The sequence below is a fragment of the Nuphar pumila genome, chromosome 17, assembly GCF_984573655.1.
Source record: "Nuphar pumila chromosome 17, dmNupPumi1.hap1.1, whole genome shotgun sequence".
NCBI classification, from domain to species: Eukaryota; Viridiplantae; Streptophyta; class Magnoliopsida; order Nymphaeales; family Nymphaeaceae; genus Nuphar; species Nuphar pumila.
Window position 1 is genome coordinate 28,727,240 of NC_143265.1, and position 144,179 is coordinate 28,871,418.

The 144,179-nt window shown below is 36.8% G+C and overlaps 3 protein-coding genes and 1 pseudogene across 4 annotated transcripts; all 4 read left to right on the top strand.

Moving 5' to 3' along the window:
• Positions 1 to 2,130: 2,130 nt before the first annotated feature.
• On the top strand, positions 2,131 to 2,994 carry LOC149811836 (protein TIC 20-II, chloroplastic pseudogene; annotated as a pseudogene).
• Positions 2,995 to 12,225: 9,231 nt separating this feature from the next.
• Positions 12,226 to 22,172, top strand: LOC149811837 (T-complex protein 1 subunit epsilon-like). The gene is made up of 9 exons (XM_089993134.1): positions 12,226 to 12,599; positions 13,673 to 13,991; positions 14,513 to 14,861; positions 15,211 to 15,343; positions 15,438 to 15,490; positions 17,007 to 17,109; positions 21,012 to 21,178; positions 21,455 to 21,568; positions 21,720 to 22,172. The coding sequence occupies exons 1-9, from the start codon at positions 12,401 to 12,403 to the stop codon at positions 21,888 to 21,890; spliced, it is 1,608 nt and encodes a 535-aa protein (XP_089849260.1). The 5' UTR covers positions 12,226 to 12,400; the 3' UTR covers positions 21,891 to 22,172.
• A 17,632-nt stretch (positions 22,173 to 39,804) lies between these two features.
• Positions 39,805 to 59,953, top strand: LOC149811838 (large ribosomal subunit protein eL38z/eL38y-like). Of its 2 annotated transcripts, none has more exons than XM_089993136.1 (3): positions 39,805 to 39,866; positions 40,826 to 41,009; positions 59,745 to 59,953. In XM_089993136.1, the coding sequence occupies exons 1-3, from the start codon at positions 39,864 to 39,866 to the stop codon at positions 59,765 to 59,767; spliced, it is 210 nt and encodes a 69-aa protein (XP_089849262.1). In that variant the 5' UTR covers positions 39,805 to 39,863; the 3' UTR covers positions 59,768 to 59,953. The 2 variants fall into 2 exon arrangements, with proteins under 2 accessions (XP_089849262.1, XP_089849261.1); XM_089993135.1 differs by lacking the exon at positions 39,805 to 39,866 and adding an exon at positions 40,483 to 40,545.
• A 38,376-nt stretch (positions 59,954 to 98,329) lies between these two features.
• On the top strand, positions 98,330 to 112,957 carry LOC149811839 (epoxide hydrolase 1-like). The gene is made up of 5 exons (XM_089993137.1): positions 98,330 to 98,472; positions 98,554 to 98,765; positions 99,015 to 99,185; positions 112,157 to 112,407; positions 112,510 to 112,957. Exons 1-5 carry the CDS (start codon positions 98,403 to 98,405, stop codon positions 112,772 to 112,774), a joined length of 969 nt encoding a protein of 322 aa, XP_089849263.1. The 5' UTR covers positions 98,330 to 98,402; the 3' UTR covers positions 112,775 to 112,957.
• The last annotated feature ends 31,222 nt before the right edge of the window (positions 112,958 to 144,179 follow it).

Genomic DNA, 144,179 nt, shown 5'->3' on the forward strand with positions numbered 1-144,179 from the left:
ATTCCTTTTCGGTGTGTCATGAGTCTAACATGTAGCCTTGTAGTACCCAAGTAAGTCTAACCAACCCTTGCCTTAAGCCTAGCCCTTCCTCTTAACTCACCAAACCCAAAAGAGCTTAGTTAGATCCCAAATTTCTGTTTCTGTGATCTGCAGAATCTGACCTGACCTAGTTCAAACTTTGAATTTTGACCCTAAGTCAACCCACATGTTTCTATCTAACCGACAAAAAAAAAAATAGAGTTTTCCTTAATCCTTGTAAGGAGAAATAAATCTGACACCCTAACTTGTTTTTGCCAAATCTCATTTCAAACCCAAACCTATTTTTTTTGTTCCTATATTTTCATCTCTCAAACACTGACGAGTCATACCCTTAAATTTTACCAGAACCTTCCCCTACTTGTCCTAAGATTTTTACTAAATTTTCATAATTTTTTATATAGTATTTTGAGAAAACTAATCTTTCTTTCAAGGTCTATCAAAACCCAGTCTGCAAACTTGCAACTTGACCTGACTGTATCTTTGAAAATACAAACCCTACAACCCTGAGATTTTAACCCGAGTTATCCCTAGGTGTCCGAAATCTCCCCATAAAATTTCAGCATTTTATATGTTGTATATTGAGAGTTCTAAATTTTCTCCCAACCTCTGTTAAAATAACCTAAAACCAGACCTTCTTTCTAACCTAACCAACCTACTTAAACTCAGGTTTGAACCTAGACCTACCTCATGGGCCCAGACAGATATCACTGTGCAACATTTAACATTAGTTGAAAAAAGTTGTGAATCACATAGAGATGATGCACATTTAATATATATTGACCTCCAAATATTTGATTGTATTCTTCATAAAAATGTGAATCCACTTTGGGTAGGAGATACCCAACATTTTTCTCTGAATGTATAAAATGATCCAACAAAAGTTGAGAATCGACGTTTTTAGATAGGCAATTTTTTTTGGTGAATTGGTCGCTATTTGCATGATCATGCCAAATTTCATGGACTTTTGACTATTGAATATTTATAAGAGACTGGAAAAACTTGATTACTAAACATTTATAAGGCTATGTTTTGGGTTTTGTTGTTGGGAGTTGTGATGAAATTGGTTGATTTAGCAATAACATCCTCATGAGGATGTTTTTGAAATCCACCCATTTATAATATCATCTCCCCTCCAAATACCGCTCTCATCTTCATCTCCCCTCTGAAAAGGGTGACTCTAATCAATGGAGACACCCTCGTCACTAGGGGTGTCAACGGGTTGGGTTTGGTTTGGACCCGGGTGGAACCAGACTTGGACCAGATTTTTTAGTACGGTATCGGGCTCGTACATGAGTCTAATTGGGTCCACTATAAGAAAACCATACCTGAACCCTATAAGAACTTCATGAACCAAACCCGGACCATACCCGATAAAACCATATTTTTTATCATTTTTACATTGAAAAATCGAAACTCGGGTTGGGTCTGAGTCTGGTATAAAATTTCACAAACTATACCCGGGTCCATGTCTTAATCAAACCATTAAGTCCGGACCCAAGTCTCAATCGGGTCTTCTTATTCATCGCCATACCCTAACACTATGGGGTTTGGTTTAGGTCGGGTTCGGCTAAACCAGGCCCATTGACACCCCTACTCGTCACCTATCCCAACTACTACTCCCAAACAGAGCTTAAGTTGAGATGTGAAGTTTTGTCTAGGGGATGTAAACACTTTGCGGATTCAGGTTGGACGTAACCAATACCAAATCCTACAAATCGGATCTTGGCTAGACGAACTCGGATTTGGTTTGGGATGAGGAAAAAGTCAATACCGAAATCTGAAAAAAAAAATACATGCAATCGAGTTCAGATATCTGCTGGATCCGAAACTGAATCCAAATCAGATTATTTCAGTTTTCTCAACCAAAACCGGCTAATCGAATTCAGAATCGGGTCAGATATATGATGTATCCGATCCGTTAACATCCCTGCTGTGTTTTGCCTTTCAAGAAAGCAGCGGGGCGCCAGTGAGGCACACTGAACAGACATCGCAATCCATCGTTCCCAATTTACCATTCGGTCCATTCCCCGAACGCCTCCGGCTCCCTCTTCATTCGACGCGCCTCCTCCAGAGAAGGAAAGCAAGCAGCAAATGGCGTCCCTTCCCCTCCTCAGACTCTCCCGTCTCTCTCCCGCCACCTAAAACCCTAACAAAACCCCAATTTTTCCTGCCCCCAAACCCTCCCGTGGCTTCTCCCGGGGGCCAGGGGCAAACCGGCTGTCGTCATGGCCTCCTACAGCCCGACTCCGGCGACGGACCGCCTGATAACGGCGGGGGCCTACTGCCTGTCTTTCCTCAACGGTCTGCAGTACGGGCGCTTCGCCTTCGTCCAGTACCTAGTGCTGGAGCGCGCCTTCGAGGCCCTCTTCCCCATCGTCTCCGCCTACCGCTCCGTGCCCCTCGCGAGCTTCGTCGCCTTCTTCGCCCTCTACCTCCTCGTCGTCCGCAACCCCAAGTTCGGCCGATTCGTCCGCTTCAACGCGATGCAGGCCGTCGTCCTGGACGTCCTCATGGTGCTGCCGCTACTGATTCAGCTCGTCTTCGGCCCCGGCGGCGGAGGCCTAGGTTTTAAGGGTACAATTGCATGTTCGCGAGCGTCGTCGAGTGCTTCCTGTACTGCCTAGCTTCCTGCGTCCTCGGCTGGACGTCCTACCCGCCCGCCCTTCATTGCGGAGGCCGCCGACCGGCAGCTGTGAAATAGTGAATGTGAATTCGGCAAATGAAAGTTTTTAGACTTTACATAGTTGGTAATAGTTAGGCCGTCGTCGGCTTGGTAGTGAGTTAAAGAAAATGATAAAAATGGATGAACCTTCGGTTTTTCCTTTTTCATTGTTCTTCCTACTTTTGGGGTTATTGTTGCTTATAATCTGGTTCTGTTTATTATAAGTCTGGTCAGTCTGGACCTGGTTCTAGTACTTCAAAGTCAGACTCTGGTCTGGACCCACCTGGGTCCAGTGTGACAGGCCTAACTATTATCAACTATGTAAAATTTGGTACATGTCTAATTTTATTTCATTAGATTTTGTTTGGATCTAAATCTGAACTCAGATCTATTGCTTAATATTTATATTTGGGTCATTCATGATGTCTTCTGTAGCAAAGTTTTGGGTATAGCAACCCACCCACCCACCTTTGGGTTAGGAGCTGAAACAGCATGGTTGAGATACTGGACTTCCATTCTAATCCAATCCTGTGGCTGGCTGAATTCTATCTAATGTTCAATTCAATTAATGAAGGGACACACTCACACTCCGGTTAGATCTGAATTCCGATTTAGATTTGGAAACTTTTCATGTAAGTCACCGACAAACAAATGGGCAGGTGCCCCACACTTTTTGTGCCTACAAAGCTTTGGAAAAAATTGTTTCTATTTATTTCTAAAATCTGACCATAGGTGCTTGATTTTATGGGAATCGATTTTTGAATGGTCCTATTTCAACACCAAGTTAGGTTTTATAAGATTCAAAAATCAACAGTCTACAATTTTAAAAATATCCAATGCTTAAAAAATCATCATTTTTATATAAAAAAAAAAACTTGATCTAAGTGTGATTTCCTAGGAAATTAATAATGCAGAACACATATGTAGGCTCAGATTTTTTTTAAAAACAACATTAAAACCCCTATCCACGTGATAAACACACGGTAGGCACAAAAGCGTCAGACCCCTACCCATTTCTCTACGTACATACACTCATGCGTGCAAATACACACATTTGTGTTTAGAGATGGCAGGGAAAAAATGGGGCTCCGCTCCGCCTCGCCCCATTTAGATCAGGGATGGAGGACATGAAACGGGGAATGGATTGGGGATGGGGTTAAAATCAAAACTCATGAGAGGATGAAGACAGAGATGAACTTACTCTTGCCCCTGCCTTCTACCCTTGTATATCTTAGCAGATCAGGTCATGCAAAACATGAGTGTTTCTGCTTATGCCAACATCGTGGCCGTCTTTGCATTTTTAATGAATGTGTGAATATCCTAAATTTTTCAAAAAAATTACAAAAAAATCCTCTTTTGCTCCTGGCCTCCATTTTTTTGAATAATTGGGTCAGCTTTAATCTAAATTTCAGTTATTTCTCGGATTCACTGGAATCCAAAATCCATTTTCTATATCCGACTCAATTTCGAATCCGGATCCAATATCAAAATCCAAATCTGAACCTTGTTATCCAATTTTCAAATTGAAATTACAAAAATACCAAAAATAGTTTCTGAATGGCTCAGACAGTTCATCCGGCATCCATTTGGATCCACTGCTTTGTATTTCTCGATTCGAGGTTCAAAACTCGAATATTTTCTTAAAACCTCGGATCCAAACCCGTTTTCTGAAGAAATTTTCAAGGAATAACCCGAATTCTCAGAAAACCCTTCTTTTGTAAATATTTTTTTGAAATTTTGCAAAAATAGTTTAAAATCCTTTATTTTTCCATAGTTTTAGAGTTTTTATTTCAAAAACACAAAAAAATATAGAAAACATAAAGAAAAGATCAAAAAAATATAAAATAGAAAAAGAAATTCAGAAAAAGATAGTTCGGAAACCTCTTTTTTAAAAAAATCTCTTTAGTTAAAACAACCTTTTTAGAAAATCTTTTTGAAAAAACATCATTTTGCAAATTCTTTTAAAAATGGGGACCCAATCTGTAAGACTCCCCAACAGTCTCTCGTTATAAAAGAGACCGTGGGGAGTCGATGAAAGGCATCCGCCATTCACCTCCCCATGTGCGCCTCTTCTCGGTCCTTCTCCCCCTTCATCTGATTATCGCCTTCTTCTTCTCCCCTTTCCCGTCTTCTCTGGATCTCTGCACTTTCCCCGCTATCGATAAAGAAAACTCAAAATCAGGAGTAAAAGGAGTGCTTCCTTCGAGATTCAAACAACAATCGAAGGTAAGTGACTCATTCCCTTCCCTGTCTGATTGCCTTTCCCCTCTTTTCTTTTTTTTTCTTTTTTCTTTTTGTTGTTTTATCGTATTTATTTCTGATTTCTCATAAGTTTCATCCCTTTTTTTTTTACTTTGATTTGCTATAGAGATTTCGTATTATCGCATTTCTTTGTTTGTTTTAAATTTTGTTTTCCTTCAAGGCATTGAGGGTGAGATTGACCTGCATATAGCAGGATTGACACCCCCCCCCCCTTCCTATTGCTACATTAACAGAATTATCCAAATTACAACATTCTCTTCTTCTCTTTTTACCAATTACTTTTGAACCTCTATACTTTCTGTAGTTTTTTTTTTTAGTATTTGTTTACATTTGATTTTTTGTTTTTATTTCAATCATCCATTACACAGGATTTCTTATCTCTCATGCTTCCGATTCACATTTTTTTCTCTTGTCTCACACATTATATTGTATATGGTCAATTAGTGTTAATATTCTTTGCATATATTGTTTATATTTTAGTATTTCTTCTTACATATATTATCGTTCATATAGTTTCCATCATTTTTTTTAGGATCTTTGGTCTTCTTTGGTTATATTTAATCAATCTGATTTTCTGTATCTGATGGTAAGAGGTCATAGATCATCCATTGCATTTGCTTAGATTTCAGTATAAGCATCATCCCTCACATTTGATTCATTTCTTGTATTTATAGCATACCCTTTGCATCTCCATCTTCCAGTTCATAATGCCATTCATCTTATCACTGAAATTTTGCTTATTCCCTGCTTCTGTTTGTATTGGAGTTCATAGTTTTTAACATCATCATCCCCTTTGCATGTAGTACCATTCATTCACGAAATTTCATTTCATCATCCTATATCTTTCACCGATTTCCTATACGATCCATCTTAAACGTACATTTTATATTAGTTACTTGAGTAAATTAACATATGTATGTCATCTGATTTGAGCATCCTTAGCAGTAAAACACCAGCCAAGAGATTTTTTTAATGATTGTATCGGTTGGCCATTTTGATTTGCAGTATCAATGTCTGACATGTACAAGAATGTGTTGTTAAATCCACATGTCACAGCACTGCTATGTAGGAACTTTCTTGTATTTGTTCCTCAGCATCCTATGTTATTCATTGCTTCGCTCTACTAACGGGTAGTGGGGATAGAGGAACCCATTTGTCAGGACTATACAGGAAAATAATGGGGATACCTTTTCTTTCTTTATATATATGCTCTCTATCATTTCTGAAAGACCTTTTGGTCTTTTTTTTTTTAATTTCGATTGGAATAGATCTGGTACTCACGTTTACTACCTCCCATATGCTTGAGCAAATCGAGCCAGAGAGGGATGACTCAGTATTAACCCCCCCTGTGCTTATTGCAAAGAACGTACAGATTTACATCGATTCCCCCTTTGCATTTTCATTTAACATTCAATGGTAGACGATGATCCCTTAATTATATATTGAACCTTTGTGTTTTCAGTGGTTTTGTTTGTTCTTTCACAGTCATATATGTACGCTATATCAGAGTCTTCATGTAATATTGTGTTAAGCATATTTGTGAAGGTTTTCATTGGATTCTTATATAAAGGATGTGAATTCTGGAACATCTATGAAGATGGCAGTGGTAGCCATTGTTGATGGAGAGCTACCAGGGGATGATATGATGAATGATCATCAGTATATTGTTGCTACCTAAATTTCTCCATAAAAACGATGTGCCAAAATCCTTGGTGTTTATTGCCAATGCCTCTGATTTTCTTCCTTGTGCCATTGGTGAAATGCTTGTCAATGAAGCAGGCACATTACCACAACTAGAGCTCCTAGAAGCAGCAGCCAGGGCAATTGAATTGTTTCCTTTCCAGGAGAATCAGGATCCGCTGCTGATGGTATATCAAATCTACTGAAGAGCCATCTTCCTGCAAACTGTTCACTACTTGTCCCACTGTAGTGCACACATGCACGTATTGAACACACCACTTCTGCGGGACATCTTGCATATTGATTCTCTCAAGTCCAATGTTATACAGGAGGATGTAAGGGGAGTTTGTGTGCCCCCCTATCGTGCATCAGCAGATGCCTTGCAATTCGATGTAAAGTGCATCACTTTCAATGTTTAGTTATATATCATTTGTTGTAGATATATGCACTTAACACACCCTTCTCACCTCACTTACCTTGATGTACATCTCCTTCCTTGCATCCTTACCACTCCATCTACACTGCCCCCAAATCACCTTCACTCACTATACTTACTTGTGCACATGTTCACTGTTGCACCATTTGCTACATTCACATCCCTTGCCATTTCCACACACAACACCTGTCACCACAAGTGCACTACCCTTTTCACACTTCCAGCACATCCATTCACCTCTTGTAACATCATATCTCCACTTAGCCCCACAGTGATCCACACTTTTCTGCAAAAGTCACTATTCACCATGCACACTTTGATGCAACATGATGCTGCATCTATATACATTTGAGCATGTTCATTAGCTCATTTATCATAGCATTTTATAATTGGAGCATCCATTGTATTTGCCTTTACCATCTCGTTTTACTGTATTTCCCTGCAACAACATCTCAGCATATGGAAAACAACAATAGTCAATATTTGTACAGATTTTGGTGTTGCATTCAATGTTTGTTTTATTTCCTGTTTGTGGAGTTCAATTATCATTTTGCTCATGTTAGCTGTGATTATCTTAGATTTAATGAAGATAATGACACTTGTTGAAGATTCAATAAAATACAATTACTATTGTGAAAATGGTGACGTCTATAGAGATTATTGTTGAATTCTGTATGTGCCTTTGTGTTAAGCCGTGGAAATAAAGCAAGGTAAATGCAAGAATCACTTAGCACCATGGGTACTTCTGTGTTCAGTGGTGTCATGCTTATCAAACTTGTAGGTGTAATAGCTCTTTCTAAAGTTTTTTTTGTGGTTTATTACTTCCAAATATTCCTTGCTCTTGTGCTTGTTGGATTTTTGCATGGCCTCATCCTCTTGCTGGGTACCTTGAACATTCATGCCACTCCCTTTTTAAGATACCAGACCATTGAGCCTAGCCAAAGAGGTAGCTTCTCTCCTTCTAGCTAGTATGTGTTGACCCTCTCGTGCAGCTTCGTGTGCATTTGTTGCCACTGGTTGCCCATCACTCACTACTATAGTATGATGCAGCATCACACTTATCACTCCCTACACCTGCACTCACAACATCACCCTCTCCCATTGCTGCAAACACCATGTCACTACCTCCTTCACATTTGCCATCACCCCTTCCAGTCACCTATTGCCTTCACTAACCACCTTTGTACCTACAACATTCTCCCAACCTCCAACCTCTAATATCAGCTAGCAACAACATTCCACTTCGTATCCTCATTCCACTGCTACATTAGTGTCTTCAATTACCATCCTTCCAAGCATCTTCTGCACCTACACGTTACAACACCCTTTGCTGTCGTTTACACAAACTCTATAACAGCTATCTCATTCACCATTGTTGTCACATCAGTTCAACATCTACACTGGCACTTCCCTACTTCCAGCATGTTGTATCCATTATCAGCCCCTGTGCAAGGTTCAACCAATGCACCACCAATCCTCCACCACATTTTCCACTGCATTTATCACTTCCCAGCTGTAGGCTCACTTCCTATACCTGTATGTGTCTATGTAACAACCTATGTATATTACTGTAGCGCAAGTCCCACAGCTCTCCTTTCCAGCCTTTATATATATATATATATATATAGTTTGTTGAAATTCCTGTTTAGGATTAGCTGTAAAGTTTCATTTCCTCTAGTATAAAGTTTCTTCCAATTTATTGGAAAAACATCAGTTTTGCTAAAACATCAAGTTGATACCTGTCATAGGATCCAATTGAGCCTTTTTCAACCAACATATACATTCTTAGACTTCGTGTCATGACTTGAATTTGCATTATTGTATGTCGGTCATATTTCATTCTTTTTGTCACATTTATTTACATTTTCATGAATCAATGTCCATGTAATCTATACTCAGCCGATTTTCTGCAGTACGCAAAAATCACCTAGCATATAGTCTACAGCATTACAACTCCCCTTTGTATCATGTCAGTTTATGTGTATTTGGCATTAGGCCTAAGCACAACCCTTTAGGCATATACATCGTATCTCCCTGAGAATGCATGCATGTCCTTGTCAAATACTCGCATTCCCCTCAGGCTAATCCATGAGCATCTCTTTATTAATATGGGTAAGGTCACATATCTTCCATTTTCTTTCATATTTGGCATTTTGTTGTGTGCTAACCCTGTTTTGCAGGAGATATATGGAAAATGTTAGTTTCTTTCCTAGAATTAGAGACTCTTGTAATTTTAAGTTCAATTCAAGTTTGTAATAGCTAGATATTAATGAGAACTTTATATTTTCTGTATTAAATTAGAATGTATGAGCATGCATTTTTAGGAAATTATGTGTTTCACATCATTTTTCTCTTTTATTTCAAAAATTCATGAATGAAAACACGAATTGCATGTGCACCATTCTAATAAGAGGTAATTAAATTTTAAGCAAATGATTCACATTGATGGTCATAGTCAAAATGTGAACAATGTTTTAGATTTTTATCTTTTATGGAATAACATTGAATCCACACTAGGTCTTTTTTAAAAAATCATCATATTTTCTAAATTTTTCTTCATTTATCAGAGTTTAACTTTAAATTAACTTGAAACATATATCAATGACCATAGTCAGGATATATTGAGAGTTAATTTCATTTCAAACTCTATAAAGGCACAAAAATGTGTTTTATTCTTTATCTGAATTTAAATATAGATTATCTTATAATACATTTTATGACCATAGTCAGAAATATATTATATTTTTAATCTTATTTCAATTCATTTAAAGAATGAAATATGCTTTTAAATATCCAATCTTCAAAATTCCTTTTAATTCATTCATCATTTAGGATAAAATTACATCATATAATTTCAAATTATTTCAAATCTTCTTAAAAAATCTAAGTGATTTTGAGATGATTCTTCAAATATCTTCTTTATTTCTCAAATCAATCTTCAATTCCTATCTATTCCAATTCATCTTTCTATTTCATCTTATTTTCAAAAATTCAAACTTCAATATCCCAATTTCAAAATTCAATTTTGGAATTTTCAGATTCATTTCCAAGATTCAAAAGTTTAATTTCAAAATTAATTCAAATCGAATTTCAAAGTTCAAATTTAACTTTGAAGTTCATCGCCTGATCAAGTTTTCTATTCTTCACTTCAAGTTTTCAAAATATCCCAGTTTTTCTGAAATCTTTTGAGTTTCTAATATTCAAATTAGTTTGAAAGTAAGGATCAAAATTCTAAAGATTAGTGCTAAATCCAAATCCATCTTCAAGTTCTATTTGGATTTCTTGAATCCAATTCCAAATTCTATCTGGATTTCCAAAATCCAGATCTATCTTCAAATCCCATCTGGATTTCCATGGTTCAGATCCATCTTCAGATCTCATCAAGATTTCTCAATATCTAGATTGATCTTCTAATTTCATCTAGGATTCCAAAATTTCAAATCCAATTCCATTTTGAATTCCAGATTTTCAAATCCAATTCCACCTTAGATTCAGATTTTCAAATCCAATTTCATCTTGGATTCCAGATTGCAAAATCCAATTTCATCTTGGATTCCAGATTGCAAAATCCATTTAGGATTCCAGATTTCAATTCCAAAATTTCCAAATTCCATCTAGGATTCTAGATTTTAAAATCCAATTCCACCTTGGATTCAAATTTTTCAAATCCAGTTTCATTTTCCAAATTTGATTTTCAATTCCAAACTCAATTTTATTTTCAAATCTCATCTGGATTTCAAGATTCCAATTTCAATTCCTACTTTCAAAACCATTTTCAAATCTAAATTCAATTTCCAATTCAAATTCCTGTTTCAGGTTCTAAATTCAAAACTTAAGACCAAAGATCCCTTTTCAAAATCGATTCTTGAAAATTGATCCAAATTCAAAGTTCATTTTGACTTTGAAAATTCATTCTTACTTAAAAATTCTAAAATTCTAATTCTCCTTTTCTCTTCATTCAATATTTATTTTCAGAATCTCTGATTATTCAAAAAACTTGAAAATTCAAGTCTCTTCTTCCAGATCCATTGTTCAAAGTTCTAAGTTAGATTCAAAATTTAACTTTTTCAAACCAATTTCAACCTTTTGAATCACTTCTTCAAGTATCTTCAAATTTATTTCAAAAATCACTTGGATAAATCCAAAGGTTTTAAAATTATTCTTCTTAAAAGCATATATCTTTGCATTTGCATTGCACAAGCATGATTCAATGTACATTTTTAGACTTGAAATAAATTCTTAGACAATATTTAGGCAAAACAAAAGAGCATAAGTTCGATCCTTGGTTCAATTATCCCGAGTAAAGACGTCAGGAACGGTTGAACCTCGTACCAACGAGCGAATCCCGTCTCTTTATTTTTTCCGCAAACTTTTCAAAATACGGAGGCAAGTAATTTCAAAATCTTTTCAAATTAAGGTCAAGTGAGGCCTTTGCAAAAAAAGTTCCTCTCTCTTATTTTCTTTTCTTTTCTCTCTTCTTTTTTATCTTTTATCTTCCCTAAAAAAGAGAATAGATGCTAGAAAGGCAAAGAGAAGGAAAAGAAAAAACAAGAAGGAAATTTTTTGCAATGATCAAAGAATGCCATGTGGTTTTGTTGACTTTTAAGTTTTTTAAAATGCAAATTGGATGGCCACGATGTCAGCATGAGCAAAACTACTCATGTTCAGCATGACCTGATTTGCTACACTTGTATATATATTATAAAATTATATATATATATAACCCTAACGTAAAACCTTTTCTAGAATCTCTTTTGTCTCCATCCTCTAACTAGTTGTGCCGGTTTCTAATTTTCTCCTCTCATCCTTCCTCTAACAGCAGAAGACGGCAGCAGAAGGATCGAAAAAGTAGAGCCCCACCCTGCCTCGCTTACGTTAAAATCAATCTGTGCGGAGATGAAGGCGGAGGTGGATGGCAAAATTTTGAGATGGGGGCGGGTTTGAGACCTTGTCCACTGCCATCCGTATTTGTGTTCACCCTAAATTGGATTTCTGGCACCGTCTCTGATTAGCTTCAATAGCTAATTGGATATCAAACGATTCGAATACCAGACAAATATCCGAACCGTTTACATCTCAGGGTGGCCCGAATCGATTTACCCGATTGAGCTCTATTAGGATCCGACCCAGATTCACCCCACTTCCCGCTCATAAACGGGAAAAAGTGAACTCGGCAGCGGCAGCTTTGAGCGTAAAAAACTAGGGTTCCAAACACACTGATCCAGTCCTCCATTTTCTCTTTGGCGAACCCCAACCCTCATTCAGCTCATCAGCATTGAGTCGGAGGAGAAACCCCTGATCTTTTGTATCTCTAGGGGGAGATGGCTCTGGCTTTCGACGAGTTCGGGAGGCCGTTTCTGATCATAAAGGAGCAGGAGCAGAAGACGCGGTTGAGGGGACTCGAGGCTCAGAAGGCGAATATCGCATCGGGGAAGGCGGTCGCTCGCATCCTCCGGACGTCGCTGGGCCCCAAGGGCATGGACAAGATGCTCCAATCCCCTGACGGCGACGTCACCATCTGTAATCCCCCCCCTTCTCTCTCTCTCTCTCTTTTCCTGGTTCTCTCTGATCGCCATCTCTTTCTTCACTGCCCTTAATATTTCTTTCATTTTTTGCTTCTGTAGTCACGGTTTGTATTCGTTTCTTTCGTCAATTAGGTCCTTAATTTCTGGTTTCTCGCTAGGTATGTATCGCTGGGTTTGTTGTCCTTGATGAACCTGTTTGTTTTGTTGGGTTGGCGATGGTTGGATTTAAACTAGTGGAGGAGGGTCATTAGTTTTAGTTCATTTTTTCATTTTACAACATAAATTTATGAACATTTGAGTTTGTTTTTTTGTTTTTACCCCGAGTGTGGTAAATGGCTGGAATCGGTGGGTGAAGCTTTAATTTATCAAACAAATCTCAATTTATTTGAATATTCTGGAGGTTGTTCAGCAATTTCCCTCTTTTAATTATTACTCTTTTATGTTTAAAATTAGTTCGTGGTTACTTTCTTGGGTTTGTGTCGGTGCTTGACTCTAGAGTATCTTTTTGCAATTTTTCGTGCTGCTTTCCAAATGTTGCTTTAATACTAGATGAGAAGAATTCTCTGACTGGATACCCAGCTTCAGATCTCATGTATCATTTACTTCTGTTTTGATGTCTGAAGCACATAGAATTGATTAGGCCTGTGGTTTTTATGTTTATGCTAGTGATAAAAACATAAAACTGCGGCAATGCAAGTTTGCTAGGTTTGTCTAAATTGTGGGAAATTGGACTGACTGAAACTTGGAGTGAGATTAGTTGCCATTGCTAATCTTCTCGTTACATTCGTTCAATGCAGCTGACATGTAAATATTAATGGAAATTAAAGCATGTAAGGAGCCATGTATGAATCAAATTTAGTATATATTTGAGGATTATATACAAATATTTGATTGGAGAATAAGGGGAAAAGTTCCTTAAGAAGTTTTCATATGTTGCTGTATTCCTGTTGGTGATGCAAAGTCCGAAAGAATTTGTATCTTACGCAAGGAATGTTTAAGCATTATTTTATGACAAGATAATGTCTATTCAACTGGAAATTTCTTACGATTGATGCTTCTTGTTGGCAGCAAATGATGGGGCAACAATCTTGGAGCAGATGGATGTTGACAATCAAATAGCTAAGCTAATGGTTGAACTGTCCAGGAGTCAAGATTATGAGATTGGTGATGGAACCACCGGTGTGGTTGTAATGGCAGGTGCACTTCTGGAGCAGGCTGAACGTTTATTAGATTGTGGTATTCATCCCATACGGATAGCGGAGGGATTTGAGATGGCTTCCAGAATTTCTGTAGAGCATTTGGAGCATATTTCTCACAAGTTTGACTTCAGATCCACCAACATTGAGCCACTGGTGCAGACTTGCATGACTACATTATCTTCAAAGATGTGAGTCATGTTATTCTTCTTAGACCTCAATGATGATTATTTAATGGACTTGTTAAAATGTCTACCTTTTATATCTCGAGATGAATTGGACACCTTCTGCTCCAAAATCTTTGGGTTTTGTCATTGAATAGTTTCTTGCATATATTTGCCTGTTTTTACATTGTGCTTTTCTGGTGAATGTGGAAACTTTTCATCAAATATATCTAAACCATCTTCCTTTGTTCTTGGCTAATGTCTCACTTTTTCATTTTTCCTGATACCTGTATTACTTAATTTATATATGCTTTGTGGGTTCTTTTATGTGCCTCTCTCTTATGTGTGTGCGTGACTGTTTGCATCTGTCTATATCTGAAAAATGTGCATCACCTTTTGGCTTTCCATGAATCTGTCCTCTTTTCAAGCATCCATATTCATTATCTTTCACGTGTTGCTTCTCTAAATTATGCTTGTATCTGTGATGTAACATTTTTAAAGCCAACATAGGATGAGGTGTTAACTTTTTGACATGTTTCCTTCGGCAGAGTTAATCGTTGCAAGCGTTCACTGGCTGAGATTGCTGTGAAAGCAGTACTTGCTGTTGCAGATTTAGAAAGGAAGGATGTCAATTTGGATTTGATTAAAGTTGAGGGAAAAGTTGGAGGGAAATTAGAGGATACTGAGCTTATCAATGGAATAGTGGTTGACAAGGACATGAGCCATCCACAGATGCCTAAACGCATAGAAAATGCTAAAATTGCTATATTAACTTGCCCCTTTGAGCCACCAAAGCCAAAAACTAAGCATAAGGTGGATATTGACACTGTTGACAAGTTCCAAGCCTTGCGGAAACAGGAGCAGCAATATTTTGATGAGATGGTTCAGAAATGCAAAGTGAGCTTGGTTATGCCTGCACTTGCACAATTTCTTATGCTTATCTGATGCTTCAGCATTGCTTTATTGTGTCATGAGGGATTCTTGATTGAATGTTGGCAGCTTTCCATATTATTGTTTTATTTTGCAAGAACTGCATGCATGCATGCACACAGACATATTATTTTGCAAGAGATGTGTTGTATCCATATATTATTGTTCCATGCCTGTTTATAATACTTAGTTTTGCAAACTATGGAATTGTTTTATGATATTTGTTGTATATGTTATACACATGCTCTTTCTAAGTGTAACTGTATGGCAAGTGTTTGTGTAACAATTTTATTGTGGTATAATTTGGTGACTGCAGGACATAGGCTCTACGCTGGTTATTTGCCAGTGGGGATTTGATGATGAAGCAAATCACTTGTTGATGCATCGTGGACTGCCTGCAGTTAGATGGGTTGGTGGTGTGGAATTGGAGTTGATTGCAATTGCTACAGGTTTATATTAGTTTCGTAGTTTAATTATCTTGACAATTAACTGCTTTTGCTACAAAAAGAATGGATTGTAATGGTGACAATATTGTCTTTTTAGGTGGAAGGATTGTACCAAGGTTTCAGGAATTGACACCAGAGAAGCTGGGGAAGGTACTTCTATGCCAGTTAGTCTTGTACAAGATTCATAATAACAGTGTGCATTGCAACTAGGTCAAATTTCTTTCTGATATTTTGGAGTCATCTGGCTTTGTCAATCATGATAGGGTGATCTATCATGAACACATGTTTCATGAGAATAGCCTCTTTTCACCGACACCATCTTGTAGAGGTTGTTTAGTGTATATATCGTGCATAAATTGGCATATCATTCGTTGAATCTTCTAGGAAATCTTGACATCAATTATTGTCTTCCTTTTTTGTTGATAAGCAAATGCTGATTTTTTATAGACTAGTGACATTGCCCAAGTTTTTGGGCATGACTGATAGAGTATTTACTTATTATATGGTCAATTTTTTTCCATCCTCTATATTATTAGCATTCATTTGTTGTTCATCTGCTATATATTACAAACCTTTCTGGTTTCTAGTCTAGCCTGTAATATCCAGGAGAATCTTGAAGTGGAACAACGATCACCTAGGTTGACATTTTTACATGGCAGCATCCTAAAATATAGGATGTGGTGGCTTGATTCACATCAGTCCTGGGTTCATGCTAATAAGCTTGATCATGTTGTGCTTGTCTATATGTTGGGGATGTGCTCTTAGTTGAAGTGGTAATTTTTGTTTTTGGTCTAAAGTAGCTGCCAGCCTTCATGTCGTGCAAGCTCTCTTGAATCTTACACTTTTTGGCAAATTATTATATTCTTCTTAAACCTTGTGATTTGATGGATATTGTTTTATCAAAGTCTTCTTTAGAGAATTAGACCATTGCTATGTTATTTTTCAATAAGCAAATGACATACATATTCTGCTTACGGTGAACACAGTTCTTCTCGATTACTTCTCCTTTTCCATTGAACAAATGTATGGTCAAGCATAAAGTGACTGTCTTGTAACTTTTATTGGGTTCATAAAATGACTTATTCTGTAAAGATGGTCTGATAGTTCTAATGTTTCACATAGTCCCAAATATCGGTCTTGTCTTGGCTATATCTCAGCAAGGCAATTTCTCGCGATAATATATGTTTAGTTGATAAATCTCAGGAAAAATTCGGTGCTAAAATTTTTTAGAAAATATAAAATTAGTAGAAATAAGTAAGAAAAATAACATGTTTAGAAATAAAATACACATAATAAAAAAATAAGTAAAAATATATAAAAAAATAAAAACATATTTAAGATATAGAAAAGAAGTAAAGAAGCAAAAGGTAGCTCATAATATTGTGAATCGTGATATTATCACAATAAAATCATGACATATAAATTTCTGATATTTTCAAAATATCATGATATTTTGCCTTTAATATCATTTTATGAATTTACAGCTATATTTTCAAAATACCGCTTATATTTGACTATGGTTTCACATAGTCGTTAGGTGCTGGGTTGCCATCTTAATTGTGCACACCATGTTTGCTCTTCCAATGCTTCTTATGGTTCTAACTTCTAATTTTCCTCTTAATTTTCATTTTATGCAGCAAAACTTATTTGTGATTGAATTTTTCAGGCTGGATTAGTTCGAGAAAAATCATTTGGGACTACAAAAGATAGAATGCTTTATATTGAGCAGTGTGCAAACTCAAGGGCAGTCACAATCTTCATTCGTGGTGGTGGGTTATTTTGTCTCTTAGTAGGGGTCAAGATGCATGCTCAAAGACATTTGCAGTTAATGCTACATCTCTGTAGATGACAATACAGTAACACACACATGCTTAGCTTTGAAGAGCTTATCAGTGTTTATCATGTGTTTATGCTTTTTTGGTTTTACCTTATTCTGAGGTACAGTCTACAGTGCTGCAGATGATATGAGGGTGTCATATGGACAGGATTTACCCTGATAATGGTACTGTTTAGATGATGATGGTTATCTGTAGTGTTATTGATGGTTTTGCTGACTCAAACGTATTTTCCACATTGTAGCTGCGCATTGTGAATTTGTGATTGTGTATAGTTTTAGGTTTTCATCAAAATATAAAAAGCTTTTTCACCTGTCTTTGTTGCAAATAAGTTTGCCATCATTGTTCTGTGAGTATTCTTCTTTTGATTTGGTTCATTGGTTTTTTCTTGAATAGTTGATGTGCTAGTTGTACTTTGATGTTTCAAAGTGTTGGCTTCTCTAGTCTGTTTTGAATTTCTTGATAACAGTTATCTCCATTTTGGGATCCTATTTCTTCCAATAGATCTGCGACCCTTCATTGCAATGCCATCATTTCTGGGTTCTTTTTAATCAGGTTCTCCTCCAGTTTGTGGATTATATATTGATTTTTTATTTGATGTAGAGGAGACATTCACAGGGTATGTACATGTCAAAGTTTATCCCACAACTTTAAGACATATTTTTGTAGTTCAAGGGAAAAACGTCAAAGTCTGTGGCATGAGAGGTTAAATTGTCTAATTATTGGAGCAAGGATCTAGAACCAATTGATGTTGTTGATAACCTTATGCAGCAGCCTCTTAGAGAATTGGTTAGAATGCTGGTTTGGAGTTTAAACATTTCTCACTATGTGCAATCCAATTTGGCAGATTGGGATGTCATTGTAACTTGTTTTGTATAAACATGGCATATTTCCATGCATCTTAATAATTCCAATGATTGGATTTGCTAATACCATTGGAAACAATAATTATTCATTTCAGTTCCAATTAAAGATACTGAATATGAGCTTGCAACAAATTTTTTTTAGAGCAGCAGTAAATTTTCTACAAAGGAAAGGATTATCAATTATATGACAGAAATTGGAAACAAAGCAAAGAAGTTTTAAATACAACACTATAATATAAAAGGTAATTTTGGGCTAGCATTTTAAACGATATTATTCATATACATTGAACCTGGAAACTATTTCCACTGGTAATATTCAATCATTGGGATGGTCAGGATGCATAAAAATGTGCCATGTTTATACAATAACAACCAGCAAAAGATTCCTTGGCCATTCAAATAAAATATTTTACATCCATGTCTATCAAATTGGTTTACTACTATGGAATATGTTTTGGACTCCAAGCTGGTATTTACTTGATTCCCTAGGAAGCCTCTACATGTAGTTTTTAACAATATCAATTGGTTTTAAATCCTTGTACCAGTAAGCTATATGTATTCAATATTCAATGAATAATGCGTAAGGAATATGAAAAGACATCAAAGTTTTTTCCTTGAACTACAAATGCAAGTATTTGTAAAGTGGTGGGATAAATTTGAGTACTATCAATGTTATGGTAAAGTCCCTTATGCAGAAATCAAAGACAAAGTTTCAATAAACATATAGAAGAAATTGCTGAAAAGGAACAAAAATGTGGGAGCTTATGATACTGAAATGAAATTTTAGGGTCATGGGGTGAACAATTTTTCAAGTTGGATATCATAATGTAGAAAACAAAAGGTCAACACCTTGAATCATGAGAGTTCTAGTATGCTGACGCATCAAGAAGGAAACAGTGCACCAAATCTCTGTAAGAATTCATAGGTAGATAATCTATTTGCAGGGATAGAAGGCAAGGATGCTAGCTACATAAATTAATCCATGAATAATTGTACAAACCAACCGTTCATGATCCAAAATAGCATGTAGCATTGCAAGCAATAGTGCTGTATGAGTCTGCACATCAAAAGAAAAGAAAAAACGTTCCAAAAGCAATCCACATGATACTGTGCACAAAGTGAAGATACGCTGCACTGCATGCCAGTCCCTTTCTGTAACAACACATGACACTGTGCACCAGATTGAGATGTCCTTACTTTTCTTTTGTTATGTGGTGAATGCCTTAAAGCTAACGTTGCTTATGCAAATGCATATTCTCCTGGACATCATCATGATGATTTCCAAATCTTGTTCTGTAAATTTCCATGCTAAGGTTGTTGATTTTTTTTAATTCTTATCAAGATGACAGTTTCCCCTTATTGTTAGTGATTTTGGAGATGATTTTAAAAAAGAAAAATAATATTGATTTCCTGAAATTGTTTTCTAAATTGAGGAGCTAAACTTGTTAATTTTGATTATTGAGCAACCCTTTTTAACTTGTGTGATGAACAATTTAACTATAGGTGTTATCTTTGGGAGTTTGTGGCTATGCTACAGAGAAAAAGACATCTTAATTTTGACATTTCGTTTGCTAAGAACTTCACTCTTTAATTTTTTTGATTGATTCACCTATTTCACTTTATGTGAAGATATGGGTGTTTTCTCTGGAAGTTTTGGCCATGCTACAGAGACAGAAGCCACTATCTTAAGTTTGGCATTTGATTTGCTAAGAACTCTGCTAAAGTTTTTGACATGATTGGTTTTCTTTCATTAGCTTTATCAGTATAATTTTTTTTCTTTCATTAGATTTATTAATATAAATTTTTTTGCTTTTGTTCGTTAGATTTATCAATATGTTGGTACATTTGAGTAGTGCCAATGATGTTTGTCTTTTCCTCCATTGGGATCGATGTATCTTGTTATCATGTTGTTACACCTTTTAGTCACAATGAAAGGATTGCTAGCATGAGGTCTTTTGAGTTTTGACTTGTAAAAATCGTTTTGCTTTTATTAATTTAAAATTTGATATGTTAGTGCAAGTGGGTAGCGGCATGATGTTTATCTTCCCCTCCATGTTATAGTAATACCATTGTCTTGCTTTCATGTTGCAACTTTTAGTCATGTTGAATGCGTACTAGTTTTTGAATTATGCTCTTCTGTTACTCTTGTATTTTGTATGGTATGTTTATAACTCAGTTGAGCATTTTATTCACCAGTTTGGATCTAAGTTTTCGTTATTTTGTTTTCTGAGGAAAAATGTGTGTGTGTGCACGTGCTTGTGTGCATGTGTGCGCATGCGCGTGCACGCCCGCGAGTCTGAATGAGCTTTGTGTGAGCCAAACTTAGCGGAGCCATGACCAGCTTGGTTTGTTTGCTAGCGCTAGTTGTCATGCTCTTTCTTCTCATTTGGATAAAATTATCTGAAACTTTGATGACATTTAATTTATTACTTCACTCATCCTTTGATGCATTACTGTGAATTACTTGTGACTCATGATTTCTTTCATACCATTGTACAATGTAATTTAATATGCAAAAATATATCTAGCATGATGGACCTTAACCATTTATTTGTGGGTGTCTGTCGGTGTTCATGTCCTTCAATCACTGCTTGGACATGATTTAATTGGATATTGGGCTACTTTCTTCCTTTTTGAAAGTTACATTGCTTTGTATTCATGTTACAATTAGTTCTGAATTGTTTTGCTACTAGTTGGTTCTCTTCAGGTAGTTTGGATGTCTTCTGAAAATATTCCAGTGCTCAAAAACAGTGTCCATGCTTCATGTCATTTTTGATAAGTCAGATAATACAAACTGATCGTGGGCATTTCTAGGAATAACATTTCTATCTCTTTTGCATGCCACAACCGTCTAAGGATTGCTCATGTCCTTGTCCTCTTTGTTAGTTGGTATTATAATTTGATATAATCATCTTAAAACTTAGATATGTCAACTGATGCAAGGGCCTATGATAATTGGTGGTGGTTCAGGTAACAAAATGATCATAGAGGAGACCAAGCGTAGTATTCACGATGCTGTGTGTGTTGCTAGGAATTTGATTCGTAACAACTCAATTGTTTATGGAGGAGGATCTGCTGAAATATCTTGCTCAGTTGCTGTGGAGGCAGCAGCTGATAAAACTCCTGGAGTTGAGCAGGTAAAAATCATGTCTGTTGCCATGATCACCGCTAGGCCATCTTTTTTTTGGGAATAGATAAACTCCACTTGGACTGGCTGGGTATCTATTATTAAAGCAAACCCTACTGGTATTTGTTTGGATTTCTGATATATATAATGGTTACAACCTGCAGTCAAATGCTGCAGCTTTTGCATATTACAATATCAATGATGCATATAGTGTGGTAGTGTGCCGCATGTGTCTCCTCTTGTATGTGGCTTTGCACTTTGCTAATCGTTCACATTATTCTCTCAGTATGCGATCAGGGCTTTTGCAGATGCGTTGGACTCCATCCCAATGGCATTGGCAGAAAACAGTGGCCTGCAGCCAATTGATACATTGACTGCTGTCAAATCTCAGCAGATCAAGGTGTGTGTTCTTACGTCTAACTCAGCTAGTGGTTCTAAATTTCCTTGGAAGTGAGTTTTCATTTTCTTTATTTTTTCCTTTTTGACATTTTCCTTTTTCTGTGACGGGGGTTGGTTACTTACTGACTTATTGTGTCTGTCATACTTTATAGGAGAACAATCCCCACTATGGAATAGATTGCAATGATGTTGGGACCAATGACATGCGCGAGCAGAACGTGTTCGAGACACTGATTGGGAAGCAACAGCAGATACTTCTGGCAACACAGGTGGTCAAGATGATACTCAAGATCGATGATGTTATCAGCCCTTCGGATTACTGATTTGTTGTTTTTCTTGGAGCAAGCTGAACTTCAGCTCAGAGCGTGGTGTTTGCAGTTTGACTACATTTAGGTTAATGATATAACATGCTTGAGACTCGGGTGTAAGCGTTCATGTTTTGTTTTGACAATCCTGCACCTCTGTCCACTTCCTCGGTGCCTCCGCATCTTTATTTTTCTTTTGCTCTCTGCTGTAGAATATTGCCTTTTTGAGTTGATGATGGTGTTTCTCAAAATGGAAATTTTGTACTGAATTTGATTGGTTAAGTAATTATTGGTTTTCTATCATTTTTGTTTCAATTTTGGCAATGTGATGCTTGTGGTCAGCCAATTTCTCCAAAGATGGATCTAGCTCAACCAGCTCAGATCTACTCATATGAACTGCAAACAAAACGATCTAGAGCAATTCACTCTAAGGATCATTGGAGCCTTGGATCAAATGAAGTGCTCGACTCTTCTTCTTTGAGTAGGGGTGGCAAAACCTGACACACCCGCCAAGCCGCCTCTTAGGTGGGTTTGGGTTGGGCTTAAGCCAACCCGTTTAATAAACGGGTTGACCTGCCTAACCTGTTTATTAAACGGGTCGGGTTCGGGTTGGGGGTATGCCAACCCGGCTGACCCGTTTAATAAACGGGTTAGGCGGGTGGGTCAACCTGCCAACCCGCCCACCAACCCGACCCATCAACCCACCCGCTACCTGCCAACCTGTTTTCCCGACCCAACCCATTTATTAAACGGGTTGGCGGGTCATGTCGGGTCATGTCGGGTTACCTGTTTATTAAATGGGTCGGGTTCGGGTTGAGGTATGCTGACATGCCAACCTGCCAACCCGACCCGATTGCCACCCCTATCTTTGAGTAGATCTTAGCTGGTTGAGCTAGATCAATCTTATCTAAACTAACTCTAAGCTACCTAGACTAATTCTCAAAAAAATGGATTCAATTCTTTATTTCATATTTCTCTTTTTTCTTAAATACAAAGACTAAGCCTTTTTATAGGTTATACAGTGAAGTGCACCACTTGCTTTGGGCGGCCCATGATTCAAGTCCCGCTGGAAACATTCTTTTGCGCGAAGTTGGGATCACGCAGGCTGTGGTGCACTGGCAAGCTGGCTGGCATGCGGTGCCTAGGTGTGCGACAGGTGTGCAGTCCTCGGCGTGCAGCTGGCCTGTGCGTGGGTGCTCCTCGCTGGTTGTGTGCGCGTAGGTTGGATTGCATCATTTCCTTCCTCTTGAAAAGTTTCTAGTCATCTAGGAAGGTAGACTTGCAACGCTGTGCAAACCTCTTTGTGGCCTCTTTCCTCTTGTATTTTGGAGGTGCTCTATAATCTCCTTGAGTATGGGTGAGTCCTCGTACTGATCTTGACTTGTTTGTTCCCCGGATTAATATGTAACCCTTGCAATGACCATAAGTGTGTCTTCATCTAATCTTCTACACACTGCATCAACCACTTTGTTATCCGTTCCCTTCTTGTATCTTATTTCAAAGTCATATCCCAATAGCTTGGTCACCCATTTTTGCTGAAGTGGTGTTGATACCCTTTGTTGAAGAATGCATTTTAGACTTTGGTGATCGGTTTAAATAATGAAATGTCGCCCAAGCAAATAGGGTCTCTATTTTTCAATAGTTAGGATTATGGCTAGTAGTTCCTTCTCATAAATGGAGAAAGCTTCACTCTTCCCTGAAAGAGCCTTGCTAAGATAGGCTAAGGGATGCCTCTCTTGCATTAAGGCTGCCCCAATTCCAATGTCACTTGCATATGTCTCAAGCATAAATTTTTTATTAAAATTGGGAAGGTCGATGATGGGAGCTTCTACTATAGCTTTCTTAAGTTTCTGAAAGGCTTGTTCGGCACTCTCATTCTACCCCAAGCATTCTTTTTCCATAATAGAGTGAATGGTTGAGCAATGATCTCATAATTGCGAATAAATCTTATATAGTTATCCGTGAGACCCAAGAAGCCTCTTAAAGCCTTTATACAATGTGATGTTGGCCAATTTGTCATAGCCTCAATCTTTTCTGGGTCGATACTAACCCCTTGATTGCTCATAATGTGTCCAAGGTATGACACACTCGCTTGCTCAAAACTGCATTTGCTTAGCTTGGCAAATAAAGTGTGGTCCTATAGAACTTTCAAGACTTTTTGCAAGTGCTCTAGGTGTTCCTTCCATGCAGGGCTATAGACTAAGATGTCATCGAAGAACATAAGAACAAACTTTCTCAACATTGGTCTAAAACTATCATTCATGGTGCGTTGGAAGGTGACTGAAGCATTTATTAACTCAAATGATGTCATTAGAAAGTCAGTGGCCATCATGGGTGCAAAAGGTTGTCTTGGCTATATCATCCTTAGCCATTCTGTTTTGGTGGTAGTCCGCCCTTAGATCAAGCTCAGAAAAGTATCTTGCCCCAGACAATTCATCTAATAACTCATCTATCACTGGTAATGGATGTTTTTCTTTAAGAGTTACTTCATGCGCCACACATACCATGGCCATGTGAGTAGCTCTAAAAATTTTGAGAGCTTATTCCCCATCTACTACTTCGCGTATTGTTGGCTTTTAGAACCATATATTTTTCGACTTTGGTGAAAGACATTATGCATCAAAAGAACAAGTAAATCGAGAATGAATTGTGACCCTTATAAACTTAGCTCCACATCCGTGCAAAGCTGTCCACACTTGAGATGACTGCCATCTCATACCATGACATCAAATTGTGGATGCGAATGTCGGTTATACTCGAGTCTTGGCACTAGATCTTCTCTCACAAAGTTGTGAGTAGATCCCGTACCAATTAGGATCTCTACTCTCTTTCTCGAGATTGTGCCAGACACCCTCATCGAATTGGATATGGCCTTATTTCCCAATGCATAACACTGTCCACTCATTTCTCGAATGAATTCAGATTCCTCTAAGTCAATTTATTCCTCTTCACCCAATTTATCTTCTATGATAATGAGACATTTAAGTGCCTTCATCTTACACTTATGTCCCACTCTCCATTCTTTTTTACACACAAAGCAAAGTCCTTTGCTCTTTAGTTCTTTCATTTGAGTTTGGGTGAGTCTTTTGGTTCTTGTATTTGGACTGTCTCAAAACTTCACTCGCTTGTTAGGCATAGGCTTTGCATATTGCTTGACGCCAGAATTGAGAATTGAAAAGTTCTTGTGAACTCTTCCCACTCTCTTTAGCTTTTCTTCAATGACCCTCGCTTGCATGTAGCATTCCTCAAGAGAGTGAGGGTTTTGAGCTAACAACTTATTGCATATGTCATCTTTTAAACCCTCAAAAAATGCACTCAAAAGAGCATTATCATTCCAAGCTTTGCACAAGGAACAAAGATTTTCAAATTGTGCTTGATTGACCCCGTTTGGCACAATTGCTTTATTTTTACTCCATGATTTGTGTAGGGTGTAGGTCCAAAGTGCTTGAGCAACTCACACTCTAGCACTTCCCAAGTAGGCTGACCATGCCTTTGGTCATACCATCCAAACCATCACAATGCCTCACCTTCTATGTTCATAACCGCACATCTAACTCGGTGCTCGTGGCCCACATTGTGACTTATGAAATATTGTCTGACCTTATAAACCCAGTCCAAAGGTTCCTTGCTTGAAAATATAGGGAATTGGACCTTAACTGATTTTGGCAAAGTCGATGCACAATCATACATATCATTCGACCCATACATGTAGTCGGCACCATAGGGAGATTGTCCATGAACCGTGCTTGGTCCTCTCTCATCCCAAGCATCACAAGTTTGAGTGTTGGACTCAATATCATCACCAGACTGATTAGACCCTGGTCTCATATTCAAGTGCTGGTCATGATCAATATAGACTGGTCTGACAGGTGCAAGCAGTGTTGTTAGAGGCAAACACCTCAATACCTGAAGCATACGCCTCAGAGGCGAAGCACAAGCTCAAGGAACTGAGGCGCTGTAGGGAGGTGTTTGTAGGCTCGAAGCGCACACTTCACATGGGTGAAGCACACGCCGCACATCGAGGCGCGCTTCACTTCTAAGGCGTACGCATCATGTTACTCTTTTTTAAGTTGGATTAGGAGATTCAGAACCCTAAATTAATCTGACCCATTTAAACTTTAACCCATCTTACATTCTTAACTCTTAAACAAACAAAAACCTACATTTTTACCTGTCTTCCTCTTTGCAACCCACTCTTGGAGGCTTGGAGCAGACAAAATAGTGAATGGAAGTAGCAGCAGAAGTTCAGAACTCAGCAGTAGCATCGGTGGTTCAGTGCTTTGCCGGAGACATCACCGCAAGCTACCTGTTGGACAAGGTATTTTTGAATCTCTAATCCCTTTTCTGCTCATTTGCTGCTATTTTTTTTTAATACTGAAGGGGAACATGATTCTTGGTTCAATGTTTTTTTTAATAATGAAGGAGAACATCACCGCGAGCTATCGGTTCATTGTTTTTTTTTAATACTAAAGGAGAGCCCTTAACAGATCCTCCAGATCAACTTTTTCTCAAGCTTCTTTGACTTTTCAAAAGGGGGAAGAACTGGTGATATATTAGGGTAAGAGGAGTATTGTTAAAAAACAAGATCATTTCCTGCAAATGATGAATTTGGAAACCGTTGCAGAGATTTGGGTGAAGATCCATTGTAGAAATTTGGAACTAGTGCATCGAATGTTTGAATGAAATCCACTGCCTTATACGAGTATGTTTTAAGAATACTCTTATGAAAAATTTTAGGTTTTCAGTAAAGATTACATATATGATGAAGGTAGTAGTTGAAACTAGTTTTTAAGTTTCTCTGCATAAAGATGTCATCTGTATTCTAGCTTATCATCAACTAGTAAAGATTAGGGTTTTAGGTTTTGTTTTACATCTACCAAACTAGTAAAGATTTGGGTATATTTTGCCACAATGCCTAAGCAGCACAACTTATAACATACAAAAAGCCAATTAAGATCATGAGGGGCAAGAATATGGGTATGTATAAGTATTACAAGGCTCTTAACAAGACTATGATGTGATTTTTTTTTCTTGGTGCAAAAAGAATTTACAAGGTTTTCATTCATCCAAACAACAATTGGTTTTGCACGAAGGGGAAGGATAAAGAACTCTGTGTTTAGTTTTGAATTTAGTTCTTGATCAAATCTATCCCATCTAGGGCTAAGATGTGTTGAAAACTTAAGAATAGTCTTGTATTGAGCATGATTTTGTAAAAAAATTTATTATTATTATGCATGAGTACTATTTAGATTGGATGATAGAGATGCTTTTAAATATATGTTTTCTTGATTATGGATTGTATTTTTTAAAAAAAATCTAATTTTGTGCAGGTGGTTGTTTATCTTCAAAAAAAATGACAAGGACAAATTCAGCTTGGAAGCATTGTTTTGAAGAAGATTTGAATGATAAGGAAAAAAGAGGAAATTTGGTATGTAAGTATTGTAAGGTAGTTTATAAAGGTGGTGTAGCAAGAATAAAAGCGCATCTAGCTGAAACTCACAAGGGTGTTAAACCATGTGATCATGCACCAAATGAGGTGACGCAATTTTTTGCAAAATACTTGCAAAAGAAGAAAAACAACAAGAAAAAAATATATTACAAAGTGGTATAAATGAAAGCTTTACTCAAGGAGTGATGAGTGGCGAACTTACTTCTACAACTACTAGTAGAGTTGGAAGTTCACAAACAAGAAGTCCTATGGATCAATTTGTGAGTTCAGAAGCTCGTCAGACAATGATAAATAATGCATTCAAAAAAGAAGAAAGAAAAAAAGTATGTTATGCTATTGGCGATTCCTTTTTTGCAAATGCATTATCATTTAATTTGTGCAAAAGTCAATATTTTGAATCCATGTGTGAAGCTATTGCTAATTATGGTCGAGGATTTAAACCACCAAGTTATTATGAGATGAGAACTTGAATTTTAAAAGATAAAGTGGATAAAACTCAAATTATGTTGGAGGACTACAAAAAGACATGGACAAGAACTGGTTGTACTATTGGATGGATGGTAAAAGTAGAAATTTGATTAATTTTCTTCTGAACAATCCTTTAGGTACAGTCTTTTTGAAGTCTTGTGATATTAGTGGAATAAGAAAGACAACTGATAATTTGGTAAAGTTATTTAGTGAAGTTATTAAAAAAGTTGGAGAACACAATGTAGTACAAGTAGTTACAGATAATGTAGCAAATTACAAGGCTACAAGTTTGAAGTTAAAAGATATTGAAGATTTTCAACATATTTTTTAGACACCTTGTGCAACGCATTGTATAGATTTGATACTTGAAGACATTGGCAAGATACATTTGCATAAACGAGTATTGGAAAAAGCAAAGATTGTAACTACATTTATATATGGACATGCATGGCTTTTAAATTTGATGAGAAAATATACAAATGGTAAAGAGCTCTTATGGCCAGCTATTACTCATTTTGCAACTTCTTATCTTACTCTTTAAAGTATTGGTGTAAACAAAAAGGTATTAAAGAATATGTTCTTATCTTCAAAATTTCAAGATAGTGAGTATTATATCAAAAATAAAAAAGGTAAAGAAGTAACACACATTGTCATTGAAGATAGAAAATTTTGGAAAGCAATTGTTTATATCATCAAAGTCACATTACCTTTGGTGAAAGTATTGAAAAGGGTTGATTTAGATGATAAACCAGTTATGGGATTTTTGTTTAAAGATATGAGAAAGGCAAAGGAAGAAATAGCTCATAATGCAGGCAATAATAAGATCAACTATATAAAAATTTGGGATATTATTAACAAGAAGTGGGATAATCAAATGCATCACTGCTTACATTCTGCAGGGTATTTTCTAAACCCACACTGTCATTATGATGATGATTGTGTAAAAGATAAAAAAATTAAAACTAGGTTTATGAAACATTTAGAAAAGATAGTGCCCAATATAGAAGAACATTGTGAGATTTTGATTCAGCTTGATACATATGAAAATGCAATTGGTTTGTTTGGTAGACCAGAGGCAATTGACACAAGAAAGAGAAAAAATCCAGGTATGTATTTTTCTTTATATTGTCTTAATTTCAATTCTAATTGATCTAATTTTTTTCTTACTAACATTCTTTTTTATTTTATTTTCTCAGCTGATTGGTGAAATACATTTGGTGATAAAACAAAAGAATTGAAAAACTTTGCAATGCAAGTGATGAATCTCATATGTAGTGCATCAGAATGTGAGCATAATTGGAGCACTTTTTCTTTGGTAAATAAAGATATTTTCATATTATTGATTGTTCATTGTTGCATAATATATTGCAGATTTGTAATTATATAAAATTTTAATTTATAGGTACATACAAAAAGGCAAAATCGCCTTGAGCAAGAAAAACTCAATGCTTTACTGTTTATCATATACAATATGAAGTTGAAAGAAACTGATATAAGAAGGAAGACAGTTGAGGATCCTTTGTGTCTTGAAAATATTGATTATGATGATGAGTGGATTATAGAAAAAGAGGATCCAGTTTTGCCACAAGATGCATTAGAAGATTTTTGGTTGGATTCAGCTTTTAATTTGGATGATATAGATGTTACTCCTTTTGAGACTTCACCAAGCTCAACTAAGAAACGTAAAAAAGATCCATCTTAAAACAAGATGCATGCTAATAAAGGTATGTCTTGTATTTTATAAATCTTATACTTTTTAAATTTTAAATATTAATTTTGTTAATATTTTGGAATGAAGGTAAAAGAAAACAAGTAGAAGATTCAGAAAATGAGAGTGCGGATAATGAAGAAACTGAAGATGAAGAAGAAACTATCCCATATATGGATGATTCAAATGAAGATGAGCTATCTAGTCCTAGTGAAGACAATTTTGTTGAAAATATTTGATATTGTTTAAGGCATATAACTTGTTAAATATTTGATATTATTTAAGACTTGTGACGTTGAAAAGATTTGACTTTATATTATTTGCCTTTAAGGAGACATTTAAGACTTATGACATGTTAAATATGTGATGTTATTTGACTTGAAGAGGTATCTTGTTTACATTTTGTTAAATATTTGAAGAGATATTTTTAATTTTATTTATTCATTTATGATTCTGTGAATGTTAGTTTTGTACAATAGTTGAGGAATTAACTTATTTTATATTAATTGTGCATTTGAACTCTATTATTACAACAAAAATTTTGTGCATAGAAGGTATTTCTAAAACAGGTCGATTTGGAGATGGTGTCACGTGTATTCAATATGATTTCATGATTGTAGATATAACTTGTTTTATCTTACACTATGAGTCTAACTTAATTGTGGTTTACATGTGCATGCATATAAGAAAATGAATAATATGAGTTAATTATAGAAAAATAATATTTATTTTATATTGTCGTTTATTAGTAATTCTTATTTAAAATATTTATTATTTTATTAATATTATATATTTTATTATTTTGATCATGAAGCTTACGCTTCAACGCCTTGAAGCTTATGCCTCGCTTCATAATAGGCTCAACGCCTTGCTTTGCCTCATCACATTTAACAACCTTGGGTGCAAGCACACCCTGCTCTGCTGCGTGGTGTGTCTCGTCGAGCAGGTAAGCAGTTGGCGTAGAGCTATGATGTGCATATGCTCCCTGCGTCTAACCAAATTGCACATTTGTGTGTTGATGCTATTGTGAGTAAGAGTGTAACGCCCTGAAATTTAACCCAAATTTTTGAAAAAGTTTTTATTTATTTTTTTATTTTTTAGGTAGCAGAAATATTCAAATTTAAACAAGCTAAGCATTTCAGGCGCGTCACAGGAATCCTCAAAACAATTACCATTCATTTCATTTCTAATAAAAAGTTTAAAACATAAGGTCAGAGTTTCTGAATAACTGATTGACATAATTAATAATAGATAAATTAACTTTTGACATCCCGGGAACACAATAGATCATATATCTAGGTCCGCACACTATCCCATAATCACTCTTGATCTTTTACTTTTCTCTTGAAAAATAATAACATAATTTGTGTCAGACTATAACCAGTCTGCGTAGAAGAATACTATGATTTTGTAGATGTACTAAGTAACAAGTATGGCAATGTATATGCTTAATTATAAACAGTGAAGCATGATACTCAACATGGCATAAAGAAACAAGTAACATGAAATAATTTATTGTATATCATTATTCTAACTCACAGAAATATAACATGAATTAACATCTAATCAAATAAGTAAACATTGATTTAAATACTTAATCACATGCTCAATTATCTAATCACAAGTTAATAAGTTCAAGTACAAGCTCACAATGTTTTGTCTCATTGATAAGAAGTCAAATTTAATGTTTCTCTTGAATTATCCTGTGGGTACTCGCAGGCCAAGGCAACCGTAATAGAAGAGAACATTCAGAGGTTTATTATGCATTGATGTTTTATTAACTTGAATGTCTAACTGAAACTAAAATCTTAAGGGAGCGGTTGATTAACCGAGAGAACCTCCCAAAAGCCCAAGACAATATGATGCATCCCTAACTTTTGTAAAAGAACGTGAAACTACCGCCTAAGGTAAATTTGGTAGTCCGGGTCTCTTAACTGCGAGAACTGAGAACCAACGAGCCATTGCCGCTCGAAGTAAGAAACAATTGTCCTCGAAGTTGTGTACTACCTACCCTCTCCAAGGTAAGCCCGAATTATCCATAAACTGTGCTTGGTCCTCTCTCGTCATAAGCATCACAAGTTCGAGCATTAGACTCAATATCATCACCGAACTGATTAGACCCTGATCTCATATTCAAGTGCTGGTCATGATAAATATAGATTGGTCTGACAGGTGTAGGCACACCCTGCTCTATTGCGTGATGTGTCTCGTCGGGCGGGTAAGCAGTTGGTGCAGAGTTATGCTATGCATATGCTCCCTGCATTAGGGGTGGCAAAACCTGACACAACCCGCCAACCCACCTCTTAGGCGGGTTCGGGTTTGAAAAAAATGAACCCGTTTAATAAACGGGTTGACCCACCTAACCCGTTTATTAAACGGGCCAGATTCGTGTTAGGGGTATGCCAACCCGCCAACCCGGTTGACCTGTTTAATAAACGAGTTAGGCGGGTGGGTCAACCCGCCAACCCGTCAACCCGCCAACCTGACACGCCAACTTGAGAACCCGTTTACCCAACCCAACCCATTTATTAAATGGGTTGGCGGGTCGTGTCGGGTTACTCGTTTATTAAACGGGCCGGGTTCATGTTTGCCACAACCGACCCATTTAATAAACGGGTCAGGTTCGGGTTGAGGTATGCTGACCCGCCAACCCGTCGGGTCGACCCGCCAACCCACCAACCCGACATGATTGCCACCCCTACCCTGTCTAACCAAATTGCACATTTGTGTGCCGATGCTATTGTGAGTAAGAGTGTATAGGTGCACGTGGAGGATAGCATGCAAAGTGCTGAGAAGAACCCTACGCAGTGCGTATGCATGAGCGTGCATCACAAGTATTATGCACCTGCGCCTCATGTGAAAATGCCCTACGCTCAACCACTTGCCCACCAGGCACTAACGCGACATGCACATGTGCAGCCTGGGCGTAAGTGCAAGGTTGTGGTGCTCTGCACACAAACTCAATTTCCACCTCCTGAACTAGTTGTTTGACTTTAACCTTCAGCCTGTTTAAAAACTATGTGAGTTTCTATTGCATGCCAAAAATCTGCACTTTTATGTCACTCATTCGGCCATCAATTGTTGTAATTTTTTCTTCCAGCTTGTTGACTTGGATGAAAGCATCTTTGAGGCTTCTTTTAAAATACATCTGAAACTGCTCTATTGCATCATCCTTCCTTAGAGTTGCCTTAGGCGGCATGTCCACTTTGATACCACTTGTTGTGCTCCTAGACTTATGCATCCTAGGTTCACACGCCACTGTAGGACTTTGATCAACTCACAAATCTGAAATCGTCACACAGTAGATCGATGCATGCAAGTGTGATTGTTGTGCAGTATGACTGTAGTGCACGCAGGAGCTGATGATACAGACGCACACACATTGCGTAGGTGACTGCAGTGCACACAAGCGCTTCTACAAGATGTTGTGCATGCAAGCATGAGAATGCCTCAATGCACATAGGCACGATAATGCCTCAGCGCACACATGCACGATAATGCCTCAGTGCATGGAAGCGCATGAATACCTTAGCGCATGCAAGCGTGAAATGCCACAACGCACAGAGGTGCAGAATGCCACAATGCACACAGAGGCAGAAATGCCTTAGCACAAACAAGAGCAATTCTTGAAGTGGTGCACACATGCGCACTAAACAGAGATCACACGTGCAGGTGCAATAAAGTGAACTTGTGCTTACAGATGCACAATTGCAGTAGTGTGCATGCATAGGCACACTGGATCTGAGCTTGAAGCTTCACACCAACATGAACACATCAAAATGCATGTGGTGCGATGTTGCATAGGATGCTGACAGACACACATGTTCAGCACGTCACTGGCTGTGGCAGATCATGTTCGATCTGCATAAAAATGCAAGAAGAATGCACAAGTGACGTGTCCTTAGAAAATCAGAGATAAGAGTGTGTGATTGCACTCATATGAACTGCAAACAAGATTATCTAGACCAATTCGCACTAAGGACCATCCAAGCCTTGTATCAAATGAAGTGCATGGTCGAAGGACTCCACGATAGGCTTGGAGATGATCATAAATGCATGTTACAACCAGGTCCCAGATGATCAACGCAACTTGACTCGTCTTCCTTGAGTAGATCTGATCTGGTTGAGCTAGATCAATCTTATCTAAACTAACTCTAAGCTGCTTAGACTAATTCTCAAAGAAACATATTCAATTCTTTATTTCATATTCCTCTTTTTTCTTAAATACAAAGATTAAGCCTATTTATATGTTGTATAATAAAGTGTGCCACTTGCTTTGAGAGGCCCATGATTCAAGTCCCAATGGAAACCGCCTTTTGCACAAAATTGGAATCGCACAGGTTGTGGTGCGCTAGCGAGCTGGTTGGTGTGCCTGGCGCCTAGGCGGGTGTGCAGTCCTCAACATGCTACTGGCTTGTGCATGGGTGCTCCTCACTGGTTGTGTGCACATAGGCTAGAGCTCATCATTGTTGTCCCAAGTTATGACTCTGATGCCCATCACTTTCTCGAAAGATGACTCGCCAAAACCTATGTTCTCTTATACCAAAGCATTGCACATCACCATCCAAATTAAATGTTTCCCTATCCCCAATTGTTTGGTGGATGGTGGTGGAGGTCTGAACATCTGTCCCTACCTAATCACCTACAAGTTCAACATTACCCGATTAGAATTTAGAGATCATTGTATTAAAAATAGTGGTTACGATGAAAATGACACTATAATGTTGGGGACAATAACACTAGATATGAAAATTGACCCCATTTATCATCAGACCCTATTCCATGTTGTAGACATACCTTTTTCTTATAACATGCTATTGAGATGGCCATGAATCCATGACTTGAAGGTGGTTTTGTCCACATACCATCAATGTATAAAAATACCCTAGAAAGATCATATCATAGTTATCTTTGTCGGTGATCCAACCATTAGGCTGGCTCAGCCCATGATTTTTCAACTAAACCAGTTGACAGTCATCCCCTCTATCTAAGGAAAATGAGAGACTTCGTTATCTGCAATAAAATCTGCTGCAAGGAAGACATCTAAGGTGGCCACTATTGACTACTCAAAACGGCCCAAATTCCTCAAACTGTCTAGAAGAATTGATGATTCAAAATTTAGAAAATGTGAGAAATATCTTGAGTTCACCAAATTCATTAAAGGATGGTCATAGTAACATATACTTACAAGATTTATATCTAGTATAAACAATCATACTATAATAATATCATGATTTTGAAAATAAACAAGTTTTGAAATTCTCCTAATATTCAGAATTAACACGTAGATATGTCAATATTTTTGAGATCCGAGTGTCACTTGTAGCAATGGGAACGAGTAAGAGGGCATGAAGGGTTGAGTGCAATAAGCTCATCCTAGTAGTTGGCATAAAGCTTTTTGATATTGATCATAATATGTTTTTTTCTCTTTTACTTTTTTTTTAAATGAAGGCAACCTTTGCTTTCTCCCTAGAGGCGCATGTTGGGAATCATAGTTGGAAACCACAACCTAAACCTTCCTTTTGCCAATTGGTTTACCTAGTTGTTGAATATTTTATATGACCTTGCATAACTTTTGATGAAATCCATGGATATTTAAATATGACCATGATTATGCATGTTAGATATTTTGTATGGTCTTGCATAACTTTTGATGAAATCCAAGGATATTCAAATATTACCATGATTGTGTTCATGAGTTGTTGTTCTGGTATTACATGCAACTATGACTCATGCAAGATCTTATCATGGTTTTACCAATTTTGGTTGTAGAATAAGCTCATCTAGAAACTTATATAAGTTGTGTCAATTTGAACACGAGAAAAAACTAAAGCCTCAACTTTGGATACATTACTTTTAATGCCTTACAAATCACGTTAGGGGTATAGGTTGGGGTGATGCAATGTATCTTATTCTTTTTATGCAGTAGGGTCTCTTGATGATGAAGCCTTCAAGAGATAAACCTACTTACGATGCCAGTATGGAGAAATCGTCTACTGACCCGACAACTGTGGAACATGTAACACACATGCTTGCAGTAGACCCAACATTGTATCTCTACCATTTAGGCAATTTGATATGTGCAAGGGCCGGTAACCCTATTGAAAGGCAATGGTTAATAACCACACTCGTTAGAAGCCTTGGATATAAGATTGGCTACGTGAACTGTAATATCCATAATTTTTTGACAATTAGTTGAATAAATAAAGATAATTTTGTGTCTTAATTATAAAGTTTTATTTATTTAAAAATATATTTGGATTAAAATTAATTATGTATATTAACTTGAAATTAAATCTCAAGTGAATTAGAATTTTAATTAAAGTCACGATGAGATTTGAATTTATTTATTTAAGGATGAGATTTGAATTTTAATTAATTGTGTATAACTCTTGTGTTTAGACTCTATCCATGTTTATGTCATTTGGTGTATCTTACTGGAGTTGTGGTTTAATGCCCATTAGTTTAAAATTTTATAGATAATACATGAGCTGGTGTAATGGCGGGTTACTGAGTGATGTCAAATGAATCATCATTGTTCTCTTTTCCGCGGGATCCAACTTTGTTTTGGATATTTTTATATTAAGTTGGATTTTTGTTGAGACTTATAAACTCTGAATTTATTTGAGTATTGGTTTGAATTAATCTCTTTAATTAAGTTTTTTAAATTTAGTTGTGTGGGATCCCAAAGTTTGAATAAGGTTCAAATCAACTATTTCGTTGTGCTCGCAAAAAGATAAGTCAAAATTTAAAAAAAAATCCTTGAAAGTTTTTGATAAAATTTTGAGGTGTTACATGAACTTTAGTCTTAGACAATCGACGTGTCCTATATTGGTACTGTATGTCTTTGTACTGAGTGAATAAAGCTTTTCTAATGCTGGTAATGGTAACTAGCATTGAGCACATTATATTAAGGTGAGACCTAGTACATCATTCAATGTGATCTTAGTCAATATATATATATATATATATATATATATATATATATATATATATATATATATATATATATATTGAGTTAAAGTTATGATTTGGCAAACAAGTTTATTGTAAATCTTGTTTTTGGGACATGTTTGTAATTATTATATTTATTAAATTTTATTTTTAATATTCTTAAAAAATTTATAACTTTTAAAGTCTTATTTTAGTTTAAAATATTACTTAATGAGGAATGATTTCGTCAATTAAGAAAGAAAAGTGTGGTTGGAGGTTGACATCACGTGTGACTCATTTTCTTTATGAGAGACTAGAGACCCCCATACTCCATAAATAGAGGGTCTCACCTTACAGAGGAGTAATAAAGAAATCCTTCTGGGTAGCTTTATGCAATGTAGCCAAGAGGCAAGCCCAAGTATGTCCCATTCTGTGTGCTCCTAAATCTAAGGTAAACACAAAAATTTGGGCTTGATTTTAGTTTGATGGTGGTTCAAGTTAAAGTAAGTTGATCTAATCTTGTGCCTTATTTTTTCTATTGTTTTCAATCAACATAAATTTGAGAGCTTTGGTTAGTGAAAGGTATATATTTTCTTCTTTCTTAATATCATTATATATATATATATATTATTGATTCAAATTCGTGCTTAGATCCTATATATATTTGTGTCCGATCATACCCGAAATAAGATAACATTTAATATAGCCAGTTTGTGGAAGCAATAACTTTGCATTCATATATAAAAATATAATGATTCTTGATGTGTTGAAAAGTTTATTCAATTCTTTAAATTCTGTATTTTTAAGACAAAAGCAAATTTATCTTCTTTTATGTCCAAAATTGCATGACAATCAAACAGTTTATGTTTTGACCATTTCACTTGCTTATTTAAATAAGTTTGATGTTATTTTTTCATCTTAAGTAAAATCATATTTATGATTGTTATATGTTTGTTTCTAATTGCAAGTATCTATTATTTAAAAATTTACCCATCTAGTTAAACTTAAATATTTTATTTGGTTATTTATGATCATAACTTAGATATTTCATTTGATTATTTATAATCATATATACTAATTTAAAATATTGATTTGGCCATAGAGATTTCATTTGTATATTTAAATTTACATGTCACATGGATCATGTATAGAAGTGCATAGCTTATCACATTACTATGATTGTTTCAAAAAAAAAATGAGACATGATTGTTTCTCATAAAAAAATAATGAAATTCTATACTTAATTGCAATTATCCATAGATAGGTTATACTTGATTGATAATGTTGTTTTAGTATTCAAATTTTGTAAAGTTTATAGATTATTTTTTAGATGCTATCCTACCACATTTTCTAACACTAGGGGCACATGTTCCCCTTCGGCTGCAGGCTATGTTTGGGAGCTAGTTTTGGGGTTGGATATGTCAAACCTTGGATTTGGCAAATCTAGGATTTCAAATCCATGAGATTTGCCAAATCATATAAACTATTTGAGAGCCAACTGTTGGAGTTGAAATCTCCTTGCCAACCACCTGCACTACTGAAACAGTTAAATATACAAATATCATAAAAGACTTGAAAATGGAAGCAAAATATTAACCTAATTTTAGTTTACAGCACTAGAAAAACGAAAAACAATGAACATGATACAAAGCAGCATTGTTAGAGCTTATTGATAATGGTGAGAAAATGCTTCTTCTTCTTCTTCTTTTCTTTTCACAATTTGGGACACAAAATAGAGTCCAAACTAGGCTCTACATCCATCCCTTAGTTGTGGAGCATTCATGGATCCAGCTTGATGTTCTAAATCTAATTTCCTTATCTTACGCTTGTTCTGACTATTTTCTAATAGTCCAGATGCACCAGAAATAGGTTTCCCATGCATCAGCAATAGGGGCAGGGGTGTATGATCAATGACAGTTTCAGAAAAAAAAAGAATACAATCACTTCTTCCAGAAGCTAGATTTTCCTACTCTTGATGTCATTAAACTTCAATTCATAAAGCTGACCCACCTAGTAGCTCATGTGGGCTCCTTGTTGGTTCCTAACCCAGTCCAGTGAACTTTCCATGAGTAGCTCATGGGAGCTTGCCAAGCTCACCTAAGACTTAGATGAGGGGTTAAAATTTGGTGTTATTGAAGGCATGAAACTATTGAGCTGAAAATCATAAATTTAAGATTTATCAGCTCAATCTGACCATGTAAACATGTTCAACATGGTTTGTTTGCTAGGGATCAAACCCCGAGTCATGTTACTTTGATTTGAAATTATGACATTTTGAGTCGTTAAATTTTGGTGCATTATAGATTGTTGATTTTGAAGCTCTTAAAAAACTTACATGTCACAGTCACATGATTCAAAACTTATTTTTTACTATACAAAACCGCATAGATCAAATTCATAAGGTTAAATCTAAAAAAAAAAAAAAAAATGGAACAAAAGTGATTTATACTCAAATAGTTCGGTGCCTTCAATAGCATCAAATATTAACCTTTAGATGAGCAAATCAATTTCACTAAGCTATACTTATTTTTATATTTCTTCTTGGGCTACATCATTCATTTAGTAAAGATCAACCTTTAATTCACCAAAATCCAACTTGTGTACCACCCAGGTGGCAACCGAGGTCCTGTGTCAAGCTAAAGGCCCAGGATCTAATTCCTCCCCCACGTGGGGAGGCTGTTGTTCTGCTAAGAGTCTGCCTAACCCGAGCTTGCCTATCAAAAAATAAAAAATTCAGCTATTAAAAAAATCAACAGTTGATAACACACAAATTGTTGGGTCTAATCCATCTATCTGTTTTGGTCAAAACAACAAGATGGGGGATGAGTGAAACCGACCTCGATTAGGGATGGCAGTGGACCGATCGGGGGACAATGGGGTTCCACCCCATCTCGCCCCGTTTGGACCGAGGATGAAGGGCATGAGGCGGGGATGGAGGTCAAAATCTATCCCGGTGCGAGGATGAACTTACGCTTTTCCCCGCAAAGCTCCATCCCCATCTCAATCCCCAGCTAGCCCCGCCCCGGATGAATATAGAGTAAGGGAAAATGGGGGCCCCGCCCCACCTCGCCCCCTTTAGACCGGAGATGGAGGACATGAAACAGGGATGGAGGTGGGGGTGGAGGTTAAAATCCATCCCCGTGTGAGGGATGAAGGTTCAGATTTTGAAACGGGGCGGGGGTAGAGACCTTGTCTCCCGCCCCGCCCCGGTTGACTGCCATCCCTAACCTCGATGATGAGCCCGTAGCGACCACGTCAGATTGTATATTGTTGTGTCGAATCCGGACATATGTCAACATCTCTAACGTCTTATTTAGAAGTTTCAGGGTTACTAAAGTCCTTTCCCCTCTCCCCAATAAATCCTAACGCTCCCTCTCTAGTCAAGCAAATGAATTAGGGTTTGGGGCGTGCGAGCTGCAAGGGAATAACGAAAATGGTGTGCTTTTCCTTCTTTTTTTTCAAATTTTTATATTTTAATTCTACCTCATATTCGTGTCAAAAATCATGTAACTATGTTCTTCTGGAGATTTTTTTGTCGTTTTTTTGTATTTTTTCTTTTTTTCCGGTAGTGTGGAGATCTTGGGAGGATTTTTGGGTTTTGCCTTATTTTTCTGGTTATGTAGCTATTTTGTTAATCAAATTTTGGATTAGGGCACGTTAATTCGGTTGAGAATTGGGAATTCTTGTTATTGTTCTGTTCCATTGGTTCCTTTTTTGTTTTTATAATTACGCTGTAAATTCTGCATAATGCCTTAAATCGATGGATCGGCTAAGAAGGTTCGGTCCTTTCGTTTTTCCGGTTTATCTAAAAAATTGTAGGTCGTGAATTTTTGGTTTCCGATTCACAACATTTGGTCTTTGTTCCGTATAGTTTGCATGGTTTCTTTAGTTATTATATTTTCTGGTTCTTTTTACATTGATTTGTTGACATTACGATATCGGGTGAATCGTTTATTCCAGTTGGTTCTTCTTTCAGTGTTTGTAGATCTAAATAGTATTTGGTTTGTGAAGTTGAAGTCTCGTAACGTGGAATCGACGATCTTGAGTTTGGTATCTCTTATTGTATCATGCTTCTGATGATCACTTCCATGTATCGCGCAACCGTGGAGCATACTGTATGGTTGTATAAACATAGTTAAATATTTATCGATTTTAGGGGATTCTTTTTAATCTCTGGCTCCATTGATCCTGCTTCTGGATTAGAAACAGTTTCTTATAAAGTAAAAATACTGGAGAATTGTTTCGATCTTGGTGTTCACAAACACCCATTGTTGTGCTTTTTGTGAAGGTGGAATAGCCAAGAGTCATAACTGTTGTGGGCTGCTTATGATCACCTAATTTCTTTTGTGAAGTATTAGGTATGATTTTAGTGACATCTATGGCTATAACTTGCAGCCTAAGCAAATTCACGAGATCAAGGATTTCCTTCTTACAGCAAGAAGGAAAGATGCACGATCTGTTAAGATTAAGCGGAGCAAAGATGTGGTGAAATTCAAGGTCCGTTGTTCCAAGTATCTGTATACTCTATGTGTTTTTGACACAGAGAAGGCTGATAAGTTGAAGCAATCTCTACCACCAGGTTGGTTTTCACTTCACATATACTGCCAGTAGGGGAATATGGATAAGCTTCTCGTCTAGGTCATTCGTACTGAACCCTTTTGGTTGGTAGACAGGTCGTTTCAGTTCATGCTTTCATTTTAATTTTTTTCATGTGCATGCATGTGTGATAGGTTTAGGGCATTCATGTTTGTTTCTAAGTTGTGCTCTCCAGAATTCTTTTTAAACTTGGTCTTCTTGCTTCCTTGACATGAATGTTTCTTTTCTGTCACTGCACACACTTACATTTACAACCTTTCATATTTATCTCATCAATACAAAATCATATGTTTCAATTCCTTCATATCCTCTTTTGGTCCGAAGACTGAGCTTGGAAACTGTTCCATCCTTATTGTGTAGTTGTAGAAAAGATTACTGGTTTTCTATCCTTCTTTGGCTAAATGATAGTAGTTCAATTCATGTCATACTGGCGAAATCAAAATGTTGTTCATATTTGCAAAAAAGTGTATTGAATCCTTCCTTTTGAATATGACATCAATCAGATGAATCCTCCTCCTTTTTGTGTGCTTACTAATCCAGAAATAATATGTGGTCGGTTTTTTGAAGGTTGTGATTTCTGCCATACCTTTTATGTCTATTTACACTAGTTTCTGCTTCATCCTTAGCTTCATGAACTGGTATAAGGAGTGTGATAGAAGATTTATTTGGCTAAAATTCATATAATCAACTAGTTCATTGATATGTGGATGGTGGTGGCACCTGCTTTTGGCAGGTAATTGGAATTTTCAGTTAGGCTAATACCTTATATGAGCTTTTGTCTTTGCACAAATACTTGTGAACAACAATAATGCTGGGGCTATTGTGACCATGGGCATGTTTAGGATCAGCAATGGGAGTAATTTAGTAATCAATTTCACATAGGGAATGCCTGAAAATAATACATAGAGAGTAGAAGCATTATTCACAGAAGCAGATGAATCCTGCTACTTTTGTGGAGTAAGAAAGTCTTAGAGGAAGCTGATCTAATTGAAAAGAAAAGGGTCTTTTCTTGCCTGGATTGTTCATTGAGGGAATTTAAAGTATGAACAAATTTTGCAAATTTGATTGTTTTCTATGGAATATTATGGAACCAGAGATGTTTCTACAAATATATGTTACAGTATGAGATTCATGCTTGGAATGTGTGGCTAAGTCGATTGTACAACTATGCTATAGAAAATCTTTATGCATCATCTGAAATTGAAGGATGTCGATTGAGAATCATACCAGTGCTAGGTATGTTGAAGCAAATATTCTTAGAGGTGAGCAAGAAAATATGATGGGGTTTTGAGTTGCATCCACATAATTGGGTATTTTATGAATGATTTTAGGACTTTTAGCTTTGGTATTATAACTCTTGTCTTGTCAATACATTAGTCCTTCTGTAACTTCAGTTTGTGCACAAGCCCCCTTGATTATAAATAGTATGACTTTACCTGTCTAGTTGTTCCAAATTCCACAATTTATTATCATAAAGTGTTCTTGTGAACTAATGTTGATTACAGAGTCACAGACATTGCATTTTATTATTATAGATTTTGACTTTCTGGAGTTTATTTTCAAGATAATGAATACATTTCATATGACAATGTAATGACCGATGGCGATGTTGTATCTAACTTTATGCTTACAATCTAAATTGACATATCATTGGGTCATCAAGCTGGGGTTAGGCAGATCCACCAGTGCAAAAGAAAACAGTTGCAAGGATATACAGTTAATGGACATTGAACACCATGGAACCAATCAAGGATTTATCCTTCCAAAGTCTCCCAGTTTCCATCATACCCAGCTTAGCAAACTTTACACTGCATGTAATATGCTTCTATGGCCCCAAATGCTTTTGGTACTCCTAAATGGCTAGATTTTCTGTACAAAGCTTTCTTCTTGAACAATTTTAGGCCTTCTTCCTTCCAATGCCTCTTCAATCTGATGCAGATATCTATACTAGAGGATTCCACTTTAACCTGGTTAGCATCAGAAATATGACAAATGAATTCCTTCCACAATCTGGTGCCCTCTTGTTTGGGACTAATAAGCCATCAAACCTCTAGAAATTGGCCTTTATTATCGTGGATCGTGAAGCTAATGGACCAGAAGGATTGTAACTTGCAACATGCAGATATCTTAATCCAATCTTGAGGTGGCAGCCTCCATCTAATGGAAAAAGTCTAATTAAGATGATATGGTGTTCCAATATCTGGAATTTAGGAATAATCTACCCCAATGGAGTTTAGACAATCAGACACCATTTGGGTGAGAGTACAATGATCATCATCAAACACAACTTTGTTTCTGCACTCCCGTATTTGCCCAACTACAAGCTGAAACCAAATAAGCCATGCTTGATTTTAGCCTTTTATCTTCAAACTTCACCCAACTCCAACTCAGTAGCTCCTCATGTAGGTTATTCCTGATTTTTATAACCAACCAACACAGATACCCTACTCCAATGTTTGCACGACACCCATGGGTAAAATTAGAAGTCGACTTTTCTCATTGTCCACCGACCTGATTGCACCCTGATCAGGAGTTTGTGTGCTCTCTTTGATCTTTTCCATCCCCAAGAAGCTTTTGAATTAAGCCACCTAAACCATTAGGACTCGCATTGCAAATATTTAATTTGAATGAAGGAAACACGAAGTAGTCAGATTAACATGGTCCGATAAGGAGTGAAATTTACTGCAGATTTAAATTTATATTGAACTTTCTGAACCAAGGGTCTGCACACATGTTTGCAGTCAATTTGCCTTTGAAAATAGGGATTCCCAAGTATTTAATTGGAAGATCTCCTCTTTTCTATTGAGAGATGAAGGACTTGTGCGATATGATTTCTAGTTCCACGAAAAGGAGTGATTTCTTCTTACTTATCTTAAAGCCTGATTTGTGTTGAAAGTCTTGTATCACCTGCAGGAGATTTTCCACTGAAGAGGCTTTATGCCAGATGGAGAAAGGAATCATTTGCATATAAGCTGTGACTCCATTTGAAGTATCTAACTGCTCTACAAATGGTACACCTTTCTATCTATTCTTAATGCAGCTTACCACTTAGATGCCTCATAACTATGAGAAATAAATATGGAGATATTGAATCCTTTTGGCAAATGGCCTGGCTGCTCAAAACACATCACTCAGCTGCCCATTGATTACTACTGAAAAGTTGTCTGTTCTGACATAGCATGACACATTGAATCCAAGTACTGTCAAACCCAAAAAATTGCAAGGATTGAAAAAAAAACAATTAAACTTGTCATAAGTCTTAACAAGGCCAATTTAGGAAAAGAAGTAGGCTTGTGACTAGAGTGTAGGCTGTCTAGCATCTCATGTGCGACAAGCATAATTTCTTGTATATGTCTTCCTTTTAGGAAAGCTCTTTGAGTGTGTGAGATGATGCACTGTGAAATGAGCCTCATTCTTCTCACCATAATTTTTGGAATAAATTGAGAAAAGGAAGAGATCTTAGAAATAAAGAATAGGAAAAGGTGGCATACTCCTGATTTGATTGATGTCATAGCAGTTCTATACATCCTCACCCCTCACATGACTTGGTTGGAGTTGTAGTGCATATTATGTTCGAAGGCAACATAAAGAAAAACAATGTTCCTATTCTACCTCTTAAATCCATTTGCAATGCGACTTCTGATGCCAAATCTCTTCATGCTACAAAAGTAATTGAATTTTGTCTTTTAACCTAAAGTATTGTTCCATACCTCTTCAATGATAGATCAACATTTCGCTTTGATGGCCCACATTTAAAAAAATCTAAAATTAATCAGAGCCTTGACTTTAACATTCTCTAAGTTGACCGAGAGAGCATTATGAAAACATGCTTGGGACGGGTAAGAAGCCATGTATTAGGGAAGAGCAAAATCCAAAATGGCTTTTACAACAAGCCTGTTAATTCTGCTAGCCTCAAAATTTATTTCAGATTGATTATTATGCCACGTGAATTGAGTAGTGGCATTAATTTCCATAGAACCACATGCTTGCAGCATATGATTAAATATTTAAATTCCTCATAGCAAGTGTATCATAGTTGATGTCCAGTCTCTCATCTGTTGATCAGACTGGATTCCATTTGCCAATAGCTTACCAAGGCAGGGGAGAATAATTTTGGCAAAGAGTATTTAACAGTTCCCTGCTTCGAACATTGTAATTATGTCCATTGATGCCAGTTAAAATCAATTGATGAGTCCCCTTCTCCATCTTAACTGTAATGGTTCGATCCATCTTATGTAGTATATCAGGCTGGTTCTTATTGGATCCCAGAGAACAATGATCCTTCTAAGCGGCGACTTCATAGAAAAAGTTATCTTAATTTGGTCAAAAGAACTTAAAGAGACCTTAGATCATGTCTGTTTTGCTCCAAATGAGAATCACTCTTTCACAAATGGTGACAGAAAGATTTGCATTTGCCCCATTTCTCATGCAAACGTAGGAAAATGGGACAATGAAATTCAGAATCACTTTTGGGGCCACTTTACTCACTTTTCATGAGATCCAAATCACATTGTCCACCCTGTTATTTGGAGTCGTATGATTTTGAATCGCACATGATGGAATTGCATATGATTGCAAATTGCATGAGATGCAAGCAAAAGTCCTTCAGCAAGAACAAAATGTCAACACAAACTCTTTTGATAGCTAAATTTATATCTGATCTCACCCATTTCTTGCTTGGTCGCCGTATATTCATGCAAGCATCTTCATGGAACTGAGTATGTGTCAGTAATTTCCAAGAAAAAAGAATTCATTCCTTCATCTAGATTTATTCCATTACCATCATACCAAACTAGTTGAAGATTATGGTTAACAGTAGAATGAGATAAATTAAACTCACCTGGTAGATCTCTCTGGGCAAAGGACCCAGGTCATTATTCCAAGGTAAGACTTTCATCGGTTCAGAGGAGATGCCATATGACTGGAGCAGCTTGTAGGAGCAGTTACATTGGTTGGGTTTGCTCTGTTACAGCAACTTTAGGGTCAAAGGAAGTAATACAAGCTTGGGGTTTATGCTTTCTAGTTTTGCTTTCAATACCCATACCCTCATAGGTATTGTTCTCGTCAAGGCATCCTGGAGGAATTTGGCTGCTCTTATGAGGTTTTACAACACGACATTTGGGATCAGTAGCCCTATCTCTGTGTATGATAGCTAAGACATTCCTGTCCAAAGTTATACCCGAGAACTCAAAGCCAAGTGAGATGTCAACAGAGTTTGGCTGCTCATTGAAGTTGATTTGATTTTGGGAAGGTGAAGAAGATGGTAGTTGGGGTGGTTGGAGGAAGGTGGGACCGTGTGGCATCTCTTGATGAGTTTAGGATTCGTTCAACACATGAGATGAGTGGAAGCTAAAGCCACGTATCACTGTAAGCTCACAAGGGACTGAGGAAACATTCAAACTTTGGATGCTGGAAAATAGAGTTTGGATATTGGCTTGTCAGTTATATGGGGGGGGGGGGTTGGTTGGTTTGTTGCTATCCTTTCGACTATCCAATCAGACCGCGTGACATTTCTTGATGAGTTTAGGACTCGTTCAACACATGAGATGAGTGGAAGCTAAAGCCACGTATCACTGTAAGCTCACAGGGGACTGGGGAAACATTCAAACTTTGGATGCTGGAAAATAGAGTTTGGATATTCGCTTGTCAGTTATGAGTATGTTGGGGTTGGTTTGTTGCTATCCTTTCAACTATCCAATCAGACCGTGGTCACGAGAATGGAATCCAACTAGGGATGGCAGTGGACCGGGGTGGGGGGACAAGGTCTCTACCCCCACCCCGTCTTAAAATCCTGCCGTTCATCCCTGCCTCCATCCCCGCACGGGTTTTGGTTTTAACCTCCATCCCCGTTTCATGTCCTCCATCCCCAGTCCAAACGGGGCGAGGCGGGGCGGGGTCCCATTTCCTCTCGGTCCATTGCCATCCCTAAAGAATGATTGGGGATGGGGCAGGGCCAGGCGGGGATCGGGACAGGGCGAGGCGGGGGAAAGCGTAAGTCCATCCCCGCATGGGTTTTGATTTTAATTTCCATCCCCGGTCCAAACGGGGAGAGGCGGGGTGGCGTCCCGTTTCCCCCCGGTCCACTGCGATCCCTAAATCCAACACTGGCAAGTCGCCTTATTACAGCAGAGAGAGAAACCAAAATAGATGTATTCTGTGCAGGGCTTTTGTAGGTTGTAACTCTGGTGCTGATTAAGGAATAAGTCTTTTCTGCTCATTCAGACTGCATAATATCTCTTTGGACTTTTCCAAAGCACTAAATTGGTTCTCATCTCTGAAATTCCACTAGAGGGGGGGGGGTGAATAGTGAAATACAATAAAGATCGATAAAATAAAATAATCAGGCAATAAGGCACAATACATAAAACACAGAATTTATACTGGTTCGGTCAATACCCAGACCTACATCCAGTCCCCAAGCAAACCACTTGAGCTTTCCACTATCACATCCGAGTCACCGGATAAATAGTACAACACCCTCTTCCTCAGAGGTCTTCTTCTCTCAACAGAGAAGGGGCACACCCTCTTCCATAGAGGTCTTCTTCTCTCAACAGTGAAGGACAACATCTTCTTTCACAGAGGTCTTCTTCTCTCAACAGAGAAGGGCAACACTCTCTTTCACAGAGGTCTACTTCTTTCAACAAAGAAGGAAAACAGTGAATAACAGAGTTACAATACTTCCTATAAAACCTTCAGAATGATATGAATGCACGAATGAATGATTCTCAGAATGTTCTGTTTGTCACTCAGAGGATACTCTTTGTTAAAGAGCTATACTTGACTTTTTCTGTTTTCTTTCTTTTCTTTTTCTCTTTCTTTTTCAAGGCTCTCTTTTCAAATATCGAATAGGAATTTTTCTCGTTATAAGCTCACATGTCCATTCCATGTTGAATAGTTTATTTGAGTGTGTTTATATAGCTTTTAAAAAAGTAGTCGTTAGTTTTTGAAATCGTAGCCTTTTTGAGATATAGTTTATTTGAGTGTGTTTATATAGCTTTTAAAAAAGTAGTCGTTAGTTTTTGAAATCGTAGCCTTTTTGAGATGTGAAATGTTATGTCATTTCAAAAACATCTTTAGAGAAATTCGAGAAAGCCTTTTTCCATAAAAGTAAAATATGGGGTACACTAGTCGTTGTAATATTTTAGGTAATACATATTTTATGTAAAAAGTCTATTTCTTACAATAGTACATTGAACGTTGGATTGTAGTTTTGTCTTTATCCTAATTAATGATTTGAGGTACATAAGTACTTCTTTACTTTAAATGAGTGTAAGTACAATGAGTGCTTTGAGATATTTATTTGTACATAGTCATGACAAGTGTTTTCTTTATGTTGTGTTTTTCAAAGTCTTCAGAGAGAATGAAGACTACAAGAAAGTCGACATTCTTGAGAAGGATATTTAACAAGGATTTCTTACAGGAGGTATTTAATGCTATACAAAGAGAATGATGACTTCAAGTAAGTCGACATTCTATGGGTTTGTAAAAAGGTAACTAGAGTCATTTCAAAACCTTTATTATATTTGTTTTCTTTGTGTAGCCGATTTTCATGTTTTGTCTTTTTCCCATATTTGAAATCATTTCTTTAAAGAAGGTAACTAGAGTCTTTTCAAAACATATTATATTTGTTTTTCTTTATGTAGCCGATATCATGTTTTGTCTTTTTCCTACATTTGAAATTATTTCTTTAAAGAAGGTAACTAGAGTCTTTTCAAAACATATTATATTTGTTTTTCTTTATGTAGCCGATTTCATGTTTTGTCTTTTTTCTATATTTCTTTTCATGTTGTCTTGTATATGATGTAAGGTACAATTATTACATTTTGAAATCATGTCAAAATACCTTTTTCATAAAGGGTTGTAAGAAGGTACAATTATTAGTTTTCAAAAAGGAGCTTTTTGAAACTATCGTATACTTTTATGATATAACTTTTATGAATGAGTATGTAATATGCAATATGCATGTTCCTGAAGGTTCTGTTACATATGACTCTAAAGAAGGAAAAAATCTTCATCTTGAGGTAGTCGATCTCTTCAGTTGATCTTTAGGAATGCATGGCTCATCAAGCTTTTTCTTCAAGGAGTATGATTGCACTAGTTGTACTTGAACAAGAAGTCTCCATCCTTTTTGGGTGAGATATCCTTGCATCAAATACTCGTTAGATTTATGGCAAAACATATTCAGTCATAATATAACATTTTTCTAGAGAACATATTATCATATCATATAAAATCAAATACGACAGTGTATCATATTATGTGACATCAAAACAGAGTTTCTCAACATTCTCCCCCTTTTTGATGATGACAAAATATGCTCCCCCTATCAAAAAGACATTATGCATAGAAATAATAATATTATAAAATATTGAAAAATGTTTAAAGAGAGTATTTCTCCAATAATGGAGACAGGTTTTCTCCCAATTTGTCATAGACAAAAAGGAAGGGATCAGAGTAATAGAGTTATTACAGACCAATAATAAATATTACAGTAAAAAAAATAAGTTTATTCCGAAGGTGGAGTAGGTTGATGTGTTCGGGCGTCACGATCCGGTTGACGGGTTTGGAGAGTCTGCTGCAACAAGGCTTGATTGCGAAGGATACGATCCTGCGAACGCTGGACATCCATCAGTGCAGAGAAGTAATCAAAGTTGGATGTTGGAGCATCTTCATCAGAGCCGGGCAGGTGCAACGACCTGAGATTGAAGGAAGTAGCATCGAGGACCTGAGAGGGATGGAGGATAACTTCGTTGTGAAGGGGTACTTTGAAGTATTTTAGAATGGGAGTTATAAAACACCCGAAAAGAAGAGGCTGAAATTTTTGATAACGAATAAAAAGGTCGAAAAGAATGTTGGACCAGTTTATCGGAGTAGAAGAAAAAATTGCGTCGATAAGGAGAGAGATTTTTCTTGGTACTAATCCCTTGCGTGGAGGCTTGGGATAGATATTGTGGAGAAGAATCTGGGCAAGCAGTTGAGCATGAGGTTGGAGATTCCTCATGTGCCAGGGAAGTTGTGAGCAGTTGGTGTAGAGAAGAATTTTTCGAAGTACCGATCGTTCGAGTGGTACTATGGAGGAACGAGTTTGAAAGTATGTATGAAGATAGTGAGATACGAGTGGTATTGGTGAGGAATGAACCAATCGATTAAATAGAAGAGAAAAAATAATTGTGACAATAATTGAATGACAATGGAAGTGAATGATTTTTGGATTGTAGTTTGAATAAGGAAATTCGTGAGTTGTAAGTTAAGGGGCTTGTGAATGACAAATCAAATCAATGGTGGAAAATAGTGTATTATATTGGTATGTATGTTAAGAAGGACATAGATTTGAACAAATATACTATGGGAGAGTTTATCGAGTAGTGAGAAATGTCATGAATTGAGTATGGAGTGTCATATTGAAGAGAGTGAAGAAAATAATGGCCTAATAAAACAAACAACTTTTTCTACATGATATTACTTGATGTGGAAGCATTCCAAATTCGTGAAGAGTGATTTTGGAATAAGACAAACAAAGATAAGTGAGCGAGGCAATAATTTGTTATTTAATAAGTATATATTTTGATATGTGTGGAAAAAGAATGAATAGACATAAAGAAGGGTGATACGGATATGTGGTTTGAAAGATATGACATTTTTGAAAGAAAAGAATGCCTTAAAAAATGTGTCATGATTAATGTGTCTTCACATTTGTAATTTTTATGAGTATACGTAAATATGAGTGGGACACACTTTGACTAGGAATAGTGGTAAGAGAGATGATGAGACAAGAAGATATTCATGAGTGAAGAGTAATAATTGCTTATATAAGAAATATTTTTATGGATATGCGTGGAAGGAGTGAGAGTAGTCATAGAGAAAAGTGAGATGACATATATGGATTTTCGAGTAGGATAAGAAGTAATAAAAAATCATGATTGATATGAGATAAAAGACATAAAATAAAGTTATGATTGACATGAATTATTGTTTATTTGATAAACATATTTTTAAAGAAACTCGATTTGAGGAAGTTCATAATTTTTAGAGAATAAAGTTAAGTTTTAAACTAGTAAAGGAGTCACAAACACAGATTGACAAGAATGGAGGCTCAATTCGTATGAGAGAGAGAAAGTACTAAAGGTACTAATGAGAATAAAAAATGAAGGACAAGGTTTTAATGAGTCTCGTTTGGAGAGAGATATATGAGAGAGTCATGGTCACGGATGAAAAGGAGCTTCGTATAATGTAGAGAGAGAGAGAGATAAAAAGGTGATACAAAACGTACTAATGGGTGGAGTACAAGTGTTTTTACAATACTTTTTGTAAAAGATGTAAAGCATGAAGAGATGATAATAGATAGTTCTTTAGGCTATGATATAAAAGATGATATAGTAAAAATTTACGTGAGATATAATAGAGTGCACGTAATATATGATATATCAAATGATATAGTAAAAATTTACGTGAGAACATAGCAACTAGATCTAAAAAAAACAAAAGAACAAAAAAAAATCATTCGATTTTAACTAACAATTTGAAAAGCAAGATTTCTCATAAACTAATATGTTATCATGTTGAAGGTGAATCAATTTATCGTAAGAGAGGTTTTCACAAAAGGACAAAAATAATAAAGGAGTTATGAGATGAGTGATGTGAACAATGTTATGATAGCTTTTAATATAATTAGTTTTTATGGATATGAGTGAAAGGAGATAGGACAAGGAGTCATAATGGATGTGTACTTGAAAGATGACAAGTTGAAAGACATAAAGAATGAGTCTTATAAGAGTTTAGAGTATACGTGAATATGGAAACCTAGTTTGACTAACAAAAATCGATAAAAAAAACTTTTAAAATAAGATTTTAACAAAACTTTATAAGAAGTATTATAATAAGTGTGATTAATTTATAAGTCACTTAGTTTGCATATTCCTAGTTCTCTTCTAATTCGTGTAAAGTCTTCACGTTTTAATGGTTTAGTGAATATGTCTGCTAACTGTTGATTAGTGGGTATGAATTCCAGTTTAATTATTTTGTTTAAGACTTGTTCTCTTAAGAAGTGGTGTCTTATTTGAATGTGCTTAGTTCGTGAGTGTAAAATAGGATTCTTAGATAAGTTTATAGCACTAGTATTATCACAGAAGATAGTTGTATTTTCAAAATTTAAACCAAAATCTTTTAAGGTTTGTTTCATCCAGATAACTTGTGTACAGGCTAGGCTAGCAACAATGTATTCAGCTTCAGTAGTAGATAATACAGTTTTGTTTATTACTGAACCATGATACAAGTGAGTGCCCTAGCATATGACATGTTCCACTTGTGTTTTTTCTGTCAGATTTACTTCCAGCAAAGTCAGCATCGCTGTATGAGATTAAATCAAATGTAGAGGATTTTGAATAGAATAATCCAAAATCAACTGTGTCTTTTAAATATCTCATTATTCTTTTTACAGCTTTAAGATGTGATTCTTTTGGATTTGACTGAAATCTAGCACACAAGCAAACACTGAACATAATATCTGGACGGCTAGCAGTTAAATAGAGAAGTGATCCTCTCATACCTCGATATACCTTTGTATCAACAGACTTACCATCTTCATCTTTGTCCAAAACAGTAGTAGTGCTCATAGGAGTAGATTTTGAAGCAATTGAGTTCATGTTGAACCTCTTCAGAAGTTCACGAGCATACTTAGACTGATTGATGAAAACTCCATCCTTGGTTTGCTTAATATGCAGTCCAAGAAAGTAGGTTAGTTCTCCCATCATACTCATTTCAAATTCTTTCTGCATGGACTTAGAGAATTCTTCACAAAGAGTGCTGTTAGAAGATCCAAAGATGATATCGTCTACATATATTTGAACAATTAGGGTATGATTATTCACTATTTTTACAAATAATGTAGAGTCTGCTTTGCCTACAGAAAAGCCAGTTTTTAACAAAAAGATTTTAAGTCTATCATACCAAGCACGAGGTGCTTGTTTTAAACCATACAAAGCACGTTTGAGTTTGAAAACATGATCTGGATATTGTTCATTTTCAAATCCTGGAGGTTGTTTTACATAAACTTCTTCATTTATAAAACCATTTAGAAAAGCACTTTTAACATCCATTTGATATAGTTTAAAATCCATATAGCTTGCATATGCTAAAAACATCCTAATAAATTCAAGTCTAGCAACAGGAGCAAAAGTTTCATCAAAATCAATACCTTCCTCCTGGTTGTATCCTTAAGCTACTAGTCTTGCCTTGTTTCTTATAACATTACCTGTTTCATCTAGCTTGTTTCTTAAGATCCATCTTGTCCCAATGATTGGATGATCCTTTGGTCTTGGTACAAGATCCCAAACTTCATTCCTTTGGAATTGATTCAGTTCTTCAGTCATGGCTAACATCCAGAACTCATCGATGATGGCTTCATCAATCTTCTTTGGTTCAAGTTGAGAAATGAATGCCATATTTGCAATCCGTTCTAGCTGAGCTCTAGTCTGAACCCCCTTTGTCAGTTCTCCCAAAATCTGCTTTTGAGGATGATCTTTGATATCGACAAATGTTCTTTGATGATCATCTTCATTAGACTTAGCTGTGTTATCTAAAAATAAATCTGTACTTTCAACATCATCATCGTTAGTTTGCTTATGAACAGATTGATCAATAGATTCACAGAAACTAACATGCATAGATTCTTCAATAGACTTAGAACACTTATTGAAAACCCTGTATGCTTTACTATGACTTGAATATCCTAAAAATATGCCTTCAATAGATTTAGCATCAAATTTATCTAGGCTATCTTTTGTGTTTAGGATAAAGCATTTACAACCAAAGACTTTGAAATAGTCTATTCTTGGAGTTCTGTCATAGAATAGTTCATAGGGAGTTTTATTTAATAAGGGTCTAATGAGAACTCTATTTGTTATGTAGCATGTAGTATTAACAGCTTCTGCCCAAAAAGATTTAGTAAGATTATTGTGTTGAAGTATAGTTCTAGCAGATTCCTGAAGGGTTCTATTCTTTCTTTCTACTACACCATTTTGAGGTGCAGCTCTAGGAAAGGCAAAGTTATGAGAAATACCATGCAAGTTACAAAATTTTTCAAAAAGTTCATTTTCAAATTCTCCTCCATGGTCACTACGGATTTTAACAATAGAACAAGATTTTTCATTTTGTAATTTTTTACATAAAATTTCAAATTGACAAAACGTATCACTTTTGTTTTTCAAAAATATTACCCAAGTAAATCTTGAGTAGTCATCTACAATGACAAAAACGTATTTATTGTGATTATTACTAGTTACTCTAGAAGGACCAAAGAGATCCAGGTGGAGAAGCTCTAAAGGTCTTTTGCTTGAAATGATATTTTTTGATTTAAAAGATGATTTGGACAGTTTTCCTAATTGACATGCATCACAAAAATAATCCTTTTTAAAAGATATTTTGGATAACCCACGTACTAACTTATCTTTAGCTAATTCAGACATGTACTTAGAATTGACATGACCCATTCTCATGTGCCATAAATGTTGAGAGTCATTATTAGCTATGAGGCAATGTTCTGTGATGTTTTCTAGGTATAGTTCATATATATTATTTTTTTTATACCTTTTAAGATAATATTTTCGTTGGTGTCTGCTATAAGACAAACATTATGATTAAAGCTAACATTATAACCTGTATCACACATTTGACTAATACTTAGAAGGTTATGTTTTAAGCCTTTAACCAGGAGAACGTCTTTGATAAGAGGTTTATCTATATTTTCAATATTACCAATACCTATTATCAAACCTTTGTTGTTATCTCCAAAGGTGACAGTTCCTCCTTTTTTATTAAGAACAACAAAGAGGTCTGAATGTCCAGTCATGTGTTTTGAACATCCACTGTCTAGAATCCATCTGTTCTTCTTGTTTGGAGCCTGCAAATCATTAAGTAAAATTTCTTTTTGGTACCCAATCGGGTCCTTTTTTGTTAGACTTTGGAACCCATATCCATTTGGATTTGGGTTTGTCTATAGCCTTAGAGGAGTTCAAAAAATTAGAATTATAATACTCCTTATTTGGTTCAGAAGAACTTTTCACAAAAGTGGTCTTTTGATTCATACAAGAAGGCTTGTTGAAATGGGAGTAGCCAATACTATTCTTGTAGAAAGAGACTTTTTGAGAGGATAGGAGTTTATCCAAGTTCTCTTTTCCTTTAGTAAACTTGAAAACCGTTTTCATAAGGTTCTCAGTTTTACTTTTTAATTCTGAAATTTTTACTTGCAGATTTTTAGTCTTGGAGCTAGTAGATAAGATTTCAGATGTAATAAGAAGATTTTTCTTTTGTAGCTCAGAATTTTCAATACTGAGTTTTTCATTTTTCAAAAGGAGCTCTAGATTCTCAGATTTTAACTGTTTATTTTTTAGAATCGTTTTCCTTGATTCTTCAAAAAGTTCCTGAAAAGCATTTTGAAGATCTTCAAAGGAGATATCAAGAGATTCACTTACAGAGCTTTCTGCCATGAAGCACATGTTGGCGGTTTCTGCTTCATCATCATTTGACTCTTCACTGGTGGATGGTTCTGAATCATCCCATTGAGCATGCAGAGCCTTTTTCTTGAAGAACCTTTTCTTTGGTTCCTCAGTCTTGGATTTTCTTTTGAGAAGAGGACAGTCACGTCTCAGGTGACCTGACTTATTACACTGGTAGCACATAGAATCTTCTTTTGGGTCTTTTCTTTCTTTGTGCTTATTTGGAAGCCGGTTCCTTCTCATAAAGCGCTGAAATTTTCTGGTGAGTAGCGCAATCTCAGTTTCTTTTTCTGAGTCTTCATCCTCAGAAAGGGCTGGGAAGGCTAGAGTTTTCTTTAAGGGTTGTTCTTCTTCCCTTCTTTCTTTCATGTGGACTTCATAGGCCATAAGATTGCCTATTAAGTCGTCCAGAGTAAGCCTAGATAAATCTTGAGCTTCTTCAATAGCTGTAGTCTTTTTCTCCCAATCAGTTGTGAGAGATCTCAAGATTTTCTTCACCTTTTCTGTCTGGGAATATGTTACACCCAGAGATTTTAGATTGTTGGTGATGTTGGTGAATCTGGTAAATATCTCTGTGATGGGTTCATCTTTGTTCATTTTGAACAACTCATATTTTCTGACAAGAGATGAGATCTTGGCTTCTTTCACTTTGTTGGTTCCTTCATGAATAACCTCTAAAGAATGCAAAATATCATATGCAGATTCACATATAGATATTCTATTGAATTCGTTCTGATCAATGACACAATATAAGACATTCATAGCCTTTGCATTTAGGTTTGTCATTTTCTTTTCTTCATCAGACCATAAGTTATAGTCTGCGGATGGAGATATGTATGGATGCTCAACAATTTTTCATACAACAAAATTTATGGACTTGAGAAATATAGCCATTCTGCACTTCCAGTATCCATAGTTGGAGCCGTTGAAGAAAGGAGGACGAGATGCGTGTTGACCTTCAATATCACAAGCATAGGAGGTAGATGCCATTTGTGCTGGAAGACTTGTTATGTCGAAACCAGCAAACCTGCTTTGATACCAAATGAAATTCCACTAGAGGGGGGGGGGGGGTGAATAGTGAAATACGATAAAGATCGATAAAATAAAATAATCAGGCAATAAGGCACAATACATAAAACACAAAATTTATACTGGTTCGGTCAATACCCAGACCTACATCCAGTCCCCAAGCAAACCACTTGAGCTTTCCACTATAGCATCCGAGTCACCGGATAAATAGTACAACACCCTCTTCCTCAGAGGTCTTCTTCTCTCAACAGAGAAGGGGCACACCCTCTTCCATAGAGGTCTTATTCTCTCAACAGTGAAGGACAACATCTTCTTTCACAGAGGTCTTCTTCTCTCAACAGAGAAGGGCAACACTCTCTTTCACAGAGGTCTACTTCTTTCAACAAAAAAGGAAAACAGTGAATAACAGAGTTACAATACTTCCTATAAAACCTTCAGAATGATATGAATGCACGAATGAAGGATTCTCAGAATGTTCTGTTTGTCACTCAGAGGATACTCTTTGTTAAAGAGCTATACTTGACTTTTTCTCTTTTCTTTCTTTTCTTTTTCTCTTTCTTTTTCAAGGCTCTCTTTTCAAATATCGAATAGGAATTTTTCTCGTTATAAGCTCACATGTCCATTCCATGTTGAATAGTTTATTTGAGTGTGTTTATATAGCTTTTAAAAAAGTAGTCGTTAGTTTTTGAAATCGTAGCCTTTTTGAGATGTGAAATGTTATGTCATTTCAAAAACATCTTTAGAGAAATTCGAGAAAGCCTTTTTCCATAAAAGTAAAATATGGGGTACACTAGTCGTTGTAATATTTTAGGTAATACATATTTTATGTAAAAAGTCTATTTCTTACAATAGTACATTGAACGTTGGATTGTAGTTTTGTCTTTATCCTAATTAATGATTTGAGGTACATAAGTACTTCTTTACTTTAAATGAGTGTAAGTACAATGAGAGCTTTGAGATATTTATTTGTACATAGTCATGACAAGTGTTTTCTTTATGTTGTGTTTTTCAAAGTCTTCAGAGAGAATGAAGACTACAAGAAAGTCGACATTCTTGAGAAGGATATTTAACAAGGATTTCTTACAGGAGGTATTTAATGCTATACAAAGAGAATGATGACTTCAAGTAAGTCGACATTCTATGGGTTTGTAAAAAGGTAACTAGAGTCATTTCAAAACCTTTATTATATTTGTTTTCTTTGTGTAGCCGATTTTCATGTTTTGTCTTTTTCCCATATTTGAAATCATTTCTTTAAAGAAGGTAACTAGAGTCTTTTCAAAACATATTATATTTGTTTTTCTTTATGTAGCCGATATCATGTTTTGTCTTTTTCCTACATTTGAAATTATTTCTTTAAAGAAGGTAACTAGAGTCTTTTCAAAACATATTATATTTATTTTTCTTTATGTAGCTGATTTCATGTTTTGTTTTTTTCCTATATTTCTTTTCATGTTGTCTTGTATATGATGTAAGGTACAATTATTACATTTTGAAATCATGTCAAAATACCTTTTTCATAAAGGGTTGTAAGAAGGTACAATTATTAGTTTTCAAAAAGGAGCTTTTTGAAACTATCGTATACTTTTATGATATAGCTTTTATGAATGAGTATGTAATATGCAATATGCATGTTCCTGAAGGTTCTGTTACATATGACTCTAAAGAAGAAAAAAATCTTCATCTTGAGGTAGTCGATCTCTTCAGTTGATCTTTAGGAATGCATGGCTCATCAAGCTTTTTCTTCAAGGAGTATGATTGCACTAGTTGTACTTGAACTGGAAGTCTCCATCCTTTTTGGGTGAGATATCCTTGCATCAAATACTCGTTAGATTTATGGCAAAACATATTCAGTCATAATATAACATTTTTCAAGAGGACATATTATCATATCATATAAAATCAAATACGACAGTGTATCATATTATGTGACATCAAAACAGAGTTTCTCAACAATCTCTTCAAAGGAGCATGATTCATATAATTTTTACAGAATCTTTTAGAAACCTTGTCCTGGTTGTAATAGTGAAATGTCCATACACTTCTTGTTGAAAGGATCGGCCAATTTCCATTACCACCTCAATGGTTGGAAGTGGGGTGGGGGTTCTATACAAATCCTATCATAAGCCACACACTCCCTAGAATGAGTGAACATCAATCTTGAGAAGTGATCCCTGAAGGTACTGAGATATGCTCTTGAAGAAGTCAAGAGTCCGCAGTTCCACAGGGAGCTCAGGCAACCAGATTCAAATTGACTAAAATTTGTCACATCAAGTTTCAATTCCGTCCCTCTCACAAAAACAAAACAAGTCCATACCCGAAACCTAGGGGTTGATTAATAGGGTCTGACCACAAATCATTGGGTGCCACGACAAGCATATATCTGAACTGTAATAATGAAGGGCCCATTCTTAAGCTACGAGAATCAAGAGTTTGGTGATTGACAGCCTATGTCAGAAGGATACTGCATTTCAACTCCTGTTCCATATGCCTGTATATACAAAGTCATATTTGAAACTTCATAAAAACGGTTGTATTCCTGTATCTGCAGCCGTATCCATGTGACATAGTTGACATCCATAAGTGTCAGTTTGTCGAAGATAAACTTGAATTCATTGCATTACTTGAAAGACTTCCTGAAAAGCCAGCATGAAGCATCCAATTGAATGGCCACAACATTTTAATAGCTTGAAGTCGGGGTCAACAAATGTGATTGTCAATCTGATCAATTAATGAATAGGCAAGGATCCTTTCAAAACCTGAGGGCTGTCACTCAGCAATATCAAAACAGCTTCACATGGTGGGGATTCTGGTATAGGCAAGGCATCCTGTTTATTAACCCTAGAGAATTTTATTGCTTTGCCATTTCCCTGAACAGTCGCTAACGTTGAGGGGCATGAACTGTTTTTGCTCTGCACAAATGATCATTGTTGCTACATTTTGTAACTGCTTTTCTTTCTGAAGCAAAACTAGGGTTGTTTCTTTTTCTCCCCGTTTTTAGACCAATCTGAGGATGTTTGGATGTTAACTCTCCTGCCTCTAGTGAGCTATCTATGCAACATATGATTTTTCAAGTGTGTGGTTCTAAATTTTTTATGAAGCATAAGCTGCTATTTATACTCTAATCTCTAACATTGGAAAGATTATTAACTCGATAAATTAATGCAGTCTTCCATTGGTGACGTGCATGTGTCTTGCAGGTTTGAGCGTCCAAGACCTTTGAGAGCTGGCTACATTTTTTTCACCTATGAAGTTAGGATGCTGATTTCTTCCCTTTCCGAGACAATGATGATTCCATTACTGTTTTAATGGATTGTGAATTGTAGGAAATGACGTTTTAAGTTTTGTAGGCACAAGTCATGACTGGTTTCCTTCGATTTTTCAATGTGAAATAATTGTTAGTGTTGCATCTGCTGGACCCTCTTCCACCATTTACGGCCTCAATGTACTCTCTCTCATGCTGATTTCAAGTTTTTGGGTCCTTTGGTAACACATCTAGCTGATTGTCGCGTATGAGTACATGATGCTGTAAATGGTGACCGTATATGGGTTTTTTATGCTAAGATTAGCCAACCAGATCAACTCTGTTTATGTTGGCAAGGCTTCTAACAGATCTAAACATGCATTAGAGATGGCAGTTAATTAGGAAACTCATCCTCATCCTTAGGGCTGTACAACGGGATCGTCTCCTTTAAACCTGACTCTGACTCGTCTAAGTAAACAAACTGAGCTTGATCAGGCATTCAAGCTTGATTAAGCTTGTCTAATTATGTCATGTGGCTGACTAATTTTAGGATATATATTATTTTTGTTGGCTTTTAATCATTAAACTTGCTTTTAGCTAAGTGGGTAATGTGTATACTGTGTATTAGGCTCAAGCTCAAACTCAAACTCAAACTCGAGCTGAGTTTGTACACAACTTTTCAAGCTCGGCTCGAATTCGAGCTGAGCTTTTTGAGCCTGAGCTCCGCTCGAGGCGGGCTTGTATGCACCCCTACTCAGAAGTACCTCCGTGGCTCTTCTCTCCAGCAAATGGCGGTTAATTAGGAAAAAAAATGGTCTACATCATGAAGGCCACTCTTAAGAATTGTCATTAATGAGTTAACACAAAATTGTGATCAATAAGTGAAATTGAATAACAATCAATTATAGAATGCGATAAATTGTTGACCCAAAGATTTATTTTTTTATAGGATTCTCTTTGTTCTCATCTACGTATGTTTTCTTTAACATTTTTATGAACAATGGAAATTAAAAAATAAGCCTTGGTCTTTTATAATATTATTGCTTTCTTTTACGGCAATGTTATGAGAGTTTTCAATATCATTGCCTTCTTTCACGACAATGTTATGAGTTTTCTTTTATTAATCCAAAATATTTGAAAAAAACTCTTCTAAAATATTCGTATACAACATCCTGCACCTTTTTTTTTTCTGAAAGGCAAGTTGGCGTAAGGCAGACCCCACCCGTTATGATTCAACATACCACTGGGTTTTGAACTTGCAACGTTCCATCACAAGGAGACGTGCACTGATAGCTCCTACCAACCACACGGGCCCCCCATTGGTGACATCCAGCACCTTTACTGCTGCAAATGATCAAACAAAGAAAAGAAAAGGAAAGAAAAGAGCAACTCTAAGACATGGACTCCTTGCTATTTGCTATGGTTATTTACTTTTCAATCAAGTTCAGCCCTTCTAAGTTTTGGGTTGGGTTCCCATGTTCCTGTTCCGCGATCCAACACCAAACATGAAGCACTGTGCAGAAAAGAATAAAATAACCTCTCCCACGCAACTATAGATGTATCTTAGAATAGCCTCAATCAGAGTGAAACCATCACACAGAAATTCTAAGTGTTTTGGACCATAACTTGATAGCATCACTAAAAATTGGTACGCTTTGAATAAACAATGTACCTGCTAAATGGATGGTGGGGAGGGTGGTGGAGCTTCTTCGGTACCGTTTTCGAGGAGGTGGGTGGTGATGGATGGTGGGGAGGGTGGTTTTTCGAGAGGTGGGTGATGGTCGTGATGAGACGGATGGTTGTGGTGGAAAATTATCATGGAGTGGTGGTGGTGGAGCTTCTTCGACACTGTTTTTCGGGAGGTGGGTGGTGATAGATAGTGGTCAATGGTGGGGAGGGTGATTTTTTTGGAGGAGAGTGATGGTGGTGCTGGTGAGATGGATGGTGGTGGAGCTGAAACTTTTTTGGTAGAGTTTCTCTGGAGATAGGTGATGGTGGTAGTAGTGGTGATGAGATGAATGGTAGTGATGGATGGTGTAAAATCAGGAGAGGGTGGTTTTTTGGGAGGTGGGTGATGGTGGTGGCAGTGAGATGTGATGAGATGGGTGGTAGGGAGTGTAAACCATCATTTTATTTTTTCTTTTGGTAGAAAACATTCCTTCACTCCAGTGTTTTTTATCAAAAAAATGTACTTTTTAGAAAAACTCTCCTAACAAAACAGTCTCAGTTGGAAAGGTTGGAAAACTGTACTGTTTTTTTTTTGCTTTGTATCACTTTTCCAACATCTTTCTCACTTTCAAATATGCCCCAAGGGTTTTACCAACCAGAGTCCCAACTAGGTGCCAACTAGGGATGGCAGTGGGGCGGGGCGGGGCGAAGGACAAGGTCTCCAACCCCACCCCGCCTCAAGATTTTATCCTCCACCCCCGCCTCCATCCCCGGACAGGGATGGATTTTATCCTCCACCCCCGCCTTCATCCCCGTTTCATGTCCTCCATCCCTGGTTCAAACGGGGATGAGGCGGGGCGGGGATATTACGGGGAAAAGTGGTCAGGGCGGGGTTGGGGTGGGGATCGTGGCAGGGAAAAGTGCACGTCCATCCCCGGACGGGGATGGATTTTAATTTTCGTCCCCGCCTCCATCCCCGTTTCATACCCTTTATCCCCGGTCCAAACTGGGCGGGGTGGGGCGGGGCCTCGCTTTCCCCCGGTCCACTGCCATCCCTAGTGCCAACCAGGATGAAGGGTTTTTTTTTTCCTGGACTACCAAAAAATAATGTAAGGCTAGTCTGGAAAGTCCATTTGTGTGCCCCGATCAGCGGGTTGGAAAGAAACCCGCTGACATTTCAGTTTTTCTAAAACGCACAGATTCCATAGCTTCTTTTCATTTTTGACGAAGAAATGATGTTTTCCGAGATCGGTGAACCATGCCTTTTGTGCTTACTGTAATTTCTCGCGATTTTTCCCTTTCTATTTATTGATGAGTGAGCGATGTATAATCGCGGTGACACCGAGGACAGCAACGTTGTTCCCCATTGCATTTGGTTTGCATATTGTACATTTTTGTTTCCTTGAAAAAAAAGGGGCTGCTCCTTCTATAAAGGCACTAATTCCAATTGAAAGTTACTTGAAAACTTATAGAAATATGATACAAGAGATAGCTTCTTATTTCTTTTGAGAGGCAAGGGCTTAGGCACACTCCACCAATTACTATTCAACGTACCACTGGGGTTTGAACCTGCAACGTCCCACCACAAGGAGACGTACACTGACAGCTCCTACCAACCACGCGGAGCCCCATTGGTAAGAGACAGCTTCTTAGCCCTCAAGGACTTTGGTGCAGTGGAAGGGGCCTCGGCCACTACTAGACGGGTGGTCAGGGTTCTATTCCCATGAGCATCAACCCCTTGCTACCTTAGAACAAGGGGTGTGCCATGCCTTTACACTGTTAGGACAACAACTATAAGTACAGTAAGCTTCGCCAATGCAACTAGGCCTCTGATTTTGATGGTGGTTTTCCCATCCTTTATAGAAAAAAAGAGAGATAGCATCTGACTTTTCTTGAGATGAACTTTAGATACTGTTAGAAAATGAGGCACATCGACTCATAAAAGTGTTCAAAATCACATGATAGGCATGCCAAATTTAATATGGACAATAAATCTTCAGCTCAGAGTGAAGAGTTACGGCAGAAACATGTTTTTGGATTTTGAAATAACTTGTTTGAAAAGTAAGGCCAACTTTGAAGGCATTTTTCACATTTCAAATCGTTGAATTTGGTTCTAAACCTAAAAGACTATTGTAAATCTCGAGTTATATGCATTTTCTCGTGATGTGTCAGAAATGATCTAGCTTGGTCCAGCTTTTTTGACCCGAACCAAATTCAGATCCAAATCCATTGGATCAACACCATTGAGGCCCACTGGCACTAATCTAACATGGATCGAGTCTGATTTGGATCAAGTTTGACCTGACCTAGATCCAAATTCATCTGAATTTTTCATTGGCATCAATCTATATGGGTTTGGACTCGATTTGACCCAGATGGCCAAATCTAGTGAGGGATCGACACTAGTGATGCCCAATGGCACTGACTCAAGTCGGTGCCAGTGCTTCACACTAGCCATTGGGTTTGGATCTGATTCAGACTCAATTTGATCCGATCCAACCCATTTTAAGGGGATTAGTGCTAGTGCCTCCCATTGTAGCCAACTTCATTGGGTCCAGACCAGATCTGGATCCAATATGATCCAAACCTGACCCATTCAACCTGGGTCAGCACTAGTGTTGCCCATTGGCAGCAACCTAGATCGGTGCCAATGGCTCTCACCAGCGCCAACCTAGGTCAGCAATAGTGAGACCCAGTGGTGCCAACCTGGGTAGGAAGCCTATAAAACCCCCGTTGAGCTTAGTTTTTGCAACATCTTGAGCTTGGGTGAGCTCCTCCACCTGAATGTATGCCTTGGGTTGAGAATTAGGAGTATCCACCTTCCTCCTTCATTTCCTTTGTGTTGGGAAGTGGCTCCACTAGGTAATTTTAGATTCCTTAATCCTTAAGATAGGTTATTTTTCCTAGGTAGCTTAGTCATCTTAGGTAGTTTTCCTAGGCTAGCTTTCCCACTTGGTTGGCCACCAAGTTTAGAATAATTTGCTTTTACTGCTTCTCACTTAGGATTTTCTCATGCTTTAATGTGGGAAAATTCTATGTTTACTACTATAACTTAAAAATTTCTTTTCCTAGCTTAGTAGAGTGGTATGCAATGAGTTGTGGAGCCTGATTCAGAATTTTTGCCCTTGCAGAATGGGGGGGGTCTGGGGGCTCCCCCCGACACGGGTCCCGCTGCACATTCAGCTGGCGGGGGTCCAGGGGGGCCCGCCCTTGGCGGGGTCTTAAGAGGGCAGCGCCCCCCAGAAGAAAATTTTTCTTGAGCTTATATTTGAGACCCAGTTTCTTATGAATCAGACCAACTTGTTTAGGTTTAGGGTTGTCGCCCTTGCCTTGTATAAATTCTTTCTTTTCTTTTTGTCTTGTATCTGTCGAGAAAGAGCAATAAAGTTTTTTCTCTCGACGGCCGTGATTTTTTACTCTCTTTCGGATTTGAGGGAAGGTTTTTCTACGTAAATCTGTGTGTTCTTGCTGTGTTTTGTTTTCCTTCAATTATTTCTTGCTTGCGATTTTCCTAACAGTATGTCCAATTGGAAATGTTCTTTCCTAGGTAAGATATCTGGTTAGAGAGGAGACAAACTGCCAGATTTTTTGCTCATGGCCAAGTGGTAAGACTCTGTTTATGCAATGAGCGAGAGTTAGGGATTTTTGGAGAAGATGAGGGAGAGGAAGAGATTCATCTTTCTCGCTGATCGTCCAATATTTTTTGGTCTTTTTTTACATCTAAACTAAGGTACAAGTTTCTCTCTAGATTCATATGAGAAGAAAGAGATTAAAATCACATTCATGTGAAATTTTAGATAAGAAAATAAAATCTAATTCAAAAACATATAAACATATGCCTTGATTCACAATTTCATGTATTATTATTTGATGAAAGCACACCATTGTTTTTCCCTGTTTAAGCATGTATTAATCTATGTTCAAGTGGTCGATCTCTTCCTTTTAGGAGAGCATGCTGAATATATATATATATATATATATATATATATATATATATATATATATATATATATATATATATATATGGGATGACCATGATTTTTCTATGCTCTTGAAAAAAAAAAATAGATGTTTATTGTTTGGGATCAGATTTGATCCAAACCTGGCTTGCCGATTGGTCTATAGTTATTTTTTGTATTTTTGGCTGATCAGATCGGCACCCTGTGTGGGTGTAGTTTGGTCAAACTTGCCGTGTGTGCATAGTTGATCAGATTTGGTTAAGACCTGCCATAAGTTAACTTGATGACTGAGATTAGATTTGTTTTCAAGATTTCTGGATATGCTGAATTCGTTGGCTGTTGAAAAATCCGATGCTATTACAATCAAAACTGTTTTGATGATGTTATGTTATGGTAAAACAAAAAGCAGGTTTAATGCTGTTACGATCAAAACTGTTTTGATGCTGTCAAAACAGGTTTGATGTTGTTATGTTATGGTAAAAATAAAAAACAGGTTTGATGGTGTTATGATCAAAACTGTTTTGATGTTGTTATGTTATGGTAAAAAACAAAAACAGGTTTGATGTTGTTATGTTGACAGCTGTCAACACTATTTTTTCTGTTATGCAGTCGATCTTCAAACCTGGATTTCTTTGTTATAAACCACCATTGGAACTGAATATATGCTGTTATGGGGATTGTTATCAGATTGATATATGTATGTCTTGTTGACTAATTTTCCAAACTGATTATTTTGTTAAAAGTGTTGGCCGTTATCGGACTGTATACACATATTTAATTGCCTATCAACAAATCTGAATATTTTTGTTATAAGTGTGGACTATCATCGATTGTATAAAGATGGGTTTACTTAACCTTTTACTATGGCCATTGACCTTAGTTAATACTTAAGAATAGAAACCCAATACCCCACGCTCTGTCTCCCTCTCTCTTTCTCTTGTTCTCCCTCGAGAAAAAAGTGAAAAGAATATCATCAGGATAGTGTCTATATTCACCCAAATACTCATTTAATTTTTTTGTTTACCTCAAAAATTTGAGATGGGTAATTTTTTTGCTAACATAGAGATGGGGAATTTGGGGTTTCTTCTTTGCTTGTATTTTGATTATGGGGTTGGTGTTCTTCAATTTTCTCATGATTTTTGTGGACTTTTGGGCGTATTCTATCATTTTGGTTTTTTTGATTGGTGTGATTGTTTTGGTGAGTTTATTACATTGATCTTTAGGCATCTTTCTTCATCTCCGTCAGAGATTCCGATCTCACTCATTTTTTTTTTACTCATTTTCCCATCAATCTTCATTAATACTCATTGTTGGATGGATTATCAGGGTTTCTATAGCGATACGATGGTTCTTTGATGATTATGTGTGATTACGACTTGTTTTCTCATCGATCCTCTAGATTTCATCATGTAATTGGCATTTCTATTATGTAATTTGGCCATCTCGTGGAATATTAGGGTTTTCTGATTTTGTATGGATCATTGATGAATTTCTTGAATTCGATTTCGGTTTCTTGCTACTTTGGTTTCATGAAATGTCAGGGTTTTCTATGATCCTCGATGGATCGCTAGATTTCTTGAATTCGATATCAGCTTCTTGCTGCTTTAGTCTCGATGATCTTCAAGTAGCTACGTCAATCTATATCTTTCCATTTTTTTTAATTTTAGTTTGTCTTGGTGCACTCACGATTAATAGAAAAACAAGCCTAATGCCTTGCTTTCTTTCTTTTGTTGCTCGTTCACTTGTATCAACCCACCAGGTCTCTGCTGCTCTATCTTGATTTGAAGGTAGGTCAAGCATCTCCATCACTTCCCTCTTCATACCCGTTCACCAATAACTCCTTTCCAGATCCTTGCACATCTTGGTACTACTAGGGTGGATGATTAATCTGCTCATGTGGGACTCATTCAGAAGCTCTTCACGAATCTACGGGTCGCTGAGCACCCATAGTCTGTGCCCAAAACATATGCTCTCATCTTCTTCCAGATGCAAGGCTGACTCATCCTGCTTACATGCATCTAACATCTGTGTAAACTGTGAATCCTCTTGCTGTTTCTCGATAATCGATCAATCAGCTCGGTCCTCACTACAATACTGAATATGTTACTTATTTACTGATCTGATCCGAAAGGACTACACTCAATAAGATCCTCAGTCAGGCTCTACAGACTAGACAAAATACTACTCACTTTACGGCTAAGGATGTCTGCCACCACATTTGCCTTTCCTGGGTGGTAAACAGTTGTGAATTCATAGTCTTTTATGAATTCAAGTCATCTATGATGCCTCATATTAAGTTCATTTTAAATGAAAAGGTATTTGAGACTCTTGTGGTCGGTGTTGCTCACCGTACAAGTAGTGCCTTCAAATCATCAAGGCGAATACAACTATTGCCAATTTTAGATCATGAGTAAGATAGTTCCTTTCATGAACCTTCAACTGTTGAGAAGCATATGTGATCACCTTCCCATGCTGCATAAGAATTCCTCCTAGTTTGATGCATGAGGCATCCGTCTATACTACGAAACCTCTTTGCCCAGATATTAAGGTCAAAATTGGATTTGAGGTGAGCTTCTCTTTCAGAGTCATGAAACTCTCCTCGCACTTGGCATCTCATATTAAATTGGTTCCTTGACGTAGTAACTTGGTCATGAGTAGGGCAATTTGTGAAAAATCTCAAATAAAACACCTATAGTACCAAGCTAAACCCAAAAAAATTACAGATCTCAATGATGTTTTTAGGTGGCTCACAATTCAGAACTGTCGCCACTTTCAAAAGTCAATGCACCGATCTTAAGAATTCATTATAATCATCAAGAATTCAAAAAAAATCCTCAAATTTGATTGAAATTAGATCACTTACCTTTGAATGATCTATGAATACTCTATCCTTTGAGATCACATGACCCAAGAATATAACCTCCTCGAGCCAAAACTCATACTTAGAAAACTTAGCGTATACCTGGTGTTCTCTAAAGGTCTGCAATATTATTCTCAGGTGATTTCTGTGCTACTCTAAATCCTTCAAATACACCAAGATATCGTCTATAAAAACAATTACGAAAGAATCCAGATAAAGTCTGAACACCTTGTTTATGAGATTTATGAAAGCTACCGAGGTATTCATGAGTCCAAATGGTATAATCACAAACTCATAATGCCTATAATGTGTCCTGAACACGGTCTTAGAGATGTCTTCATCCTTTATTCTCAACTGATGATATCTAGATCGCAAGTCAATCTTGAAAAATACCTTCAAAACACTATTAACTTAGTTAAAAATCTAAATTTTTATGTTCTTAATTAAGGTATTAAATTAAAAAATTCTTAACCTTAGACCTCTTAAGTTGATCGAACAAATCTTCGATCCTTGGCAACTTTATGATTACTTGGTTAAGCATCCTATAATTGAGGCATAACCTCATCCTCCCGTCCTTCTTTATGAAGAGGACTGCTCATGGCGAAACACTAGGCCGTATGAATCCTCCCCTACTCACCAAGATAAAATATTGTAGTAGTCACTAGACAAATGATTTTAAGAGCATTGGTTTCAATATCTAGGAAGAAAGAGCCAGGTCTAGAATACTTTTATTTGTGGGATATATGGTTTTAATATCTATGCAGAAAGAGCCAAGTTTTCTTTTAGATTGCTAATGATCTATTGTACCTCTGCTTTGATCCAATTTGAATCAAAGTTGTTTTTTCATCCATGTAGTGTCATTGCATTTTTCTTATGTTGATTAATACACTGTACATTGATTTTCTGAATACAGGCTCTGCTTTTACACTACTTGGGAAGATCTTGGAGAAAACCCACTGAGAGGGTGAGATGCTTGGATACAGGCTCTGCTTTTTCACTACTTGGGAAGATCTTGGAGAAAACCCATTGAGAAGGTGAGATGCATGAATTATCTTCTACGTAAATGTGTGCTTGTTGCTTGCTCTAAGGCCCATTTTGGATATCACTTGTGAGTTATTTTACTATTGATCAAATATAGATTGGCAAAACATTCATTTAGTAGTTCATAGTAAGTGAGGTCCCTTTGCTTTTTCAAGAGCAGAAGAGAAGAAATCTCTAGCCAGCCTTCCTGCAAGCGATTTCCTTTTCTGGCCAATGTCAAATGGCTACCTTTTCAAGACATTTTGTTATGTCTGGACTTGAAACTTGCAACTTTTGGGTCTTTTTCTTTGTATATGATAGGTAATAACGGGCTTGCCTGAGGGAACTGCAAACTTCAAAATTTCTTACTGGAAGTTCTTCTGATTGCTCTATGAAAGACTGACCTCCGGGTACCTCTGATTCAAAGAACAAGGCTCATAATAAATCTCTTTGGTCAAGCTTATTTGCCTCCACTTTTGCTGTCTTTGATGCATATAAAGAGTCGTCTTCCAGGGAGAAGTCCAAGGAACACAAACCTAGAAGTGATGGTTGGAACACAGCTTTGAGAAAAGCTGTAACTTGCAACCCCATGAGGCGCTTCCAGGAGTGTGTGCTTGGGCTTAACAGGCCTGGTCTTTCTAGCTCTACCAGTGAAATATGGCTTCTGGGAGTTTGCTATATTATTGTACCATAAATAAGAGGTAAAGTTTGTTCATTCCTAAATAAGGCTGCTTTTTCATGCAATTGTTATCATACCGAGGAAATCTACTTTGCTTATGTAATTCTGGAAGTGTAAGATATTTGAGTCTGCTAAATCCTGGGTATCAACAACTGGTTTTAGATTCACAAACCATCAGAATACAATGAACCTTGACATATTTGCTTCCTTACTCCAATAAGGAAGCCTTCAAATAGTTTTAGTTGTAAAGGCAATTGATGATACTTGACATTTTTTCTCCTAGCTTTAATGGTGTTGTCTGTGATGAGAACGTGCTGGTTTTCATTTCTTAATTCTTTGTCATTTGCTGGTTTGTTTGTCTAGACACTTTATGCAGCATTTCATATCGGAGGAGAATATGTTGGAGGTGGACTGCCCTTGTGTCACACCTGAAATTGTCTTAAAGGCTTCAGGTCATGTGGATAAATTCACAGATGTCATGGTCAAGGATGAGAAGACTGGAACATGCTACAAGACAGACCAGTTCCTCAATGATTTCTGTTAGGAGAAACTTGAGAAGGATCTCATGTTACCAGTTGAGAAGGCAGAGGAATTAAAACATGTGCTCGCAGTTCTTGATGACCTATCCTCTGAAGAACTTGGTGCAAAACTCAAGGAATATGGCATAACTGCTCCTGATACAAAGAACGCCTCTCTGACCCATACCCTTTCAATTTGATGTTTTCAACATCTATTGGCCCATCGGGGTTAAGTTCAAGGTAGGAGCATTTGTTTCTAAACAAAACTCCACACACAGTATACTATCTTTGCTGCCTTCTCATTTCCTATTCGTTTTTATCTGTGTTCAAAGGTTGGCTGCTTTTCCTATTTCTTCATCACACAATCCACCAACTGTTTTGCATATTTTGCTTTTTGTTTTATGGTTGATGACAGTTGAAATGGTTCCTTATGGTTAATGGACTCTAATTATCAGTGTGTTTGTTAACAGGGAGCCATTAATAATGAGACTTTGGGCTACTTTATTGGAAGGACTTACATCACTGGGTATCAACAAAGATCGCTTGCGCTTCGGTCAGCAGTTTGCGCTTCCCTCAGCATTTACCTACTGAGATGGCCCACTATGCTGCAGATTGTTGGGACGCAAAGATTGAGTGCTCCTATGGCTGGATTGAATGTGTCGGTATTGCCGATAGGTCTGCATATGATCTGAATGCACACGGTAATAATTTGAGAACTTTTCATGCATAATTACAAACCTATTTTTCACTTTCCGACTTTATATGGGCTGTATGATAGGCATTGTTGATTGAGGTGTCTCTTTTCTGTATCTTGATTCCATTTGATGCACCCGAATTCCCTTTGTTTTTCCCCTACTCACCCATCACTGTAAGAGATGTTTTTTGTTTGGCACCTTGATCCATTTAGTGTGTAAATGTTAGTGGATATCAGAGGAAGCAACAATTTCACATGTCATGTCATTGGTGTTTTATTCCAGTCGATTGTCAGTTTGGAATGCACTGATGTTTATAACTGTTTGTTTTTTGAAATTTCATGAAGTCTGAGTTTGTTTAATATAAGTCATGATTGTTCAGGTGGCCCTGAATGACAGCCTTTGTAATTATTGTATTACAATTAATTATACTCGAGTTTGTTGGAGAGGAAAAAGAAAAAATTATAAAAGGGCTGAAGAAACAACAAGAAAGAACTAGACATTATTCTTATTGAATTCAAAGTTATTCGTACTCCAGCAAGTCTAGCATTTTCCTCTGTTATGATTCATTAGATAGTCGATTGCAGCTGCAAATGTTACCATATTATATTAATATTTGATATGAATATCACCCAAAATTTTGCCAAATCTTTGCTTGGAAATTGTACCTAATTTTAGGATCGTTTTTCTTTCCACTGCAATAATGCATTTAAGAAGAAATGACCAAATGATTTCTCAAAAAAGAAGAAGAAAGGATCAAATGAATCTTGTTTCATTTTCACAATAAACAGTGGACATTAAGGCACTGCCTTCTGGTTGTGATTGTCGTGTGATGCATTTGATGATTTGCGTTGATTTTCATATTAACTCGTCCTTATTAACAGGAGGAGTGGATGGCTCCTGAAGTTCTTCGAAATGAACCTTCAAATGAAAAGTAAGTCAAGCACAGAGCTTTCTAATATAAATAGTTTTTAAATTTTTTCTTCAATACAATGTTGATTTCATACATTCGTACTTGTCAAGAGGTTTCTTGGCTGAAATCATGTCTTTCTGCACTTGAAGGTGTGATGTCTATAGCTTCGGGGTCATCTTATGGGAGCTTGCTACCGTACAACAACCATGGGCAGGAATGAACCCAATGCAGGTTGTTGGTGCAGTTGGGTTTCAAAATCGCCGCCTTGAAATTCCAGATAGTATGGATCCAGCCATTGCAGAAGTAATTAGAAAGTGTCCGAAAACGTAAGTATATCTGTCCATTTATATAAATATTACCATTATATAATTCTTTAGCACTCAATCTGTTGCCATGCTCATTTATATCATGCATATGAAGCACTGGTTAGCTGATAACCAAACATGTGCTTTTGAAATTGTGAATCTGGTTGCAGTGCTTGAAGGTTATTTTCAATAGTATCACTTCAAAATGCTTTGCAACAGTGAACAACTTTATGGAGAATATGTAGACTTCCAAAGTTAAAAGAATCAGTGGCTACTTTTAAGCCAACATGGCATGTCTCTGAGCCTCAACTGGTATGAATTTAGGAAATTGGATAACGCTTGTATTAAAACAAGAGAAGGATGGAGTAACAAAATTACAGAAATCACTTAAATCCCAACTTTTATTCATTCCCCTTGGCAGACACACTGGTTTCAACTTCCTTTTTGTGAGCCTTTTTACTCGTGACCTTATCAATTTGGCCTGTTTCTTGAATGTTACCAAGTTTTGAAGGCTGGATTAGAGCTGGAACCACTTGAAATTCTGGCTGGAGCTTTTGGCTAAGTTTCAATTTACCTCTCCCTCTCTCTCTCCCCTCCAAGTAAATTAACCTTGTGATTTGCTTGAAGAGACCTAGAGTCTTGACAGAGCCAGACTTATTTACACCTAAGTTTGTGCTATTCTATTTCTAGAACAGATTCTAGTCACTCTGAATTGGAAGAGCTGATGACAGTGGAACTGACATATGCAGGTAATGTTAACACCCACTCATTTAGCCATTGTCATGGAATATGACGCTGGAGGCGAGCTTTTTGAGAGGATATGCAATGCTGATAGATTCAGTGAGGGTGAGGTCTTGCTGGACTACCCATCAGTTGTATTCACTTCTTTGTTTGTAAGGCTGTAAATTCATCTTCTGTTACTTTTGCTCCCAAACAGGTAAGATATTTCTTTCAACAACTCATATCAGTTTAGTTGTCAAAAGCTGCACGCCTAGGCTGGCTAGACATAGGGCCACCGCCTAGGCTTATTGGTCTAGGTAGTAGGGTTTTGTTTTTTTACCTAGGCTGCTTAGACAGTGCCATGCCTAAGCAGCAGGGACATAGTTGTCATATTTTTATTTTTTTTTTCTTCTTCCTCCCACCCCCCAAAACTTTCTTTTTTTATTATCTTGTTATCTTCTTTTGTTTTTCCTTTTTATCTTATTTTTATCCTTCTTCCTCCTCCTTTCATCCATCCGCTTAGTTGTCAAAGGCGGAGCCTAGGCGGCCTAGCCGATGTAGTCTCTTGGTCTGATGTGCAGTTGCGCACACATATATGTTTTCTGTGTAAATGTATATAATTATATATATTAACACATCATAAACATATATTATAAATTTACAATATTCTGTGTTTATATTATATATATACATATCTGTGTACTTAATTCATATATAATCTATAAATGTATGAGTTGTCTATTTGACCATTTTTATGTAATATAATTGCTTTACAGTGTTCAACAACATGTTATTATTTGTCTATTGCTTATTATTGATTGATTTTATGTTGTATACATGTTTGTTATTAATTTTAGTATTTTGTTTACATATTTTGTATGTTTTTAATTTTTTATTCATTTGGGGTACCGCCTAGTCCACCTAGCCCCCTAGGCCTCGCCTAGACTTTTTAGGGCCTCATTGCCTAGGCTCTACCTTGCGCCTTTGACAACTAAGATCAGGAGTCAGCTACTGCCACTAAATGATATATTTAGCCACTTGTTGTCAAATTTTTTATTGTTATTATTTCTTCTTCATATAGCTTTGCTTATTTTTTATGAGAGTATACCTACAAACATTTGTCATATGGCAGAAAATTTTTCATAGGGACCTAAAACTTGAAAAAACTCTTATGGATGGAAGTGCAACACCTCGACTTAAAATTTGTGATTTTGGTTACTCCAAAGTAATTTTATACTGTTTGGATATTTGGTTTTCGTAGCCTTTGATTTATTTGTAAGACATTTCTTTTGCTTGTGTGCAGTCTTTGTTTTTGCATTCTAAGCCCAAATCAACATAGGGACACCAACATATATTGCCATGTTATATTTCCAATAGAATGTTTCTTTACATTTTGCTTGTTATGGGACATGATATATAAATAACTAAAAAAAAAACCATTAACTATGGCCATGCAGCCGTACTTAATAGTCATCAGTGACTAAAGTCATTAGCTACTGCCTCTGGCAGTACTTAATAGTCAGCATTAACTACGGCCATCGGCCGTAGTTGTTAGTTTGCTATTACTGGTTAGAGTCAACATTAACTATGGCCGATGGCGGTGGTTAATGTTATGCTCATTTACTATGATCATTCACTATGACTCGATCATAGTTAATGGTATTAGATACTGTACTATCCGCTACGACCACTGGTCGTAGTTAAAGATTATTTACTATGATTTTTTTTAGCATTAACTACGACCAACAACCATAGTTAGTAGTACAAAATTTTGTAGTGTAACATGATATTTATGCTTATATAATGAAATGAATAATGAATTATGTATGTATGTATTGCATAATGTCTATGATGAAAATCATATTATGCAATTGTTATTTTACGATGGCTCGAGCCCGAATGAGTGGCTTCTGACCTTGTGTATAATCAACTGGACTGATATATGTTAGTGCCTCAAATGGGTGGTCGATAACCTTAATATGAGTTAAATGAAATCATACATACTTGTGCCTAGTAGAGGCTATTCTATCTTTAAAAGATTAATTATTGTTTAAAACACGTATGTCAAGAAATTAATCAAAAGATAAAGAATATGTATGTTAATTCTCTTGTAGCTTACAATGAGAGAGTAAACGGGTATACTATGCTCTGTGAGATCTTATTAAAGCATAAAAGGTTGCTTCCTCAGCCACATATATAAGCGAATAGTTGTCACAAATGCAATAGGTTGGTAGTGAGATTGTTTCAACTGAAAGTCAAGTCTTATATATCAAGATGCAGGTGTTGGAGTTTCTTTCTCATCGAATCACTCATCACTAGAGAATAGGAGAAGAGAAGCAAGGCCAGAGTAATAAGATACAAATTGATTGAATATACCTCTGGGTCGAGCCTCTAATCCGGGTATTGTTTGCGTCGTACCATCAAAATATAAACAAAGAGAAACAAAAGTGTTCTGAGCATATAGTGAAGCATAACATGCACCACCTAAGAAAGAAAATATAAATGAAAAGAATTATAAGTTGTCCATGAATACGATGATCACTTCACTTGCACTGGTAAGTCATGCATGAGAAAGATTATTGCACATGAAATTGAAGTGTTATTTATCTACATTGATAATTGCTTATTTATTTGAAAAGACTATCATTTCATGTATGCATGTTTCTATGCATATATGTTATGTTATTGTATTCCTTCTGAGGGTTGTTCCGACTCCCTACTAAAACCATTTTAGATACTGAGTAGCTGGGACAAAGCGGTTGCGGGAAGTTGAGGAAGCCTCAAAGACCCAGTCATTTTCCTTTCTTGGGAACTGAGTTTTTGAATGAACTTTACTAGTTGTTTTGAAGAACATTAGTGTTATTCCAAAATTTTGTAAATTACTCTATATATGTAGTGAAATCATTTTGAAAAATATTAATTGTCTTAAATTCAATATTATTGTGATTGATCATTTTATAACTATTTTTGAGGTTTTGACCAAAAAAGTAAAGAAAATTTTTGCTGATAATTCAAAAAGAAAATTTTTAATTTTTACATATTTTTTAAGTTTAAAATCATGGGACGTTACACTTAGGGTGACACTTTTGGTAACTATGCACCAATTAATATTCATTAGAATTCCATAATAAAAATAGTGTTTGCAAAAAAAGGAAAAGGAAAACAAACATTTGTTGAAGATTAGAACTTTAATATTTCAGAGTACCTACTAGAAAGTTGCTAGACTAACATTATTCAAATTGGTTATCATAAATAAATTTTCCCAAATTCTAAAAGGCAATTCTCCCCTTGAAGTTTTAAAAATGAAAAAACTAGTGTATCTCATTTGTGTGTATTTGGATGCATTTGTTTTATGCTTAATTTTTAGTATAGTAAAGACAAACTTAATAAACGAACATTATATTATTGATTTCTTGAGTTATTTAAAACTATAACAACACAATATATTTAATTTGAAAAATCTAAGTCATATCTTCAAGAACATAAAGTTAGGGGTCAAAGAAAGTATTTCAGTGAAAAGTCTTTGGTTCCCTTGTCATTGTTAATAAAAGCAGAGTGAATAATGTGTTGCAATAAATGATAAAAATGATCAAATTCAAGCAAAACATTCAAAAATAAAACACTCTCAAGCCACATGAACCACAATCCAATCCACCATGTTCTTAAGAAGGATCTATTCCAATTTTTTATAGGTTAAAATGAACGTGTCAACCTTTTTTTAAACTACAAATTTATATACATACTAAGTTACACCATAACTAATTCTACATTATGTTTCTCTAGTGACATTTTTCTTGAATAGTTTGCTTTCTTAAGTGCTACTTCAAATAACTCTAAAGCTTTCAATTTTTAAGAATTGTGTTTTTCAACTTGAATAAAAAAGGCTATTAAGGAAAAGTTCCATACACCTAATACAAATCACAACTACAATTTGATTAGGATATCTAAGAGAATGAAAAGATGTTGAGCATGGATACATATATAAGGTTAAATTTAAAAGTGATAAATTAATGAAATGACATAAAGCTATCTTTGTACTCGAATCTATGGGGTTAATTATATAGAGATCTTTACTTCAGTTGCAAATTTAAATATTGTTAGTTTGCTTATGTCTATTGTAGTTAATTGTAAATGATTCTCATATCAAATAGATAAGTGAAAAAATGTCTTTTTTTTATATAGAGGTCATGAGAAGCAATATTGTGTGAATATTCCTCCAAGTTATTTTAAAGAAAAAATAAAAGTCCTCTTTGTAAATTTAAAAAAGAGCTTTATGTAGACTAAAGTAATCATTCCAAATATGGTATATTAAAGTCATTTCAACTTTGATAGATGTTGGAGTTATTAGGAGTGATGTTGATTCTTCTAGGTAGAGAAACCTCAAAAACTATAATTATTCTTATTTATGTTGATGATATTGCTAATATAGGTAGTGACAACAAATAAATGGCTAGGCTTAAAGAAAAACATTAAAGATATCAATGAACTAAAGTATTTTTTTATAATTGAAGTTTCTTACTTTGAAAAAAGTTATTATTTCTCAAAGGAAATATATTTTTGATTTATTGTAAAAGATTAAAAACTATGCATAGACATGGTGATATCCTGTAAATTGGACATTGCAAATAATGATCCTTGCAAAGATATTGATTGATAATTTATTTAAACATGGTAATTAATTTATTTAACCGTAGTAAAAAAAACATTATACCTGATTTTAACCAAGTCAGTCAGTTATGCATGCTCTACAGCTATCATGTAGAAGTTGTAAACAAAATTCTCCTATATATCAAATCATCACCTAAAAATGAATATAGATAAAGTAAAATGGTAATGCTGATATTATTGGATAAGTTAATGGTGATTAGGCTGGTATCTTATGAATAGACGGCTGATAACCGGTTATTGTACTTTGGTTGATAGAAAATTTAGTTATTTGGAGTAGAAAAAAAAAACAAAGTGCTGTGGCTCGGCTGTATCGAGACTAAATATAGAGCTTTCACAAGATTAAATTTGATTAATTTTTTTCCTTCAAAATATGGGATTTCAAGTCTCGGATTCTCGTAAAAGTTTTGTTATAATTAAGCATTAATACATATAGCTTCCAATCAAACCTTTTCATGTTAGAACTAAATGCTTAAAAAATATTATTATCTTGTGCAACAAAAAGTCTGATAAAAAATGTTTGAGTCCATATATTTAAAGTGAAAGATCAACTTGCTGACACATTCATTAAAGCCCTTGTAAGGAAGCAATCAATGAAATCTCATTCAACTCAGGCTTCATAGACATCTGTTTCCCAATTTGAGGAGAAGTGTTGGGAGTTTTCATATGGGCTAAATAGCTGTCGAGATTAATTTGGTTTCCAAGTTCTCAAATGGACAAACATGAAAGTTTATATAAGGATGGACGTGCATCAAGATTGTAGTTTCCAGTGCAGCAGTAAAGACAAATGTAATTTTGAAAGGTATATGGATACTTGCTTCCAAGGATCAATTCACTAACTTTACTGCGCCTTGGATTTGTTGGGCACATTCTCCTGTTGTTTGATTTCTTTTTTTTGAAATTCATGCATAAACTACCCAAAAGTTGTGTTTCTCTTCTACCCAAAGGAGTGATGTAGTACCAACGGGGGGCTCCACTTGTCTAGCAGCTAGTGCACGCCATCTTGTGTTGGGACATTGCAGGTTCAAAACTCAATGGTATGGTTGTATAACTAGTAGGGGTCTGCCTAACCCCAGCCTGCCTTTCAAAAAAGAAAAACAGAGTGATGTAGTGGCCCATAGCCAGATGTGAGTATGAGTGAGAAAATCACTTTTCACTTTGTATATGCATGTATCTCACCTAAACCACGTTAATTCTGTGTTTGTTTATTGTGCTTCTTCTTCAATTGTTTCATGATTTGAAGAACATACCAACTTTATTTGGTAGAAATATGGATCCATGATTCTAGAATAATGTGGTCACAGTAAGCATTAGAAAGCACTGAAGAGGGTTGTATTGGTTCTTGGGTATCAATCAAGGATTCCTAAAGTTATTTTCAGTTGTTTGGCAGTCATAAGCAAATTGAAGGGAAATTGCGCATCCAAGAATAGTGGGCCACCCTGAGGGTGATTGAGACGTGCGAGGAGTGCATGACTAGCACATGGCCTGGCCTGGCTTGCATTGAAGATGCCAAAAAGGTCCCAACACCAAACAAAATGGTTTCACTCATCCCTATCTGCATACCCTTCTTTAGGGTTTCATTGATGCAAGTTGCTTGGTGCAAATCGGACTCTCGATGAATGTAATCTTACACTATTCAATTTCCATTTAAATTGCTCATGATTCAAAATTTTATGAATTAAAAAATTATATATATTTTTTTTAAGAAAAATATGATTCAAGAGTGTTGTAATTAAATAAACCATCCTGAATTGATTTATAAGGTCGGATTTGATTTATGCCCAGCAAAGCAAAGCGAAGCAGGTTATATGTCCCCCCCCCCCCCGAACAGGGTCGGTACTCCATCTCATGTTCGGGTGTTCCCAAAGAGCGCCACATATAAGATGCAGACCGGCATGTATCCTCATGTGTGTCCGCATCATATTGCATCATAATTTGGTGCTGTCGCAAAGACTTAAGTACCCTTTACCGCCGTTCTCTTCTTCGAACGGACATAAATGCCCTTCATCTAGAAAACTGAATCGGCGGTTCGTGAAAAGGACAAAACTACCCTCCATTGTTATCGCGCCAAAATGTTCCGCAAAGTTTGCGTATGTAGCAAGTTGTATGTTGTAGGATTTAAATAGTTCAAAACAATCCATTCTCGCCCTAAGCAGAAAACTCTACCGGAGCATACTTTGCTTTCATCTGTTGTCGATGGAGCATCCTTTCCTTTGTTTCAGAGCATCCGTTTCCGTCTTACGCGCAGTCGCAACATCGTTGCCACCTTTTGTTGCGTATTAGTTGTTACTGTTGCTTACTCTATAGTTGGAATATAAAAAATCCTATCATTTCGGTGAGTTTCGTGTAAGGTTTTGTTATTCAATCTGAAGGTTGCTTCTTATACAACGATTTGTAAGTTTGATAAATCTTACAAAGATGTGTACTTATGAACCCAAATATTGCGACGATATCTAATCATGATGATCGTTTAATGTGTTGTGTAGGTTAGCAATGTCTGCAGCTCATTAGAGAAGATATGCTCCGTCGTTCTATGGTTTGTGTATTAGAGAAGTGATTCGCCAGTCTTATCTATCTAAGGTTCTTGAGAGGTACCAAAATATACTTAAGATTGAGAACGATGAAGACAAAGTGAAAGCCTTGGAATTGTATTATGCGGAGGATTATCCCTCAGATATTGAGGCTACGGACCAAAGAAAGAATGCTGAAGAACAAAAGATGTAGAAGAAGGATGACAAAGAGAATGCAAAGCAAAGAAATAAGGAGGAGAATGAAAAGAGAAGGCGGAGGAAGAAGGCAGAGCAGAGGCAAAGGCAAAAAAAAATGAGGAGGATTGAGAAAGGTATTTTAACAAGGTAGTGATGGAGGTTAAGGCGGATTTGGATAAGAGTGCCTTGGAGAATAAAGCAAGGTGAAACAAGGAAAAGCTACTGAAGGAGGCGGAGGAGAGGCGAAGGCAAATGAATAAGAAGGAGGAAGAGAAGGAACGGAATAAGCCTCAGGATGAGGAAGAAAAAGAAAAGCGAAGGAGGGAGAAGGAGTTTGAGGAAGGTAAGGAAATTCAAAGGCAGGAGAAGGAGGATGAAGAAAAGAAGGAAAGACAACGGAAGGGGAAGGAAGGGGAAGGAAGAGGAGGAACAAAAGGAAAGAGAAAATGAAGAAGCAGGAGGATGAAGTGCAGGAAAGAAGGAAACAACACTTGGAAGAGAAAGAAAGGCGGCAGAAGGAGAAGGAAGAGGAGGAAGAAAAGGAAAGAGAAAGGAAGAAGCAGGAGGAGGAAGTGCAGGAAAGAAGGAAATAATATTTGGAAGAGAAAGAAAGACGACAGAAGGAGAAGGAGGAGGAGGAAGAAAAGGAAAGAGAAATGAAGAAGCAGGAGAAGAAAGTGCAGGAAAAAAGGAAAAAATATTTAGAAGAGAAAGAAAGGCGGCGGAAGGAGGAGGACGAGAAAAAGGAGAGAGAAAGGAAGGAGAAGGAGGAAGAGAAAAAGAAGGAGAGAGAAAGGAAGGAGAAGGAGGAAGAGAAAAAGAAGGAGAGAGAAAGGAAGGAGAAGGAGGACGAGAAAAGGAAGGAGAGAGAAAGGAAGGAGAAGGAGCACAAGAAAAGTAAGGAGAGAGAAAGGAAGGAGAAGGAGGGCGAGAAAAAGAAGGAGAGAGAAAGGAAGGTGATGGTGGAGCCGGTAGAGAAGGAAAAGGAAAGGCAGTTGGAGGCAGTGGACCCACCAGAAAGGCCTAGGTTGGAGAGAGAACAGGATAAAAGAGCGATCAAGGTAAATAAATTTGTCCTGTCCGTGAAGATTTAATAATATGTTTAACGATTTTGGTATAGCGATTACTGTGTTAGGTATTAATATGTATAGCGATTACTGTGATAGTTTGTGTGCAACCAATATTATTTTTATCGATTAGTAGAATATTATTTATAAGTACAAATAGAACTAATTTACAATTGGTAGGAATAATATGTTATTTTGTGTTACAGGGAGGTCACAGGAGAAGTAGAGCACCAGGTGAAAAGCTCGGAGGTCGGTGTCAATAGGCTGTAGTTCTGTCGTGGTATGGTCAACTGAGTGCATATCAGAAGGACCGATTACGAAATATGCACTTCGGTGGCCTTTTGGACCAGCAATATTTTGAAACTTGCTGGAATACCATGACCCACCTGGTAAATAAGTGGAATGATAAGACGAACACATTCCAGTTTAATTCTTTTGAGATCACCATGACTCTAGAAGATGTGGCGAGGATCACTGGCCTTAAGTGCGATGGCAGTGCTGTCCTATTACAGCATTCAAACTATAACGCAAGGGGAAACTGCACGGCCCTTTTAGGAATGTCGATGGACGAATGGAGTCAATGTATTTTTGGTGGAATCAAGTCCACATCAATGAAAGCCTCATTTTTCATAATAAATGGGAAGGCCGCTCCGCTACTTGTGCATCTGAAACAGCTGACCAAGAGTTGCGCGACTTCCTTCTTTATTTTTTTGGTCTTACATTATTTTCTGATTGTTCTGGTTCGAGAATAAGTTCCATGTGGCTGCAGTACCTGTCAGATTTAGACGAAGTCGACAACTATGCCTGAGGTGCCGCTATGCTCGCACACTTGTACAGTCAATTCTGCAGTGCGAGTAATGGTACGAAAACAGTTGGGGTATTTTAGCCATTTGTTCAAGTATTTCTTTATTACATACTTAGTAATTGTAGACTAATCTCATTGAAGGTTGTAGTGTTACTAATAATATTGTTTTTGTTATGCTTGGGCGTAAGAACATATTATCTCATTGCGTCTACGTTGTGTCCCTACGATTTGTTGTTTTCCAAAGATCGGTCACTGGGCTAGAATGAACGTCACAGTTCATAATGCTAAGTCCATTTTAGATGGGTTGCAACTAAATGAGGTAAACGTTCTAAAATTGTTTACAATCGTGTCGCCATATCATGCGTATTATAAATCGTTGAGTATTATAAGTAATCATCGCTACATTTATCATTGAGTATTATAAATCGTTGTAATGTTTAGCATTCTTAAGTAATCATCGCTGCAGGATTGTCTTCCGTAGTACATATCGTTGTCGCCATATCATGCGTAAGTAAATTGTAATATATTTGTCACTCGTTATTAAAAAGAATTGCCAATGTACAGGTTTTGTGGAGACCTTATGGAGATGGGGAGGACGATGACCAAGACGTTGTTGCAGATGCTGCTAGATTGTCTGACCGCGATTTGTGGTTGTTTTGCAATTATGAAGCCGAGTTGCACCATGGTAGTCGAGTTCTCCTACAATCTGGCTTGGGCAGTCTATCCCAAATCAGCCTTTGGAAGTGAGAAGCAAGATGAATAGTGGTGGGGGCAGGAACGTGAATTGGCGCGATCGCTACATGGATGAATTATTAATTTGAAACTCAGGTGGTGTCTGTGTCGTATCATATGATTATAAAGGACAATTTGATCCCTTCTATTTCAAAAGGTATTGGGAACCAATGCGGCGAAATCTAAAGATTGATAAAATTGTGAACTCATGCCTCCCAACTGCCCCCTCTCATGTTGCAGCCCAGCCTCTACAACGAAAACATTGTCTCTCTCTGATGACAACAATGATTCCCTCAGTAACAAATCACGATGAAGAGCGAACACTTGCTACAAAAGAGAACATTGTCTCTGCCGCAAGGTTCAAACTTATGGAGAGAGAGAATAAGAAATTAAGGACATAAATAAGCAATATGGGGATACAATTGAACTCAGTGGTAGAGATGATGACCAATTTTTTTAGTAAGATGGACGCAACCAAGAGGCCACCCAGGATAGACAGTCCACCAATAAAAAGAGAGAGACAAGTCTATGATATTTCGTCTGATTCGTCAAGTGCCACAGAATAAACCCTGGGTATTTTTTTTCATCACGATAGGTATTTGTTGTAATTGTATAAGTAATTTTCGTAATGTGACATTCTTTTATTGTCTAATTCTTTATTATTACATCTAACAGACACATTTCGTCTGTGGATCTCATAAATAAATAAACTTTAATAAAAAATAGATGTCTGTTGTTCAGAAATCGTGGCATTGCCTAACCTCCTTGATTGAGTGAAAATCATAATATAAGTCGCAGTTTAACTCATCGTTTTTGAATGACTGTCGCAATAGATGTCTGAATCGACGTTAGGAAATGGTTAAGGTCACCATCGTTATGATAGAGCATTTCGGCTCAGCAATCGCGGTATTGTCTCCGCCTCGATAGAAAATCATAGTTAGGATTTGCGATGTATGCCGTGAACAATAATTGAACAAGTTCTGACGTCGTAAATGATAACAGTCAATAGGGGTGTTTATCGAAATCATTTAATTTGCGGGCGTTTATCGAAAAAGGGTGGCATGTGAAAAGACGTATTTTAAATTATTTAAAACTCAATCATTTAATTTGCTGGTTGATTTTGAAAAAGGGCAGTATTCGAAACGACGGGTTTTTAATTATTTAAAACTCAATCATTTAATTTGCGGGTTGTTTTCGAAAAAAGGCGGCATGGGAAAAGACGTATTTTTTATTATTTAAAATGCAACCATTTAATTTGCGGGCATTTATCGAAAAAGGGCGGCATGTAAAAATACGTATTTTTAATTATTTAAAACGCAATCATTTAATTTGTGGGTGGTTTTCGAAAAAGAGCGGCATGTTAAAGGACGTTTCATTTATATTTGACTGACGACGTCGATTCCGTATCTGCATTGCAAAGGTGGCATCGATATCTTCGTCTAGGCATGGCGCTGAAGAAGAGGACAATGAGAGCAATACGACCAGGCATGATGCCGAAGAAGAGGACGATGGGAGCAATACGACCATGCATGGCGCCAAAGAAGATCACGATGGGAGCAATACGACCAAACATGACACCAAAGGAGAGCACGATGGGAGCAATACGACCAGGCACGACACCGAAGAAAAATACAACCACTTCCACAGTACCAGCACTAGCGCTTAAAACGTATATTTTTTGAACCTCCTGACCGGTTTAGTCAACATTTGGCTTTTCATGTCGTATTTGGACTTGTGTTGTTTACTGTAGAAAATAATTTCAATGTCGAATTCTGAATACTATGCTTATGGTGCACTCAGTGCAACATCCACAGACAACGGTGGGCGGCAACACCCTAACGAGTTCGTAGATGACATCGAGCAGATGTAAGATGAATTTGCAAACGGGAACACTATCAGTAATTTTGTACGTATGTAACCACTGTCATGTTCTATGTCATCGGTTTGTATGTTTTGAAGTTCGTAAATTTTTACAACCAGACAATGTGTGATTTTGTCAATTATATTCAAAGCAACGCAACGAGCAATACAATACACATTATCACCCCTTATTTCATGGTATGTCTAGTCTGCCATTATTTTATTTGCTTTTATGACTTACTCACTTTTCTTGGTGGTTAAACCTTAGTATTTCGTGCAACAGATGTACGTCCGACGAAAGCCATACACCAGTGGATTCCTACATGCACTACCATGTTGGAACAACGGTGATGAGTGCGTAGACTTTTCGAATTTTGAAAAGGTAAGTGAACAAACCTCTTCTCCAAGGTTTAGTCGTTACATCCCCATCACGATATGTGTATGGAATTATAAATTATTGTATCGATTCGCAGATTTTACTTCCTACGTTGTGACAAAATCTGGAACATTGGGTCTTATACGAGATGAATTTTGTGGAAAAACAACTATGGTGCTACAACTCATTGGACTGCCACAGTGGTGTAGAACGTGACGCTATGCATTTGGTAAGCTTCTGCCCATAGGTGAATCGTAGCTATTTGAGGTGGACCGGACTGTACTATATTTTCCCTTTATCACAGGCGGGATTCCTAAACGACTATGTGGGTGTCGACATTGCCGAGTATATGTTGCTCTGTGCTGACGATGCTCCTGTATAAAGTAATGGGGTCGATTGTGGCATATTCGTAATGAAGCTTATTGAAGCAATATACAAAGGAGAATAACCTTTTTTCGACGCTGTATGAGCTCTGTATCCGCTATTATTGGGGATTCCTATTATATATTGGTTTCACATTACATATTTTTGTTGCAGGAAGATATACCGGAATTACGCGAGGAAATATGCAGAAATTTGATTGAGTTTAAAAAGAACAGCAGACAAAATATGTAATGTGAAACCTATCGATTGCTCTGTCTGTACAACCTAACGAGCTCCGCCATCACCGTTGTCGCCCAATTCCGGCGGTGCAGTCGCAGCATGGTGAGGAGCCGTCGGCGGAGGTGGAGTTGGCTGACGTGGAGCTGCCGGCAGTGCAGTCGCGGGCATTTAATTTGTAGAGTTCAGCGGTGGCGAGGGACACGGTCGGCGCACTAAGGGTGGCCAGCAGGAGATCCACCGAGTCCTTTTCGTCTCCCTCGCGAGGAGGAGGTTTCAGAGGGGCGGTCGTTCTGGTGACGGGGGTTCATCTCGCTGGAATCTGAATCGTATGGTTTCTGGTATCAACACAATCAGAGAGACAGAGACAGAGAGAGAGAGAGACAGACTGAAGATATTTATGAGAAGGACTTCCGGTAGACAAATTTTGTAAATCTGTCTCCGTTGAAATATAAGTTGAACATTACAAAACACGCTTGTAAATCGTTGTACTGCTTGATCTACGAAAACTAAATCGTATCGAGAAACATTTTTATGTTGTATGCGCTTAACCAATACTAGTAGTGCTGATCTTCAATAATTAAAAATACTGTACAAGGAAAGATATGTTGTTGTTGTTCTGAAATCATTGTATAACTCGCATTACGTGAACGAAAAGCGCAGAAATAGATTTTCATGATTTGTGGTCCACAAAGGCACGTAATGTTCGCTTTGAACAAATAACGAAGTATTTATCGATAAGAAAGGTTTGTTCTCAGAAATTGCTGTATTGCTGAACTTACGAGAATGAAAATCGTAATATGTATGCCCCATCATGAACAAATGTAGTGCATGGCTAGATGAGAGTGACTCGGGACGACCCAATGTCGAGGTGTAAGTCCGTAATGTACACCTGCGGTGATTTGTTGGGACTCGTGTGGACAAAGTTGTGGATTTATATAAGACGAAAAAAAATTCTACAATCAAACCCACACGCTACGTGCTACCATGATTTGAACTACCAGGTCCAATCACATTGATTAGTTTTGAGAATAGCTCTCTAACATGACATTGTTCAATTTAATTAATGCAGAGTGTATTTTATTTAAGATTTCCTCTTTGTTTATTAAAACTGTCGTATTTATTTGAAAACTAACGGAGGGTGATAGGATGTTTCATTAATATTTGAATGACACATCACACAGGTTAAGGATGTGTTCCACTTTACTTCGCGAATAAGGAATCGACAAAACGACAATTCCTGCAAAAACGACTTGTTCTTGAATCGAGTGTATAGGCGGCTTCGACGTAGTTGAGGTATCCGTGTAGACTTTTTTCATATGTCTGCAATATCATAATTAAAGGAAACGTCGTTTAAAATTCAAAAAAATTTCCAATTCTTACACAAGATTTCATGTTAGTAGCAGTGAAGCTGACGTTAGACCACCATTTCTCAACAACAAACTTGTCTTATCGCTGTGTACTATTTCTAATTACGAAAGCGACATTAATGGCTCTTGTTCACCGCATTCATCTCGAATCTCTTCAGCGATTTTCATTCTGTGCGTGTCAGCAATAAAGCGATGTTTAAACATCAAACATTTCATAACGATGTTGACTATTATCATTTCGAACATTAGAAGGCTTTGTTCAATGCATACATCGCAATCTAATTCTGCGGTTGTCAATCATGCGGGTTGAGTGCACATCTCTTATCAATTACAGACTTTCATTATTTGCGCCTGCTTATCGTATTAATCCTATGATTTGCTTGCGATTTCCATTAAATGACGACAAAGAATATTGCGATATCAGAACAACAACCGTTCCTTATCACTGTTGAGTATTATTATTTTTGCAGCGAACATATACATTTTGCTGTAAGATATGCGCCCATGATAAATGTCAATAGCGGTAAGATTTGTTTGCTGATCAGTAATCGCTCTTTTGCTGAGACACTTTAAATGCAAACCGCGAAAAAGGATTGCGATTCATGCACTCAACAACGGCTTCTAATATTCGGTCGGCATATTATAGCTTACACACAAGTAGGTTGTACCGTCTCTAAAATCTACTTGAAATAGACGAACATGAAATTACTCTTGCATAGTGGGCACCGTTGGTCGTTGCCTTTTAGATCCTCGTGGCGACTCAGTTAGTTTCTCCTCCGCAATTAGGAAGGACATCAATTTTTTGCAGAGTTCTTCGCGAAATCCAAGTATATCAACCTGCAAAAATAAATTGTAATGTGGAACCAATAGACATGCATTTAATCCCCAATAACAGAGGCCAAGAAATGTCATACATCGTTGAAACAGGGTTCTGCACCATTGTATATCACTTCAATGTACTTCATTACAAATACGCCGCAATCAACGCCATTATTTTGTAAAGGGGCATGGTATGTCTTGCGATAAATCAACTCGCTAACGTCGACTCCCAAAATGGCTTTGACAAAACCGATCTGAGAATAATGCAGCTGAAAGTAAATTTATGACCCCAGTACACGACAGCGATACTCATATAGGGGGAATCTTACGAGATGGGAAATGTCAAGCCGTAAACCACTGTCAACTTCCAACGAATTGTAACACCATAGTTGTTTTTTGCGTAAATCCATTAGGTATAAGACCCAATGCTTTTCAGATTGCCATAGTGTAGAAATCAATATCTGCAAATGGATCGTAAAAATGATGTTAGCACTGTTATGCTGTAACCTTGCACTCTAGGTTTGTTTACTTACTTTTTCACTTGACAAAATGTCTCTGTAATGATTACCGTTAACCCAATAAGGTAGGCCGGCTTTAAATCCACTGGAGTATGGCAAACGACGTAAAATAGTCTGCAAACCGAGACATTGTTAACAACAATGTTAACATACAAATCAACTGGACTAAATCAATAACCAAAAGCAACATAAAATACAACCGATATACCATGAAATACGGACTGACGATGCTTATAGTCTTGGTTGGTGCGTTGCTTTTAATATAATCGACGAAATCGGATATAGTCCGTTTGCAGCAAATACAGTGTTGTTAACGTACGTACACATGACTTACGTATATAGACAACTCCTACTAGTTTCATACGAATAAAATTACTGATCATGTTGCATTATGTGAATTCATTGTGCATTCGTTTGATGTCCTCCAGAAGTGACTGACTAAGTTTTCGCCCAACTTCGTCGGTGGATGTTCTACTGAAATGAATATTGACATTGCAATGAAAGATATTGAAATTACATTATAGAGTACATAATATAAATCGCAAAAATGACATGAAAGAGACAGATTTTGATGAAAATGTAGACGATGTATAGACAATATACACATGATTTGCCATTATTGGTCGTGTAGCTGTCTTCGTCTTCCTCATCGACGACAATTTTCTATGTAGCTGGTTAGATGTTCGAGGGAGGAACTCCAGGTTTATAAAGGAACCGTCGGTTTGACTATTGCTGGTTCGCGAAGTAGAAGATAATCACACTGTACAGTACTTGTGCGACTATTTATGAGCCAAAAGATCTACTTCTCAACCACCATGATGAATGAATAATGTACGATTAATCAAAAATTTGTGGTTACCGCTTGAACTGCATAAGTCGACCACGTATTCGCTGCATAGCGAGTTTTGGTTATCGCGGGAAAGCGATTTGTGCTGTCAGCTGGACAACGATTTGTTGCCATCGCTGGATAGTTTGTGCTGTGAGCCGACTATTAATTTGTGGCTTCTGCAGGAAGTCGATTCATGACATCACCGAATGGCGATTTGTGGTTATCGTTGAATAGCGATTTGTGGCATCGCAGCATAGTGATTTGCGGGTATTGTTGGAATGTCAATCCAAGCGAGGTGAGAAGGGTTGTTCAAGTAAGCTTTTTTGGGGCATTGATCAAGGTTGTGATTCATTTTATGATCTAAGTAAGCTTTCACCTGCGTTTTTCAGGTATGTGGTTGCACAATGTTGGACTTGTGTAATGATAATAAAAAGAAATCATTTTATGATCTGAGTTTTTTTTGTTGATTTAAACAAGTTATTTATTTATTGAATTGCGATTTACATCAAATAAGTGGAATGTGTCCCAACATAGCTGCTAATCTACTTCCAAGATAGTGTCATGTTCACAAGTTACGAGTGCCCTTCTTTATTTATCGTCATTTGCGCTTAATCATTGTGTAAATAAGAATACTTGTAAAGCACAAACCTCCTCCCAACATTGAAATAGAAAATATAAAACACTACATTAAGTTTCACAAGAAATGCAAACCTCCTCCCAACATTGATTACATACCAAAAGACTTGTAAAGTGCAAATGACGATAAATAAAATAATAAGCTATTTTACAAGATGTTTATACTTTAAGGCGATTTATCATGTAGACCCAGCGATTTTGCTTGTCGATAAGGGCTTAAACGATTATTAGTTGCGAGGGGCGAACATGCACCATAAAAAATTTGTCAAGAAGAACAGGTACAAAGAAAAAGAAGGGCACTCATATCTTGGAAGTAGATTGGCAGCTATGTTGGGACACATTCTATTTATTACATGTAAATCGCAATTCAATAAATAAAGAAATTGTTTAAATCAACCAAAAAACTCAAATCATAAAATGCTTTCTTTTTATTATCATTACAAAAGTCCAACATTGTACAACCACATACCTGAAAAACACATGTGAAAGCCTACTCAGATTATAAAATGAATCACAAACTTGATCAATGACCCAAAAAAGCTTACTGGAACAACCCTTCTCACCCCGCTTGGATTGAGATTCCAACAATAGAATCAAATCACTATGCTGCGATGCCACAAATCGCTATTCAACAATAACCACAAATCGTTATCTATAGATTTAAGCAAATCCAACCACGGACTGCAAGTCGTCACTGACAAATCACTATCAACTTTTAACAAATCCGACAATGTGGAAATCAGGTTATGCAAAGAGGAATGACAACTAAATTAATAGCCCACACGAGATTCCTGTGTCCCATACCTATCTGTCGAATGCATCAGAGCCTGTCATGAAATAGAAAATATAAGACACTGCATTAAGTTTCACATGAAATGCAAACCTCCTCCCAACATTGATTACATACCAAAAGACTTGTAAAACTGAAGCTATCGTTGCCAAAAATCTGGTCAGGAGGAATGAAGGTTTCAACATTTGGTGTTACTTCTGTAGGGTATTGCTGCATGTTGGACATTACACGAGTTATATATTGACAAGCTTCACGTAATGGGAAGCAATATAATGTCTTACATACCTATTCATTCGAAAGGATTTGTTGTTTTTTATTACAGGTTGGTTGTTTCTTAGTTCTTTTCTTGCCAACCAATTCTAGTGCACCCTTTGCCCTCCGACGACTGCGATCAAAGGCAGGTTTTCTTTTGATACCCTTCGCTTCATGAATATGTCCATCATAATCAACAACGTTTACTACTGACTTGTTGAAGATAATGTTTACGCCTCGGCGCAACTTCTTAGGAGTGTCAAGCGAAACATGATTTTCACCTACGTTGTTCGATGCCATTATCTTCGACTAGTATTTATTCGCTGCAACGGACTTAAGGTGAATTAACTTCACATTTTCAAGTAACTCCATTGAAGCTTTTCTCATGCATACATAGCCTTCTTCACTTCTCGATGTCAAATCAACAACATGCATAAATGACCTACATAGTTGTTGGTAACGGGAGACTATGTGGCATTTCTCGGCAACACCAGATTTACTCGCATTGTCGATAACAAGCATTTCAATCTTTGCATGCCTCTTCCATCTTCGCATTACGTAAGACTCAGATATTTCTTGTATCTTCTCTTGATTGAGTGCCTTTAATGCATGACAACATAAAATACCTTTGAATTCATACATTTTTGCACGAACATTCAACTCTTCCATTGTCAACATTGTACGTGATTTGTGCTTTTTGTCTTTCGTGATGCTTTTCGCCCTGCCATAAAATATGGTATTTGTGCATATTCTTGGTTTGCACGAGTTCTTCTATTTTGCAATTCATGACATGTAACACCTGTTTCTTGATCCATTCAAATACAATTAGTGTATACAGAGCTGCAAATCGCATCAATATTTTCATGCCAAAAGTTAGAGGTCGTGTATTGAAGCATTTCACGTCCTGTTCAAGCTCATTCTGTCTTAGACCGTCTACAAATAATTCATATTGTTCCATGAAATGAAACATTGTTAAACATGAATACAAGGTTTTCTTCAGCGTGGCATGCATAGATTCAGTTCTTTGTGTGCTTATTATACCTGCACAAAGTATTGTCTTCATATGCCAATGCCCACTTCTCTTTTTCTGCATATACATTTTGTAACCACAGACAGTCTTTAAGGTCGTACGTCTTAATCATTTTCTCCCAATCTGACATAAAGGTGACATCGTCTACGCTATGAAGTACACACCTTGTAAACTTTTTGTCAAACCCTATCTTCTGATTAAATATGTGTCCTATGTTCTTTGTTGCATTTTGAAAGATATGCCACAAACATAAGCGATGATGTGCATCTGGCCACACATGAAGCACTGCAGCCGCAATTGCGTGATCACCATCTGTAAGTATAATTTGAGGTTGTTTCCCGTTCATTGCCTGTGTAAATACTCTGAACAACCACTCAAAGCTTTCCTTGGTCTGGTCATACAAAAACGCCCCGCCTAATATACAACTCTGTGCGTGATGGTTCACTCCAACAAACTGCGCAAATGGCCACTGTTCAGTATTAATCTTTACTGTAGTATCAAATACAAGCACATCATTGAAGCATTCATAATCTACTCTTGACTTTGAATCTGCCAAAACATATTCACAGCATATCCATCTTCATCCACTTGCATTGCACTAAAGAAACCATGTTCATTGCTTGATTTATTTTGTAAGTAATGAACCAAAGAACATATTTCTCCATTCTTCATGTTATCTGTCCTCTTCCTTCTCAAGTGATTTCTTAGATCCAAAGGTGTGAATGACATATTATCGCGACCACCATCCATGTGGATAAACAATTTGTATGTCTTCCTTGGTGCAATGCCGGCACTATCGGCTATTTCAGCCATTGCAGCATGCGCTGCAGTTACTTTACGATGTGACCTTAGCATAGGAGTCATAAATGATGTAGATAAATCATGATTATGATCACTGATTAAAGTACGAACTACAAATTTCTCATTCGGATGTCTTCTCAAAACCATTCTCGCTTGACATCCACATCTTGATTCTCGCATGCTCCTTGTTGGATTTCCCATTGATTTCTTCCAACCTTGCTTGGAACAAACATATGTCTTTCTAACCAAGACACCCTGTGCATTTTTTGACCAAGAAAACCTTCTCACACTGAAGCCAACTTTTAAGGCATAATCATTGTAAAATTTATATGCAGCTTCCTCATTATTAAACTGCATTCCTTCTACAGGAACAGAGTCAAGTGTAATTCCATGTACATTCCCAGTTCCTACACTTTTATTATGTGTACTGACATCAAAATCTACCTCATTATTGAATTGCATTTCTTCTACTGGAACATTCAAGTCAAGTGTACTTCCATGTACATTCCCGGTGCTTACACTTTTATTATGTGTACTGTCATGGTAATCTACCTCATTATTGAATTGCATTTCTTCTACTAGAACATTCAAGTCAAGAGTGGGTCTAATGCCTACACCTTTCTTTTCATGTGCATCATTAGTGCAAATGTTCAATTCTTCAGTTTCATCATTAGTATAGATGTTCAATTCTCCAGATCTTTCAATTGATTGAGCTACATTATCTTTATTACAACCTGATGATAAGCTCAACAATGTTTTAAGCAATATATCAATTTGTGTTTGCAGCAAAATAGCAAACAAATCGATATTAACTAACAAAAATATATCTCACAAAAATGGGAGTATGTTACTAATACAACAGTTTGAGATACAATGCATATAATGAGTGAATGTAAGATACCTGATGGGGTAGAGGCCCTTCTTAGCATTTGTAAACAAACATTCTTGTCAACAGGTCCCATCGTCTTACAAATATCGATAAGTTTTCAACCATCGTAAGAACAAGATCTACCTGCAATAACCAACCAATGCCTTAATGGCACACAAGACGACATGCCTTCTTCATCGATAGCATGATGAGATGGAAAGCTACTCACGCCGCCTTAATGGCACTGGTTGAAATATTTGTGCATCATTGCTTTCTTCCATAATGCCTAATAACAACGAAAAAGAAGAGAAGACAGTGAAATGTTTTGTAAGCAATATATCAATTTGCGTTAGCAAGCGTATACGTTTACTACGATTTAATCAGGATGCATATAACAACGGATACCGATAAGGTTAAGCAAGTCAAAGCAACGATTTAATGAATGACAGTATCAAAGCAAATGCAGTTTGATATTTCCTTATACTGAGCATCGAGTTGTCACTTACCATGCCAATAAAAAATACATGTCGTACATGTGTGCTGACAATAACGCTCTCATTATATCCACGAGGCTGTAAAGCGAGTTCAATAGAAATTACTGACAGAGCAGCGATATGAATGCGAAAATCGCCCCCGCATGCGTGTAACAATGTATTTCTGCACGCACACGTTTTCAAAGTCTGTGTACAAATATCTTAGAAATACATATTACAAAACATATAATATCTTACAAATCGATATACATATCGAATAATATATTGAAAATCGATACAACAGTTCAGCATAATAACTTACAACTCCATAATAGAAAACCATAATATCTAAAAGGTCGATAAATATATCGCACAATAAATTAGAAATCGATACGGAAGAAATTGAGCATAATAGCAAACAAGTCGATATTAACTAAAAAAAATGTATCACACAAAAACGAGAGTCTGTTACTAATACAACGGTTTAAGATACAATGCATATAATGAGTGAATGTAGGATACCAGATGGGGTAGAGGCCCTTCCTAGCATTTGTAAACAAGCATTCTTGTCAACAGGTCCCAGCGTCTTACAAATATCGATAAGTTTCCAACCATCGTAAGAACAAGATCTACCTGCAATAACTAAACCATGCCTTAATGACACACAAGACGACATGCCTTCTTCATCGATAGCATGATGAGATTGAAAGCTACACACGCCGCCTTAATGACACTGGTTGGAATGTTTGTGCATCATTACTTTCTTCCATAATGCCTAACGACAACAAAAATGAAGAGAAGACACTGGAATGTTTTGTAACACAAGGCAGGCACGAGAATGCGATAATGTGTTGTAAAACAGGATAAAAAACAAGGCAGAAACCTTGATTGGAGACGAAGGCAAAGTTTGGGTTGATAATGGGAGCTACTGTTACAGCAGATGGCGCAGGAGTTTAGTAAATAGGGAACGTCTCCACTTTAAATAGTTAACATCAAACTTTCTGGATGGAGGACTTTTTTGTCCTTTTCTCGAACCGTTGTTTCCCAACTTTTGAATAGAGGACATTTTTGTCATTTTCTCCAACCGTCATTTCAAGGCAAGAAAAACAAGTAAGGGTGATTAAGTCTTTGCAACAACACCAAAGTCCGATGCAAAGTTATGTCATCATACACGGGAATACGAGCCCCATGTGCATAAATACGTGGCGCTCATTCGACCCCCCGAACACAGAGGTGAGATTCAGTGAATCACGGGGGGGCGAACATACACCACCCTCCCAAAGCAAAGTCTCCAATCACAATCACAATCACAGCCGTCTTGTCTTCTTTTCTTGTTGCAAAATTATAATCTTTGTCGACTACCATGAACGTTTACTATGTCAATTTCAAGCTTTGGGATAGGAGGAATGGAGAGGGTGGTGTATGTTCGCCCCCGATGATTCACTGAATCCCACGTCTGTGTTCGGGGCTTTGAATAAGCACCACGTATACAAGCACATGGGGCTCATATTCCTGTGTATGTTGACATAACTTTGCATCGGACTCTGGTGTTGTTGCAAAGACTTAAGTACCCTTTCTTGCTATTCTTCTCATAAAGTGATGGTTTGAGAAAATGATAAAAATACCCTTTATTCAAAAAAGAAAAAACAAACAGTTCAAAAAAAGGACAAACATGTCCTCCATCCAGAAAGTCGAGGATGATGTTGACTCTTCAAAGTCTTCTTCTTCTTTCTCCGTTCAAAAAAAGGACAAACATGTCCTCCATCCAGAAAGTCGAGGATGATGTTGACTCTTTAAAGTCTTCTTCTTCTTTCTCCGTAAAACACTGCAAAACCGTCTCTCTCTCTCTAGAGAAGAAATCAAGGGAGGCAAAGAGTTCTCCCTGGAGAAGGCCATGAACATCAACCCTCTCACTCTCTCTCCCTTCTCTCTCTACTTCTGTGTACATCCCACAGACGATCCTACATTGCTCCATCGCCATCTTCTTCTTCTTCCTTCTCCGTAAAACACTGTAAAACTCTCTCTCTTTCTAGAGAAGAAATCAAGGGAGGTAAAGAGTTCTCCCTGGAGAAGGCCATGAACATCAACCCTCTCACTCTCTCTCCATTCTATATCTACTTTTGTGCCTGATTTAGAGTTTTTTCTCTTACAAGAGGAGGGTCCGGGGGCTCCCCCCCGGCGTGGATCCCGCTGCGCGGTCAGCGGGCGGGGGTCCAGGGGGGGCCGCCCCTGGCGGGGGGCTCGGGGGGCAGCGCCCTCCGGACCAAATTTTTTTTGGGCCTTCCAACAACGATTTGTAGTATTATCGGGCTTTCCTACAGCAATTTGTAGTATTTTCGGGTCTGCAACAAAACGCTATAGTGATTTGCGGAAGACACTACAAATCGCTATAGCGATTTGCGATTTGTAGTGTCTTCCGCAAATCGCTATAGCGATTTGTAGTGTCTTCCGCAAATCACTATAGTGATTTGTAGTGTTATTCAGTAAGCAAATCGCTGTAAATCGTTACTCGAATTAGGACAAACTTGTCAGGGCCATATCTCCCTGACCGGAGGTCATATTCCAAATCCGTAAAAAGTGGTGTTTTCGTTATTGAGTCTAGTTTATTTCTGTAAATTTTCAGCGATTTCTATTGTCATTTCATTCCTCATTTTAACTAAAAACTAGACCCCTATTATTTTGTGTTATTTGAGTTGCACAACATCATTCTCGCTTGACATCCACATCTTGATTCTGGCATGCTCCTTGTTGGATTTTCCATTGATTTCTTCCAACCTTGCTTGGAACAAAAATATGTCTTTCTCACCACGATACCATGTGCATTTTTTGACCACGACACTCGGGACCCGTGCCGGGGGGAGCCCCCGAACCCCCCTCCTGTAAGGGCAAAAACTCTAAATCAGGCTCCACAACGAATCAAGTTGAACGATGCTACCCACGCTGGGAGGAGCCCCCAAACCCTTCTCCTATAAGGGCAAAAACTCTAAATCAAGCTCCACAATGAATCAAGTTGAACGATGCTATCCACGCTGGGCGGAACCCCCAAACCCTCCTCCTATAAGGGTAAAAACTCTGAATCAGACTCCACAACTCATCAAGTTGAATAATGCTACCCACGTTGGGAGGAGCCCTGAGACCCCCTTTTCTGTAAGGGTAAAAACTCTGAATCAAACTCCACAACTCTTCAAGTTGAATGATGCTATCCACGTTGGGAGGAGCCCCCAGACCCCTCTCCTGTAAGGTCAAAAACTCTGAATCAGGCTCCATAACGAATCAAGTTGAATGATGCTACCCACGCTGGGAGGAGCTCCCAAACCCTCCTTCTGTAAGGGTAAAAACTCTGAATCAGGATCTATAACTCATTTAGTTGAATGATGCTACCCACGCTGGGAGGAGCCCCCAAACCCTCCTTCTGTAAGGGTAAAAACTCTGAATCAGGATCTACAACTCATTTAGTTGAATGATGCTACCCACGCTGGGAGGAGCCCCCAAACCCTTCTCCTGTAAAGGTAAAAACTCTGAATCAGACTCCACAACAGTCAATGTGCAGGTCGGCCGGTGCTTGATGGAACAATGTAAGATTTTCTGTTGGATGTGCATAAAAGCAGAAAGAGAAGGGAGAGAGAGAGAGTGAGAGAGTTGATGTTCATGGCCTCCTCCAGGGGAGATTTCTTTCTCAGATAATCCTGCAGTGCAAAGACTAGGTCTTAAATAATCATCTTCGGAGCACTTAAGTTTTTACAACTACTCCTTTTCAAGAATCGTCATTTTTTTTTGGCACCAATGAAAGAGATGGTACTTAAGTCTTTGCAATCACATTAAACTCGGGGGAAACATATGAATGACATAAGGGATAAGTGGCGCTGTCACCTAAGAATGCTGATACGGTGATATGCCAGCCGTGAGTGGTGATGATTCCCAAATCCCCAATTATCTCGACGGTAGGGACCACAACTGACACCACCACCATCAGTCCTGTCGCATAAATAGTCACGGCGAGTAATTGGGAGCGAAGCGAAAGGGGGCGATCGAGTTCGAGTTCCTCTTCCTTCCCTTTGGAGAGCAGCGTCGAGCGTCAACAATGGAGAAGATTCAGCACCACCAACTTGAGATAAGAGGGCTCAGCTTGCATGTCGCTGAGATTGGAAAAGGTACAAGTACAACCAATTCATTCTCTCTAAATTAAAAGGAAAGGAAGTGTAAAAAATGAGGGTTGCATTCTCTCTGATCAGGTCCGGCGGTGGTGTTTCTGCATGGCTTCCCGGAGATATGGTACTCTTGGAGGCACCAGATGTTGGGCCTCTCCAATGAGGGATACCGTGCCATCGCTCCCGATTTCAGGGGCTACGGATTGTCCCAACAGCCTCCCCACCCAGAAGAGGCCACACAGCTTGACCTCGTCCAAGATACCATCCTCATCCTCGACGCCCTCCACATCACCAAGGTATCCATAATGCCTTCTCGTTTTTTCCGTCTTCTTTCTTTTCCTTAACTAATTACCATCAATGAAACCACATTCCTTCTCCCTTTCATTCTTTCTCGAGGCGTCTAAGGGCTGCCTCTTTTTCCTGTTGCCTGATTATTAGTTTTGTTATTATCAAGATCGCTTATGGTTGTATGGGTTTTGGGCTTCTGTACCGTGAGATGAAAAGGAGATCGAGAATGATGAGCAGTTCATGTTTTTTGGGGACAGGCCTTCTTTGTGGGTAAGGACTTCGGAGCGCTGCCGGCTTATCTGTTGGGTCTCCTTCACCCTGAGAGAGCGTTGGGTGTCATATCCTTGGGAATCCCTTTCGTCTTACCTTCTCCAGAGCTCTCTCGCTTTGAACTCGTCCCCGAGGGCTTCTACGTCTTACGATGGCAGGTATTTTTTTTTTACTATGTGCTTTCTGAGGCTGGTGTTATTGACTGTCGTGTTTTGAAAGCTATTTTTCAATGGACACTGAATTCTCGATCAGTTTGGGGCGGGTCCTTTTTCATCTATTTTCCTTCTTTTTTCTAATGTACAATATGCCTTCCTCTTTGGCATGGTCAGTTAATTTTGAGGTTTTAGGGGGTTTTGCACTATGAAAGAGGCACTCGAGTTTTCATAAGAAAGAATGCCTTTTTCTTAAAGAGGTTCAAACAAACATTTTAATGAGAAATATTATGTCGAGCCTGCAAGGTAGTGTGGCCATAAGGTGACTACTGTAGGCTTTTCAACGGTCACAATATTCAAGGATAAAGGGATTTCTCCCAGGGGTTAGAACTCTTTACTAAATATAAAATGCAGGATATGATTAACAGTGTATGGAAATAAAAGAAGTCATACTAGCATTCACGGTTACAGTAAGAAAGCATTTTGGTTTGTGAATGAGTTGAGAGTTCGGACTCTCTGGCGATTTCAAGCGTAAAAGTTAATTTCAACGTAACAGTGAAAGTCTTCATCCCGTTGCAAAATCGGTCCCGTGCAGTGCACATCCCTACAGTGGTATCAGAGCAGATTCGACATATCCCTGTTGGTGAAAGTGTGCATGCCAATATCTTTTGCATCGCCAAAAAAACAAAACAAAATAATTCAAACAGAAAAAAAACGATTAAGGTTAGTCAGCATTTTCTATTTTGCATTATCAAACAATGATCAGAAATCACTCTTTGCGAAAACCCGGTTTATCAGGATAAAATTTTTCAAATAAAAAATAATATATATATATATATATACCTTAGTTTTTCTGGTGAACGACGATCATTAAGACCCATCACCAGAAGTCGATGGAGCCGTATTCGGCAACACAAGCCCACATATATATATATATATATATATATATATATATATAAAGTCCAAAAGTTGGACATAAATGACCCTAGGTGTATTGACTGCACCAAGGGTCAGGTTGACCTCATCGGGTGCGGGTGCGGGTGCGACACCTAGTTGGAGAGTCCCTGTGACATAGTTGCTCACCTCTCATGGTTTCGGCCGATGGTGGTAGGGACAGATCTGACGTTGGTTGCCATCGCAAAGTAGAATTTCTACTCCCTCATGCCCAGTGCATTCCGACCACACGAAGAGCCGAACACCCTTGCAGTGGTGTCGTTGAACCCTCAATCGACGGTGAAGCCCGACCGCTAGAGGTGTTAGGGTAGTCAATCAAAAGAGAAGAGAAAGGGGTGGCGGCTAAATCGCTATAAAAGTAAAAAAGGGAAAGGGGCGAAGGAAACAGAGGGCTTAAGAGGGGAAGAGATAGTCGGGGTGCTCGATCTGCTGTGAAATGCGACAGCCTGCTGTGAGGGGCGACACTTTACCGGAGAGGGCTTGATTCGTCAGAGATCGCCTATAGCTCCATCAAAGCGTGTCATCGCCAGAACCCAACGCTTTTGCTAGCCAATCTAGGCACCTCCACTCCGGCGGGTCATCACCGAAAAAACCCTCAATGGTGGAGGCGAGAGGTCAAGGCATCAGGGGTTAGGGTTTTAGATTTTGAGAAAGAAGAAGGGTGTTATATAATATATTTTGTTATATTTCATTTCAGTCCAGTTTATTATAAAAAGTTATATTTAAGAACCTAAGGTATTTACTGTTTGGTGGTTCGGTTTTTGAAAATTTCAAAAACAAATCTTTTTTAAAAACTTAGGAAATTTCATAGTTTGTTGAATAATTACGGAAAGGCATTGATCTTCTCTAAAATTATAGAAAGGGGATTGTATCTTTCTATTTAACTCTTTTTTTTTCTTTTGAGGTTCTTTTCCGATTTTGCTCAGAAAGGGTCTTGACTTTCTGAAAATTACAGAAAAGTAGTTTATCTTTTCTGGTTAACTCAGAAATTTCAGAAAGTGTTCTACTTTATTGAGTTTTTGCAGAATAGTGTTTCTTAACTTTTTTGATATTGCAGAAAAGTGCCCGAAGTTTATATTTAACTGAGCAAGTTGCAGAAACAGGTTTATGTGTTTTTTTGTTTACAAATAACCTCTCATGTTACTTTCTGCTACTTATTTTTGTCGAATAATGCTTAAATTTAACAATTTTTGTGAATTTCTTGCATACTTAAATATCGTATTACATGCTAAACTATTTTAGAAGGATCAAAACTAGTTACATTTACAAATATTAGTTAAAAAAAATTTATTAATTTTAATATTTGTTTATAATTAGGAATATGGCAAATCGAATTGTTGTGGTTGAGTTATCCAAAATAAAAAAACTCAATGGAACAAATTTTGGAACATGGAGAAGAAAAATGGAATATCTATTGACTCATGTAAAGACTTTATACGTATTAAACAAAGTAAAATCTTCATTAACTGATAAATCGAGTGAAGAAGAAAAGAGAGCTCATAATAAGTTTATTGAAGATGATCAACTTGGTCGAGCAACTCTTCTAACTTTTATGCAAGATGATCTCATCCGAGTGTTTGAATATTTTGAAATTACGAAGAGAATGATAGAAGTCAGAAAGAAGTATGATATGACTTCAGAGACTCACATTCAATTTCTTCTAGAGTAGTACAATTCTTACAGGATGAAAGAGTCAGACAATGTGGTCGATCATGTGAATCGAATGTCGGTAATGGCTAAAGACTTAGCTATAGTAGAAAATGATATTCTCCAGCGCATGCAAATCTTCACCATATTAAACATCATTCCTCGAATATGGAAAATGGTGTCGATTGTCATGAGATTAATCAAGAAAAACCTGACTCTAATTGTGCTCCCTCTGCAATTAGCTCTTGAGTAAGAGCACATGTCAAAAGACAAAAACAGAGAAGTTATGAATATCTTCTAATGAGTCTAAACTCTGGAAGGAAATAATGATAGATAAGTTGGACTCCATTAGAAAAGAATGAAGTTTGATAACTAGGTACTTTGCCTAATGAATATAAGGCAATTGGTAGCAAGTGAGTTCTCAAGAAAAAACTCAAGATGAATCTATTGATGGATTCAAGGCAAGATTAATTGCAAAAAGTTATTCTCAACGAGAAGAGATTGATTATGAAGAAACTTACTCTCCTGTAGCCAAACTGGCATCTATTTGCATTATTTTGTTTTTGGTAGTTTATTTTGATCTTGACCTATATTAAATAGATGTGAAAATGACCTTCTTAAATGGTGAATTAAATGAAATTATTTTCATGCAGCAACCAGAAGGTTTTAAAATCAAAGGTCAAGAAGATAAAGTATACAAGTTAAATAAATCCTTATATGGACTTAAGTAGTCACCAAGCCAGTGGTATTTGACTTTTTATAATGCTATAACCAAATTGGGTTATGAAGCAAATAGTCTGGATCATTGTGTATATGTCAAGAATAGTGGGAGTAAGTTTACTGTTTTATCCCTCTATGTTGATGATATATTAATTGAAGAAAATGACATAGATATGATAAATATGACTAAATCATTGTTAAGTTCTTGATTTGAAATGAAGGATATGGGTGAAGCTTCATATATCCTTGAAATTAAAATCCAAAGAAATAAAAAATCGAGATTGTTATGTCTGAGTCAAGAAAAATATCTTGACTACATTCTAAAGAAATTTAGAATGGAAAGTACCAAGGCAAAGGGTATTCCTGTAGTAAAATGCCAAAAGCTAAGTAAGAATGACTGCTCAAAAGATGGATAAGAAAAGTTGAATGTTTCTTATGCTTAGGCAATATGAAGCCCGATGTATGCAATGCTTTGTACTATACCTTAAGTTTTACTATAAGTCTAGTAAGTAGATATCAAAGTAATCTTGAGCTCTCTCGTTGGGAAGCAGTGGAGAGAATTTTTCGATATCTAAGGGAAACTAAAGAACTTAAGCTATGCTATCAGTCAGATAGTTTTAAGCTTGTAGGATATGTCACATGGGTGCGGGTGCGGGGATTCGGCACTTCCAAAAAACCCGGGTGTGGGGGTGCGGCAGGGGCAAAAATGTAATATATATATATATATATATATATATATATATATATATATATATATATATATATATATATATATATATATAAGGGGGTCGGGGGTTCCCCCGGCGCGGGTCGGGGTTCAGTTTGAAGACTTGTTACCCACGTTCTGCTTGCTGTGTACTTTAGCTCAATGGGACAAAATTGATGAACCGAAAGGATTGGCAATCTGATCGACCCAGCCTGCTGCGTTCTGCTGACGGTCATGATTCAATCATGTCTGAAACTCCCTGGTCTTCACGAAAAAAATATAAGCGAAAGGTTTGACGTGGTTTGTTGGAGAGAGCGTCTTCACGAGGTCTACGACGCCACTGCCTGCCTAGGGTTCTTTAAATTTTATTTTATATACAGTTGCACACAGATGACAACTAAAAGAAATTTATTGGATTTGACATGTGGAAAAGAGAGGTCTACACAAGGCTACGGCTAGAGCACCCATCTCGTCAGGAGAAAAGTGAATACTAATAGCCACCAAGGCTCTACAGAAAATCCTTGACGAAAAAGGATCTCGTTGGTTGAAGCATAAAGACTTCAAAAGGCTCTTGAATTTTGGTTTTAATTTTTGAGGAAGATGGATCATCATTTCCAAGTTAACAGTATGTTTTCCAACGCTGTGAATTAATTGTTTGGAGGCAGGAATAGTATGAGATGCCAACAAAGCTCGTCAGATGTTGTGGACACAAGTGCCCCTTTATAAAACAAGAGCAGCACAACTGTCCAGAAATTTTTTTTTTTTAAATTCTGCAGCCCATTTCGTAGGGCAATTTTTTTTAAAAAAAAGATCCAAACAAAAATGGACCGAAATGACCCTGGGTGCGATCAATGCACCCAGGATCGGGTTGGCCGCACCCGGTGCCGCACCCGCGTTGAGTCGCGTCGACGTGGGTGCGGCACCCTGCTAGCCGAATCCCTGTGACATAGCTTGTAGGCTACTTAGATGCTGACTTTGCTGGTGATAGAGATGAAGCAAAGTCCGCCTCTTATTATGTACTTATGTTAGGAGGTGGGGCAATTGCATGATCATGTACGAAATAAAGGTGTATAGCACAACGTACTCAGGAAGTTGAGTATATTGCTTGTAACATGGCAGCCACATTTAGTGTGTGGATAAATCGTTTTCTAAATGAGTTAAAATTGGACATTCTAAAAGATCTGATTCAACTTTATTGTGATAATAAAGCAACTATAAGACTAATACATATAGGAGATGATAACTCTAAAAGTAAGCATATTGAAGTTAAATATCAATATATTCATGATATGCTTATGAAAAATGAAATAGCAGTGGACTATATTCCTTCAAATGATATGGTAGCTGATTCACTAACCAAGGCCGTCACTAATGATGTTTTCACTAGACATGTGAGTCAGATGAGACTCAGATAACTCTAAGTGATGAATGAGTAAAAATTACTCGAAAAGTGTATGCAAGGTTTTGGTTGAGAACAAGCATATAAACACAGGGTGAGTAAAGATTACTCGGAAAGTGTGTATGTAAGGTTCTGATTGAGAACAAACATATAAATACATGAAATCCCTTATGGCTAAGTAGGAGATGTAAGGTCGTGTATCCATAAGGTGACTGATGGGGGCTTTCCAACCGTCACAATATTCAAATGCAAGAGACGTGTATCTTAAGGGATGAAGGGATTTTTTCCAGGGGTTATGTCTCAAAACTAGAACTCTTCGCTAAATATAAAATGCAGTGAAAAGGATATGATTAACAGTGTATAAAAATACAAGAAGTCATACAAGCATTTACGGTTACAGTAAAAGCATTTTGGTTTGTGAATGAGTTGAGAGTTCGGACTCCTTGGCGATTTTGAGCGTAACTGCGAAGTTTTCATCCCACTGCAAAACCGGTCCCGTGCAGTGCACATCCCTTCAGGGCTTATGTGATAAATGCAAAAAAACATCTTTCTTATCATAAACGGATTCAAACCTTCCCTCACGAGGAAACACCTTTCCTCCTAGGTGTCCCTTTCAAGGGAAAGTGGCTTGTGCTGAACAAATGCTCTTCAACGTCATCCTTTGTGTGTTATATAAAATGACCTATATTCTAAGTCACATGGACTCGACAAAGTAGGTGCCGCACCCCCGTTGATGCGACGCGATGTGGGTGCGCATGCGGGTGCAACACCCAGTGCGGTCAACACGACCCTGGGTGTGGTCAATGTACCTAAGGTCGTTTTCGTTCAAATTTTCGAACGTAAAAAAAAATCTGTTGCCCGATCAGAAGGGGCTGCGAAAGAGGATTAGGGCAATTTTTTTTTGCCTTAATCCTCTCCTCTCCTGCGCAGCTCCACTCTCTCGCTCGCCTCCTCTCCTCCTGACGTCTCGCAGGGGAGCCCGACGCCACCTCCTCCTCTCCCTCGTCGCAAGTACCCTCTCGCTCTCTTGTTGGGTCGACAGGGGAGGGGCCGAGCCCCCTTGCTCCCTCTCGCTCTCTTGTTGGGTTGACAGGGGAGGGGCCGAGCCCCCCTTGCTCCCTCTCACTCTCTTGTTGGGTCAGTGGGGGAGGGGCTGAGCCCCCCACCCTTCTCCCTTTGATTTCAGGGGAGGGGCTGATCCCCTCCCTGTTTTCGGCAGGGGAGGGCCCAAGCCTCCCTCCCTGCTCCCTCTGATTTTAGGGGACGGGCCGAGCCCCTCCCTGTTTTCGGTAGGGGAGGGGGCGATCCCCCCACCCTACTCTCTCTGATTTCAGGGGAGGGGCCGAGCCCCACCCTATTTTCGGCAGGGGAGGGGCCGAGCCCCTCCCTGTTTTCGGCAGGGGAGTCGGGAGCTAGAATCAATATTGTAAATCTTGATTGTCTGCATAATTGATTTTAATAATTTTTTTGTATTTTCAGGATAAAAATGATGGATAAAGGGAAAGGACTTGCGTCATCCTCATCCCCACATATGAGTTCTGCTGATAGTTGTAGTGTGAGTGATGATGTGGGGCCACTATGGGTACATCTAGATAAACTTGCAAAAACTGAAGAAGAAGGTGGTGAAAACATGTGTTTGATGCAAGCTCTGTGAAAGGGATTTTGTTGGATCTTACAAAAGAGTGAAAACTCATTTGTTGAAGATATCAGGATATGACATTTCAGGATGCAGAAAAGTTGATGAGGCAATGCGAAGACAATACAAGAAAATACAAGAAGAATATGAGAAGAGAAAAATAATGAGTGATTCTTGTGCAATTAGTGTGTCATTTAGAAGTCACCAAGAAGATGCTGTAAAAAAAACAAAAGTTAATGTAGGAGGTAGATTAACAATACATGCAACATTTAATACATATGGAAGAGAGGATATGGATAGAAAAGTAGGGATGCATTTTTATTCTAGTTCACTCCCATTTAATGCGTCTATAAATCCTTATTGGAAGGATTTAGTAACATCTTTGACAATTTGTAATTTGAGTGGCTATGTGCTTCCAAGCTCAAAAAAACTACGAACCACACTTCTTGCAGAAGAGTGGGGAAATGTGGAGAGGTTGCAGGAGATTAAAAATTACTCATGGGAGTAAAATGAAGTTTCTATTGTTTCTGATGGATGAACAAATATTTAAAGGCGTCCACTGATCAATTTCATTGTTTGTTCGCTTAATGACCCAATATTCTTGAAAGCAGTTGATGCATCTGAGAAATATAAAAATGCAGAGTATTTGAAGGGGTTGTTTATATAAGTCATAAAAGAAGTGGGTAATCAAAAAGTGGTACAAATCATTACAGACAACGCTCCAGTTTGTAAAAGTGCAGCGTTGAGTTTGGAGAGTGAGTACCTTCATATTTTTTGGACTTCCTGTGCAGCACACAACTTAAATTTGGCCCTAAAGAGCATCTGCAACCTCAACAACAACAACTACGCCTTCATCCCAAACAATTGGGGTTGGCGATATGAACCAACAAAGAAAATCATTCTGGGTCTTCCACATGAATCCTTCTCCTCCAATCATTTCTATCCAATGCCATGTCGTCGGTGAGGTTCAAAGCATTCATATCCTTTCCTATCATCTCCATCCAAGTCTTCCTAGGCCTATCCCGACCTTTTTTAACTAATATATTTTCCCATTTCTCCATCCTTCTAATTGGAGCATCATTAGGCCTTTGCCGAATATATCCAAACCACCGTAAACGATTCTCTCTCATCTTATTTTCAATGGGTGCAACACCTACCTTCTTACGTATCTCCTCGTTCCGAATCTTATCTTTTATTGTATTTCCACACATTCATCTAAGCATACGCATCTCAGCTACACTCATTTTTTGAATATGATGTCTCTTGGCAGCCCAACATTCCGTACCATATAGTAAAGCAGGCCTAATAGTCGTCTTATAAAACTTTCCCTTCCACCGCAATGGCATTCTACGATCGCACAACACTCCAGTTGCACTTTTCCATTTCATCCACCCAACCTTCATCCTATGATTTACATCTCCATCAATTTCTCCATACTTTTGAAAGATAGATCCCAAATATTTAAAACAATCATCCACCGGTATTTCTTGCTCACCAAGTTTCACTATACTCCCATCACTACTTCGTTGCTTACTAAACCGACATTCCATATATTCTGTCTTACTCTTACTCAACTCAAAACCTCTTGCTTCCAATGTCTGTCACCATAATTCTAACTTAGCATTAACCCCAACTCTAGACTCATCAATCAAAACGATATCATCAGCAAACAACATACACCACGACCCATTTTCTTGAATTGATCTCGTAAGCTCATCCATCACTATAGCAAATAGGAAAAGGCTTAAAGCAGATCCTTGATGTAACCCAACCGTTATAGGAAAATTGGTTGTCACCCCTCCACAAGTGCGGACATTGGTTACTACTCCTTTATACATATCCTTCATTATACTAATGTACTTGAGAGAAACACCTTTCTTCATCATTGTCTACTAGAGAACGTCCCTAGGTACTCTATCGTATGCTTTCTCCAAATCAATAAAAACCATATGCAAATCTTTGTTCCTCTCTCTATTTCTCTCAATAAGTTGTCTAAGAAGATGTATAGCTTCCATAGTTGACCTTCCAAGCATAAAACCAAATTGATTCTCCGATATCATGACAACCTTTCTCAACCTAGACTCAATCACTCTCTTCCAAAATTTCATAGTATGGCTCATGAGTTTTATACCATGATAGTTTGTGCAATCTTGTATATCACCCTTATTCTTATATAGAGGCACCAAAATACTCTTCCTCCACTCATTATGCATCTTATTTGTCCGCCAAATCTTGTTAAAAAGATTTGTCAACCATTCTAAACCTTTCTCTTCCAAGCATTTCCAAGCCTCGATAAGTATACCATCTGGGCCAACTGCCCTTCTTGATTTCATTTTCTTCAAAGCCTCTACAATTTCTTTCATTTGAATCTTGCGCATGAAGTCACAATTCATCTCATGAAAAGGAATGGACAAGTCTTCAAGATCCTGAGCATGACTTCCATTAAATAGCTTATCAAAATAATCTTTCCATCTCTCCTTAATCTCCTCATCTTTGACTAAAACCCTTTGTGTTTCATCTTTGATACATCTAACCATACCCAGATCCCTCGATTTCCTATTTCTCATCTTTGCAAGCCTATAAATATCCTTCTCGTCTCTCTTTGGTATCCAACTTGTCATAAACCTCCTTATATACCTTATCCCTCGCGTTTTGAACTACTTTTTTAGCTTCCTTTGCTATCATATACTTCTTCAAATTCTCATTATCACGACTCTTACTTAGATTTCTATAATACTCTCTTTTAACCTTAATAGCTAATTTGACATCCTTGTTCCACCATGATGTATCCTTACCTAGCGGTGCACCGCCTTTAGACTCACCCAATACCTCCTTCGCCACCTTTCTCATGTCACCCGCTATCTTATTCCACATTGATTCTGAATCCTCCTCGAGACACCAATTAGCTTCTTTAACTACCTGCTCTACAAACATTCTTTGTTTAGCTCCTTTCAGTGCCCACCACTTAATTCTAGGATCTATCCTATGTCTATCCCTTTTGCGGCATTGTCTAATTCTAAGATCTAAAATTAAGACTCTATGTTGTGTAGCTACACTTTATCCCGATATAACCTTACAATCGATGCAACAACCCCTATCTCTCTTTCTAAGTAGGAAAAAATCTATCTGACTCGTATTAACCCCACTTTTAAATGTTGCTAGGTCAGACTCCCTCTTTCTAAACCAAGTGTTTGCTAAGATCATATCATAGGACAAACCAAAATCTAAAATCCTTTCTTCACTTTCGTTTCTTTCTCCTATACCATAGCCTCCATGGATACTATCAAATCCATCCCTACTAATGCCTACATGCCCATTAAGGTCACCGCAGATGAAAAACTTTTCTCCATAAGATATCCCTTGTACTACTCTATCTAAATTTTCCAAAAATTGACGCTTAATGGAATCATCTAAACCTACTTGAGGTGCATAAACACTAATAATATTAATAATATCCGTACCTAATACTAATTTAATAAGTAAAATCCTATCACCCTTTCTACGAACCTCAACTATATTATCTATAAACTCACGACTCATAACAATCCCTACATCATTCCTATTTCTATTTATTCCTGTATACCAAATCGTATATCCCCAAGGTTCTATCACTTTTGCCTTCTCACCTACCCATTTGGTCTCTTGTAGACATAAAATATCAATCTTTCTCTTACAAATAACATCTACTAACTCTACCAACTTACCAGTTAAAGACCCTATGTTCCAAGTGGCTAACCTAATTTTATAGTCTTGGACTAACTTCTTTACCCCTACCCCTCCAACAAAGTGAGGGAACCCTTGCCTATTTGACACCACACCCGGGCGCCGGTGTGACGCGTCGCTTTCGAGCGATGACCTAACAACCCTTGCCCATTTATCACTGCCTCCGAGCCTATAGAGTACAACGCGTCGCTCAGTAGGGAACGTCCCAACGAAATTCTCATATTGGTTCATATTCATAGGGTATGACTAAGTTTTTATGTTGGCTGTCACTGACCTACCGCAACCCTCCTCCTTTATTCGGGCTTGGGACCGACAGTGTATAACTAAACAGTTATACACAGGCGGAGTTATCTGCAACCTCAAAGAAGAAGAAAATTTACAAGCATATGCTTTATGTTCATGGATTGAAGATTTAGAAAGAAATGTCAAAAGCATTGGGAATTTTGTTGTTAATCACCATCGTGCTAATGCTATATTTAATAAGCATTCTGACCTGAAATTGTTGAAGGTCGCTGAAAAACGTTTTGCGTCTATCATTGTGATGGTGAAGATGATTAAAAAAGTGAAGAATGCTTTGGCTAGCATGGTGACTGATAAAAATTGGATATTCTATCGTGCTGATGATGATATGAAGGCTCAAGAAATTAAGAAATTCATTGTTGATGATGAATTTTGGGACAGAGTGGTATACTTCCTTCAATTTACGCAACCTATTTGGGAAATGTTAAGAGAAGTTGAAAATGATGAGCCTATGCTTCACAGAGTTTATGAAATGTGGGATAATATGATTGAAAAAATATAAGTTATAGTTTTTAAGCATGAAGAAAAAAATCCTGCATTGGATGATTCACAATTTTTTAACCATATTCACTCAATTTTAGTTAGAAGATGGGATAAGAACAATACTCTTTTGCATTGCATGGCACATTCTCTTAATCCAAAATATTATGCAAATAAGTGGCGGGCAAGTGGTATTGGTCGTGTCCCTCCAAATTTAGACCCACAGCTATCAAGACATAGGAATATGTGTATGATAAGATTTTTTTCATATCTTCTAAATCAAGTCACGCAAGAGTTTGAAAATTTTTTATCTTTGAGATTATATGGACCAACATTATTCGCGAGAGAGGAGGATAATATAGATCCTATCACATGGTGGTCAACATTTGGATCAGAAACACCTCTTCTCCAACGTCTTGCATTAAGATTGCTATCACAGCCTGTTAGTTCATCTTGTTGTGAAAGAAATTGGAACATATATTCTCAAATCTACAACATAAAGAGAAACAAACTCACCAACAAACGTGCAGAGGATTTAGTATATGTTCATTCAAATCTTTGAATACTTTCGCGAACCAATGATGAATACATGTACTAATTTGCTCGCTTAGTTATTTGATTATTTCTTAGTTTTTCATTTAAATATACTTGTATTGTATTTAACATTTTCAAATTGGGTTTGTAACGCAGACAAGGAACATCCAAATTTTGGGATGTAAACCCAGAAGAGTGTGACTTCGAGGGAGAGCATGATTTCAACATGATAAACATGGATTTAGCTGAGACCAATATTCCTTCTAATGATGTATTTGATGATGAAAAAAAAAATTATTAAGATCCATTATTTTATCGTCATTTATGTAATTATTCATGGGTTCTACTGCGGCACCTCTTTTGGTATGTAATTTAGTTCTTTTCTGCTTTACTTGTTTGATTGATATTTAGGTTGATTTATGTAATTGTTTTATTTATTTGATTGATATTTAGGTTGATATATTTCATGCATGATGAATGATATTATGACAATGTTAACTGTTAAAACTTCAAAATTATATATATATATATATATATATATATATATATATATAAAAATAATTTTTTACATTTTTGCCCTGCCGCACCGCTGCACCCAAGGGTTTTTAAAGTGCCGCACCCCCGCACCCGCACCTGCACCCATGTGACATAGCCTATATTGTATTGGTCGCAATTATTGACTGAAAGAATGTGAAGGTAAAAATTTGAAGATGAAGGGAAGATTGTGAACAATTTGATAGTATTTACTGGCTCAAACTTTGAAACATGAAGTGCAAAGCTTAGAAATCTGAATTTGTGCAAGCTTCCTATTTTCAGTTTTCCTGCAATTGCAGTGTGTTTTTGGTTTTCCTGCAATTGTAATCTCGAGTTTTGTTTAGGAACCTTGGCGGGCTGAAGCTGATTTTGGGCGCTTCGACGTGAAGACAGTAATCAAGAACATTTACATTCTCTTCTCTGGAAACGAGTTACCAGTAGCAAACAAAGATCAAGAAATAATGGATCTGGTTGACCCTTCCGCTCCTCTGCCCAACTGGTTCAGTGAAGAAGATCTCACAGCGTACTCAACCTTATATGAGAACTCTGGTTTCCGCTACGCGTTAGAGATGCCATATCGTAGCCTCAGAAGAAGGTAGTTAACAAAAGAATCTGATTTAACTGCGTGATATTATATACAGCTTGTGCCTTAAAGTTGTTCTAACACAGTTTTTTGGTGATTCTTAAAACATTGTAGAGAAGAAAGTATGACAAAGATCAGGGAATTGAACATAAGTGTTCCTACACTGCTGATCATGGGTGGGAAGGACTACGTTCTAAAATTTCCAGGTTGGGAGGATTTCATAAAAAGCGGGGCAATGAAGGAGCACATACCCGATCTGGATATCACATTCTTGCCGGAGGGAACACATTTTGTTCAGGAGCAGTTCCCCGATCGGGTCAATGATCTGATCATCAGCTTCATCAATAACCACCACCCAGTTCAGCAGGTAAGCAGTTGAGCATCAGATAAATGGGCATGAGTTTGGATGCGTAGAAATGGTTAAATTAGCTGTAGTTTTTCTGCTACATGTAGGTCCCCACCCCCGAGGCACTTGTATAAATGGACTCATTTGATCCCTACTTCTTTCTTTTGCTTCAGAAATGCAACTCTCTGCTCCCCCTGCTTTTGCCCTTGCAGAAAATATGAATTGCTATACGACACTAAGTATGCATTTTGATTTGGACGATATCCTATTCTACTTATGGATTACTTCAATAATTATATATATATATATACACACACACTACGGGGTTTTCGTCAAACTCGGTTTGGACATGCAGCTGTCTGCTGCTTCTAAAAAAAAATTGAATTTTGGACCTTTAACAGCGGTTAAAGCCCGGTTTCAGGGCTTTAGCAGCAGTCAAGACTGCTAGTAAAAATAAAAAAGCAAAAAAAAAAAAAACTGCATTGATGTTTGCGCAATCAGCAGTGCACAAGTGTCAGAAAATGTTAGGATACTTTACCCGTTTGAAGATACGGGATACTCATGGAAATAGAAACCTACAAAATACAAAACTATTAAATGAAATATGATGGATTTTCATGAATTTTTGGTGTTTTTTTTCGAAATTCCCACCCCATAGACGTGAAATCATAGGTTTTAGATTTCTTTTGTAAATTAAATTCTTTTGTAAGTTAAATCCTATGAATGTGATCTACAAGTTTTGTACAGTGAGAAATGAGTTTTGAATCGTAGGACTGCTACATATAATAAGGAGGTTTTCCAGGGCTTCAAAAGTTAACAGTCCAAAATGAATCATATTTTTGGATCGAAATAACACCCAAAGTTTAAGTTTGATCCTTAGCAATCTCACCATCCTAAACACATCTATGCAGTCAGATTGAGTTTGAACTCATGATTTTCAGCTCAATAATTCCATATATAATTCTGTGCTTTCAATAACACCAAACGTTATCCCTATATACATAGAGAGTTGGTGGTAGCTGCTTAGCGAATGGCCCAGGGGATGTGTGCAAAGCGTCCATTGTGTTCACACTGTGCACAACTGTTATTTTTACGACCTTTAGTGGTGGTCTTTAAAGCCTCTAAAGCGGCACGTGCAGCATTACACCACGCGTTTGATGATTTAAGGGTACATTAGTTAGTCAGCTGCCTTCTACTGGGGGGGTTAAAAAATGTCCTCATATTTTGAAAAAGTGCTTTTTTCTCAGGAGAATCTCATGGAAATATCAGTTTATCTAAATACCTAAAACATATAAATGTATTAAAAATATAAATAATATTAAAAAACTTAGGTAAAAAGTGCTTTTATCATGTTAATATCAGGTTAAAAATACAATATTTTCAAAACAGGTTATATTTTGAGAATTTTCCTGTTTTTTTTTTCAGTATAATATTTCCCTTGAAAAATATCATGATTTTGTCCCAAAATTTTCAAAGGTTGGCGATACTTTTGACCAGTGCAAATAATAGAGCATAGACAAACTGTAGATCATATTCTGTAAAAATCTGACGCAGTTCATCTAACAACTGGCCATTGCCTCTTTGTTCGCCTTCCTCAGCTTGGGTTAAATGGCAAAACTGAACAAGATAGAATTGCACCATCCTCAGCTTGGGTTCTCGGATTCAAACTCGCCACGGTTATCTCCTAGCTACGGGACTGACACACACGAGTGGAATGAGCTGAACTTGGCCTGTTTAAGCTTGAGTCTACACCCAGCTTGACCTCGTGATGAGCCGAGCTAAGTGACGTGAGCTGATTTAGTTTTTTAGTGAAAAAGTTATATTGTATTTAATTTTTTTTTTTCATAATCATCCCTCCCTTATAAAACAAGCCCAAATCATCGCCGTGTTTGGAATCTAGGAATTGTGATAGGAGTTAATGCAATTTGTCCAATTGGTCAAACTACCACCTGATGGCTGTTTGTAAACTGGTAGCTGGGATGGTAGTTAATGCATTTGGGATGGGAAGTGGCATTGTATTTATACTAAAGCATGGAATTGACAGCTACCAATGATGGATTTGGCAGCTGCCACTTCCCATCCCGGCTCCTATTTCCCAAACTGGGCCTTATTTTGTTTCTTAAAATCATTCTTCCTTTTTTTTTTTTTGACCAACCATGACAAAACTATCCTTAAGGCAAACTACCGTTAAAGTGGTGATGGCAACGGTCAACCTTTACAAAATTATGGACTGACCCTTAGTATAAGGGCTATTGTGGAACAAAATAAAAAGATGGATGAATTTGAAAAGTAACCAAAAAAAAAAAAGAAAAAGAAATGGGATTGAACAATGTGCGCCCTTTGATCTCGTCCTACTTCACCAGGGGTGGAACCAAGGAGGGGTGAGGGTAGGGGCCCTGGTCTCGCCAAGAATTTCAAAATATAAAAGTAAGCATGTCATAAGCCCCAAAGGGGGTTGGTGAAGTGGAGTCCCAGCCTTGGGGTGGTCAAGTTTGATTCCCATGGGCATCGCCCCTTTGTACAACCAACATGTAGCATAGACCCCCTAGAGCAGGGGTCCTGGCCTCAGAGTTTTATGCTGCGGCACGATAACTGTAGGTATGGCAGGCTGAGCCAGTGCGACCAGGTCTTCATGCCAGGTGCGGTTTCTTCGGGTTATAAATCCAAAAACAAAAGTAAGCTTGATATAATGTTGCACCTGATCTACTCACCATCTGCTGTTGGGCTCTGCAGCTGACAGGTTGTATTCCAAAGATGGTGGTGGATTATCAGGTGGAACAACATATTCAAAGCGTGCAATCACATTGCACCTGATACTCCCTCCTGCCGTAAACCCTGCACCCATCCAGCAGTGATCTCCAGGTTTTTTTTATCAACGACCTTTTTTTAGACATTGGCAAGGTTGAGGGTGATTTAGAGCAGCTCTCTCTCTCTCTCTCTCTCTCTCTCTCTCTCTCTCTCTTTCAAAAGTAGGGTACGATCTCAATTCTTTATGCTAAAGTGGTTTCTTGGGTGAATTAAAGTTCCACCAGAGGGCCCTTTGGGTAAATAGTGTTTATTTTAAGGCGCACTCTTCACTTTTGATGGGCAAGAAGTGATTAATGGATGACCAATAAACCTGTGCGAAGGTTTTCTTTCAAAGAGGGGATTTTTTATGGTGTGCTTATTTATCTTGTTTTGGCCTTTCAGCATGATTTTGTTAGCTTTTTAAATAAAATAAGATAGGGGTGATTTTGGGGATCATCCATAATGTAGGTACTGCTATGGAAAAAAAACTCCTATTTTTTTTTTTTTTTGTGTTGAATACACTGAATTGAACAACCGACCGCTAACTTCCCAACTGCACAACCAACCCAACCCAGCGTGCTGCAATATTGCACGTATTAATTATAAAATTCATATAATATTGTATTATCTTGTTGTTTTAATTTCCTTAAAAAAATGCATTATATTGATTTAGCAAGTGGAGTCAAGCTGAGCACCTCTACTATTCATGCTTGGCTGAGTAATTCTTCACCAGCCTCTTGTGGTTCAGCTTGCCCAGCCTAATTTATGTGAATCAGCTTTCACTGAGATGAGCTACGAGCTGCTCATTTCGTTTCCCAGCCCTACCCGCATATACAAATACTATCAAGAGAGAGAGAGAGAGAGAGAGAGAGAGAGAGAGAGAGAGAGAGAGAGAGAGAGAGAGAGAGAGAGAGTTCAAACTGGGTTCATTCTTGTCACGAGCTGAACTAAGCTAGAGCTCATGGGAAGTGTGAGTTCAACGAGTTGAACTTGAGCTGGCTTGCTTACAAAAAATTACGGTTTTCGAAATTGAAAATAATAGATTTTGGAGTTAAAACCTACTAAGCCAATCTGAATCTAACCAGATTTACAAAATAAATGCATTGTTTCAAAGCTTTAAGCAATGGAATTTAAACTCTAAATTGTTTTCTGTTTGACTTGAGCCAACTACATGCTATGATATAAAATATATGTAAAATATTACCAGCTAACATGCCCATATGAGCTGAGCCTAGCCCAGACAAAGACCTATTGTTTATGTTCAGCTTGCGGAGCCTATTTCATGTATTTGACCGAGCTCCTTATGAGCCGAACACAAGCTGAGCCATGAATACCTCATATTGTTTCCCAGCTGTAAGTATTATACCAGTAACTGATCAAACAATGACTTATGTTCTGGTGTTAGCTTAATCTGAACTTATAGATAAATATTTTAATTCTTAATAGAAAAAATGTTTTAGATTAGGTATTTTTCATGTGTAGACATTTTTAGAGATAAAAAATACATGGCGCTTGTGTCAAAACTTGATGAAGCAAAAACTGAGGTTTCTCATTAAATCAACTTGATCAAAAGAATAGTTTTGAGTGAATAAGCAATGATGAACACATTTACAAGTTTGGGCTAAGTAAAAAACACATACAATTATGTTTTCTAAAATTGTTTGGATGGTGTAGGACAGTCTCTCTCTCTCTCTCTCTCTCCACACACACGATCCAAGAGCTGATCCTTAGCAAGCAAATCATGCTGATCACATCTATGTGGTTGGATTGACTGGGTCAATATATCTTGCTTCTATGATTTCGTGTTCAATAGTTCTTTACTTTCATTAGTACCAAAATTTTGCCATATATATATATATATATGTGTGTGTGTGTGGAGAGAGAGAGAGAGAGAGAGAGAGAGAGAGAGAGAGAGAGAGAGAGAGAGAGAGAGAGAGAGACTACCGGACGGGCTTCGAACTTGGGCTCCCTTGGTTAATAAGATACTGCTGTTGGATTTTGTATAGCCTTGCATAGTTTTTTTAATGAAAATGAAATCCATGTATATTCAAATGAATAAAGTTATGTTTTGTTCATGAACAATTGCATATCATTGCATGCAATTGTGGCTTGTACAAGTTTATACTGTGGTACTATGCAGGATGATCCCATTTAAAATTTAAACATGACATGATATTTTGACATGAGAAAACCCCAACCTCAAGACTGTTAGATGCACTGCCTTTGATGTCTCACATATCAGGTTAGGGGTAAATCTTCAATGAGTTGGGTGATGTAGTGTGTTTTCTTTTATTTTTCTGCAGTAGGGTATTATGAAGAAGAGACCTTCAGGAGATGAACCTGCTCACAGTGTCACTATGAGAAAATCACCTGAAGACCCAACAGAAAACCATGAAGCATGCAACACACATGCTTGCAAAAGACCCCCGTTGTCTCTCTATGTCGGTTAGACATTTTTTTTGTGTGTGAAGGGTAGGTAGCCCTATGGAGAGACGATGGTTAACAATCACACTCGTTGGTGACCTTCGAGTTGAAATTGGCTAAGCGAACTTTGGTCTTGAACAATTAACGTGGCAATTATTTGTTCATATGTCCATGTATTGGGTAAGCAACACTTTTCCAATACTGGTTACAGTACTCAGCATGGACACACCATGCAAACCAAACCTCTAGTACATCTTTCAATGTGAGTTATATTAATGTATAATATAATCAAGTTTATTGAGTCAAAATCATGATTTCCCAAACAAGTTTTTATAAATCAAAATTTTGGGTAAAAATCAAAATTATAGGATATTTATTGGTACCCCTAAAATCTCTATAACTTTTTTTTAGAAGACTTAATTTATTAATTAAAATTAATTAGTGAGTGTTTGACTTGGTTTAGGAAAGTGTGGTTGGGGATAAGGCCAACTAGGACTCCTGTCTTAATGGAAGAAGGGGTCGACAATACTATAAATAAGGGTCTTACCCATAGGGGGAGCATTGAAAAATCCTTTTGGGTAGCCTAGTGCAATTGAGCCAAGAGGCAAGCCCAAAGTCTGCCCCATTCAGTTTGCTTTCAAACCAAGGGTGAACACAAAACCTTGAGTCTGGTTCAATATTTGAAACTGGCTCAAGAGAAAAGTAAGTAGGTTTTATCTTGTGCTTCCTTCTTTTTTCTTCAATGTGTGTAGTGAAGCTTTCATCAGGTAAAATGTATGTCTCATCATCTCTATTCAGTTTAATTATTTTAGATAGCCAATTTTCTAATTTTATGATTATTGAACAAATAGTTTGGCCAGCGAATTGGTTTTGCACATAATCGGGTAAGCTATATGCTCACCATAATTCAAGGTCTTGGTGTTATCGACAACACATGCTTGTGTGTCTTGCTAATTGTTTACCCATGCATACAATAACTGAATCATATTTTTTTGTCCTTAAATAGTTATATTCATGGCAATGTTTTCCATGGTGCTATTCTGTCTTGTAGTTGTATATACATCGGTTAAGTTGATACAATGCATTAATGCGAATATGTGGGACATGATTGCAACATCCTCCCATGGCTGTCGATCATGTCATACCCAGCCATGCATCATGTGTCACCATGTGAATAAGTGGAACATGATATTTTATTTTAGTAATTTCTTTTATTGATTCTTATGAATGACATGAAAGTCAAGTTGTCTTATGGTTGCTATTCATATTTGGAAACATGCTTAGTTCTGGTTAAAACTAAACGAAAATATTGTCATCATGTCATTATAAAATTTTTTATACTAACAATCGTACATATGATTTCATTAAAACATACTGAGAATTTTTTATTATATATGGTGTCTGGGTTCAATGCATGAAATTGGGACATTCACATCTCTTGCAATGTTAATATTAGGCATTATTTAAATATATTAATTTTAATGACATGTATATTGTTTAAATATGTCAATATAATTAATATATTTAAGTTCTATAGGTTATTTATTGATCCTAACATACTACATTTTCCAACATTGGTATCGGAGCTTGCATTAATAACCTATAGATAATTGTCTAAGATACGTCATGACATCCAGTGATAGTAACTTACTCGGTTTACGAAAAGCGAATAAGTTGAATGGAGAGAGTTTCCTTATGTGACATTGCAAGATCCAATTTCTTCTTAACTCTAAAGATTTAGAGTATGTCTTGGACACTTTTGCTCTTGTCTTTCCTGAGCCTGATATGATCCTTAATAGGGAGACTCACACTTGGTAGAACAAGTGAAACAAAGATGATCATACAATTGTTTATACCATTCTGAATTCGATGGAGGACCGTCTCATACCATCTTTGAAAATTATAAAACTAGTAAGAAAGATTTCGATGCTCTCAAGGCCAAATATGAGAGAGCTACTATTGTTAGAGTTGTTAATCTTTACAAGAATTTTTTTAACATGAAAATAAGTGAGGATACAAAAATCAGAGATCATATCCTTGAATTCAATAAGACTGTGAATGATCTGGCCGTTGTAGGAAAATCTATTGATGAGGATATGCAAATTACTTATTTTTTTAACTCTTTATGTTTTATTTCTTAAATTCTTTTGAGGACCTACATATTATTTATACATTTTTTTCATTCAGGTTATAACCCTTTTTATGTCTTTACCATTATCATGGCATAATTTCATTGGGCTTCTTTCTGCCCAAAGCGATCAATCAGGCATTGGCTTCGTGGAACTCTACAATAGGCTAAAAAGTGAGGAAAAAATGCGTAATGCAAACAAGTCCAATCATGTGCTTCTTACTGCAGGCGAAACTGCAGAGAAACCTAGTCCTATGAAGCTGATGGTTATTTTGTAAGTGTTATTTTAAAACCTTATTTTATCATTGAAAACGTTTTGGAAAATCACCCATCAAGTAATAATAAACTGACTTTCCACGAATGTGGCGAGTACGGGTCGAATCCACAGGGAACGTGATACATTCACATTAAAATCTAAAACTTAAATTTATTAATATCACAACTGTTTACAACTACGTTAATATTACAATTCTAATTAAATGACAATCTAAAAATGAAAATGAACTTAAACAACTTGCAAAGTCTTCTCCAGATCGCCAGGGGTAATTATGTCTATTCACCACACGTGCATCTGCACTTCGCACTGTAAATACACCTGTAGACCTGTTTCTAACTTATCAGCCTACAACAACGAAAATAAAAAGTCAGTAAATCATCACTAATTAATTCTAAGTCACACTATAACTATTTCTGAACTAATTACTAAATTAAACTACGATTAAAAACAAAGAAAACTAAAACTATAATTTCTAACTAAACTAACTAAGTAAACCAACCCTAACTAGTCTAACAACTGTTAATTCACTAACTATCTGCTAGAAAACACGAAAAACTACCGAAAATCAACTAAGTAAGCGAATGACTGTTTTGTCCCTGAACAATACAAAATCGAATTCAAATAGGTTTTCACAAACAGGAAGTATGAAGAAAAAAATTAAGTCCGATTCTAAGTATTTCTCTTATGTTCTCTTTCTGACAGACTCAAGAGTCTGTCGGACTTTACGGAGTTGAAAAACTCATCCGGAAACTCCGGATACAAGCGTTTCAAGATCGATAAAAATTCTAGAACCGTTTGACCCGAAATCTAAAATCGCGAAAAACCTACTTTTGTAAAACGCTTAAAAGGTAAAACAAATCAACTCAAAATGTGTTGATTTCTGATTCACACACAGCTAACACACTAATGAATGGCATAGAACAATAATATCGAAAAAACTCAGAATATTGCACACAAGGTAATGAGCGAAAATCCATGCAACATTCGGGTTCCTACTTCAATGCACTATTCACTTGAACTAATTCAATGTTTGCACTATGTATTCAAAATATATGTAATTGCAGTCATATACAGACCTAAGACTAAACTAAAAGTCAGTGAATGACCTCAATTAAACTGATTACTCAATTATAACAAGAGCTTAAGTAATTTAGTTCTAGATTAAATCTAATTTAGACATTATGCTAGCTACTTTAATCTATACTATCATTAAGATTTAGAATAAACTGCTTGACTAACTTAGTGCTATAATCTTAATATAGGCTAGCTACGTAATTCTAATGAGCCAATTGAATCTACAACTATGTTTAAATCAAAGTTAAAAACTAGTTTAACCTAATGAAGTTCACTTAATCTAACTATGTTCTAAACAGGACCTAACTGCTTTACACAATTAAAACTTAGTAAACTGCATGCATTCTAGTAGAAATTAATCTAATAAATAACATTCAACAACAACTAATTCTAAAACTAACACAAACAGTAAACGACTTAAGGGGCCAGTTGCATTACAATGTATAAAGCAAAATTACATCTAAACTACTTTCAAAGAAAACCAACAAAGTTAATCCAATATAGCATTAACCTATTCTGCTGCAGGCTACTTAAGCTTCCAAATTAGCCATTGAACAAATACCTAAAGGCTATTAACACAGAAAATTTCAACTAAAGATGTTGACACTAAGATGCCTAAATCGGTTGGGGAAATCCACTCGATCTTTTGGGCTATTTGCAATCTCTCTAACACACACTGCACACGATAATTAAACAACACTAAAAACTAATTAAACACCTAATAAAACATGCCTAATTTCTGCTACTTTATTGAATTGAACTTTGCTTTATTGAATTGAACTCTGCACTCCACAGTTTCAGCCGACTGGAAGTAACCCAGCCGATTTAGGTGCCATGGAGGGAAATACATATCCAAATATGAAAATGTAAAAAAAATTAAACTAAATACCTAAATACAAATAGCGGTGCTGGTTTATGCACTGACACGCTAACACTAAGGCTAGAAAACAGAGGAAAACACAGGCAACAAACAAAAAAAAAAGACACGCACATTGGGTTTTTAGCTAGAAGAAGGGAAAAAAGAAGAAGACATACCTAATTCCGGACGTCCGACGAATGGAGAGGTAGGTGGTGAGCGGACTTTGCCTCAGATTTGCACCAAAGGGGACCTCGTTGATGTTGTCTAACATCGCTTTGATGCAGATTGCTGGGAGGTGCAGGTGGTGGTGCTCCGAAGTGAAGAAGATGAAGATCCGATGGTGAAGGGGATGTAGAGAGCCGTGTGGGGGAAAGGACCGGCTGGCAATGGAGGGCAGACAACACCCCATCCATGGCTGGCGCACTCTATTGTTGTGGCTACCTGCAAAACACACCATAGATTGTTAGTTCCAGCAAGAGGAGAAGAAAGGGAAGTTCTGAAAAAGAAGGAGAATGAAGGGAAGGAGGGCAGCGACTACAATGGAGGCTGTGTTTTTCTGCAACTCCAATGGATGGGGAAGAAGGTGGATGAAAGGGGTGGTTGAAGAGGAGAAGTCGGTCTCCTAGGGCATGCAATCCCAGGCAAAGACCCTTTTCCTTAGGCGCCTCTTGAGTTTTTAACGCATAGACCCTCTTTCTGGCAATTCCAGAAAGCGGATTAAAAATATTTTATTTTCTAGGCGCCTAGCATGGAGGGGTTTTTAGTAAAGATTTTATAAAAATCGATTTTGGGATGATGTAGGGTGGATCTTGGAGTTTTTGTCTAGATCCAAGTCCTAAATGGACCAGTTAGATCCAAAATCTCTCGATTTGCTCTGAGGTTCGACCCGCTTTACTAAAAAAGCGATATCTCTCCCGTTTTAAGTTCGATTCGAACGAATTTCGAACCGTAGCTCAATGACAGCTATATGAATCTAAGTGTGGGTTCTAAACGTATAAATAATGCATTTGTGTAATAAAAATATATTATATTTACGCGTATTTAATGCATCATCAATTACCCCTATGCTAGAATAATTGCTAGTCCCTAGCAATACACCCTACCTTTGCAATGAGGATACAAACTATCCGAATGAAATGGAAGCTCTTATTAAACAACTAACTCACTTTCGTAGGAATCACGGTTGCATTTATCACATGCAACACGCCCTTTAAACCCTTGGGTTACCCCAATAGACGAGCGAGGTCTCGTGAGGGTTTGCAGAGATGCTACCCGCAAACATCAGAAATCATGTAGAACTTCAAAATTTTCTTTAAAATTGCTAGGCAATTCCAGGAATCAAATTTAGCAGACATTTTATGTAATTTTTTTTCACTTCTCCGAACATAATTAGAGATTTTATGCCTCCACGATAAAATTTTTCCTTTCACTCTTCTAAAAATCGCATTTATCTATGATTGTTTCTCAGAAAATCATGTATTATCATGTTATTATTCATTTTTCATCACTTTTAGCTTTTTCTGCACAGTCTTTCATTCTACTTCTAAGTTATGACCTTTTCTTTTCATTTAAGCTCTCATTTTCTTTTTCATTGAATTTTCAATTTCTCCAATTTTTCAATTCTTTTCTTTCTTTTCTTTGCTTGTGTGTGGTCGGCTTTTATGCCCTGTGCAATGTTAATGCCTTCTTATACCACTATCTGTATGTCGAGGGCGTTTACTAGGCACAAAAGTGACTTCCTTCATTTACCTCTTCAACATGAGGTTCAGACATTTCAACTTGTGTCTGGTCTCAGCTTTCGAGGCTCATAAAGTTTTTACTCTCCTTTTCGAGTGGAATTCAAACGCTTTAACTAGCTTCTGAACACATGTTATTCGGGATTGTGAAATCATCCAAACAACCTAACACATGCTCTTTTCTTTTGAGCTTGAAATTTTTCTTATATTTTTCATTTACTTAGAAGTTTATTTCAGATTGTGCTTACTTATACTTTGTGATTCAAAATTTTCTTTTCACATTCAAATACAGTCTTTTTTTTTGAATTTCACATAAATACTCACTCTTTTTAGCTTTGTTCAGAAAAAATTTTCCTCATGGGGCTTCTAAAAATTTCTAACATGTCAGATTATGTCAAAAACATTCATATATGCTAAAAAAATTTCTGAAATGCCTAATTTATGAGTTTTAGTTACTGAAATATGATAAACAAGACAAAATAGTGTGTATCTACTGAACCATCCCCCAATGATTGAATGACACCGTCCCTAGTGGCATGCAGAGATATAAAAATGCAGTGTAGATGCATACTAACAGAACTTGAAATCAAGACAGGAGAGCGGATAGATACGACCTGACATGCGGGGCCTCTTGAGCCGATTCTTGACTGGATCATGCTCCACCACTAAGCATACGCTGATGCTCAGTTTTCAGCTGACCTAACCGATTGTCTGCTCTAAAAGTCAAGCTCTATGTCTAGTAACTTGGATTCATACATTGAAGCATCAGATGAAACAGTGTTCATGCATGCCAACAATGAAATTCAGAACAAAATCAAAGCAAAACACATAAATAACTAACAATTTTATTTCTAATATACATATGATACACCCTAAATAATAGTTAACAAAACAAAAACACTAACATATAAAGCAACTAACTATGTCAGAATTACTCTATGCGATGAAAATAGCAAACATAAATCTAGATGTACATCAGTAAATTTAGCAAATATAGAGAATCACAAGCTATGTTCTCTAAATTCACCTGCCTAATCACTCCTTGAATCATGAAATTCAGTGAATCATAGGAAACAACATGCGAATCTTATATCTGCTAACTATGTTAAATCCTATTGACTAAAAAAACAACAACTAACTAAACACGTATTAATAAACTGAAATCTCAGAAATAACAGAATATAATCGCCGTTCCCAGGCAACGACGCCAAAAACTTGATGGTTATTTTGTAAGTGTTATTTTAAAACCTTATTTTATTGTTGAAAACGTTTTGAAAAATCACTCATCAAGTAATAATAAACCGACTTTCCACGAATGTGGCGAGTACGGGTCGAATCCACAGGGAACGGGATACATTCACATTAAAATCTAAAACTTCAATTTATTAATATCACAACTGTTTACAACTATGTTAATATTACAATTCTAATTAAATGACAATCTAAAAATGAAAATGAACTTAAACAGCTTGCTAAGTCTTCTCCAGATCGCCAGGGGTAATTCTGTCTTTTCACCACACGTGCATCTGCACTTCGCACTATAAATACACCTGTAGATCCGTTTCTAACTTATCAATCTACAACAACGAAAATAAAAAGTTAGTAAATCATCACTAATTAATTCTAAATCACACTATAACTATTTCTGAACTAATTACTAAATTAAACTACGATTAAAAACAAAGAAAACTAAAACTATAATTTCTAACTAAACTAACTAAGTAAACCAACCCTAACTAGTCTAACTACTATTAATTCACTAACTATCTGCTAGAAAACACAAAAAACTACCGAAAATCAACTAAGTAAGCGAATGACTGTTTTGTCCCTGAATAGTGCAAAATCGAATTCAAATAGGTTTTCACAAACATGAAGTATGAATTGGCAATCTAAGTTTGATTCTAAGTATTTCTCTTCTGTTCTTTTTCTGACAAACTCAAGAGTCTGTCGGACTTTACGGAGTTGAAAAACTCATTCGGAAACTCCGGATACAAGCGTTTCAAGATCGATAAAAATTGTAGAACCGTTTGACCCAAAATCTAAAATCGCGAAAAACCTACTTTTGTAAAACGCTTAAAAAGTAAAACAAATCAACTCAAAATGAGTTGATTTTTGGTTCACACACAGCTAACACACTAATGAATAGCATAGAACAATAATATCGAAAAAACTCAAAATATTGCACACAAGGTAATGAGCGAAAATCCATGCAACATTCGGGTTCCTACTTCAATGCACTATTCACTTGAACTAATTCAATGTTTGCACAATGTATTCAAAATATATGTAATTGCAGTCATATACAGACCTAAGACTAAACTAAAAGTCAGTGAATGACCTCAATTAAACTGATTACTCAATTATAACAAGAGCTTAAGTAATTTAGTTCTAGATTAAATCTAATTTAGACATTATGCTAGCTACCTTAATCTATACTATCATTAAGATTTAGAATAAACTACTTGACTACCTTAGTGCTATAATCTTAATATAGGCTAACTACGTAATCCTAATGAGCCAATTGAATCTACAACTATTTTTAAATCAAAGTTAAAAACTAGTTTAACCTAATGAAGTTCACTTAATCTAACTATGTTCTAAACATGACCTAACTGCTTTACACAATTAAAACTTAGTAAACTGCATGCATTCTAGTAGAAATTAATCTAATAAATAACATTCAACAACAACTAATTCTAAAACTAACACAAACAGTAAACGACTTAACGGGCCAGTTGTATTACAATGTATAAAGCAAAATTACATCTAAACTACTTTCAAAGAAAACCAACAAAGTTAATCCAATATAGCATTAACCTATTCTGCTGCAGGCTACTTAAGCTTCCAAATTAGCCATTGAACAATTACCTAAAGGCTATTAACACAGAAAATTTCAACTAAAGATGTTGACACTAAGATGCCTAAATCGGTTGGGGAAATCCACTCGATCTTTTGGGCTATTTGCAATCTCTCTAACACACACTGCACACGATAATTAAACAACACTAAAAACTAATTAATCACCTAATAAAACATGCCTAATTTCTGCTACTTTATTGAATTGAACTTTGCTTTATTGAATTGAACTCTGCACTCCATGGTTTCAGCCGGCTGGAAGTAACCCAACCGATTTAGGTGTCATGGAGGGAAATACATATCCAAATATGAAAATGTAAACAAAATTAAACTAAATACCTAAATACAAATTGCAGTGTTGGTTTGAGCACTAACACACTAACACTAAGGCTGGAAAACAGAGGAAAACGCAGGCAACAAACAGAAAAAAAAACACGCACATTGGGTTTTTAGCTAGAAGAAGGGGGAAAAGAAGAAGACGTACCTAATTCCGGACGTCCGACGAATGGAGAGATAGGTGGTGATCTGACTTTGCCTCAGATTTGCGCCAAAGAGGACCTCGTTGGTGCTGTCTAACATCGCTTTGCTGCAGATTGCTGGGAGCTGCAGGTGGTGGTGCTCCGAAGTGAAGAAGAAGAAGAACCGATGGTGAAGGGGACGTAAAGAGCCGTATGAGGGAAAGGACCGGCTGGCCATGGAAGGGTAGACAACACCCCATCCATGGCTGGCACACTCCATTGCTGTGGCTACCTACAAAACACACCATGGATTGTTAGTTCCAGCAAGGGGAGAAGAAAGGGAAGTTCTGAAAAAGAAGGAGAATGAAGGGAAGGAGGGCGACAAATCCAATGGAGGCTGCATTTTTCTTCAACTCCAACGGATGGGGAATAAGGTGGATGAAAGGGGCGGCTGAAGAGGAGATGGAAGAGGAGGATTCAGGCTCCTAGGGCACACAATCCCAAGCAAAGACCCTTTTCCTTAGGCACCTCTTGAGTTTTTAACGCATAGACCCTCTTTTTGGCAATTCCAGAAAGAGGATTATAAATGCAAAACTTTTCTAAAAATTGATTTTGGCTGATGTAGGGTGGATCTTGGAGTTTTCGCCTAGATACAAGGCCCAAATGGACCAGTTGGATCCAAAATGTCCCGATTTGCCCTGAGGTTCTATCCGCTTCACTAAAAATGCGATATCTCTCTCGTTTTAAGTTCGATTGAAACGAAATTCGAACTGTAGTTCAATGACATCTATATGCATCTAAGTGTGAGTTCTAAACCTATAAATGTTGCATTTATATAATAAAAATATATTATATTTACGCGTATCTAATGCATCATCAGAAGCCACCGACTTTTAATAAAAAGGGCAAGAATAATAAGAGGTTTAAGAAATTAACAATCCAAAAGAAAGATTAATGTCTCTATGAAAAATAATATTAAGTATTATGCTTGCGGGAAGATGGAGCATTATAAGTATGAATGCCAAAGTTACAGGAAGCCTCATAATCACAAGAGAAACTTTAAGGCATCTATAATTGCTGTTGTGTGTACTTTCTCATTGAGCGCTGGCATATCTATAAGAAGCATCTGTCATATTGCAAATCACAAAGATGATTTTATCAGTTTTCAAGAGATATCTGTAGAGAAATGTTATTTCTATACGAGCAATAATGCTAAAGTTGAGGTCTTGGGAGTTGGTACATATCTTTTGCAGACAAAGAATTAGAACATTGAAATTAAAAAAGCTCTCTATGCTCCAGACATCAAGAAGAACCTCCTTTCAGTTAAGCTTCTTACTGCAACTGGATTTATCATTACTTTTTCTGGTGATCATGTGTATCTGTGATATAAGTTAGCTAATGGTCCATCTGCCATTATTGGCTCAATTGTTAATGATCTTTATATGATTGATAATATAATTATTTTGTTGCTCCCTCTTTTGATTCGTGTTTGGACTTATCACATGATGATGAATATTTGTGGCACTTAAGATTTGAGCATATCAGTCTTGGAAAGATGAAACGTCTCTTATCATTAGGCTTGATACCAAACAACCCTTCTTTCCATTATTCTTTTTGTGAGTCATACATTTTTTATAAGATGGTTCGTGCTCCTTTTTCAAAAGTTGAGCGTAGCAAAGATCTGTTGCAAATTGTCCATACTCATATTTGTGGTTCTTTTACTATTCATACAAGATCTCATAAGTCTTATTTTATTACTTTTATTGATGATTATTCATGGTATGACTTTTCTTAGGCACTTGATCAATGTGTACATTATAAATTTTTTATGGAGAAGCAACTTGAAAAATCCATTATCGTTCTTATATCAGATAGAGGTGGTGAGTATACATCAACTTCATTTGAACAATATTACAGAGAAACAATATTACAAATAAAATTATATTGTCCATCAAACTACAACTCCTTATAAACCTCAGTAGAATAGAGTTGCGGAGAGGAGGAACTGAACACTCATGGACATGGTACGTGCTATGATGAGCCATGCTAGCCTCACTCTAAGTTTTTGGGGAGAAGCAATTTCTACTGCTATATATGTTTTAAATCATATTCCTTTAAAAGCTACTAACATCATACCTTATATGCTATGGACATATAGAAAGTCAGATACATCAAATCTTAGAGTTTGGGGATGTCATGCACATGTTATGATTCTATATCAGCAGAGAGATAAATTAAATCCCAAAACTAGAAAAACAATTTTTATCGGATATTTAGAAGATTCTAAATAATATAATTAAGTTTTATGATGCTGAGCAAGATAATTTTTTTGAGTCTAAAGATGTTCATTTTCTAGAAGACAATGTTTCAAAACTTAAAAGGCAAAAGGTTTAATTTAAAGATCAATAACCAACATCAAGTTCAATATGAGCCCCTATCGATCCACCTGTCATATGAAGAAGTTGCAGTACAAGTCATCCTACATAGTATCCTGATTATTTTGTATATTTGGGTGAATGTTATTATATGGTTGTTGATATATCCCATGAGGATTCTGTCACATATAATGAGGTTGTGCAATCACTCAATTCTAAAGAATGATTAGCAGCAATGAAAGATGAATATGACTCAATCGTGAAGAATAAAGTCTAGACTCTTATTGACTTGCCAGAAGAATATTGTACTTTAGGATGCAAGTGGATCTTTAAAAGAAAGCTCATAGCTAATGAGTCGATTAAAAAATATAAAGCTCGTTTAGTAGCCAATGGCTATACTCAACGAGAAGGAATTAATTATAATGAGACATTCTCTCTAGTTGCCAAATTCACTTCTATTCAAGTTTTGTTGTCTTATATGGCTTTTCATGATCTTGAACTACATCAAATGGATGACAAAACTGCATTATTGAATGAAGATTTAAATGAAAAAAATTATATGGTACAACCAAAAGGGTTTGAGGTTCAAAGAAAAGAGCATAAGGTATGCAAGTTGCTTAAATCTCTTTATGGGTTGAAGCTATCATTAAGAAATTTCATGATTCACTTATTTCTTATGATTTTTATATGAACCAATGTGATCATTGTATATATCATAAGGTTAGTGGGAGCAATGTTATTTATATGTCTCTTTATGTAGATGACGTTCTTATTGCTAGTAATGATTTGAGACTCACCAATGAGACAAAGCAATGGCTTTTATCTTTGTTTTCTATGAAAGATCTAGGTGAAGCTTGTTATATTTTGGGAATCAAAATTACTAGAGATTTGTCTAACAAGACTATTTTCTTGACCCAAGAAAGTTATCCAGATTGTGTTTTGGATAGATTTAGTGTGTCAAATTATAAGACTAACATAACACTAGTGAACAAGTCCATTAAGCTCAGTGCAGAGATGAGACCTAAGAATGATGATGAAAAATAATCCATTAAGAAAATTCCATATGCTAATGTTGTGGGTTCTCTCATGTATGCCATTATTTGCACAAGACCAGATATATGTTATGTTGTAGGGTCTTGTAAGTTGATATCAGAGTGATCCAGGACCGAAACACTGGACTGAGCTAAAATAGATATTACATTATATTAAAGGTACCAAATCTCATTGTCTTTTATATGGAGGTAAAACTCTCTCTTCAGGGATATACAAATAATGATTGGCAAAGTGACCTGGACAAAAGATTTTCTAATTTTGGTTATGTTTTCATATATGGTGGTGGTGCTGTCTTTTAGTGTTCAAAGAAATAATCTAGTATTGCACTATCTACTATGGAGGCAGAATTTTATGCAACTGTAGAAGTAGTTAAAGAAGCCATATTGATAAAAAACCTTATGATTGACATGGGCATATACAATGAAGTATATTTGCTTGTTACCATGTATTGTGATTATCAGTTAACCATTGCATTATTGAAAGATCCAAAATTTCAAGGGAAAGCAAAACACATAGCTGGTCATTATTTATTTATAGAAGATGAAGTTGAAAAGGGACAAGTCACCCTATCCTACTTACCTACCTCGGCTATGATTGCAGATCCATTAACCAAAGCACTAAACCCAGGATCATTTGGGAAACATATTTTTGACATGGGTGTTAGATTGAAATCTCCCAAAAAAATCATTTAGGCCAAGTGCGAGATGTTGGATTTTGTATGGCCTTGCATAAAATTTGAATGAAATCTATGGATATTTAAATGAATAAATTTATGTTTTGTTCATGAAATTTTTTATATCATTGCATGCAATTGTGGCTTATACAAGTTTATGGTACTAGCTGGTTATGTGCAGGATGAGCTCATCTAAAATTTAAACAAGACATATGTCATTTTGACATGAGAAACCCCCAACCTCAGGACTATTATATGCACTGCCTTTGATGTTTCACATATTAGGTTAGGGGTAAATCTTGAGTGAGTTAGGGTGATGCAGTGTGTCTTCTTCTGTTTTTCTGCAATAGAGTCTTCTGAAGAAGAGACCTTTAGAAGATAAACATACTCACGATGTCAGTATGAAAAAATCACCAAAGGACTTGACAGAAAACCGTGGAGCATGCAACACACATGCTTGCAGGAGACCCTCATTGTCTCTCTGTATATAAGATCCATAAATTTTCAATAAAATTTTGAATAAAAATAAGAGGTACTTTTATGTAAATTTATCATATTAACCTCAAATGCGAAACAAAGGAATTTCATAGAGCCATTTATACTTAGGATGTATTATCCTTAGGGATATACACTCAAACAATGAGAGAGTTATATCTCACTCTCTTGACAAAATTAGAGAATTTTGTAGAGCCAATCCGCTTCATCTCGTCGAGATAAAGAGAATGACATTCTCACTTTTTTGCAAAAAATGTCAGCAAAACCCAAAAAATACGTGGGCCCTACAAAAATCTCTAGCGAGCCTCACAAAAATATCTCACAAAAATATCTTGTGAGCCCCACATAAATATCTCATAGAAATATCAAGTAGGCCCCATAGGGATATGGATGTTATCATGTTACTTTAGCCTTAAATTTGAATATGGATCATATGGTTTGGATGAATCAGATCCAGTTCTTACTTACACCCAAGATTCATATAGTTTGACTATAAATAAGAGGAGACCCCTCTTCCTTATAGAAAAAATGTTCAGCCCTCTCTCTCTCTCTCTCTTGGTTCTAGCCTAAATTAAGCCTAGTTGACTTAGACCAAGCCCACTTGAGGTGAGCTTGAGCATGCTTAGCCTAAACCGAGCCCACTTGGGTCAAACCACTTGACCTACCCGATTAGCTTTTCTCCATCTTTTTTTGTTTTTGGACTTAGCTTGAGTCAAGCCTACTTGACCTAGACTGAACCCAGTTGGGTCAAGACCTTTTGGCCTTGACAGCTTGACCTCCTCTATCTTTTTTTTTTACTAGGTCCAATCCATCTGACATAGTCTACCCCACTTGAAGTAGGTTTAAACTCAGTTGGACCTAAACTAGGTCCAATTCATTTTTGGCGTAACCTCTTTGTTTCACCGCACCAATAAGTTATTTACGAGACACTCTTGGTTATAACGGTACCAGACATAAGGACATACCAGCCATGACCTAGGAGCGCCTTTAACGCTGTGCTGAACCACCGTTGCTGAATTTTGATAGGTTTGCAAGTTGTTCTCTCTTTTTCAAGTTATTTGTTGAAATAACTGTTGTGTACGGTAATATTTTTCTTACCGTACACATTTTTAAAATAATATCTGGTCATAGTCCTTAGTTTATGCCCTCTAGGACACCGCAAACTTGCTTCAGTGTTCATGCACATACTCTTGCGACTATCACTCGATATTTTTAGTGAATTAAGTGGCACAAGGTCTTAGTCTTTGGATGCATTCTAGGGCACCATAAGCTTGCTTTGATGTCCACGCGCACATCCTTGAGATTACTTTTCTATTTATTATATATTTGTAAAAATATATGCGTTGATTTATGCAATTTACTTAACTCGACTGGGCTCTGCTTTACACATTTTACTTTGATGCCGTGTTGTTATGTGTACAAGCTCTTGCTTTACACAATTTACTTAGCCCGATGTATAGTTTTATTCACTGGGCCTTGCTTACTCACTTTAATTAGCCCGATGCATGGTTTAATTCACAAGGCCTTGCTTTACATACTTTACTTTGCCATCGCGCTGTTATATGTACATGCTTATGCTTTTACTAAATATAGCTACGCTATAATAAGCGTATAAATAGTGACTGATTTTTATCGCTAAAATGACTCCAAATGCCTTGCCTCATTCAAAATATTGTTTGGCAAAGAAACCTTTATTAGAAAGGTTTCAGATTTGCACAAAACTACAATATAAATAGAGCCTAAGAAAATGTGGAGGTGAAGTTTACCGCCCCTTTGACTGGTCCCCTATTTGTGTTCTTGTTGTACTCCATCGTCTCTAGCAGGCTTAAAAATATCTCTCTTTGTATGGCCATTGAGACTAGTTTTGATGCCCCTGATCTGGCACTTGCTTGATGCCAAAAGAAGTGGACAATTAACCAATCTATAAGCTCGTAATTGGCAACTCACTATTAGCCCCACTACTTGGTGAGTTGTTGTAGCCCAAGTAACCAAGCTTGTCACTATAGCTGAGGTTAGCTGGATGCTGAGGTAGGACCTCAATTGGCTGCAACTAAGCAGGGGGTGTTGGGCAGAGTCGGACATCAAATTACTTAGAGGGCTTCTTATTTAGGCAGACACTATCTCTTTCGGTGTTAGAAACACCTCCAAAAAGCCTTGTAATTCCTCTTGAGGGCTTCTTATTTAGGCAGACACTATCTCTTTCGGTGTTAGAATCACCCTCAGTTGTAGGATTGGGTACAGGGAAGTGAAATATTTATGCTTGTCAATGAATTCAAGTTCTTTGGGCTTCCTCACCTCTGCATACAGCTCATGGGTCTTTTCACACTTTTTATCCACAACATATATCTCCGCTGAAGCCTCTTTCAACGCATCAATTGCAGCTACAACTTTAGATTCATGTGTAGTATCACATAGCCATGAATCACTTGTGGTTATTTTCGGCATCAAAGCATGAAGTGGTCAAAGAAGAGCAAACTGGAACACCCATCTCTCCCAGGATGATGCAGGTTGGTGCAACTTTGGGCACCGTGAAGCAGCTTCAACATTCTTTCTTCCCAAAATCAAATGCTCAAGATGTTTTGACACAACCTCATAAAAAAATCTCAGTATGTTCTGCTTCTGCAGCTAAAGCTTTCTCATGCCAATTGTGTTGAGGAGGCCAAGGATAGTAATCTTCAACATTCTCCCGTAGTCCCACACCACCTTCCATGTGCCAGGGAACTCGTTAATTGTCAAGACAAGTTTTTCATAACAGGATCAAGCAATGGAGCACGAGCATCATTCATTGTTTTTTTTTTACTACACTACAGCAAAAACGGGTTTTACTGGTGCACGTTTTGCGCCAGTAAAGGTCTTGGTGCAATTTAAGTTAGCCAGGCAATTATCTGCGCAGATAAAATACAATTATAAAAACAAATACAACAGAAAATCTAAAAAAAAATAACAGAAAACAAATACAATTATAAAAATAAAAAAAAGAAATTCCTCTAAAGATGATTTTCTTGGCAAAATGTCATGAACCTATGCCACAATATCATGCAAATTGAATTTAGGGATTACATGTCATAATGTTAAAATGATAATGACTATGATGTTGGTGAAGAAGATGAAAAGAAGAATCATTCATGCAAAACTCATGTTGTCATTGCTGCAGCTGTTGGCTATATATGATGTATCGGCGAAGGTAATCAACTCGAGCTGGATGCTTCAGCTTAATGAGTGCCTTCACTTCATGCTTCCGAACCATCTCTCTCGAAATGTTCAGATTTCCATCAATCTCTCCCAAGGTCCTGTCTCCCTTGCCATCAAGCCCATATCTTTGTCTTATCACCAAACCCTCTTTTGGCTTCAATGAGTCGAGCTGCTGGAGAAACCAATTAACATGTTAAAGACATGCTTAAAAAAAACAATTTTCACCTTCCACTGTGAAAGAATGTAATTACCATATGGGAAATCCAACGTTTCAAATGAGGTTTTCCTCACCTCTACCCCGGTCTCTAGGCCCTCATCTATTCTCAAGTAGGTCAACCTTAACCAGACTTGGTGCAAGCCTAAGTTTGGATTGTGCAATAACATAAAAAAAATAGTGGAACTAGCCCGGGTCAGCCAAGTCAATTTTCCTAGACTATCTCCCAATTGTGGACCCTTAGAAGACCTTCTAGCCAACTCCTCAAAACCCTAGTAAGTCAGTTAATCCCAAGCCTTAACCCTGAACTAAGTCTTAGCCTCCCTAAACTCGTTAAACCTAGTCTGAGGTTGAACATTTTAATGTTGATATTTACAGAATCTCACCCGACCTCATCCTAATGTTTCTCCCAAACCTAACCTAGTCCAAGCCTAAAATGTTAATCATAAACTATCTATCCTTAGTTGACCCACAAAAAATCGTTTCAAAACTCATTCTCAGTGAGGAGAAATAAATCTAACATCGAAACCTGTTTTTACCAAATCTCAATTCAGACTCAAACTCATTTTTTGTGTTTCCTTATTTTTATATCCCTGGCCTTAAAGACCCTGAACTCTAAATTTTAACCAAACCTTTCCTAGCCTGTCCCAAGCCTACGTTAAATTTTTAATATTTTTTGATTGGTATTCTTAGAGGAATAATTTAATCTCTCAAGGTTTATCAGAATCCAAATAATACCTTGTCCCTAGAAAATCTCAAAAATTCTAAGAATTTTATCTCCCAAACAAAAGATCCCAAAATCCTAAAATTATTATCCAAGCTTTCCCAACTTGTCTCAAATCTTCTCATAAATTTTCAACATTTTATCTACTGTGAATTGAAATAACCAAAATTTTCACTAAACCCTACCCAAACCCAAATTGTACCTGGACCTGATTTAGCCTACCCAACCTAACTTAGATCTAGGTTCAAACCCAGACCTAACCGTGGGCCTAAGAACATAACAAAAATAAAAAAGACATCAAGAGTAAAAGATTCATCTGACTCCTCAAGTGAAGAAGAAGAGGAGGACTGTGAGGAAATGGAATCTCATAAGAAAAAAGCCAAAAAAAACATGACAAGAGGAGAGGAAATTGAAGAAATTTTTAAGGAGAAGGTATTTATTTGAGAAAGATAATTCTTCTAGCAAGGCTGGTGGAAAGATTTACAAGAATAAAGTCTCATAAGTCCAAGAAAGAAAATGTTTCATTTAAAGTTCATAGTGAAGTCTGACTATGAAGATCCCTATCAAGGCCTCCTATGACCAATCTCTTACCAAATTGTTGAGTCGTTCAAACTTAGATTGATACTCCATCATGCAACTCATTTAATAGATTTTGAAAAGGGGTATGTTATGGTTGACATACATTGATGGTCTAAATCACAATACTAAGGCACGTGAGAATGTAGCCCAGTTGAGCACTCCTAGGTTCATTTTGAACCAGTGGTACCAACACACTTCATCTTCATCCAAATGGATGAAAGCGGTCAACACTTTATCTGTTTCTAGGGTTTGCATTACCTGAAAATAATATTTTGCCTTGAAGATTCAACTAGTAGGATACTTGCCATCAAATGACAAAATTTTTAATTAGGGGGGTTGTATATGGTTGTGTCCCATTGAGTTTCTGAATGGGTGTCGTGATTATCTGGCCCACGTTGGTTGAACCCTCCATAATTTTTAGAGGTTTGGTTGTTTATGAACTCACGCATCATGGAAGCTAGATCATCAATCTTGTTGTTAAGTTGAGCTATTTTATATTGGGTTTTAGTCCTCAAAGAGTCCATAAGTTTTTGAGCTCTACAGGTCACCATGTCTTCAAGTCATGTTGGTTTGTCCACAGGACAGGGTGTTATCAAGGTCAAGTTGTTAGTTCTAGGGTCTAGGTGAGTTTTTAGGTTAGGTAGAAGGCTTGGTTTTGTTGTTTGATGTGTTACGATAATGAAGCCATACATGATACTTCAAGTACAAGGTTTTGATGATGAGCAAGTGGAATCAACTGCATTTCAGCTAAGGCTATGAAGAAATTGAAGAATTCAATGAAGAATCTTTGAAGACTAGTGTGCAAATGTTTAATTCATTAAAAGACTTAGATTCTTGTAAGAGCCTTACTTAGAGTGCATATTTAGGTTGCATTTCACCTTAAAAGTCTTTAGAAAAACTTTTCTAAAAAGAACCCTCTTGAAAATCTTTTTAGAAAACTCTTTTCTTAAATTTTCATGTTTATTAGTCGACCAATAGACTTACCAGTCGACTAATCCTTTTGCGCCATATTTTCTAAAAAGTCATTTTTGTCAAATTAGTCGACCAAAGGTTTTATCAGTCGACTGCACAGAATGTCTGCGTTCTGGAAAATTAGCAACAATCGACTAATGGTTTTATCAGTTGACTGAACAGAACATGTGTTTTCTGAAAATTTAGCAGCAGTCGACTAATGCTTTTATCAGTCGACCGGACAGAATGTTTGTTTTTTAGAAGATTTTAGCAACAGTCGACTGAAAGGTTTTTCAGTCTACTGATGATATTATCAGTCGACTAATTTTTCTCTAGTCGACTAAGTTTCAAAAGTTCAGATTTTCAAACGACTCGATTAACAGATCAATCGACCAACGATAACTGTCAGTCTACTAATAACTAACTATTAGTCGACTAACTGATGTTTCAGTCGACTAATTTTTCTTTTTTCCTGAAACTTCAAAAAGACGTGTCTTTTTATTTTTCAAACATTTTGATCGTTCAAAATGGATTGTTTTGACACCCTTTCATACTCTCAACGTATGAAATCTTTCAACTATAAATATGAGTGCATTTTACACTCAAAACAACAAGAATTCAATTGATTTGAATCATTTACTTCTTGCTTTTTACTCCTATTCATTCAAGTATTTGTTTTCTCACTCACTTGATATTTTCACTTTAGTTTTTCACTCAAATTACTTTGAGAGATATTGAATTCGTGAGTAGAGTATTTCAACAACCTCAAAAGCCAATTGCATCTCATTCGCATTCAAAAGAAAGGCTCATAGGTTGTATTGTAAGTTGTTACTTATTTTCTGTAAAAAGGACTCCTTGGTGTAAAGGAGTTGTTTGCTTTTAGTAGGGTTGTTACTAAAAGTGGGACCGATTTTGGTCTGTGTGATCTTATAGTTAACAAGGTTGATAGTGGAAATCTCAAGCTGGTTTTGCTTGGGGACTGGATGTAGGTCGGAATAGACCGAACCAGGATAAAATCTTGTGTTCTTTGTATGTTTGCTTTTCAATTTGCAAAATTCTTCAATATTCCGCAGACAATTTTTAAAAGCACTATTCACCCCCCTCTAGTGCTCGTGGCCTTGATCCTAGTGCACTTTCATTTGGTATCAGAGTAGGTTTGATATTATTTTGATTTGATCATCATCTAGCATGACAACTACAACATCTCAGCACAAAAAAGGATGCTCCTTTGTTCGTCCTCCTCTCTTTGACGGAACAAACTATGGTTACTGGAAAGTAAGAATGACAATATTCTTGCAATCCATGGATCTAGATATTTGGAGAGTTGTTTCAGAAAAGTACCAAACTCCATCAACTGATTTCAGCCGATGGACCGATGAAGAAAAGAAGACTGCTTCACTTAATGCCAAGGCAATGAATGCATTATATTGTGGCGTTGACAAGGTAGAGTTCAATCGCATCTCTCAATGCTCTAGATCAAATGAAATCTGGCATACTCTTCTCGTGACACACGAAGGTACGTCAAAGGTAAAGGAATCTAAAATTGCTTCTTTAGTTCATAAATTTGAATTGTTCAAAATGAAGCAAAATGAATCTATATCGGACATGGTAACTAGAATGACCGATATAACTAACACTTTGAAATCCCTTGGAAAAGAATATTCACAAGTGGATTTAGTCAGAAAGATCCTAAGGTGTTTAACTCCTGAATGGGAGAGAAAAACCACTGCTATTGAAGAAGCAAATGATCTTAATACTCTCACTCTTGAAGATTTGGTTGGTAACCTTATGGCATATGAAGTCCAACTTCAAGACAGACATGAAAAAAAGCCCAAGAAGAAATCTCTTGCTTTTAAGGCATCTTCTGACTCAGAAAATTCAGAAGAAGATGAAGATGAAGATATTGCCCTCATCATAAGGCAATTCAGAAGATTCATCAAAAAGGGAAGATTTCAAAGAAAGGTAAAGAAAACAGATTCTTCCAATCCCAATGAAGTCAAGTGCTTTAACTGCAAAAAGGCAGGACATATCAAGAAAGATTGCCCTCTTCTCAAAATCAAGCCCAAGGACCAATTCAAGAAGAAAAAGGCATTTCAAGCATGTTGGGATGATAGTGACTCCTCTTCCGATGAAGAATCAAATGAAGAAGTCGCCAACATGTGTTTTGTAGCACAAGAAGATTTGGTAAGTCAATTTGACTATGATGAATTATTTGAAGCATTTAATGATTTATATGCTAAATTTAAGAGTCTAAGTTCTAAAAATAAAGAGTTAAAAACTGAAAATTTAACTCTTGGCTCTCAAAATAAAGTGTTACTTCAAGAGATAGAAGATCTCAAGAAGGAAAACTCTTGCCAAGCATTTGAGATAAAAGAAGTTGGAGTTAGAAACAATCTCTTACAAAAAGAACCATCTAGTCTAAAAGAAAAATCAAATGATCTTCTTTACATATTGACCAAATTCACAAATGGTAAAGAGAATCTAGAAAGACTTCTTGGTTCTCAAAGATGCTCGGTTAATAAAACCGGATTGGGATATAGCTTCTTTGATAGACCAAACTATATGGTGAAAAATCAAACACATTATTCTCAACCATTTGTTCATAGAACTAAACTTTCTAGTTCCAATAGAAATGCATCTAATCATGTAAACTATAATGCTTATAAGCCTAGACATGATTATTCTAGACATGCTAAATCCTTTTATAGAAAGAATATTTATTATCAAAGGAAACCAAAATCCAAATGGATATGGGTTCCTAAGACTAACTCTCATGGACTCGAAAATAGAAAGGGGTCAAATGCTCTGTTTTCTAATTTTGTTGTAGGTAGACAACATAAGGAGCAAATGGATATTGGACAGTGGTTGTTCCAAACATATGACTGGAAGGCCAGAGTTATTTTCCACCCTCCAAAATAAGGATGGAGGAACCGTCACCTTTGGTGACAATAATAAGGGAAAAGTAATAGGTATTGGTAATATTGGTAATCCAAAATTTTCCTTGATAGAAAATGTTCTTTTAGTAGATGGTTTAATGCATAATTTAATATCTATTAGTCAATTATGTGATAAAGGTTTTCATGTTTTTTTTTAAAATGATTCATGCTTAATTTCTGTTTTTCAATCTAAAAAGATCATTTTTAAAGGTAAAAGAAGGAACAATGTGTATGAACTATATCTAGATGAATTACCCACTTTTAATGAAAAATGTCTTATTGTTTCAAATGAAATTCAATGGTTATGACACAAGAGACTTGGACATGTTAACTTTAAAATTATTTCAAAGTTATCCAAGAATGATCTTGTAAGAGGCCTACCTAGAATACCATATAAGAAAGATCACTTATGTGATGCTTGCCAAAGGGGTAAACAAATCAAGAGTTCTTTTAAAGCAAAAGATATTGTTTCAACAAAACGTCCTCTCGAACTTTTACATTTAGATCTATTTGGACCATCTAGAATTCAAAGTTTGAATGGTAGCAAGTATGCTTTTGTTATAGTAGATGATTATTCTCGGTTTACATGGGTAATTTTTCTAAAAAGCAAAAATGATGCTTTTTCAGAATTTTCTAAACTTTGTAGAAGAATTACAACTAAAAAATCTACATCTATAATTAAAATTCGTAGTGATCATGGTGGTGAATTTGAAATTGAATCTTTTCTAAAGTTTTATGATTTACATGGTATATCTCACAACTTTGCTTTTCCTAGAGTGGCTCTACAAAATGGAGTTGTTGAAAGAAAGAATAGAATTTCGCAAGAATGTGCTAGAACCATGCTTCAAGATAAAAATTTACCAAAATACTTTTAGGCTGAAGCAATAAATACAACATGTTATGTTTTAAACTATGTTCTTATTCGACCAATTTTACATAAAACATGTTTTGAATTGTATTATGATCGTATACCAAAGATCTCATATTTCAAAATTTTTGGTAGTAAATGTTTCTTATTAAATACCAAAGATAATCTTGATAAGTTTGATTCAAAATCAGATGAATCAATATTTCTTAGATATTCTTCTAGAAGTAAAACTTATCGTATTTTCAATAAAAGAACATCTTGTATTGAAGAATCTTTACATGTTGCATTTGATGAGAATTGTGAGCAGATTATACCTCTAAGCGAAGGAGAAGAAGTAATACTTTAAGAAGAACCCTTGATAGAGAGTACTTCTCAAGAAAATATTCCTCTTCAACCGGTCTGGAAAGAAGTTCCTAATCATCCACATGAACAAGTTATTGGTGAAATAAAGAGTGGTGTCCAAACTAGAAGGCAATTAGAAAAATATATTGCAAATGTTGCTTTCATATCTAAATTAGAACCAAAGAATATCAATGAGGCATGTGATGATGAATTTTGGCTTTTGGCCATGTCTGAAGAACTTAATCAATTTACTAGGAATGATGTTTGGGATCTAGTTGATAGACCAAAGGATCATCCAATAATTGGAACAAGATGGGTCTTCCGAAATAAGCTGGACGAAAATGGTGAAGTCATTCGTAACAAAGCAAGGCTAGTAGCACAAGGCTATAATCAAGAAGAAGGCATAGATTTTAATGAAACCTATGCACCAGTGGCTCGATTAGAGTCAATTCGAATGATGCTTGCTTTTCCTAGTTACATGAACTTCAAGTTATATCAAATTGATGTTAAGAGTGCATTCTTAAATGGATACATCAATAAAGAAGTTTATGTAGAGCAACCTCCAGGCTTTGAAAATGAGAAATATCCAGAAAAAGTCTACAAATTGAAAAGAGCTTTGTATGGACTCAAACAAGCACCAAGAGCGTGGTATGAAAGAATACGATTTTTTTTAGAACAATCTGGTTTTTCCATTGGTCGGGTAGACTCCACTTTATTTATTAAAAATCTTAATTCAGATATTCTTATTATGCAAATTTATGTTGATGACATAATATTTGGTTCTACTAATGATTCTCTTTGTCAAGAATTTGCTAAAGCTATGCAGAAAGAGTTTGAAATGAGCTTGATGGGCGAATTAAACTACTTTCTTGGACTTCAAATAAAACAAACTGAAGAAGGAATCTTCATCAATCAGGCTAAGTATACAAAAGAACTTCTCAAGAGATTTGGGATGGACTCATCGAAATCAAGAAGGAATCCTATGAGTACAACTACTTCTCTTGATAAAGATGAAAATGGTAAAAGTATAGATACTAAGCTCTACAGAGGTATGATCGGATCTCTATTATACTTAACTGCTAGTCGACCTGATATTATGTTTAGTGTTTGTATGTGTGCAAGATTTCAAGCTAATCTAAAGGAATCTCATTTAACTGCAGTAAAACAAATTCTTTGTTATTTGAAAGACACTTCAGATTTCGGTTTGTTTTACCCAAAATCATCTTCCTTTGATTTAGTTTCATATAGTGATGCAGATTTTGCAGGAAGTAAATCTGATCGCAAGAGTACTAGTGGAACTTGTCATTTCTTAGGAAATTCTTTAGTCTCTTGGTTTAGTAAAAAGCAAAATTCAGTGTCACTCTCAACAACTGAAGCAGAATATATAGCGGCTAGTTTAGCATGTTCACAAGTACTATGGATGAAACAAACCTTAAAAGATTTTGGTTTGAATTTCTCCACAACAACTATTTATTGTGATAACACTAGTGCTATAAATTTTTCGAAAAATCCTGTTCAGCAGTCAAGAACTAAGCATATTGAAGTTAGACATCATTTTTTAAGAGATCATATTTTAAAAGGAGATATTTTGTTAAATTTTATTTACACTAAAGAACAACATGCCAATATCTTCACTAAACCTCTTAAAAATGAAGATTTTATGAGAATTAGGAGAGAACTAGGTATTTGCTCATTTTTGGATTTGTAAAAATGTTGATTTTTGAACAAAATCTCAAAATCACACTATATTAGTTGACCGACAAAATTCTAGTCGACTGATGTTTTAAAATTTTAGAATGAATCACACCATATTAGTCGACCGATATATTTCTAGTCGACTGATGTTTTTAGAATGAGTCGTACATTCTTAGTCGACCGATAAAGTTTTAGTCGACTAATTTTTTTTTTTTAATTTTAAATGAAGGGACCCGATACCCCTTGGATTTTTTTTTTAAAAAAACCTGTTTTTTTTAAATAGGCATCGTTTCACTTCAATTTCGTACCTTTTCGTTTTTCTTAAAAACAAAACCCTTAAAACGAAAACCCCTTTTTGGTATCTTTCCTCTCTCTCTTCCGAAAAACCCTCGGAGTGCCGTTCGATCCCATCTTCGCCGGGATTTTCTTGCCGTGACAGGGAGACACCGGAATCTTCTGGCTGTGATCTTGAAACACCGAAATCCTCTTGTAGTAACTGACGCATCTTCAAAACACGCCGGAACCCTCTTGCCGTGACAGTGTATTTTCCGCCTTTGCTGGAATCTCCTTGTGGCCGACTTCACACTCGTCGTCAGCCACCGTATCTTCCTTCGTTTCTGAACGCCGGACAACATATTCCTTTTTCTGGACGTTATTTGGAAGCCGACATTTTTTTTGGTAACTCTGTTTTTAACCATGCCTCGTACGAAGTCTGTATCTGCAAAAGGTTTAGGTTCTCCTC

Coding starts and splice junctions, on each gene's coding strand:
- LOC149811837 (XM_089993134.1), top strand. CDS start 12,401: ATGGCTCTGGCTTTCGACGAGTTCGGGAGGCCGTTTCTGATCATAAAG. Junction 21,179..21,454: donor AAACTCCTGGAGTTGAGCAG/GTAAAAATCATG, acceptor TTATTCTCTCAG/TATGCGATCAGGGCTTTTGC. Junction 21,569..21,719: donor TCAAATCTCAGCAGATCAAG/GTGTGTGTTCTT, acceptor CATACTTTATAG/GAGAACAATCCCCACTATGG.
- LOC149811838 (XM_089993135.1), top strand. CDS start 40,498: ATGCTTCTGATGATCACTTCCATGTATCGCGCAACCGTGGAGCATACT. Junction 40,546..40,825: donor GCGCAACCGTGGAGCATACT/GTATGGTTGTAT, acceptor TATAACTTGCAG/CCTAAGCAAATTCACGAGAT. Junction 41,010..59,744: donor GAAGCAATCTCTACCACCAG/GTTGGTTTTCAC, acceptor TGTGTCTTGCAG/GTTTGAGCGTCCAAGACCTT.
- LOC149811839 (XM_089993137.1), top strand. CDS start 98,403: ATGGAGAAGATTCAGCACCACCAACTTGAGATAAGAGGGCTCAGCTTG. Junction 98,473..98,553: donor TGTCGCTGAGATTGGAAAAG/GTACAAGTACAA, acceptor CTCTCTGATCAG/GTCCGGCGGTGGTGTTTCTG. Junction 112,408..112,509: donor TATCGTAGCCTCAGAAGAAG/GTAGTTAACAAA, acceptor AAAACATTGTAG/AGAAGAAAGTATGACAAAGA.